Here is a 144,179-nt window from a genome sequence, read left to right on the forward strand (position 1 = left end):
CTGTACATGTGCCTTCTTGAGCAGGGGGACCTTGCGGGCACTGAAGGATTTTAATCCATTACGGCGTAATGTGTTACCAATGGTTTTCTCTGCCTTGAGATCATTAACAAGTTCCCCCCCCCCCCCCCCCGTGTCGTTTTCGGCTGAGCTCTCACCTTCCTCAGGATCAAGGGTACCCCACGAGGTGAGATTTTGCATGGAGCCCCAGATCGATGTCGATTGACAGTCACTTTGTATGTCTTCCATTTTCTTACTATTGCACCAACAGTTGTCTCCTTCTCACCCAGCGTCTTACTTATGGTTTTGTAGCCCATTCCAGCCTTGTGCAGGTCTATGATCTTGTCCCTGACATCCTTAGAAAGCTCTTTGGTCTTGCCCATGTTGTAGAGGTTAGAGTCAGACTGATCATTGAGTCTGTGGACAGGAGACTTTTATACAGGTGACCATGTAAGAGCTGTCTATAATGCAGGCACCAAGTTGATTTGGAGCGTGTAACTGGTCTGGAGGAGGCTGAACTCTTAATGGTTGGTCGGGGATCAAATACTTATTTCTCTGTGCACAATGCAAATAAATATATATCATTTTGACTATGCGATTTTCTGTTTGTTTTTTTTTATATAATCTATCTCTCACTGGTAAAATTAACCTAGCCTAAAAATTCTAGACTGTTCATGTCTTTGACAGTGGGCAAACTTACAAAATCAGCAAGGGATCAAATACTTATTTCCTTCACTGTATGTGTTTCCATGGTTACAGACTACAAGCAAAACCTGTGTAGTCTGATCCTGCAGGAATGTGTGAGGATATGTTCACACGGCTTAGCAAAATACGTCTGAAATTAGCCAGCTGTTTTCAGGCGTAAACAGCTTCTGATTTTCAGACGTTTTTGTAACTACTCGCGTTTTTTGCGGCGTATTTTCCGGACTTTATTGGAGATTTTTTTCAATGGAGTCAATGAAAAACAGCTCCAAAAACGTCCCAAGAAGTGACATGCACTTCTTTTTCGCGGGCGTCTTTTTACGCGCCGTCTTTTGACAGCGACGCGTAAAATTACACCTCGTGTGAACAGAACATCGTAAAACCCATTGAAAGCAATGGGCAGATGTTTGTAGGCGTAATGGAGCTGTTTTTTCAGGCGTAATTCGAGGCGTAAAATGCCCGAATTACGACAGAAAGCACTGCGTGTGAACATAACCTACAGACAGAAGAACAAGAGTTAGGGTATCAGGAGGAGGGGATAGTCAGAGTGGGGTAACACAGATCTTCAAATATATTTCGCATGGCCAATGCAGGGAGAAGGGGAAACATCTGGATCTTTATGTCCGTGTGGAGATATGGATATGTCAGTCACTGAAGTAGAGAGGGGCTGGTGATGCATTAACGTGTGCCCCAATACTCAGCAGTACGGGTGGTACAGTAGTAAGAGGGCCCAATAAAGAGGCCCACACTTGCCTGTCGGCTATTACCCACTGTCACGATCACAGGGTATGTGGACCCACTAGGCCGCTCCGCCGTAGCGGAGAGGCAGCTGACCAGGTCTCAGTCTATAGCAGTTCGTAACACTCGGGTATCTGAACTAGTCCAGACAGTGGCTGTGGCTTCAGCACGGATGGAGGTCGGTGCAGCAGGTTGCGCCAGACGTGGCAGGCAGTATAAGACATGGCAGAAGCCACCGGACGTGGCAAACGACAGCAGGTGCAGCAGGGCACGACTCCAACACTTGTAGGCACAGGAACTAGAACACAGCACGGGATACAGGAACAGGTGACAGGGCATTGGGTAACAACTGGAATGAGCAACACTAAAGGACCATTTGCAAGACAGACTTGGGATATAGTAACAACGCTCAGGCAAGGATCAGAAGGGCTGGGGCCTTCTTATAGACCAGGAAATCATGTGGGTTGATGATGATGATGATGATGATGATGATTGTTTTCAGGTGTGCTCGCTGGCCCTTTAAGAGCGGGCACGAGCGTGCGTGCGCACCCTACGGGACACAGCAGACAGGAGCGGAAGTGAGCATTGGTGTCTCCTAGGAAGGAGATGGGGACCAGAGCTCACAGATCCATGGCTGCGGGTTGTCGGGAGGTGAGTAAACCCGACAGCCTGCAGCCATGGACGCTACACCCACCACCCAGGGGTCACTGCATAAAACCTAGACAATTACACCTGTATTAAATCTATAGGCTCCATTTAATAGGCAATGATGTGCAAACACGGAGGCCCCAGTAAATCTTCCATTCCCCTCCACAGGGACCCACCAAATTTAGGGAATGAGCCTGAAAGAGTGTATGAGGCCAGATTTACACGAGCGTGTGCATTTTGCGCGCGCAAAAGCTACTTAACAGCTCCGTGTCTCAGCAGCGTATGATGCGTGGCTGCGTGATTTTCGCGCAGCCGCCATTATTATGACACTCTGTTTTTATGTTTGTAGCACGTGGTGCTTTTCTGTTTTATTCATACTTTTCACTGCTGTTGCGCGAATCACGCGCGTCACACGGAAGTACTTCCGTGTGCTGCGCGTGATTTTCACGCACCCATTGACTTCAATGGGTGCATGATGCGCAAACAACGCACAAATATCAGACATGTCGTGAGTTTTGCGCAGCGGACACGCTGCGTAAAAATCACGGACTGTCTGAACGGCCCCATTCACTAACATAGGTCCATGTGAGGCACGTGAATATCACGCGCGTTGCACCGACGTATTACACGTTCGTCCAAATAAGCCCTAAAGGTCATCTGAATACTTCTTATATTCCCACCAGAGGATATATTGATAATGGCGCCTGACGGGGGGGGGGGGGTATATATTCGGCAACAAGTGATCAGTCTGTTCCTGAAGTTGATGGTTGGAAGCAGGAAAGATTGACAAGTGTCAGGACCTGAGGGACTGTGACAAGGACCAAAATATGATGTCTAGACAACGGGGTAAGAACATCTCCAGGACGTCCAGTCTTGTAGGGTGTTCCCGGTATACAGTGGTTAGTACTCACCAAAAGTCCAATGACCAGCAACAGGGTCATGGGTGCCCAAGTCGGATTGATGACGTGGGACGTGAAGGGTAGCCCGCCTGGTCCGATCCCACAGAAGAGCTACTGTAGAACCAACTGCTGAAAAAGTTACTGCTGGCGATGACAGAAAGATGTCCGAACACGCAGAGCATCGCAGCTTCCTGTATATGGGACTGTGTAGCCACAGGCCGGTCAGAGCGCCCATGCTGAACCCTGTCCACCGAAAGTGCTACAATGGGCGCGTGATTATCAGAACTGGAGCATGGAGCAATGGAAGGCGTCTGGTCTGATGAATCACGTCTGTCATCATGTGGACGGCCGGGTGCGTGTGCGTCGCTTACCTGGTGAAGAGATGGCACCAGGCTGCATTATGGATAATACCCCTGCCGGATGGCAAAAAGTGTTCAGGAATGGTTTGAGGAACTTGACAAAAAGTTGAAGGTGATGACTTGTCTCCGAATTCCTTAGATCTCAATCCGATCGATCATCTGTGGAGTGTGCCGCACCTCACAACTTACAGGATTTAAAGGGTCTGCTGGTAATATCTTGTGCCAGATACCACAGGAACCTTCAGAGGTCTTGTGGAGTCCGCGCCTTGATGGGTCAGAGCTGTTTTGGTGACACGAGGGCGAGCTACACAATATTAGTTAGGGCTGATCGGTGTATGTATGTACAGTATATATATATATATATATATATATATATATATATATATGTGGGACGGTGCTCAGGGTGGGCCTATATATTTCACTGCGGATACCAGTGGCCTTACTTGCCAACTTTTAAAAAGGGACATCAGGGAAATTCCAAAAAGTGTGGTACGAAGCAGTGTAAAAAAAACTCGAAAAAAGAAAAAGTACATTTATATAGGACGCGCTCCCAACCTACAGGATTTGAATCACAGAGTGCATATGATGCCCCTTCACCACACCCCTAAATTACAAGACCCCCTACAGAAATACAAACCCTCTAAACCTCAGTCCGACATGCAGATACTCACCTCCCCCCATTCCTGCAGCACTTTTTGCTCTCGTCAGGACGTTGTTTGCGGTGGCGCCTGGGAGCGATGGTGACAGCAGGAATGGGGGGAGGGGATATTGGGGAACAGGGAGATTTGCCAGGAGTCCAGGATGTCTCCTCGTTTTGCGGGATTCTCTCAGACATTCCAGGAGAGTTGATAAGTTGTCAGTGGCCACAGGCTGGATAACAAGCAGTAACGACATCCATAAGGGCACGTTCAGACGTGGCAGAGTTTTTCCGCTGCAAACGTTGGTGCAGATTTGGGGCAATTACGCAACGAATCTGCAGCAACATTTGCATATTTGACAGGTAATTCAGACGTTGCAGATATCACAGCGGACTTGCCACAGATTTCAGTTTTTGCATTGCAGAGGCTGAAATCCGCAGTGAAATTCCACTTCTTCTCCGCCACAGACAGTGCATGCTGCGGAGGGGAAATTCTGCACCGCAGCCTGATCTCCGCACAGTTATTTTCCGAAACGTCTGAACTAACTTTCCTAAAAATATATAGAAAGAAATGAAAAAAAAACGGCTGCTGCAGAATTCCACTGCGGACTGTCCGCCACGTCTGAACGTGGCCTTAGGCAGGGTTCACACAGTTTTTTGCAGGAGGAAAATCTGCCTCAAAATTCCATTTGTAATTTTGAGGCAGATTTTGCTCCGTCTGGATCGCCGATATTTGCTGCATTTTTCGCCCGCGGGCCATTGAGCGCCGCGGCAAAAAACGCTGCGAAATACCCTTTCTCTGCCTCTCATTGATGTCAATGGGAGGTCAGAGTCGTAAACGGCCGAAGATAGAGCATGTCCCTTCTTTTTCCTGTGAGCCGTTTTTTCCGCTCGTTGGAAAAAACGCCTCCGCCTCCCATTGAACTCAATGGGAGGCATTTTCAGAAGTTTTTTGGCGCTGTTTCCGCGTCAAAAACCTCAGTGTGAACTCCCCCTTATAGTGTCACACTTTATCATTTAGGTTTCTGCGGGTGCCATATGACTCGGTCCTGATGGGTAATACGGCCGTGTACATGAGGCCTGGCTCACACATTTTTGCAGCATATTTTTTGATTTTCCTCTGATCCAAACTGGATGTAAAACTGATGACAAATATTTTTTTCAACCCTCTACCCGCAACTCAATATAATATATAAGGGGGTCTGTGGGATTTGATGCACATTGACCAAACGGGATTGGTCACTGGACCGACGCCATCAGAGAAAACTGTTGCTGGCAGAGGATGCTGTGGATTTGAAACTCTATTGCATGTCCCGAGATAAGCGGCATGAGGTGTGTGAGGCAATGGCTTATTCCAGACTGCTTTTGGCAATAAACATGGACCACACTTGGATCCAAACATGAATGTCTATGGTCGGATGTTTTATACGAGCGGCCAGTTGAATATACTATGTTTCAATATCTTACCATTTTCCTAGTCTCTGCTTGTTGTCAGTGAATGGGAACATTCATTTTTGTTTCCTATCCAGAGGCTGGAAACATGAACTGACCTGGCTGAGAGTTTGTTACAATTGTATCAAGCCTAGACAATCCTCAGCAGCACAAATCTGTCTCCTGCCCTGAAAATTTGCTACAATGTGTCAGTGCAGGTTTACACAGGTATCATGGTTCCATCAGGTTTTTGGGCTGTTCTGCCTGGTAAAAAAAAAATAGTAATTAAAACCTGTAGGACATTAGGTTCCTGACGGATCCCATGAAAGTTAATTTGATCTGCTAGACTTCTAAAAGAGAAACAGAAGCCATGACGCCAGGTGACCAGGCTGTTCAGTTTACTTCTCACAGCTGAGGGTTGTTACAACTGTATCCAGTCTAGACCATCCCCTGTGATTTAAACAGTCTGGACTCCAGACTGATACACAGTAACAAACTATCAGGTTTGTGCTGCTGATGTAATGAGCTCATACAGGATTGCTTAGAATTGTAGCAGCCTCTGGAGGGAATCTTCCCATTCACTGACAACAAACAGAGATGTTGAAAATGGCGAGGAACTGAGACACAAAAGGGACACATTTACGTAAGATAGATAGTACCATAGCAAGCACCAGGTCACCATTTTCTGTATATTTTCCTTATGTCCAAGGCTGTATACACACCTTGCAGTTTTCCAACATGGTTTTTGCAAAAACCGCGAGAATTCACCATAAAAAAAACGTGACTTGATCGCATCATCTGAATACACCTTAAGAAAACTGTTAAAAGCTTGCAGCAAATTCCCATGTGCAAAAGTTTAATGAATTTAGTCCAGATCACAAAAACCATCAGCTCCATACATCGCTGCAGAACTTGCTACAATAAATAAACTTTATTAACATAATACTGGACAATCCCTTTAAGGACCAGCATGCACTACTGAGGCATGAATGCTGGGAGTTGTAGTTTCATAAATAGAGAAGCTTGTTGCTATTTCTACTTTCCCAATAACCGTCCCTGTGACGACACTGTAGAACTACAAGTCCCGGCATGCTCCAGTGAGACAGCTGCTTCCGGTACACAGAGCATCAGGGTCGTCGGACAGGCTCAGGTTCCCCAGCCCCGGTCAGTGGACGCCCCGCCCGGACAGACAGAGCTCCGGTGACGCCGCGTTGTTTTTGTTATTGTCAGTCCCCCTCCTCCTGCAGGACCGGAAGTGAGCTCTCTGCCTCTATAGGCATTTCCGGTGACGTCACAGCCTGGACTCCATTACTGCCGCAGCTGAGGGGAAGCCGTCTGTGACAGCCCCGGAGCCGCTGAGTAGCGGCCGCGGATCTCCCCCCTCCCTCCTCCTCCCGTTCCCCGTTTCCCCTTCGTCCTCACCTCCACACCCCGGGAGGGGGACGGTACGGTGTCCTCTCTCCTCAGCCACCAACCACGGCCGCTCTCGGTGAGGAAACTCTGGCCTCCGCTTCCTCCTCAGACTCGGACACCGGCCGAGCGACCCCTCCCCCGCGGAAGAAGCTCCGACCCTCGGAGGGGGCGGCGGCAGGAGAAGCGGCGGCGACTCAATCGGTCATTCCCGGCGATAGAGGGGTCAGCGGGGGCAACATGCAGGCCAACGGGGCAGCGGCTGGTGCGGGGGGCTCGGGTAGTCAGGAGCCGGACAGCGGCGCGCCATCCTCCGAACAAAACGGGGAGGCCTCCTCCTCCGGTAACGGCGCGGAGCAGACTCACTCCAACGGTCTTCTCAGCACCAGCAACGGGGCCTCGTCCTCCTGTGCCGCCTCCAGCACCGCAGAGCAGCCGGGTCTCAAGAAGAAGAAGCGGCTGAGCCAGGCCGACGAGGACGTCATCCGCCTGATAGGACAGCACCTGCACGGCCTGGGCCTCAAGTGAGTGACACATCCCCTCAGTTATCGCCTATATCGCGACATATCGACCCCCACCGGACTGTCAATGCGACGTCCCGGCCCCATGATATCGCGATCCCCTCCCCCGATTTGGTGTGTACTGTCTGATTGCATATCGCGATATCCCCCCTCCCCCTTTGACTGTCATTATGCTGGATCTCATAGGTGACACGTCCTGTCCCATGTATAAACAGATCAGGAGGCAAGATGGACACCCGCTACATAGGATGGCACGGGTCACTGCAGTGTCGAGCAACCTGTTGTGTTCAGGTGGTGGTGACTACAACTCTCAGCATTGCCTAATCTGACAAGACACGCTGGGAGATGTAGTTCTCTACTGACGCCCCACAGGTTGCTGACAAGTGATGGTAAATATCATGACGTCACTAGTGTAGTACTGCTGATACATTGTATCTGACATGTACAGTCTGACGTCATAGCCTGAAAAGACAACACTGCTCCCTATGGGAAGATCAGCAAAAGCAATGTCACCTATAGATCTGTCTCCAGTGTAGATCTTCTCTCTTTCTCTCTCTGATATAATCTCGGGGTGGACAGATCATTGTAGATTTTAGGGGTCACTTGGAACTCTGCAGGGGGTGGTTTGATGTCTTGGTATAGAATTATTATTAATCTTGTGATGTTTTCTGTATAAGCCCACAGGTGGGGGGGGGGGGTGTATGTGTGTATATATATATATGTGTATGGATCTCTGGGGGGGCTTGGCTATTCTATAGCCGTAGATCTCTTGGGGGGGGGTTTGGTTATTGTACAGCTGTAGATCTCTTGGGGGGGCGCTTGGTTATTGTACAGCTGTAGATCTCTTGGGGGGGGGCTTGGTTATTGTACAGCTGTAGATCTCTTGGGGGGGCGCTTGGTTATTGTACAGCTGTAGATCTCTTGGGGGGGCGCTTGGTTATTGTACAGCTGTAGATCTCTTGGGGGGGCGCTTGGTTATTGTACAGCTGTAGATCTCTTGGGGGGGGCGCTTGGTTATTGTACAGCTGTAGATCTCTTGGGGGGGGGGCTTGGTTATTGTACAGCTGTAGATCTCTTGGGGGGGGCTTGGTTATTGTACAGCTGTAGAGCTCTTGGGGGGGGCTTGGTTATTGTACAGCTGTAGATCTCGGGGGGGGGCTTGGCTATTGTACAGCTGTAGATCTCTTGGGGGGGGGGGGTTTGGTTATTGTACAGCTGTAGATCTCTTGGGGGGGGCGCTTGGTTATTGTACAGCTGTAGATCTCTTGGGGGGGGCGCTTGGTTATTGTACAGCTGTAGATCTCTTGGGGGGGGGCTTGGTTATTGTACAGCTGTAGATCTCTTGGGGGGGGGCTTGGTTATTGTACAGCTGTAGATCTCTTGGGGGGGGGGCTTGGTTATTGTACAGCTGTAGATCTCTTGGGGGGGGGGGCTTGGTTATTGTACAGCTGTAGATCTCTTGGGGGGGGGGGCTTGGTTATTGTACAGCTGTAGATCTCTTGGGGGGGGGGCTTGGTTATTGTACAGCTGTAGATCTCTTGGGGGGGGGGGGGCTTGGTTATTGTACAGCTGTAGATCTCTTGGGGGGGGGGCTTGGTTATTGTACAGCTGTAGATCTCTTGGGGGGGGGGCTTGGTTATTGTACAGCTGTAGATCTCTTGGGGGGGGGGGCTTGGTTATTGTACAGCTGTAGATCTCTTGGGGGGGGCTTGGTTATTGTACAGCTGTAGATCTCTTGGGGGGGGGCTTGGTTATTGTACAGCTGTAGATCTCTTGGGGGGGCGCTTGGCTATTTGTATAGCTGTAGATCTCTTGGGGGGGCGCTTGGCTATTTGTATAGCTGTAGATCTCTTGGGGGGGGGGCGCTTGGCTATTTGTATAGCTGTAGATCTCTTGGGGGGGCGCTTGGCTATTGTATAGCTGTAGATCTCTTGGGGGGGGGGGGCTTGGCTTACATATATTGGAGTCGCATCCGTCACGATATATATATATATATATATATATATATATATATATATATATATATCCTCTCCTGTACCGTTTTCTCCTCCAGACGTTTATTTATATTGCAGTATTTGACTCTTATTTCTGTCCTTGTGACCTCGGCTCCTACACCGCAAAATTCCACTAATCCAGCAGCATCTGATAGTCCAGACTATGTGATAATCTGCTGTTATCTTGTATATTGTGGATAGTCTCCCCACTTCTAGTAATGCATGTCACAATGGTATTACTGGTCACCTGTACATTCCCTGACCGGCATCATGTATGGTGCCCCCTGTATAGTGAGTGACACATGACGTGGGGGGGACGACGACAGCTGACGCTCTGCCCGTTGTGTGCAGACTGACCCCCACTGCTGTATTGGTAGATAAACCTATGACACGAGGCGTAACAGATGGTGCTCCCACGATCGGCATGTACATACACAGCTGGCACCGTACATGTGTGTGCCAGCCTGACCATCCAGCGCTGAGCCCCAGCCTGAAGTCAGTGTCTGTTTATAGAGCGGCTTATCTCTCAGCTGCAGGGCCTGTCTGTAGAAGCCTCAAGTGTCACATGTATTCCTATAATCGTTATCCAGTGCCCACACCGGACAGACTTTGAGGCCTGACATCTCCGGGGGGCTCCGACCCCACAACTAGGCACTGCCTATAGAGACTTCATGAAGCCTGGCATCTCCGGGGGGCTCCAACCCCTCAACTAGTCACTGTCTATAGAGACTTCACGAGGCCTGACATCTCCGGGGGGCTCGGACCCCACAACTAGGCACTGTCTATACAGACTTCATGAGGCCTCACCTCCAAGGGGCTCGGACCCCACAACTAGTCACTGTCTATAGAGACTTCATGAAGCCTGACATCTCTGGGGGGCTCGGACCCCTCAACTAGGCACTGTCTATAGAGACTTCATGAATCCTGGCATCTCCGGGGGGCTCGGAACCCACAACTAGTCACTGTCTATAGAGACTTCATGAGGCCTGATATCTCCGGGGGGCTCAGACCCCACAACTAGTCACTGTCTATAGAGACTTCATGAGGCCTGACCTCTCCGGGGGGCTCGGACCCCACAACTAGTCACTGTCTATACAGACTTCATGAAGCCTGGCATCTCTGGGGGGGGGGTCCTAATTGCTTCTTTCTACTTGTTTTCTGGTCTGTAATTCCTCATTGTGTTCCATGTGTTGGCTGAAAAACAAGTGCCGGATTATCCAATGCTGGATTAAAGGAATTTCACTATATTTAAACTCCCTTAATGGACCCAGGGTTTTCTTGGACCCTTAAAGGGGTATTCCATGTCAGACATCTGGCATATGAACAGGATAGGCCACAAATGTCTGATAGATGGGGGGGTCCCACCCCTGGGTTGAACGGGGCGATGGTCATATCTCCCATAGACTTGGCTGAAGAGAGCTGCGCACATACACGACCACCTCTCCTTTCAGCCTGTCTCTGGAGCCGTGGTCATGGGACACCCCTTCTACTGATGGGTAGGACCCCCATTTTATCAGACATTTATGGTCTATTCTGTGTGCCCCTTTAAGGCTGGCCAATGTATTAGTACTTAGGGTCGTTCACACCGTGCAGATTTGGTCAGTATTTGTAAGCCAAAACCAGGGCTGGATCACAAACACGAAATATTTATTCTTTGCTTCCACTTCTGATTTTTGGCTTCAAAATACTTATGCAAAATACTTAACAAATGTGCACTGTGTGAATTAGGCCCATAGACGGCTGTTGTAGCTGAGCTGCGGCGGTCGCTGGTTGGCACAGTTGTGCTGGGCTCTATTGTTGACACACGTCATCTCGCTGCTTTATTTCTTGCCCGTGTATTAGCAGGTCTTGTGTTCAGCTTCATGTTGTGTGTAACGCGAGGACTGATCCTTTACGGCTCCTCGGTCTGCATACATTTTCCGTCCTGTCGTCTTTGTGTCTTCCATCTTGCTGTTCACTAAATAGGAAGAAGGTGCAATTTTTTTATTTTACTTTTTTTTTTTTTTCTCCTTTGGCCAGCATATAAGGGCTTAATATTCGCCAGCTTTCCGAGGGTGATGTTTACATCCAGTCCTGGGCTGAGGAAGAGGAGGACTTACTATTACTCTGCTGACAAGGGAGGGAGGGCTGTGGGGGGAGGTGCAGGTTTTGGAGGAATCCTCACACCCCGGGGGTCTCTCTATAAGCTGAAGTTATTACGTAACCAGAACAATACGTGTGTGACCGTAATAGAGGTCTGCAGACCCCGGCCGCCTATCCTCAGCGATGACCTGGAATTCTCACCTACAAATGACAGTAAACAATGGCCGAATCCTCTGGTGGATTAACCAGTTAAGCCGCCCGTCCACAGTATAATAAACTGCAGTAACCGCCGACGCCACTATCCTGCTAATTTGTCCCCACAACACCCCCCCCCCCCTCCAAGCTGTGATAGAAATCTTCAGGTCAGGATATAAGGATCTATATATATGACGATTTTTGCCAGAAAATAAATTCTAGATTGATTTTTCTTTTTTTCAACATTTTTGGGCTATTTTTCGACTTGTATCTCGAATTTTTCTTACTTTTTTCTGTTTAAAAGTAATACCAAAGATAATTTTAATGAATTATTGTCTCTATATAATTACATTTTTAACATATATTATGATTATTGTACGTAACTTGACAACTTTTAACCTCAAATACTTACTTAAATACAATTGGAAAAATGTTTATGTAATTGATTATAACTACTGTGTTCCTTGTCGGGGAACAGGTTAACCAAATCTATAATCAATGGTGCACTAACATCCCCCTCTGCCCGTCTCCGACATTGCAGGTGAGAGCAGTGTAAAGTGCAGCAGGGCCAGGCAGATAGTGCAGAGCGGGCACTCTGGGGAGAGATCACTTTATAGGGTCTGAGCACTGGACAGGACCATGTCAGTACCGGCCCCACCATGGAGGGTTAAATGACATTAAGGCCCAATTCACACAACGGTGATTGCACCTTGTAAAGTGATATGTGTGTCCGCCGGATTTCCCAGCCCGACCGCGGTACATGTGAACGGGACTCCTGGCATCAGTCATTTAGGCTGCAGTCACATGACAGTGAAAAAAAATGGTCATTAAAACCGGTCGTTTGTCAGTTTTTTTTCATGTCCATTTTGCATCAGTCGCTCCAAATTCTCATCCATTTCCAGTCCATCTGTCCGTTTTTCATGGGCGTTCAAAAAAAAAAAGAAATGGATTTAATTTGTCACTTTTTTTTTTTTTGTCCTAATCCCCTGAAAACACCACAGTGCCCATTTAGATAGTGCTAACGTATAGTGCCACAATGTTCACATGTATAGTGATGCAATGTTCACGTGGATAGTGCCCACATATAGTGCCACAATGTTCACATGTATAGTGATGCAATGTTCACGTGGATAGTGCCCACATATAGTGCCACAATGTTCACATGTATAGTGATGCAATGTTCACGTGGATAGTGCCCACATATAGTGCCACAATGTTCACATGTATAGTGATGCAATGTTCACGTGGATAGTGCCCACGTAGATGGAGCCCCAATGTACACATAGATGGTGCCCACGTAGATAGTGCCGCAGTCCCCACCTAGCTTTTGCCCACATAGTGCCGCAGTGCCCACATATAGTGACTTAGTGCCACAGTGCCCATGCAGATAACACCCCCTAGGAGATAGCGCCATTGTAGCTGCCACTAGGAGCTGAATCCCCGGCCAGAGGTTGCCGATGCTTTGGCCGGGGATTCAGCTCCTAGTGGGAGCTACAGCTGTGCGATCTACAAGGGGGGGGGGGGGGAATAATGCAAGGGGGTGCTATCTACAGCGCGGTGGAACCTTTATGTATCCCCACTGGAAGTAAACAATGATCTGTCCTGGTCGTGTGATGGACACGCAGGCACCCGGCTGCTTTATACAGAAAGCACATTGTATAATGAAAAGTTAGACAATTTTCCAAAGAATAACACTTAGCATTTTTATAAGGAGAAATAGATTTTTCAGTTTTATTTAGATGTCCATTCCTTATTTTAAAAAGATCTCTGCTTGCTGTCAGTGTATATGAACGTTGTTGGCTTTTTACAGACATATATATTACATCTTGACCGTGAGGGGGGGGGGGGGTTGACATTTGAAGAATTCCTGTAGAACATGTTTTTTATCTATGACAATTATTACAAAGTCTATAAATCAAGGGCTCACGCTGCTCCATATTAAACTATCTTTCTATCTTGTGGCGCATATTGGTCGTATATATTATATTTTACCATATTCTTGCCCCTTTTTGAAGTACTGGGATAGAATGTGGTCCCCTATGCTGCATCCCATAGAGCACGCTGTTAGATATATTTGACCACCACTGGTATGTATAGCGCCTCCAGATAACATTGACACCCTACTTGGGATCCATATCACACGGAGCGCCAATGTATTCCATAGAGACTTACAATCAGGCGAATATCTGCAAACATCCAGCAATTAAATCAAAGGAGAGGATTCTGTAAGAGGGGTTGTCTGTTTTCTCAAATGAATGTTGGGGGAGATTGATCAAAACTAGGACAAAGGAAAAGTGAAGCGTAACAACCAGTCCGTGTGCACTTCAGCGGTCCTACAAAGCTCCGGATCAGATCCTGTGATGGGAAAACAGGTTAAAGGGGTTTTCCAGTCATAATATAATGGTTTATTCTCAGTATAGGCCATCACTATCTCATTGGTGGGGGTCCGACTCCTGGCAGCCCTGCCGATCGGCTGTTTTGAAGGGGGCCGCGTCGCTCGTATAGTCGCTGCTTCCCCTTAATCGCTGCTCGCGCTGTGAATCGCCGACACACACTTGTAGCATCGGTTCACAGTATTACAGCCTTCTCCTATTCAAGTGAATACTGTCACCCGCCGCTACAAGGTCGGGTTAACATGTAGTTTAAATACTGCGGATTTTCTGCAACGGATTTCATTGCGGTAAATCTGCAGCATATTACAATAGCCGCAAAGTAGATGAGATTTGAACAGATCTCATCCACACGCTGCGTAAAACGCCGCCGAAAAACTTTTTGACCTGTGTGGATCGCAACTAGGGTTTTGTTTTTGTTTTTTCAAATCTCATGCTTATCCAGATCTTTCTGTCCAGCCCGGCCTCCAGGGATGACATTTCATCCCATGTGACTGCTGCAGCCAATCACAGGGGCTGAAACGTCTTCCCAGGAGGCCGGGCTGCAGGACGGGGAGACGTGTCATTATGGGTAAGCATAAGTTTTTGTTTATATATAATCTGCTATTTTCTGCAGCGGGCTTTCCGGTCCAAAAACGGTACCACAATTTGTGCGGTTTTTCAGCCAGCGTTCCCTGCGCTATCCAGGGCGGATATGCTGCGTACATGTGTCCGCCCTGTGTAAACATGGCCCGAGTGTCGGCGATTCGCGGTACAAGCAGTGACAGTAATTAAGGAGAGCGGTGCTCGTACGAGCGACGCGGCCCCTTTAAAACAGCTGATTGGTGGGGGTGCCGGGAGTCGTACCCCTATGATCAAATTTTGATGGAAAGGTGATAAATGTTAGATCGGTAGAGATTCCCCAATTAACCAAGAGTCTGAATGGAACGACGTTTGAGCATGTGCGCTGCGGCTCCAGGCAAGCTCTAAAGGCTATGTTCACTCTGGGTATTTTGCCGAGTTTTTTGACGCGGAAACCGCGTCGCAAAACTCGGCAGAAACGGCCCGAGAACGCCTCCCATTGATTTCAATGGGAGGCGTCGGCGTCTTTTTCCCGCGAGCAGTAAGGCTATGTTCACACGGAGTATTTTGGGGGAGGAATATCTGCCTCAAAGCTCCAAACGGAATTTTGAGGCAGATATTCCTCCCCCAAAATACTCCGTGTGAATAGCAATGATCGCGCCGTTTTTCGCCCGCGGCCATTGAGCGCCGCGGGCAGAAAACACGCTTTCTCCTGCCTCCCATTGAAGTCAATGGGAGGTCGGAGGCGGAAGCGCCCGAAGATAGGGCATGTCGCTTCTTTTTCCCGCGAGGCAGTTTTACTGCTCGCGGGAAAAAGACGCCGACGCCTCCCATTGAAATCAATGGGAGGCGTTCTCGGGCCGTTTCTGCCGAGTTTTGCGACGCGGTTTCCGCGTCAAAAAACTCGGCAAAAGACCCCGTGTGAACATAGCCTAAAACTGCCTCGCGGGAAAAAGAAGCAACATGCCCTATCTTCGGGCGCTTCCGCCTCCGACCTCCCATTGACTTCAATGGGAGGCAGGAGAAAGCGTATATCTCGCTGTTTTATGCCCGCGGCGCTCAATGGCCGCGGGCGAAAAACGGCGCGATAATTGCCGCGAAAATCGGCGTGCAGGGAGAGGAATATCTGCCTCAAAGTTCCAAACGGAATTTTGAGGCAGATATTCCTCCCCCAAAATACTCCGTGTGAACATAGCCTTAGGGAGAGCCGTAAACAGCCGAGCGCAGCACCAGTGGATAGGGGAAGAATTCATCCAGTCACGTATGTTGGGGAGACGTTCCTCCTTCATAGAGGGTGTTTAGCAGACGCTGTCGTTTAAAGGACTCTTCCCTTTTACCAGCTTCTAAACAGTCGTCACCTGCTCACGTAACACAGACTCTTATAAATGACATCTGCAGAATCACAACATGTAAACAATATGGCTGCAGGTGAAACTCCTCCATATGACGACGCGGATAGTCACACGACCGCATCGCCTCAGACTCTTAGTAGCCGGAACCAGAGGCCATGGGAACGTTTCAGCGCGTTCTATTCTCTACATACAGAATCGGTACAATATAGTATACAGTGTAGTCGGAGACTATAGTCCGGAACTTAAACGGGTAATTTGGTTTGAGCGAATGTTTTGGAATGAAAAGTTATACAATTTTCCAATATACTTTCTGTATTCATTCCTCCTGGTTTCTAAGATCTGTGCTTGCTGTTATGCCTGGAACCTGTATGTATCCACTGGAAGTAAACAATGATCTGTCCTGGCCGTGTGATGGACACGCAGGCACCCGGCTGCTTTATACAGAAAGCACATTGGAAAATTGTCTAACTTTTCATTATACAAAGAATCACATTTAGCATTTTTATAGGGAGAAATAGATTTTGCCGTTTTATTTAGATGTCCATTCCTTATTTTAAAAAGATCTCTGCTTGCTGTCAATGTATATGAACGTTGTTGTTTTTTTTTTTTTACACACCTCTCACAGCTGAGGCTTTGCTACAGTTGTATCCCATCTAGACAATCCTCTGATCTAAACAGCCCGGGCCTCCAATCTGATACATTTTTACCTCCCTTGATACATTGTAATAAATGACCCGGACAGGAGAGACACTTGTAGTACTGATGTGTTTGGTTCAGAGCATTGCCAAGACTCCATGTAACTATTTCCACTTAGCCCGGGTCCACACAGGGCGGAAATGCTTCAGATTTCCTATGTAGATAATCGTAGCGGATTACAGTCCCAGCCATATTTGAATAAATCTCGTCCACCTGCTACTGAACGTTTTCTGCTCGGGAATCAGAGCGTGTTCAGACTGTTACTGATGTTCGCAGCAGATTTCACCCTTTTCATTGTAGAAGGGGAGGAATCTGCTGTGAACGCTCGTCGAGACCGCACCGATCAAGAGCGGGTTCGTTGATCGGCGCTCGTTTGCTCCTTTCACAAGAAGCTAGTATGGGGACGAGCGCTCGTTACTCCGATCGCTCGTCCCCATACATTTCTATCATGTCGGCAGCGCGTCTCCCTGTTTACACACCAAGATGTGCTGCCGACAACGATAATGTTTTCAGTATTTGAAACAACACGATCGGCTGATGAACGAGCGTTTTCTCGTTCATCGGTTGATCGTTGCCCTGTTTATACAAGTCCATTATCTGTGACGAGGGTTCTGTAAAAGCTTGTTTGCCTGATGACTGGCCAGTGTAAGGCCGGATACGCTGCGTAAAAATCCCGCTACGTGTCCGACCTGGAACCCGCAGTACGTTCCGTCTGAAAAATCGCACTGCATTGCGGTGTGGTTTTTCGGACGGAAGTTCCGCTACGGAAGAAAGCGTTCCTTACTTACCACCTCTCTGCGCATAGTCCGGCATCCTACTATGACGTTGCAGGCCATGTGACGCTGCAGCGTGTGATTTTATTTTTTTTGCAGCGGTCACATGAGGAGGCCGGACTGCAGGAAGAAAGAGGGCGTTCTGGGTAAGTATATGTTTTTTTTTTAATTCCGTAGTTGCGTTTTTTGCGAATACGCCGCAAAAGTCGCAACACTCGGCTTTCTGTTATGGGATTTGCATCCCCGCTGAATTCAATGGGGAAATCCCGCAACAGAAAAGAAACGAAAAAGCAGCATAAATTGACATTCTCTGGATTTAAATTCCGCACCGCGGGTCCATTAATGTTTACGCCGCAGGTTTTTTCCGCAGCGTGTGTTGGAGATTTTCTAAATCTCATCCACTTTGCTGCTACTGTAAATTTAGCAGCGTTTACGCTACGTGGGAACCCGGCCTTAAAGGGCATTAACACTGCAGAAAATCCGCTACGTGTGCAGGGGCCTAAGGATTTAGTCTTGGTGGTAAACCAGAATGTTCCTATTCACTGGTAGCAAACGGAGATCTTTAAAATGGTGAGGATCTGATATTAGAAAGTTTCAAAACTTTTTTTATAATACAAGGATTTAGATTGGAATTGCACGTGCAGGAGCGGATCCAAAGAGAAGGAAAAGTATAAAGGAAAGACTGATGTCTCCTCTCGACTTAAAACAAAAATAAATAAATTAAAAAAAACTGCATAAATAACAAACTGCATGTGTGATTCCAGCCTTAGGGTATGTTCACACACAGTGGTTTCAGACGTAATTTGGGCGGTTTACGTCTCCAAACATCTGCTGATTGCTTGCAATGGGATTTACGGTGTTCTTTTCCCACCTGGCGTCATTTTACACGTCGTTGTCAAAATACGGCGCGTAAAAAGAAGTGCCGGTAATTTCTTGGGATGTTTTTGTAGCCGTTTTTCATTTACTCCATTGAAAAACAGCTCCAATAACGGCCGTAAAATACGCCGCGAAAAACACGAGTTGCTACAAAAAACGTCTGAAAATCAGGAGCTGTTTTCGCTTGAAAAAAGCTCCGTATTTTCAGACGTATTTTGCTAAGCCGTGTGAACATACCCTTAGGGTATGTTCACACGGCAGCGTCCGTAACGGCTGAAATTACGGGGATGTTTCAGCCTGAAAACATCCCCGTAATTTCAGCCGTAAAGGCATGTGCAGGCGCTTGAACGCCGCGTCCATTACGGCCGTAATTAGCGCTTCTATTCATTGGAATCAATGAATAACGGCTCCAATTACGGCCAAAGAAGTGACAGGTCACTTCTTTGGCGCGGGCGTCTATTTACGCGCCGTCATTTGACAGCGGCGCGTAAATTACGCCTCGTGTGAACAGACAAACGTCTGCCCATTGCTTTCAATGGGCAGATGTTTGTCCGCGCTATTGAGGCGCTATTTTCAGACGTAATTCGGGGCAAAAACGCCCGAATTACGTCCGTAAATAGGCCGTGTGAACATACCCTTACAGAAAACAGGAAAATACCCTTTTAGGCCAGGAGAGCACCTGATGTTTTGATGCGGTTTTTGGATCAGTTTTTTTTGGTCAAAGACACGACCGTATCCACAAAGATGTCTATATATCTGTATTGCTTTGATAGACATCAGCAACGTACCCATTTCTGCTGAATGGTATACGCAAATACAGTCCGTATTGCATCCGTATATACGGATCCGCAAAAAGAGGCCTGGTTAATGGGAAATCCCCTTTGTGTTGCTTAGCAACACTTCTGTATTTGCGGATGGCTATCCGTATTTGCGAGCGTACCTCCGTAGCCATCCACAATTTTGGCTTCCCCCATAGACTTCTATAGAGGCGTTCGTGCCGCAATTGCGGACCAAAAACTGACATGCTCCATAATTCCTGGCACAGTTCTGCGGCACGGACACCCATCCGTAGCGATACGGATAGGTTTCCGCGTTCAATGGAAGTGAATTGGTCCGTTTTTGCGGACTGCTATTGCAGTCCGCAAAAACGGACCAATTCACTTTCATTGAGCGCGGACACCTTTCCGTATTGCTACGGATGGGTGTCCGTGCTGTAGAAATGTTCTGAAAATGATGGAACATGTCCACTTTTTTGCATTTTGCGGGCCGTGCTCCCATACTTTGTATGGGAGCACGGCCCGAAAATGCGGGTGGCAGTCGCGGGCCGTGCCCACAATCGCGGGCCGGGATTACGGGCACGGCCGTGTGCATGGGGCCTAAAAGGAAGGAAGGTATGAAAAAAAAAAGTAAAGACTGAATCATCGTCTTTCTTTTGTGTCCACCCCTGTGTTAGGTCCAAAAAACGTAGCCAAAAACTGCATCAAAACTGCGTGTGAGAGCTTGGCCTCCAGTCTCATTCACACATTGCAGATTTGGTCAGCATTTTGCTTCAGTATTTTGAAGCCAAAATCAAGAGTGGACACATTAAGGGTAAGTTCACACACACTTTTTTTTACACGCTTTTTGACTCGGGAAAACGTGCTTAAAATGCCTCCCATTAATTTCAATGGGAGGTGGAGGTGGTTTTTTTCCCCGCTAGCGGGAAAGAGAGGCGACATGCCCTATCTTTGGGCGTTTACGTCTCTGACCTCCCATTGACATCAATGGGAGGCAGAAAAAGCGTATTTCGTGGCATTTTTTTGCCCGCGGCGCACAATGACCGCGGGCAAAAAACGCAGCAAAAAAACGGCATGAAGGCAGAGCAAAATCTGACTCAAGATTCCAAATGGAATTTTGAGGCAGATTTTCTGCCTGCAAAAAACTGTGTGAACCCAGCCTAAAAATTTTCTGTGTCCATTATTTCCAGTCTTCAGGTTCCACTCCTGGATCAGTTTACAAATACTGATGCAAATTACTGCAATGTGTGAATGAGGCCATTAAAGCTGAAGTTGCTTTTTTTTTTTTGCTTTTTTTCTCCAGTTGTAACGAAACAATGAAATGCGCTGGTAGATTAAACGGTTACTATGTGATCAGTTCTCGATGAACATATAATAGCGGATGATTGTACTGATCAGCGGATCTTCTCTTCCGGCAACGGCTTCTCAAACCACCGATTTTAAACGATTTACGATTCTTTTAGTCGGCAGGGAGCGTCATGTTGCTTAGCGACCGCTCTCGCCGGAGCTGTTTTCTAGACCGCAATGCCTGTTGCATATGTCGCTGCAAACCATTTACCGATTGTGCCGCCAGCGACTCTCTCAACGGCTGCACCATCGATCATGATCAACGATTTGATCGCTTGGAAGCTAGAAAAGCGTGACAATAATTGGCAAGTGTAACCGGGACTCTGTTTTTTATGTACAGGAAATCTCTATAGAGGACATGATGATAAAGATTTCAAATCTGTAGGGCTGTAATGCATTGCACAAGGAGCGTGGTCAGGGTGGCCTGCAGCCATTGGTCGCTATGTTTTAGCAGGATTACTTGGTGACCCTCCAAGAATGATTTATAATTAAAAAATTATATATATTTTTTGAATCAATTCTATTGAGTCGAAACTGCAGTGGGCATCTTGAGTGGCGTGCCGTGTTTCCGCCGGTGTGCGTGCTGCTATGGGTCCTGGTAAGTTGAGCGGCTTCTGACACTGTGTCTCTCTTGCAGCCAGACGGTTGATCTCCTCATGCAAGAATCAGGATGTCGCTTAGAGCACTCATCTGCTACCAAATTCCGCAACCATGTCATGGAAGGGGAGTGGGATAAGGTAATGATGCCGGTGCTGCCACTCCGTTACTCCTTTCATAGTCAGAGGGTGCACAGTGTTTCATGTACAGATCCCACGTCAGAGCGGCTTCTTACACATCTTGTCTTGTGCTTTGAATGAGAATATCTTTTTTTTTTTTTCGTTTCACTGTCTAAGATTATTTGATTTGGTCTTTGCAGGCGGAGAACGATCTTAACGAGCTCAAGTCTTTAGTGCACTCTCCTCACGCCGTATTGGTAAGAAACATTCAATGTTGTATATTCCGTCCTGTGAATGCATGCTACGTAGTCACTGCTCTTCTGTAAGCTGGATGTGTCAGATCGGATGCTGGTGTTGTAGTGAAAAATGCAAAAAAATATCCCGATCTCGTTTTGCATGTGTTTTTTTTTTTTTTTTTTGTTTGTTTCCATAGATTTTGTCGGCACTAAAAAAAAGCTTTTTTTTTTTTTTTTTTTTTTTTAAATGTAAGATTGTAAACCTGATGATTTCATTTTTATCTTCTCCCTATGGACTGATGAGACCATATAATGATGCCTTTAAAATTATTAACCGCCTGTGTTTACCTGTGGTGAATTGAATTCTCTGTATTGCGACACGGTCACGTGGTATGGAGATGAGACACCAAAGTCTGGATGGGTGGCCGACCATCAAGCGATTGCATTTACACACACACAGCGGGGGAACTTCATTAATGCATTTCTGCATCACAATTCTGGTGTTCAGTCGCAAAGGATGGCGCACATTACATTTGCGCAGTTATTTGCCACTTTCTGTATTACGCTCCACTTGACATTTTTTTGATGAGGGGCTCAGCGCGAGAGGGCAGGGCCGCCGTTGGTCCGACAGATTTACACCTGCTCATAGCCGGTGTTGATTTTCAAATGCTGGTGCGTGGACAGCCAAAGATGCGCCAAATTTATTTAGAGGCGTACACCTAAAATTTTGCACATTGTACTCCAGCGTATTTTGGTTTTAGATTGCCGCATGAAAGTCAGACCAAGTAAATAAAGTAATAACGTTTTTCACGTCTGAGGTTGCCGACGCTCGTCTGATTGTAGCCTTAAGGGTCTGTTTATGCCCTGATAAGAGCTTGTGCACATGAGACTGCATTAGTCCCCAGAGCGACACACAGTCCGTACTGGTCCATATTACAGACCTCACTTGTAAACCTCTATGTAAAATCGGAGGTGTGAGCCCATAGAATTCTAGGTGTTCCAGATCCAGCCACACTGCTCCCTACTGAAGAGAATAGTCGTGGCGTAAACCACATATTTTTTTTTTTCCTGTTTTTAGAACAAACGTCAAGGTGAACCTGACACCATCTGTGCTGAGTAAAGAGTTAGCTATTCGTATTGATCGCCCATATTCTTGTGATTAGGTCACTCAGTGTTTTTGCATCCAAAGGCGGGGTGTGTGTATATGGACTCTAGTCCACTCAGCAATCGGATTGGGTGGGTGGGTGGGCTTGTGTGAAGATTTACATCTGTGAAAAGGTCATTGGAGCCTCCATCGCAAATTCCATCACTTTTCCTAGAAGGAATATCTCTGCACGCAGCACTTTATTTCCTGTCAAACAATGGACCCCACTATAAGTCAAAGGGGGTCCGCCTGGCTCCGTTGGTGTCCATAGTACATATGGTTTCCAATAATTATGTGCCGAATTGGGAATGCAGCTCTGAAGTATAATGCAGGCTGTAACTCTGTAAAACGTATTATCTTGTATAATCCAGAGTTACAAAATCTTCTATGTAATAGAGGTTCAGAGGTGGACGTGCCCGTTTATCACATAATGTCCCTTTGTCCGGGCCAGCAAGGATCTGATGTGCCTACAGATATTGCTGCTGGCACCCAACTTTTTGGGCTATTTTCTATTGACCGTTCTCATTGCCTGGCGGCTAAAAACAAAATTAAAACTCAATCAAGGCATCGAGTGCTGTTCGTCCCACTGAGCGCTCCACCTGTCACTGCGATCATTTCAGGATTTTGCCCCCATTGCCCAAACTGGACAACCCTATCTCTACAGCTAGCCTCTATGCGAATCATCTGATCATCATTGGTACGGTTACGTAAACCCCCCACCCCCACCAATCTGCTGCTGTTGCTGTGGGAATCTACAGGTGGCTTTTTACACTGACTTTCTAAGTCGATCTGCTGATTTTGTTTGTTTCCTTAAAAAATTTTGTGTTTTTTTTTTTTTTTTGCAAAGTGGTAACTTGTGAAATATAGTCCAACGACGTGTAGATAAGGTATACTTATATGGATGCGTGGCCGTAGTTTTGAAATATGTTAGTATTTGGGGATGAGGGGGATGCTCATACAACTTAAAGAGGCTCTGTCACCAGATTTTGCAACCCCTATCTGCTATTGCAGCAGATCGGCGCTGCAATGTAGATTACAGTCACGTTTTTATTTTTTAAAAACGAGCATTTTTGGCCAAGTTATGGCCATTTTTGTATTTATGCAAATGAGGCTTGCAAAAGTCCAAGTGGGTGTGTTTAAAGTAAAAGTACAACTGGGCGTGTTGAAAAGTAAAAGTCCAACTGGGCGTGTATTATGTGCGTACATCGGGGCGTTTTTACTACTTTTACTAGCTGGGCGTTCTGATGAGAAGTATCATCCACTTCTCTTCAGAACGCCCAGCTTCTGGCAGTGCAGATCTGTGACGTCACTCACAGGTCCTGCATCGTGTCAGACGAGCGAGGACACATCGGCACCAGAGGCTACAGTTGATTCTGCAGCAGCATCAGCGTTTGCAGGTAAGTAGCTACATCGATTTACCTGCAAACGCCGATGCTGCTGCAGAATCATCTGTAGCCTCTGGTGCCGATGTGTCCTCGCTCGTCTGACACGATGCAGGACCTGTGAGTGACGTCACAGCGTGATCTGCCAGAAGCTGGGCGTTCTGAAGAGAAGAGGATGTTACTTCTCGTCAGAAAGCCCAGCTAGTAAAAGTAGTAAAAACGCCCCGATGTACGCACATAATACACGCCCACTTGGACTTTTACTTTAAACACGCCCACTTGGACTTTTGCAAGCCTCATTTGCATAAATACGAAAATGGTCATAACTTGGCCAAAAATGCTCGTTTTTTAAAAATAAAAACGTTACTGTAATCTACATTGCAGCGCCTATCTGCTGCAATAGCACATAGGGGTTGCAAAATCTGGTGACAGAGCCTCTTTTTAAGGCCCCTTCATATCACCCCCCTCACTATCGTCAGGGAATACCTCCGCTCTCCTGCCGTCTACCACCCACAGAAAGCTGCAATGTATCCCACTGAATCCGTTGCCCGAACTCCCTGGACAGAGCGCTACCTGAAGCCCTGAGCCTAGGGGAGCTCCTGAGGTCACGTATATGGACAGTGATGTCAGGAGCTTTACAATGCCGGAGTTCCTGGGCAGTTCAGCGCTCTGGTGGGGGACTCCAGCCCTGGGGAAGCTCCCGGATGTATATGTTTAGCGTTTACCTGTGACTGATACCATACAGTGGCATCTGTCACCCATAGACTCAAGTTATAAAAAAAAAAGTATACCGGGTGGCATACTTTTCTATTTATTTTTGCTGGATCCCGTAGTATGGATTGGCATAGTCTACAGCGCTATTCCATCCTTCATAAAAAAAAAAAAAAGGTATACTGACGTATACCAGCCTGAAGAAGGCCAAACGGACACTCTTTTTTGGCCTCCTTCAGGCTAATGGAGCCCTTCGGAAACGTTTAGCGCGTACGTTAAAAAGCTATCCTGACGTAGATTCTAAACGTAGGGCATAAATGTGATGTGAAGGGGTCTAAGGTGATGGAGCAGCGGCCAGAAATGAAAATTCTCCAGTTGTCCTAAAGTCCGCAAGCAGAATGCAGGTTGGTTTGCAGCAGCCTGTGTTCTGCCTGTCCTAAATTATCCCATTTCTACTTACGAGCTGGAAGATTTTTCCTTCTGCTGCCCTGATTATTCTGAATAGACATTATAGGGATATTATTGGGGTCTGGCTGTATTTGCCGTTCTCTATGTATCCGTGTAGGTTCATGACCGGAGGAGAATCTTCCATCTTCAGATGAATCGCTGCAGCTTTTAGTTTCCTTGGTCGTGTGGTTTGGTAAGATGTGCTGCTGTTGGAGGGGCCTTTGTTGTCCTTTGGTGAAGCGATGGCTGCTGAATTTTCCAGCGTCGTTCCCTTTGTTTCTGGGCTGCTGTCATTCAGTGCCTCAGTGCAGATGTGTATAGGTGATTCTAGTCGGTCATCCATCAACACTGCACGTGAGGTCACCCAAAGCCCTAAAAGGGGACAAACATAGGAGACGATCACAAAAGAAATACAAAGGGTTTCACATAAAGACCCTGGAAACGTGATCTGTCCCGTGACTATATTATAACCTGTTTATTATCTGCATAAGACACTATATGAAAAAAGGTCGGGGGGGGGGGGGTTAGTTTTTTTTAAAGGGGTTTTCATTGAACACACATTGACTGTCTAGCCGAGTGATACGGCCATGTAAAATCTGGGGGTCCCGACTGTTGAAACTCCACAGTGCCCCTCTTTGGCCATATTCTCCGCAGCACTCGTCCATTGGCTGCGTCTGTCTGGCATTGCAGCTCTGACAATATTGGCATTGTACCTTTTTAAAAAAAAAAAAACAATTCAAAGGGTTCATCCTCTCCACTGAGCACCCTAAATCCTTTATTTTCGTGAGGGTTCTTGTTATGGGGTCCTTGGGAGGTGGCCTTATTCTGGCACTTTTAGTACGCTGAGTTTTAGCGGATTGTAAACTGGTATTCCCATTTTATAATATTTAGAACATATCGCTAAGATATCCCATAACATTGTGATTGTTGGGGGTCTGACCACTGGGACCACCAACCGTGAAGGGACCGGATCCTCTGGCATTTCTCCTGCAGATCGGGGCTCCCGGGAGCAGGGAACTACAGCAAAGCTCCATTCAAATGAAGAGAAATCGTTTTTGTAGATCTCAGCGTTTACCTAGCGCTGCGGCCCCTTCGTTTTTAGGGATCGGTGGTGGTCCGGGCAGTCTGACCACTATCGGTCAGTAAGTGATAGCATGTTCTAGTGATTTGCCATCACTTTTAGTGGAAAAGCCCATACAATGCTTTACTCTGCCATGGAGCCCAATCGGACTTTGTATTTGGCTCGATGGCTGACCAGAGACTATTCCAGGATTTCTAATTAGAAAATTACCTGGACCGATATCGTGTTTGAATGGGGGCCGTTTTTTCTCCATAAGGGAGGCCAGTCTGACACTGGTTTTCCAAATGTCAGATAAATATCTAATGTCAGCAAAGGTCATAGCCCGAAAGATTGTTCTGGGTCAGTAAAGGTGCCCATACGCACCAGGCCAGCTTCACATCACATTTTGATATCTGTTAAAACGGCCATTTTGAGTGGTTTCCGTCAGGATCTGTGTTCTTTTTACAAACCTAGACTGTCTTTATTTTCTATCCCGTTTGCAGTACTCGATCCTGACGGTTCCGTTTTTCGGCACTACCGTGATATAAACTGAGCCTTAGATGGGTCGGCCGTCTTCCATATTACTAATGTGTATTCAGTGTCCCGACCCTTCTACCCCAACGGCAGATGTTAGGGGGAAAGAAGGATCGGTCATGTTTGATATCAGCATGCCCAAATCTTTTTTTTTTTTTTTTTTTTTTTTTATTAAATTTACGTTTTTTCTAGCAGTGGCTTATTCGCCTCTCCCATTGAAAACATTGGCCGAGTGTGTATGAGGGAGTCAGGATTAGTAGTTGTCGGCCTGTAAGTGTATGAGTCCCGGTGCGCTCAGCTGCCATCACTAGATGTTAACACAATTTATCAATCCCATGTAAAATCCCCTTAGGCCAGGTCCCCACGCGTCGGATACGCTGCCTAAAAACCACGCAGCGTATCCGACCTGGAATCCGCAGTACATTCCATCCGAAAACCACCCACACTGTGGTGCGTTTTTTCGGACGTAATTTCCGCTGCAGAAACCAGCCGTAGAAACTGCTCGTTGCGTAGGTCGTTATGGCGACGCATCCCACCATCGCAGTCTGGTCCGGCCGGGCTGCAGAAAGGAGGAGGGCGTTCTGGGTAAGTATGTGTTTTTGTTTTTTATTTTTTGCGGCGTAATTGCTCCGACTACGCCGCAAAAGTCGCAACACTTGGCTTTCTGTTGCCGGTTTTGCATTGAATTCAATGGGGAAAGCCCGCAACAAAAACCGCAGGTCAATTTATTAACGTTTACGCTGCGGTTTTTTTCCGCAGCGTGGACGTGAGATTTTCTGAATCTCATCCACTTTACTGCTACCGTAAATGCTGCGGAGTTTCCGCACAGAATTCCGTTGCGGTAATTCCGCAGCGTTTACGCTATGTGGGAACCCGGCCTTAGGGTCCTAAACGGGCAGATATTCTTTCACGGACGAGCGATGATATAGCAAAGAATTTGTGTTTGAATCACGTAACAATGCCTAAAGATTTTCGCGGGTTAGTCGGTACTGCGATGGTTACTCGTTCGCCCATACGGCAAAAATGACACGAAGGTTTCTGATTAGACGAGGGGATGTGGCAGCGACTAACGACAATCTTTCACTCAAGTAGATGTGACCGATCCACGGAAACCCAACGATTTATCATTCGTTTAATCATAGCACGCCATTACAGATGGTGATTTATCTCTTCCATTCGTACGATTATATGAAAAATCATACGATAATCGCTCCGTCTTATAAGGCCTTTACAGTCCAAGGGGTGAGTAGTAGTTGTGACGCCATTTACTAAATCCGTGTTTAGATAAGCCATCTTGGGTTGTATCACCTGAACCCATATATAAAGTATTGTTTACACTGGTCCATTATTGTGACCATGCGCTCCCCTCCGGGTCGTCCGAATGCTAATTGGCCAGTGTAAATAAAGTGTCGCCGTACAAAGATCATTATCGTCAGTGGCACAATCCGCAAATGTGCACGCCGCTCATAGTGACGCTTACACAGGGCATTGCTGCCTAGGATACTGACGATCCAGGGAAGGATGTCAATCACTGAGTAGGACAACCCCTCTCGGACTCCTAAGCCCAGAGTGAAGGTGACCGACCATACCCTGACTATTTTGATGGGCAGAAACGTCAGATTTAATGACCAATGTTCGACATCGACCAACACCCAAAATCAGCCTGGAACTCAATCTGACGTGTCGGTCGTTTGTTGTGAAGACTTTATTTTGTACAAGTAATATGTACAGAGCGTGCGCCAACAAATGACTTCAAATGAAACACCCACCGGAAGGGTCTCCTCGTGCACTGCCCGACTATCCAGACGGACTTCCGCTTGTGCATGTTTATTTTATGCCATGCACCAACAAATTTGAATGCCCACAAAAGATGTAACGTAGAGGCAGATTTCTAGGTTTGGTGAGATTGTTAGAGCTGCTGCCGTCGTCTGTTTGGCTGATCAACTGTGAACAATGAGTTAGCGATCACTCATTCAATATCACCGATGTACAGCCAGCTTGAGCAGGGATGTAAATCAATCAATTATTTTATATTGAATTCTTCCCCCTAAAAAAAAAAAAAAAAAATATGTGTGTGTGTGTGTGTGTGTGTGTGTGTATATATATATATATATATATATATATATATATATATATATATATATATACTGTTCAATAACTTGCTGGCTGCAGATAGGGTGAGATTTTCAACGTGACTGGTTCCCATTAAAGATTTTCACCCAATCAAAATTTATTTTAATATTTTGTTTTTCGGTTAGCATTTTGTGATCTGAGTGATCATAGGGATAGGTGCATACACGTGGAGACAGGGAAACCTCCGAAGACCAGCCCTTTGAGAAGACCATCCAGACTGAATATTTTTTTGTGACAGATTTTCCCTATTATTTTTGTCTATGGAAGCTGCCCGTCTAAGCGCTCCATCCCCTAATCCAACCCAAGACCACTTTATGAGCAAATTTTTCTAGTGAGAACCCCTTTGAAAATAACACAAAGATGCGCTGTAATTGATCTGCATGCTGGTGTGCGCTGCATCCTCGGATCGGAGAGAGCAGGAGTGGGGGGTCTAGCTTGGCACATCAGGGTAGAGAAGCTGCCAGCCTCGTGCCACATTGGTGCAGAGAGCGCAGGAGGGGGAGCATTTCCAGTACCACGGAGCGTCATAAGAAAGAAGGGAGGCTGTCCAAGAGGAGGAGGAGGAGGGTGCAGCACGCGTCCTGCCGCACTGAACAGCGCGCAGGATTGTTGAGCAAGGGAGCCTGTGGACTGCCACTGGGGTGCCAAGGTTAGCAGTGATGGGGGGGGGGGGGATACAGAAGAGTGGAGTCTGACTGAGGTCTAAAAATGAGGAGCAATGCTGGTGTACTGTAAAGGAATGAGGGGGAGCCATGCTGGGGACTAGGAATGAGAGGGGGAGCCATGCTGGGGACTAGGAATGAGAGGGGGAGCCATGCTGGGGACTAGGAATGAGGGGGGGGGGCCATGCTGAGGACTAGGAATGAGGGGGGAGCCATGCTGGGGACTAGGAATGAGAGGGGGAGCCATGCTGGGGACTAGGATTGATGTGAGGGCTGATTATTTGTGCGCTGTACATGCTGACTACATTGTCCCTTTTAAAGAGGCTCTGTCACCAGATTTTGCAACCCCTATCTGCTATTGCAGTAGATCGGCGCTGCAATGTAGATTACAGTAACGTTTTTATTTTTAAAAAACGAGCATTTTTGGCCAAGTTATGACCATTTTCGTATTTATGCAAATGAGGCTTGCAAAAGTACAACTGGGCGTGTTGAAAAGAAAGTACAACTGGGCGTGTATTATGTGCGTACATCGGGGCGTTTTTACTACTTTTACTAGCTGGGCGTTCTGATGAGAAGTATCATCCACTTCTCTTCACAACGCCCAGCTTCTGGCAGTGCAGACACAGCCGTGTTCTCCAGAGATCACGCTGTGTCGTCACTCACAGGTCCTGCATTGTGTCAGACGAGCGAGGACACATCGGCACCAGAGGCTACAGATGATTCTGCAGCAGCATCGGCGTTTGCAGGTAAGTAGCTACATCGACTTACCTGCAAATGCTGATGCTGCTGCAGAATCAACTGTAGCCTCTGGTGCCGATGTGTCCGTCACGATGCAGGACCTGTGAGTGACGACACAGCGTGATCTCTGGAGAACACGGCTGTGTCTGCACTGCCAGAAGCTGGGCGTTGTGAAGAGAAGTGGATGATACTTCTCATCAGAACGCCCAGCTAGTGAAAGTAGTAAAAACGCCCCGATGTACGCACATAATACACGCCCACTTGTACTTTTGCAAGCCTCATTTGCATAAATACGAAAATGGTCATAACTTGGCCAAAAATGCTCGTTTTTTAAAAATAAAAACGTTACTGTAATCTACATTGCAGCGCCTATCTGCTGCAATAGCAGATAGGGGCTGCAAAATCTGGTGACAGAGCCTCTTTAAACTGCATTCTGTAAAACTTTGAGAGGACCACCCCCCATAAAAGACCGTTTTTCTGTGTGATTTTGGGTGGTCGGCTAAAAGAGATTTCACTGTATTCAGATGTTTGTTTTTTTTGGAGCGTGGGAGGAAACGGAGAACCCGAAGGAAACTCGCACAAACACGGGGAGAACAATTAAACGCCATGCAGATGTTGCCTTTAGTCATTTGAATTTAGGACCCCAGCGCTGCAAGACAACACGGCCACCCACAGCGATAGGTGTTACCAGTGCAGCAGTTTTCCATGAGTCGGTTGTTTTTAGTACTAAGATTTGGATCACTAGTTCATGTTCACACTTTCAGGATTCTGATGTGGATTCTGCACCTAAATTATGACAGAATCCGGTAACATTTTGCCAGCAATGAGCGTAAATGGGGAAAACCGTTGCGGAATGAGGACCGTGCTGCGGAAAACCTACAACCTGCTCATTACTGCTGCCGATGAGTCTGTACCGAAAGCTGTTAATTGGCTCAATTGTATTACAGTAAGGCAAATCCGCAGCAGGAATCTTCTGTGGATTATTGATGTGTGAACGTGGCCTAATGATGGTTGCTGCGTATGAAGGGTTAGATTACAGCGGGGGAGTCTGTTCTGCATTATTACAGCTGTACATGCAGGATCTGGGCTTCCTCTGCCCGTCTCTTATAAGGGGGGAGCCGCTGCTGCTGCTGTGACTTGTAGGATCAGCTGACTCTGCCGCCTTGGCTTTGACTTCTAGTATTTTTATTTGTTGACACCGCCGCCTTCCTGTGCTATCGAGGGGGATGGGGGGCCGACGCAGGAAGTGAGGTAACAGATGTTTGTCAACTGTACAGCTTAAAGGGCCAGTCTCTCCTGTAACCATAACAAACCCATTGTAGCTGGGCGTTTGTGCCTGTTCCAGCTCACAGATGCCGCGTTTGTGACGGATTTACTTGTGGTTTGGCTCGATTTGCTTAAAAAAAATAAAAAAAAAATTTTTTTGTTTTTGTCTGCACTTTATGTAATCTGAGAATATGACTAATGCTGGTGAAAGGTGTTCACGTTCTGGGGATGCGCTGAAGGGCATTCTCTGGTTTTTCTTTTATTCTTTGCCAACTTACATACAGTAATGCGTTGTTCCCACTCATGAATTCCCTGCACTCTGTCTATTATGTGTATGGAAGTTTATATGGACCGTTCGGCTGTTATTTCTATGATCTAGAGCGATGTTATACTACTAGTTACCAATATGTACCGGGCAGGCCACGAATGCGATCTGCCAGAGGCGCTTCTTCATGATCCCACCATAGAAATAGGACTCCTCGTCCAGGACGTATGACTCTCTTGTGGAGGATGTGTGGGAGTTTTAATTTACTCCTCCCAACTAATTCTTCCAGTCCGGTTCTCCCTTTCTCTCTCTTCCGGTTTCGTCCTAGCTCTACGTTCTCTGCTAGACCGAGGCGTCGTTTTCCCGGTTGCCCATCCGGTGAGATTCAAAGGTTTTTATTCAAATCTTTGTTACAAAAAAAGGATGCCTCTGTCCGTCTCATCCTGGACCATAAGGGTCTCAACTGACCTGTCACATGGCTTCTCTCCACTCCGGTATTGCCCAACGAGTTCCTGTCTGTGGAGATACATGACGCGTACCTCCACGTAAAAACAACCCCCCCACCCCCCCCCCCCCATCGGTCTTTTGTGCTCTTTGCAATCCAATAGCCACATGTTAAGTTTGGTGCCCTCCCAGTGTTAGGTTTGCCAGCACTCCGTGTCTTCACCAAGGTCATGGCAGCCCTCATGGCTCTTATCTAGTCCGAGGAGTTCATATTCATCCCGTACCTGGACGACTCTTTCATCAAAGCATCCTCCAGGGACCATAAGCTGGAGATCCTCCCGATCACCGCAGAGACCCTCAATCGCTTTGAAGGATCTTCAACCAAAGTTGTAGTTTTCTCCTCCAGTGTACCCTCTACCTGGGGATGTTATTCAACACGGCACAGTCACGTCTTTTACCCAGATGACAAGAGAATGACTCTTCAGACTGGAGTCTGAACGCCAAGTTGTTGATGGGCAGAGGAGTTTCCCAAGCGTAATCTTCCCCTCTCTGGTAAGAACTCCTGGTGATATGGATTTAGACGGAGAATGTTATGCTATACACCCACCACCAGGGTGGCACGCACCGCAAAGCACTCATGAAGGAAGCCGCTCATGTACTCTTCTGGGTGCAACACCCAGGAGAGGATATTCACCATCCACATTCCCAGAGTGGAGGATTGAGTCGCTGACTACATCAGTCAAGGATCACTGGATCCCGGAGAGCTGTCTTTCCGCCCCGACTCTTCACCCAGTCCTGCGACTGTTTAGGCTGACTGGATACTTACCTCATGGCATCTTGGATGAATCACAAGGTACCATTCTTTGCAAGAGGTTCGCAAGCTCTGGTGACAATGGCAAAGAAAACAACTCTCTCATGATCCCGTGGACCCTGTTCTCGCCACCTTTCCCTCACTCCCTTTTCTTCCACTGGTCCTCAAAGTGATCAAGATGTAAGAGGTTCCCGTCCTACTAGTGGCTCCAGACTTGCCGACACACTCCTGATAGGTGGATGTCATCAACCTCGTGACACGTGGTGCCTGGCACCTTCCTATTCAGCCACACAAGCTTTCTCCGGGTTCTCTCTCCCACATGGGTTTACAGTTGTTTAGCTGTTAAGGCTGCTGTCCTGGGAGTCAGCGGTTTATCAGACCAGTACATCCAGAGTACGATTAGGGCATGGAAGTCGCCCGCTTCTCCTCTTTACCACGCATCTGGAAGGCCTATTTTTTCCTATTCTCCTTTCCTTCCTACAGTCGGGTCTGGCTGCGGGACTAGCCCTTAGTTCCTGAAGTTCAGGTTTCTGCCTACTTCTGGTCTCCAAGTTCCATGTAACGTTCTTCCTCCAATGGGTTGCGCATGCGGTTCCTCCATACAGGTCACCTCATGGAATCTGAATGTGGTTTTGGATGCGCTTCAGCTTCCTCCCGTCTGACCTCTCAGGAAGGTCTCCTTGCGTTGTGTCTCTTAGGAAGGTGGATTTCTCGGTTTGTGGTGACTTCAGTCAGACAGGTTTCCAAAGACGTAAGGATCGTGTTGCCGTTTTTCAGTCCCTCCTATCCCAGGGAGCCGTCCCTCCAAGATGGATGTAGTTTGGGCTATCCACCTATATCTTTCTGTCACTACTTTTTTTTTTTTGGGCAATCACTCACTCCGATCATATCCCCGACGGACTACGTAAGGGCAGCCACCCACCAAAGCAACCGTTCCCCGCTGGGTTACGGCACACCCTGCCCAGGTTTCTGCTCTACGGGTGTGCAAGGCTACTTGGTCTTCCATCCACACCTTCTCTACACTTTACAAGGTGCGCACGTTTGCATCATCGTATGAGAGCCTTGGACGCAAAGTATTGCAGGCAGTGGTGGCTCAGCCGTCAGGAACAGCCATGTTGTTGTTTTTTTTTTTTCGTTCCTAGTGGCAGGGTCTTGTACCCCAGGGTCCGTGTCCCCAATGAACTCAAAAGATTTTACTGGTAGGACGAAAATACTCTCTTGCTGCCCCTACATTTAGCCAATCACTGGTTGGCCTTGCATTTGGTAGTGATAGGCTGCTACAGTTACGTGTCACTGAACTGTACAGCCCTGCGCAGCGATTATAACAAAGCGTTGGGGTAAGGCACCCTCACTGGCAAAATGGGAACGGTGCCAAATTCTATAATTGTATTAGGGTGAGTTCACACTGAGTTTTTTTGCAGGAGGAAAATTGGCCTCAAAATTCCATTTGGAATTTTGAGGCAAATTCTGCTCTGCCTGCACGCCGATTTTTCGCAGCGTTTTTTGCCAGAGGCCAATAAGTGCCGCGGGGTAAAAACGCTGCAAAATATGCTTTCTCTGCCTCCCATTGATGTCAATGGGAGGCCAGAGGCGTAAAGGCCCGAATATAGGGCATGTCCCTTCTTTTTCCCGTGAGACTGTTTTTCCGCTCGCGGGGGGGGGGGGGGGAACGACTGCCTCCCGTCTCCCATTGAAATCAATCGTAGGCATTTTCGGCGCGTTTTCCGACGCGGTTTCCGCATCAAAAAACTCTGTGTGAACTCCCCCTTACATCAGCTTTTGTTTTGTTTTTCTCTTATGGGTTATTTAAAGGATTGGTGATTAATGTATGATCAGTGGGACCCCCACCTGCTGCGATGATTACTAGAAAACAGATTTTCCATTGGTTCTGTTCTGTTATTTACGCAGAGTGTTTTTTTTTGTTTTTGGCAGCCATGTCGCACATCGGCTGGAGGTTCAGGGAGTGAGCATTCCTCCTCATCCTGCCCCACGTCAGATGTCATACGGGTGAGTCCGCTGTGCATGTATTCAATTGTCTGATGGAAAGATTGAAATTAAGAACCCCCCCCCCCCCCCCCCCTCATGCACACAAGCAATCCAGTGCTACCCCCAGTGAGCCACCGTGGTCCAGCGCAATTAGTGATGGACCTACAGGGACACCGTCTACCGTTTCATATGAAGTCAGCTGCAGTGTCGTTGTGTTTACTGCCGGTATTAGGCCGCGTTCACATTGGGTTTCCTCTGCATGATTGACGCAGACTTCTGCTGTAGTGTCATTTACACAACTAATCCGAAATGAATTGTCTCATAACTTTATCTCGTGAAATGTTGGGTTGTCCATTATTTTTATTTTCCCCCCATGTTTTCTCCACTTACGTGGCTGCTCTCACACTTCTGCTGGCTGCTCTGTGCACCAGATACGTTCATAATGATCCTGTACAGACAAGTGTCCTGGGAATAAAGTTCATATTAGGAAGTGTGCGCTCTGCATGTGCCATTACTGCAGAACTGAAAATAACCTCTAGTATGAACGAGGATTTTGGCAGCGCTATGGCCGGTCGTTTGTTAGTGACACTTTGATTTATGGAGCTGTAAAAAAAATTTGGTGGTCGTAAAATTGGCCTCTGTACGAGCACTGAACGTGGCCATGAGCATTAAATAACTGCCGGCCCATAGTCCTTTCTCCCTAATCCCCTGAGCATGCATGTTTATCTCAACCGGTGGCGTCCTGTTTTGGGTCACTGAATAATAAGCTCATGCGTACGGGTGGGTGCATATGACGTTTGTGTTTTTTTTTTTTTCTTTGTCCAGAGGATGAAGTTCTTGCTGCTCCAGCAGAAGTACCTGGAATACTTAGAAGACGGGAAGGTCCTAGAAGCACTGCAGGTCCTGCGCTGTGAGCTGACGCCACTGAAATACAATACAGAGAGAATACATGTCCTTAGTGGGTAAGAGGCCGTTTCCAATCTGTTGCTGCATTACTTGTCAATTGGAGGTTAAATAACGCAATTCAGTCTTGGTAAGCCCGTCCGTCCCCCCAGTTCTCTGTGTCTGAGGGGCGCAGCAAATTGTTATTGAGAACACCGAACCGCCAATCCCCTGTTTTCCACAGCAGGCTTGGTAGTTATGGCTGCGTTTAATATATTCTAAAATTCTGACGCTTCTATATGAGTCTTCACCCTATAACATATAGGTTTTCCCAGACATGCACGCTTACGGACCATGATTTGAGGGGAAGGAATGAAAGTTATCGAATGCTGCATCGTCCAATCGCTGTGGCAGGAATAGCCTCATTGCAGCCATTGGATGATGTATGGGGAGGAGCGATCGGAGTAACGACCGCTCGTCCCCATCCATAGCTCCGTGTGACAGGACCAAACGAGTGCCGATCAACGATGTCTTGTTGACTGGCACACGCTGCATCGGCCGTTCAACGAGACATTGTTGATCGGCGCTCGTTTGCTCCTGTCACACGGAGCTATGGATGGGGACGAGCGGTCGTTACTCCGATCGCTCTTACATTATCATCATGTCGGCAGCGCGTCTCCCTGTTTACACAGGGAGCTGTACTGCCAACAACGATGATCATTTACTTTTTTTAAACGATACGACCAGCAGATGATCGAGTGATTGCTCCTTCATCTGCTGATCTCTGCCCCGTTTACACAGGACAATCAACGGCAACGAGCGTTACATTAACACTTATCTGCCCGATAATCGTCCTGTGTAAAACCCCCTTTACTTTGAAGACGGTGTCGTTGAGACTTGGTGTATACACAGTGCTGGAGCTTTGGACTATTTGGGGGATTTGTCCAAGTTTGGTGTTTTGTTTTTTTCCCACAATAAAAGTTTATAGCGTATCCATTTGATACACCATAAATATCTGATCAGATTCCCAAAATGGGGGTACTCGGGGCCCCGGGTTCTGGTGGAAAGTTTCTGTGCGCTCATCGAACTCTATAGCAACGCTGAATCGGCTGTATCTGTATCCTCCATAGATTTAATACAGTGACTACTGAGCATTTGCTGACCACTCTTGTCGACACTTGTTATTTCATTACGTGTTTGGTAATGGCCGCTTCATGTAGCGTTAAACTAAATTCCTTTTCTTTCCTCCGATGAGTTAGATACACGGTGTTCATGTGTGACCAGGCTTCACCCCTGAGCGTCGTCACTCACCAGGAGAGGATGTCTCACTTTTATTTTAATCTATCTCTAAAGTAATTGATGTATTTCTATACCCCAGGTATTTAATGTGTAGTCATGCAGAAGACCTGCGAGCAAAGGCAGAATGGGAAGGAAAAGGGACAGTATCACGCTCTAAGCTGCTTGATAAACTCCAGAGTAAGTATTTGACAGACCCGCTTATAACATGACCGGGACAAACACGTCTTTGTCAATTTTTACATTATTTTTTTTTTTCTATAGAAAAGCAAATCTAATAGACGCCGCCGGTACACACAGAATGCAGTTAGCTGCAGGTGTCCCAAATTTGGAAATGGTGCCTTTTATAAGCTAGAAGAAATGCGTACTAGTTAGAGGAGATTGCATTTTCTTAGATATTCGATAAGCCATCAAGCCTTATTTCTGGGACCAATGCTGAGAATGAAGGGGTTGCAGCGCTTGGTAATCTGCAGCAGCCCCTTCGGGGTGTTGCTTGAACAGCACCTGGTTGGAAGCCGCAATATATTAGAAGGGTTAATTTTTTTGGTGTATGAATTGCTTTCTATAATCTGGGAAATGCAGGTCAGCAGTAGCTTCTAATCCGCAATCTATACTTTAATGGCGTCACCGGTAACAAACGGTTGTTAATAAATTGCAATGTAGGGAATTCCACTATTGGGCCGGTTTCACACGAGCGTTGCGCATCTCTGACGTGAAAAACTCCAGGTTTTTTTTCATGTCCGAGGTGCATCCATGCTCTGCGGGGTGCGTTATCACACATTTTCCTTAGACTGGAGTCTATGGAGGGATGCGTGGAAAAAATAGGACATGACCTATTCTCTCACGGACCCTTCATGTGAACGGCGCCATTGGACTACACAGGTCCATGTGACTGCCGTTCTAACGGCCGTCACACGGACATATAACATGTTCGTGTAAATTAGGCCTTGCTCTAGTCTTGATTTTCATCTTCTCCTCCTCCTTTCTCTAGCATACCTTCCGCCATCTGTCATGCTGCCACCCAGACGTCTGCAAACTCTACTACGTCAAGCAGTTGAGCTACAGCGAGACCGGTGCCTCTACCATAACACAAAACTTGACAATAGTCTGGACTCTGTATCCCTGCTAATTGATCACGTCTGCAGCAGGTAAGTGAAGCCTCATAAACTGCCGCCTTCCTCAGGTACACTATATGGGCAAAAGTATGTGGACACCCCTCCTAACAGGAGTTAAGGTGTTTCAGCCACACCCAATGAAAACTCAGAGCAGGGTCGCCGAATGCTGAAGTGTAAAAATGGCCTATCCTAGGTTGTATCCCTCACTGCAGAGACTGCGTGCGTCCGGAGCTTCATAAAATGGGTTTCCTTGGTCTCTGCACACAAGCCTAAGAGCACAATGCCAAGCGGCGGCCGGAGTGGTGTAAAGCACGCCACCAATAAACTCTGAAGTGATAAATCACGAATTCCTATCTGGCAGACTAACGGAAGAATATGGGTTTGGTTGATGCTAGTAGATTATCTACCGGAATACATAGCGCCTACTGTAACCTATATGGTGGGGTAATGGTCGGGGGCTGTTATTCAGGGTTTGGACTCTAATTTCTGGTGAAGGGTTATTGCTACAGCATACAAAGACACTTTACACAATCAAATGCTTCCAACTTTGTGGGAAAGGCTTTGGGTTTCCTGTTACGTCATGACTGTACCCCGTGGCTCTTCCTCTCCCAGTGTAATGACCGTAGAATAGGGGTCTCTCGCGGGATAGGGATTCCACTAGACGAGAAGCTGTGTGATCCTATGTGCATGCCGACTGCAGCGTCTGAAGCCGGGATTCAGGCTCTAGAACTTGGAAACGACGCATTTCAGGTAAAGCCATAGAAGTTGGTGAACTTCAGATACACTATTGAATTATGGGAAGTGATTTATAATTGGAGGTACACTTTAAGCTTGCCTATTTTTAACCATGTGTAAAGTTATAGTGAATCCAAAAAGACAAACTTTTATAAAACTTGTGCCTTATTCTAAGTGGCCAGAGAAATTTCAGACACGTTTCATAGTCCTTTTACGTCTGTATTTTAACACCTGCAATACCAGGACCCGCCTGTGATTCTAGTGAACCAAACTTCGATCACCATAGAGTTATATGATCGTCTAAGTCCAGTTCAGTAGAAGCGGGGGACGTCCGGGTGTTGAGACACCCGTAATACAGACACTAAGGGCTCATTCAGACGAGTGTAAAACTCTTCTGTGTGCCGTGCGTGGAAATCACTCACAGCACATGGACCCATTGACTTCAATGGGGCCGCTCACGCATGCAGGAGTTGTCACGCAGCGAGAGTTCGTTGCGTGACACTCGCCATGTCCTGTATTGGTGCGTTTTCACTCACTTACACGGCCATTGAAGTCAATGGTTGCGTGAAAACCACGCACAGCACACGGATGCACATCTGCGTGCTGTGCGTGATTTGTGCATCAATTTTATTGAAAAAAAAAAAGTGCTTTGCGAGTGCGTGAAAAACTCATGGCACTCGCAAAGCACAGATACAATAACGCACACGGACCAGATTTACACGTGGTTTTTACGCGCATAAATCTGTCACGCTCGAGTGAATGTAGCCTAAGACGTGACTCCTTGAGTCAGTAGAAAATGCTCCCAAACATGATGCGATGCATCGCAGAATTGTAAGATCTGACCGCGTCCACCGGGTGTAGAAATAATCTAAACTTTATTCCGCCCAACATTTAAAACAAAAAGAACAAACCTCAAGGTTTCGACCCATGCTTGAGGCCCCTGCATGTTGGAGGAATAAAGTTTTGGGATTATTTCTATACCTGGTCGATATTGTCATACCCTATGCTGCTTTTATATTCTAAATCTGCGAGGGATTCCTGGACATGTGACTGCATCCTTTTTTAAATGTCCCTGGAAGGTCATATTGTGAGTACTGCAGATTTTTTTTCTTTCGATGGTACGATGCATTGCTGGATTTGAGATGATCATATATAAGAATACAGACTTGTTGATGTGCCCACCTAAGACCAGGACAATGTGGTCACAGGATTGTACCATGCACCCTGCAACTGTTTCAGTATGGTTGAAAATTGGACAAGAACATTTTAGAATTGTTACAACTTTTTGTGACTTCTAGAATGGTGGCGGGTCTTAAGGATCAGCCAGTGCTTCTTAAACTGTGAGGTGCCCCCCCTCTTGAGGCGCAGCGTGGGAGGCAGTTTTGACAGAAGTGATCATAAGCTGCACATACTTTTCTATGTCTGCACCAATCTCTAAAGTGACTCATTTTTGTGCTTATTCTAATGTTTTACTGACTTCAGGAGACAAATGTCAAGATTAAAGTTTAATTTTTAAAGTATTTTGGCGAGGACTACAACCAATGGGGAGGACCGGACCGCGCCAGATTTAGAGTTCCTTGGATATGCTATCAATATTTTATCGATGGTAGTCCAAGACCCTCTCCAACCGGCAGAATGAGTTTCACGTCCCCTTCAAAGTTTACACGGGCACAACACCAAACCTCTGGTTGTGGGACTGCGCTGCAGTGTAAAGCACAGCCGTCCGTACAGAAGAGTCGCTGTGCCTGTATACACAATGAAGGGGATGCATTGCTTGTTGGAACACCACAGTCCGTTTAGGCTGAATGCACACGTTGCGTAATTTGATGTGGAAAATACGCATCAAAGCCGCAGGTATACGCACGGAATACACCATTGGATGCGCTTTTAGCTGCGGCTTTACATTTTGATGCTGAAATGGGTTCGTTTTTATCCTGCGTATTTTGGTGCGTTTTTCTATAAAACTAGATCGATACAATTGGCAAGTGGAAACGCAAGATAAATGGACACGCTGCGGATTTTAAAATACGCACCGCAGGTCAATTTACGTGCATAAAAAAATCTGCACCGTGTAGATGACATTTCTTGAAATCGAAATCTCATTTACTCTGCTGGTACTGTATTATGCTGCGGATTTGCTGCACGTAATACAGATCGTGCAGTATTGACCCTTATTCTGCTGATAGCCGTGGGGTCCTGGGAGTCATAATCCCATTGATCAAATATTGAGGGCCTCTCCTAAAGATATACTCTTAACATATTCTGCCTGTCTCATCCTGGGACTAATACAGTGAATACAAGCAGTGTGTTGTTCCCACTGCTGGTTGGGGTTATTCCTGGGGTCACTTGGTCATATAAGTTAAACTGGTTTTCTTTTCTTTTTTTTCTGGACCCCCCCCCCCCCCCCTCATTTGAGAGCTATGGGCCACTGTTGTGTTGGCATCCTCTATTCTAATTTGCTGTAGTTGGCCACCGGGCTGGAGCTAGCTTCCCTTCCTCTGATGCTGACCAATCATCATGAGGCAGCTTGTGGGTAGTGCACGCCCAGTTGGCTAACTACAGCAAATTTGCATATAGGGAGCCAGCACAACAGTGGGCAATATCTCTGGAACGGAAGGGCCCAGGAAAAAAAGAAAAACAGCGCTGGAATCAAGAAGACCTCGCTATTCAGGTCTGTAAACCAGTTCTACTTATACGTCCTAGTGACAGGTCCTCTTTAATAATAAAATATTAGAACTATTTAAGTCCCAGTTGTTTTATGTAGAGATGACTCACATAGGAGCTACACCAGGTGTATAGGAAACGTGGCGCTGAAGGTGTCCTAGGTGCAGAGGAAGGACGGCAGTATAAACATTCTCATTTAGTCATCTAATAATCAGGAATGTTCATGTGCAATTTGAAGTTTAAAGTAATGCTTAGGTTATTTAAAGGGAAACTCCAACCAAAATGAAAGTTTGACTTCTTTTCCATTAAGGCACTTCATGTATCCGTCTCTTACCTGTTCTTTTTCTTGCTACTTCTATCATTATATATGACATTGAGGCCATTGCCCAGCAACCGTGTAAATGTGGCTTTCGGTGACCCGCTTTTTGTACTTGAGTCAATGGGGATAAGCCAGTGTCACTCATACAGGCACCAGAACTTCCTGTATGATGTCATTACATGGATTGTACCACACAGACTCTCCATGGGGGGGGGGGGCAAACTCCTATTAGTTACTGCTGAATATTAGACCGGCTTCTGTGGCAATTATAATGGATGTGACCACAGAGCAGACCCCCTGGCTCTATACTTATCATTTCTTATGTGATGCTGTGCTGAGGTATCATGGGATAGATATTATAGCACCGAGGAAGAGAAAGCCGGGTGAAATCTAAAATTCAAGATGGTGCCTGGTCAGAATCAGACAGCAGTTCTTCTCTATGCGTGTGGTTTTCTTTTCATGACTGTCTCATTCATTCCTTCTATTTTTAGGAAACAGTTTCCATGTTTCACACAGCAAGTCCTGACCGAGCACTGCAATGAAGTTTGGTTCTGTAAGTTCTCAAACGATGGCACTAAACTAGCGACCGGATCAAAAGACACAACTGTTATAATATGGCAGGTTGATCCAGTAAGTACGGCTCTTTGTTTATTAGAACGTGTTTTGCGAGGCATGAGCATATTGTGGCCGGTCATGTGTAAATCTTATTTTCACGCTTAAACATTTGACATAACTGTACGTCATGGTGAGGGGGGGGGGGGGTATGGAGCGGACTGAGCATATAGACACAAAGATGCTGCAGTCAGTAGTGGCCGAGAGAGGGGGGAGCCCCCTCTGTCATCCAATCTACCCCCCAAAATGCTGGGTTGTCATGGTAGCCAGTGGGCCTAATGAAAGCCCCCAGGTCTGCCATCTTGGTGCTCCTAATAATCCCTTTCGCTGTACTGTCTGTTGTGATTTTTACCGGCTCCTGATAAATAAATAAAAAATAAACACTTTTTAATAGGAGCAAGTAAAAAAATCACAATACATAAAGGGGGTAGATCCTTTATTTTAATCTTGGACAACCCCTTTAAGCCCTTTCATCTGTATCTGAAATATCAGAAGATCTTAGTCGCTGGATGTCCCCTTTTTATATCACTATAGAACGATTAAAGGGGTTGTCCGGGCACGGGGAGGTTTTTCATACTTCTGACCTATCCACAGGATAGGTCATTAGTATATGATCGGTGGGTGTCAGAAACCCGGACCCTGCAGTGATCAGCTGCCTCCGGTAGTGATTGGTGCTAGAAGCAGAAGGCTCCGGTAACAGTACGGTGGTCGCACTGCAGCTCTGCTCCTATTCACGGAGCCTTCTGCTTCTGGCACGACCACTGCAAACATACTGGTGCCCGAACACCTGATCAGTGTGTGGTCCGGGTGACTGACCCCCACCAATCCTATACTGATGACCCATCCCGTGAATAGGTCAGAAGTATGAAAAACCACCCCGTGCCCGGGCAGCCCCATTAAACACCTTTTGGCACTTCTCAGAGATTTGTGATCTGTGTAAATTTCCAGTACCTCAGGGTGTGATCCTCTATAAAGAACTTTTTATTCTTAAAGTCCAGTATGGGGTCTGAGATCTCCACCATATTCTCTGGATTTGCCTTTTAATGTTGGTCTGCAGCTTGCTTTGCGAGGCGCCAGGGACTAGATTATAGGCTGGCCATGGTGTTAGTCACTAGGTGCCGGTCCTTGATGAACAACCTGCTCGCTCATGAATATTTGTGCTGCCCTCAAAATATCCACCCCCTCCTATGTGTGTCAATAAATTCCTTTTAATGTGGCATCAACGGAACCTAATAGCTGCCAGATTATCAGATATTCTGGATTATCAGACAGTCCTAGAAAGTAGCGCTCGTAAGGGTAGAAAACCTAGTGCAAAATATTTGCATTCAAAGGAGAAGGGCGTGCAGTACGACCCCATTAGGGTCTCTTCACAGTGTTTTTTGTTGTTTTTTTTGCAAAATTTCGGCAATAGACCCTTACAGGTTGGCAGTCTTTGTTGCACCTGCTATTAGTAATCCTTTATTTATTGAGCATTAGGACCCTGGTTGCCTCCCCAGCACTGAGACTTCTAGCAGAGCTTGTCCAGAGACTAAACCAGTTATTTGCCGGCACGTTGTGGTTGTGTAAGGTGTTGACGTGGGTTAATTACAGCCTTATGAAAGAGGTCGGTGTTCCTCCCCATAAGAACCGTAACTAGACAGGAATGTTAATTGTGCACAGGAATCTTCTAGGAGTCGGCGGTGTTTATGGGATGGGCCCATAATTGAATAAAGCCGGGACTGCTCAGCCTTGGTAGTCCTGTTCCTCTACAGCAGGTTATTTTCTGTCTCCTCCCGTCTGATGTTTTATCATTTCGTCACACGTATTCACGACTAGTGTTCTTGTTTATTGCGCTCCCTCAATCCTCTCCTCTTTGGAAAATTTCCCAACTTGCAATGGCCAAATCGTAAACTGCAATGACCTACGATCGGGTGTGAGTTCACAAATGCAGAAAGCAGCAGCCAGTGTGTAGGTTGTAGTCCCGTCGGTCCCCGTCCCCCCCCCACACAGCCAGTCCGCCATCCCCTCTAAATGACTTTTTTTTTTAATCCTCAGGACACACACCAGCTAAAGCTACTTAAGACACTAGAAGGCCATGCTTATGGTGTTTCCTACCTAGCCTGGAGCCCGGATGACAACTATCTTGTAGCCTGTGGTCCAGATGACTGTTCCGAGCTCTGGCTGTGGAACGTGCAGGTAAGATCCAAGAGGTAGAGATGACTAAACCAAAAGGACAATCCGAAGATTTCTTACTTGGTTTTATGTCTACACCATTTAAATTTGCATATAATCTACATCCGGGTACTCAACTACTTTTAATAAAGGTCTATTTACATGGGTCTGCTGCCAGGTGAAGGTCCGATCCGAACACCAATAGTAAGGCTATGGCAAATCCGACCATGGATCCTCGGCGGTCATCCGAGGCTTATCTGCCCTCTGTAAAGAGCGCCACAAACTCTCACCTGTCACTGTAACCATTCTGTCATCCAGCAATGCAGGCCTGGCATCTTCTGGGCCAGGTGTGCTCCAGCGGAACGATGCAGGCGCCGCCTGCATCACGGAAAATGCATCACTGCTGCATCATAGAAAATTCGCAGAGGGGTGGAGCAGGGAACTGATGGTTCCCTTGCACCTGCCAGCGCTAAGGGATGCAGTTCCTATGGACGTAAATAGAATGGAGTGCAGGGGTCCTGACAGCTACCGTCTGCTGGTTGAGTACCCCTGATCTACGTAAATAGTTGCATAAATGCATTGTATACTCGAGAGCTGCGTTTACAAGCCTGCAGACTTCAGAGCTGAAATCTGCTGGGTTACCCTATTTAATTATCTCCACGGAGGCCATGAGAAGTGTCCTTTTGGGCCATGTTTTTTTTTGTGTTTTTTTTTTATAACATGGGAGCCTATGGATGACTTATTCTACTGTATTCTTTTCATGACCTATACGTTAAATTGATGTAATAATAGTCTATGGGTGACGGATGCCACTGTTCGGTATCTGTCCCAGCCTACAAGAAACCTATACATCGAGAGCTTTTCCTGGTGTATACGTCAAACATAGGCCGAATAACTAGATGGGAATGGGGCCTGTGTAATGTACGTACCCATTGACTTCACCAGCAGAATAGTGAGTGCAGCTCTGGAGTATAATACAGGATGTAACTCAGGATCAGTAATGTATGAACACAGTGACTCAACTTTTTACATAGAATATATTTATATGTAAACTTCTTTTCAGTATCTTTATGAAGTAGTACGTTATCTAGTTGGTGTCTGAGTCGGTGTTGAGTTTTGTTTTTCTCTTTGCGTTACTCATTCCTGTGCAGTTTAAGCTTGTGACCCGATTTGAACTCTGCTGGATAAAGGATTTGTAGGGAAGGCCAGAGCCTGTGTTCCTGTTATTTTATGTTTTATATCTTCCAGAGTGGTGAGTTGAGGACAAAAATGAGCCAATCGCATGAAGACAGTTTGACAAGCGTTGCCTGGAATCCAGATGGGAAGAGATTTGTTACCGGCGGTCAGCGTGGACAGTTCTACCAGTGTGTACGTGCTGTAACTTACAACCTCATAAAGTATACGTCACAATCCTTTTCTGAAATGTAAACATTCACGTAGATCAGCGGTCTCCAACTAACGACATTCCAGCTGTTGCAAAACTATAGCTCCCAGCATACCTTGACAGTCTGTCTGTCAGGACATGCTGGGAGTTGTAGTTTTTGCAACAGCTGACCTGCCAATTGGTTAGAGACTGCTGATCCTAGATTATGCTCTGCTGTAAAATTCCTTTTAATCCTGCTTTAGTGGGACCTGATGGGTTCCAGATTATCAGAATTTCTGGATTATTGGATGTCTGGTTAAAGGTATTTCAAGGAAGATCTTTCTTATGACTTCTCATTCATTCTCTTTCTAACAGGATCTAGACGGCAACCTGTTGGACTCCTGGGAAGGTGTGCGAGTTCAGTGTCTGTGGTGCTTGGGTGACGGCAAGACTGTTCTGGCATCAGACACTCACCAGAGGATCCGAGGCTATAACTTTGAGGACCTTACTGATAGAAACATGTGAGAGATGTCTTATTATTCTGCTTCTAGGTGTATTGCCTGCACATAGCATTATGGGGGTGCACGCTTTTCCAGTTCATATGCAGTGTGAGCGTGCGGAACACTTAGCAGGTGAGGCAGGAAGATACTGAGGGGTCGTCCCGTTTAGAAAACCTATTGGCCAGAGCAGAGAGTGGCTACAAAGAGTGTGTCTCGTTCTGGAAGACCCGGCATGTCTGTGCATTGCGTGGACAGCCCATTGATTTCAATGGGTAATGCTACGTTTTCCCTGTGGTGGTGCTGCAGGGAAAATGAACACTTGCTGCCAGGTTCCCCCACGGATTACAGATAATTGCTGGGGGTCCCTGCATTGGGACTTACTGTAATTTGCACCTTTGGATATGCTATAAATTCTTAAATGGGTTGTAAAGGATTAAAAAAAAAAAAAAGACACTCTTCCAAAAAACAGTGCCACACCAGGTTGCAAGTGGTACTGCAGCTCAGCCCCACTCCCTTTAATGGAGTTTAGCTGCAATACCAGATGCAAACTATGGACAGGTGTGGTGCTGTTTCAGGCAGACAGCAGCCATATTTTTCTAATCCTGGACAACCCTTTAAAGATGGGAATAACCCTTTAAGGAATCCTGGAAGTCTTCTCTACCTGGTCATTGTTTGGCCTTCAATTTCTGTGGTTCTGCCACAGGATGTTGTGTTGGTGTTTGTCGGGTGACATGTCCAAAAGATACAACTACCCTAAACTTTAGCCCAGGCTGTAGGGTGACGTTCATTGCCAATGGGTTGTCCCTGTGGAAGAATTACCTGGCAGCTGCATTAAATGCTGGTGTGGCTTGATATGTAATTACATTGCGCCACCGACCCGTCACCAGAGATGAGCAAAGCTTGTCAGCTTACTAATATACGGGTCCGTTTTCTATCCTCCAATGTCTTTTAGATGGTAGAAATACAGTTCTTCAATAGGGCAAAGCCGGAGACTTCGCCCATCGCATCACCTTAGTTGTGGCTTATATTGGGCTCTGCGGGCAAGAATGATTTTGATTTTCGTGTTCTGTTCTCCGTTTAAAAGCAGAGTCCCCTTCTGTGCATCGTTAAACTCGAACATCACCTTTTTATAGTTTTGATTCTATAGTCCCACAAATGTAAGATCTAGTATCGCTTCCCCTGTATCTTCGGTCCATTTTCTGCCGTTCTTGCTCCCTTTGAGCGCTCTTGGCTGTTGCCAGGTAACCGGATAATTTTTGTACGCTGCGCGGTCTGCTATTGACGGATCTTTTATTATGTGCCTCTATATGGCAAACCTATATATAGTATTAAATGTTGGGTTTAAGGCCTCATGCAAACACTCCATAGTACGAGGCTGTGGGACTCTGCGCCTCCATACAGGCACCATACACCGCTCTGCTCTCACCGCAGCCGTATTCTGTCTTTTCTATGGCGAGTTTTTGTGCATATTTGTTGGTCTGTGATTAAGAAAACCGATTTTACGAGGTCCTCTAACTGCTTCTTCTATTGTCTGTTTCAGAGTGCAAGAAGACCATCCTATCATGTCATTTACAATATCAAAAAATGGAAGGCTAGCATTGTTAAACGTAGCTACTCAGGTAACCACCCGCTGCGCTTATTGTGAAACGTATGTAATCTGTACCGCAAGGGAAGCGGAACATGTAACGGCATTACAGAAATACTATAACAATTATTGCCTGAGAGACGTGTATGGGGGGGCCACCAGACTGTCCCCCCTACATCTGCTGTCCGGAGAGACCAGGATGGGGCAGGTTGTATGATCCTTTTAGCATCAGGAGAGATTTAGAAGCATCTGGCGGCTTCTTATCCCCTCTCCCCGAACTAAATATACATGCAGGTCGACCAATTCGTGTCTGGATATTTAGGGGAGCTGGCTGGTGACCCAATAAGCATTCAACCAACGCCATCTCATGTGTGTCCCCCGAATCCCCTGTATAGACAGATTTAAAAGATAATGTTTCTACCTGCTGCGGCCACTAGAGGGTGCTTAGGAGCCTACAATTTGGCGCTCTGTATCAGAAAAATGGAGCTCCAACATCTATAAAGATTGGAAATACAGCCACAATTATTTACTGATTTCATATGTTAAAAAATACAAAAAGGTATTTAACCCCTTAAAGGGGTTTTCTCAGCATAGACCTTTATGGCAAATCCACAGGACATGCCATGAATGTCTAATAGATGCAGGTCCCATCTCTGCCCGACCCCCTACACGGTGCGGAGGCCGCTGCCAACAGTTTCCAGGCAGGGACTAATGAAGAGGGGGCAATGTATGCGCCCGTCTCTCTCTCTCTCTTCTTTTCAATGAGAGTAATGGAAACAGCCCAGCAAGCGCTGCTTGGCTGTTTCTGTAACTCCCATACGACAGAATGGAGAGAGCCACGTGCATGTGTGGCCACCTCTCCGCTACTCTCTGCCCGGTGCGGTGTTGGCTGGCCACAGATTGCAGGCAAAGTGGGGGCCCTTATTTTCGATAGGTTCAGGTCCCAGAGCTCGGACCGCCATTGATTTAGACATTTATGACATATCCTGTGGATGCTATTTTGAGCCTTCAGGCTGCAGCAAAGCCATAACTTGTGTTTTTTTGCAGGACAATGTGTATTTTTAAATGGCACTATTTTTGGGTAAATATAAAAAGTTATACATTGTGTGTTTTGGGGTGAAATATTTGCTTTGAAAGGAATAAAAACCTTTTCACATTTTTGCCTCCAGGGTGTTCACTTATGGGATTTGCAAGACCGAGTTTTAGTGAGAAAATACCAAGGCGTGACGCAGGGCTTCTACACAATCCACTCGTGCTTCGGCGGTCACAATGAAGACTTCATCGCTAGCGGCAGTGAAGGTAACGTTATCCAGGGTCCAAGAACAATAGGATTTCCTCCCAGTGTACTGTATAAACGCACCACTGACTGCTTCTTATATTCTCTGTACGGAGCGGAACGTCCGTTAACCTACAGGCGACTTCTGTCTTTTCTCCCCTACAGATCATAAGGTTTATGTCTGGCACAAACGCAGCGAGTTGCCTATCGCAGAGCTGACTGGACACACACGCACAGTAAACTGTGTGAGTTGGAACCCACAGATTCCCTCACTGATGGCCAGCGCTTCTGACGACGGGACAGTTAGAATATGGGGACCAGCACCTTACATAGAAAACCAGGAGTTTGAAGGTAACTATGTAGCATATCGAATAGTGTCTCCGCATGAGGGTGCAAACGGTAGAATTTATATGGCCATTTGATTGGATGGTTTATAGGCTTTTCAAAGATTAATAAGGAGCGGCAGTAAACTAGTCGGACTCAACACGACAGATGTTGGGAGTTATAACCGCAAATAACCAGCAACAATTGTTATCGCCATTGAGGTTACATGAGGTATAACACATTGATGTGTGATTAGTGGGGTCCACTCAACCTCACTGATCAGCAGAACAAAGGGACCCCATGGTGCTCGCTGAAGTGCTGTCTTACCTGTAGTGTTTTTCACAGCCAAATGTATGACTGTGCCTAGTGCAAAAAGGAAGGGGCCACAGCATTAAAGCAAGCACCGTGACTCCTTTGTTCCACTGATCGGCGCGGGTCTAACCCACCGATCACACACGAATAGGCCATCAATGTGTAGTTCAGGAGACAACCCCTTTAGGCCAGGATCACACATAGCTTTGTTGTTTTTAGCCCATTTTTCTGAGCCAAACAGAAGTGGATACATAAAGACTAGTGCATTTTCTTCCTTTTATCTCTCCTTCCATTCGGATCCACTTCTGGCTTTGGTGCAAAAAACTAGGCGAAAAAAGGGCATCAAAACTGTGTGTGATCCTGGCCTTAAGCTGAAAAGCGGACCTAACGTTTAAGGTGACTTTGCATAAAAAACTTGTGTGTACATGAGAAATAACACTTTTTATGGCCATTTCACATACATACATACATACATACATACATACATACATACATACATACATACAGCAGCCTCCCACTCGCTTTGTCAGATACAGAGGGAGGAAGAGGAGGGTGTGCTCTGCTGCTTCTCCCCCCTCCCTTCTTCAAACACTTGTATAGGCAGGCAGTGAAGAGATACATCCCCAATTCCTGCAGCTGTCAATTCTGCTCTGTAACCAGGGACGGATTGGAGTGAACAGCTGATTACAGGAAGGGAGACACCTAGTGGCAGGAACATCACACAGAATTTGCATGGATAAAACTGAATTTTAAAAGTAAGTAAATTACAAAGTTGTTCTATATCCGGTATACTATTAAATAAGCGTAAGTTGTGTGGTCGATCATCGGCGTCAATTTAAAGGGACCCTAACGTTTCAGTCATTGTGGGTTTGGCTTCAGAAATAGTGATCACACCCCCGACTGCAGCTGCTGCTGGGTAATTCTATATCAAATGAATGGTTGACCATGTAATACATGGAAGGGCTGGGTCTGCCAGATCCACTCTTTGTTGACGGCTCATATGGAAAGGGGTTGTCTCTGTAAACTCCACTTGTAACCTAAACATTTAGGTTAACCCCACTATCTCACTCCTTTATGGCCTTGTTCACATAGTGCAGTTTTGTTCTGGAGTGAATGAGGAAAAGGTTTCCGGTTTATAAATTAAGCAGTGAGTCCAGGAGGATATGACACATATGTGGGGGAGTTGTGGGGTCCTCACACTGTAGAGATGCTTTAAAGGGACTTTCTGGAGCTTTATATAAGGGAATCTGGTTGCTATGGGCAGTCATGTCCCCGTCCCCCCCACCATTTCATGGGAGAGGTTAAAGGGGCTCTGTCACCAGATTATAAGTGCCCTGTCTCCTACATAATCTGATCGGCGCTGTAATGTAGATATTTTGAAAAAACAATAAATTTTGAGCAAGTTATGAGTAATTTTAGATTTATGCAAATTAGTTTCTTAATAGACAACTGGGCGTTCTTTACGTTTTGACCAACCGGGAGTTGTACAGAGGAGTGTATGACAATGACCAATCAGCGTCATACACTTCTCTCTATTCATGTCCGTTTTGTATTCACAGCACAGCGTGATCTCTCAAGATCACTGCTGTGCTGTCACATACACCCACATTAACTTGACTGAAGTGTCTTGAGAGTGAATAGATATCACCTCCAGCCAGGACGCCATGTCTAGTCACAATCCCGACACTTTGGTAAAGTTTCTGCTGTTGCGGTGAATGCAAATGGACCTGAATGAAGAGAAGTGTATAACACTGATTGGTCAGCGTCATACACTCCTCTGTACAACGCCCACTTGGTCAAAAGGTAAAAAACGCCCAGTTGTCTAAGGAAGTCATTAGCATAAATCTAAAATTGCTCAAAAATGATCGTTTTTCAAAATAATGTGATCGGCGCTGTAATGTAGATAACAGCAGTGGTTTTTATGTAGGAGAGAGGGCACTGGCAGCCTCTTTAAAGGATTTTCTGGGACTTGAAGCAAATTAAAAATATCCCATTATGGATAGGCCATCAATTTAAGTTCACATAAGGATTTTTTTTTCATTCCACTAATGTTTTAAAGGGTAACGCAACTTTTTTTTTTAAACTTTTGATGACTCTGTGACCTTTCATACGTTTTGATCAGTGGGACTTTGCGCACGGAGACCCTTACCGATCGCTAAAACAAGGCAGCGGAAGCACTCGCAGTGCGGCTTCATGTCTGATCGGCTCTCCTCTGAAAGCCGAGTGAGCGGTGTCCAGACTGATAGACTTTCTATTGAACCCGTGCGCCGCTCCCTGGAAAACCGATCAGAAATGACGTGGCCCAGCACTTATCGGAGCGCTTCTGCTTTTGTTTTAGCGGTCGCTGGGGGTCTCGGTGCTTGGACTCCCACCGATCAAAACTTCTAACACGTCAAGTTTTTGAAAAAAGTTGAGTTACCCTTTTAAGAGAAGTAACAATTGATGAATTTTAACTTTCTTCTTGTTTTTTCTTTTTTCTTTCCCATCATCTTCTCCTTCCATCCCTCAACGTGCCCCCCACACTTCCGTTCTAGAGGAATGCAGTAGCATGGACAGTTGATAGCAAATTTTTTTCTTTTTTTTTTTTTTTTTTCCTTTTTGAAGACGACTTCTCTAACTTCAAATTTAGTCGTATTTTTAAATGGCTTGGGATTGGTGCAAACAAACAAGATTGATAGCGGGACAGACGCTTTTCAAGAGAAGTTTAAAAAATAAAAAAAATCTAAAAAACAAAAACCTACAAGTCTGGTGCCCTCCTCCAGGGCAGATCATTTACCACCCTGCTTCATAGTACCCAGCTCCGATGAAGCACGTCGTTAGATTGTTATTGGACACCGTGTTACCCCCCATCGGTCGTGAAGAACTGTGCTATATTCAAGCTGTCCATTGAACTCGGTATATTTTCCCTCCTGCCTTTTTGTCCGGCAGCCTCCACCATCCTCGTTGCTCTTCTGTGTAATGAAGTTTAAATGCTTGTTTGGAAAAAAAAAAAAATTATTTAACAGTTTAGAAGGCTTGATAGATCGCTTTAGTCTGAGTATCCATTTAATAGGAAAGTATTTTCTCCTCTCGTTTCATGGATTCTTTCCGCCTTATTTAGCTTGAGATCTTTCCAGCTTGGTTCATGGATAGTAGCCTTACTTCTGTTTTGTTTTATTATAATTTTTTTTTTTTTTTTTTTTTTTTTTTTAATAATTCTCCAGTAACAAAGTTGGCAGAACCAGTTCCAAAACAGTATCAAGAAAAAAAACAAAAAACAGATTTGACAAGAACCGTATATACCGACAAAATCTTAGGTTGTTTTTTTTTTTTGTTTTTTGTACTTTTCAGGATCCGGCAGAACGTGTTACGCCCCTGTAATGGGTTAACAGCACAACTTTTTTTTAAATAAATTATTTATAGGACTATAATGAGTTCCTTTTGTGTAAGTTTAAACCAGCTTTGTCAAGGCTTTCCAGGGTCGTTGGTTTATAACCGCCCTCCCCCTCCCTTTTAATGCACAATTACAAGCTGGGGGATAGGGGGGGAGGGGACAGGTATTTTCTTTCCCCCTCGCAGGTGTTTCATTGCAACGTTGTAATAGACGTCCATTTCTTTTTGCTGCTGATAACGCAGTCTTGGTAAGGACCGGGCACAGACCTGATTGGTCGGGTGACTTGATCTTATGTGGCTGACTTTATTTTGGGCGGGACAGGCTTGCAGACATCAAAAACACTTGGGCAATTGTGGCTACCCTCGTCTTCATAGATCAAGGTTGCTTGAAATGTAGGTTTTACCCTTGGATGTCATGTTCAGAGTCTACATCCAGATATAATCTACCTGTCATGTTGACTCTAGTTACATATAAAGCTGCATTAAATATTTACTATGACTAGCCGAGCGGACAACAGCTGGTACCATGGCTGTAAAGCAGAGACTCATCCGCTATTGTGACGCTACAACAGCTCAGAGGCCCCTGATGTAGTGTATATGATAGTGTGTTATGGGGGTACAGCAGGGCTGCAGCTACCCATGGGGCCTGTATTATGGTTCTGTATAACTTCTAGAGTATTAAGCTGGAATATGCCCATGTGTATAAGGCCTTCCATAACTACGGTCTCCCACCTGTGGCTTATCAACTGTTGCAAAACTACAACTCTGAGCATGCTGGGAGTTGTAGTTTCACAATAGCTGAATAACAACAGGTTGGAGACTGCAGCTATAATGTAGTGCAGGGGGTCAGTAACCTTCAGTATTCCAACTGGTCTAAAACTACAACTCCCAGCATGCCCTGACAAAGGCTTTATTACACGCACACCTCTGTTGTAAACCCTGCATGGACCCTGATCTATGGGACAAGGAGCCATGTTCTTTTTATTTAGAAGCGGCCATAGATTGGATCAAGTTGTCTGGATATTCCCCGTCCACAGAAAAGTTGGTGAAGCCATTTAACACCTGCACACTCTCCCGCAAGGTGCTGACCCCTAATGACTGTCAGATTAAACTGCTCTTTATGGAGTCTGTTTTTGTTTATTTTTCTCCATACACCTCATACCATACAGTATCTATAGGCTCTACCGTCACACGACCGCTGCGGGAGGCACTGCGGGGGCAGGGAGTGTATTGTCTATTGCCATAATAACATTCTTCCCAGATTAATAGAAACCAATCTTGGCCTGGTATACTCCATGTTCACACTCAGCAATGTGGACTTCCAGCCTTACACACTCATCGCTCCAATCTCTGCCACCTACACGGTGCAGGCAGCCATGTTGTCAGAGGTGGTTGTTGATCTGTGGACGTATCAGGTGTTCATTGAAATCTACTCATGTTGGACGTGGTTTACATGTGCACCTTGCAGGATTGTTTGGCCACGTCGCCCAGAGAAGGATCTGGGTCCCTGGATTTACGCACGTATGTTGTAGCCTCTTATATAACTGGTGCTTTAGACCAGACATCCCAGTATAGACAAGTGGATATTTTTATTTAAGTGTCACTGCGTAGGCTTTTTAGTTATAGAATGGGATCTAGTCCGGTGGAAGTAGACCCGACCAATCAATCCTGCAGGAAGGAGCACGTGGTCATCAATGTTAAGCAGTGACACTTAGACCCTCCCCTGCGGTTCTATGGGGCTGAATGTGAGATCACCATTGGGTTCTGTAGAACCACGGTATGCCAGCCTGATATGATGTATATTGGTAAGTGGGAGCACTAAGTGTACTCCTCTGTTACAGCCACGTCTTCTAGAAGTGAAGTCTTTACTTGAGGCCAAACCCTGAAGATTTACATTGATGCATCGTACAGTGGAAGGCCAAAGCGTACAAGGGATGGTGCGACTTGTTGAGTTTTTGAAGGAATATAATAAAGGGGGGGGGGGGGGGTTATAGACCAGTGAAATGAGCTCCGTATAGAGTATCTCCGGTTCTATTCAGTAACCAGGTGGCTGATGCTCCACAGTGAAAATGTATTTAGAATGCAGTGGGGCATATTGCTCCTCAGTAAAGCCGCTGTATTTCCAGACGTTAAGGGATGTCCATACTGATAACGCATTTGTTACACGTTTATCTAATCTATGCAATATCACCGGCATCTCCCGCCCTGCAGAAAGCCTCTTATTGGGCTATTCTCTAGCTTTGCATGGCATCAATCATTACTTTGTGCCATGGAGGACGAGGCCAAGTGACCGCCAGTTCACAGAACATCTTGGCTTTTTTTTAAGCTATACCAACTTTGGCTGCATCTAGTAAAGTCGCATAAGCAACAGTAAAGACCCCTCCAGGTAAACAACGCCACTCTTGGCCATATGCCGTCCGGTATTGGGCATTAGAGTGAATACTAGATGTGGCACTGTTTCTAACCTTTATTGACCACCCTTGTTTCTGGTCACTGAAAGCAGCACAAACAGGTTCCATCTTGATCTATGGACCATTGAACAGGCCCCATCTAGATCTATGGACCATTGAACAGGCTCCATCTTGATCTATGGACCATTGAACAGGCTCCATCTAGATCTATGGGGCCACTGCTGTCCCTTATGGTTTACGTTTGATGTACTCTGATGCTCCCCCCCCCTTCTAGATTGTGCTGTCAATGTATAAGTCCTAGAATGAGTCCAAGTGGATGCAATACATGGTGGTTATACTCCCCATGTCATTTGTTTTTTAGGGAGATTCTAAGTTTTACATAATTCTCAAAACTTTGTATAAAAAAAAAAAAAAATTATAATGGGTTTTTCTGACAAGCGCACAAATCTTTCCACCTCCCACCATACAATTGGGTAATAAGCGTTAAAAAAAAAAAAAAAAAGAAAAAGAAGAGGAGCCCTTTAAGAACCAAATGCTCTGCAGGTCCATGATTTTTTTTGTTTACTTTACAAAAAAAAAAAATGGGGTTTCAGACATCCTCTGTCTACAGTCAAACACTATTGCGGGCAGCTTTCCCCATGTTATCAAGTGAGCTGTAGTGGGGAAAAAAAACAGAAAAACTTAATTCATACCACTGGCCTGTGGGGGAGGCAGAGAGCAGCGACGATCCTACTGATTAGCTCTAATCCCGAAATATCCGGCTCTAACAGGACTGTGATGTAGAATAGTGCAAGAAAATCTGGATTTTTTTTTTTTTTTCCTTTTTGGGTTCTTCCGCACAGGTAAGTATTTGAATTAATCTGTAGGACTTCTACCCAGATGCAATTAGTTACCTCCTAAAAGATAAACCAGACTTTTTTTTTTTTGTTTTTGTCCTTTGTTGGGCACAAAGCTGCCATTGTAACTTGCCAAATCCAAGTCCTGCTCTTAATATCCCAAGAAATGTGGACTGACTGACCTGCCAGTCAGTGATATCTGTGCAATAAAAAAAGCAATCAAGGAACCAACTGCTTCTGGCACCTTACACGTCTCCACTATATTTTTATAAGCCTAGAATTTACATACGATACCATGTTTTGTTTTTTTCCTTTTTCATTTTATTTAATTTTTTCTTTTTCCACCCTTTGGGTCAGGATAAATATTCAAAATTTCATATGTTTAGTATTAAGGACAGATGCAGAAAATGGCATCTAAAGATAAAATAAAAACACAAAAAAAAAATTAACAAAATAATAAAAAAAAAAACTAAAAAGAAAATTGAGAAGGTTTTAGGGGGAAAGTTAGAAAAAGACCATAAAGCATTACGAACCAAGCTGCAGGGATCAAGAATCAAAAACTTTAAATTGATCTCAAAGATTTAAAAAAAAAAATTGTCAAGATTTGTATGGAGTTGTGGTGGATCTAGTTAACACTTAGAGCTTTTTGGTATGTAATGACTATTTGCTATGGACTGATATTAAATGTTTCAAAAGAATGCTCTTACTATTTTATTTTTCTTTTGAACTATATTACGCCGTTTCAGTTACTTTGTATTATTTACCACATTAAAGTATAAAACTTAAGTCTCCAATATTTATTTTCACTGTTTTACTAATTATTTAGGGAACACCATTTAAAAATTTTTTTTTTTTACACCTTTTTAATTTACTTTTTTCTTCATGTCGGTGCCCTGCACTCAATAGAAATAATTTGTATTCCCTTTCTTTCAAGTCAATAAACAGAACGAATAACTGGATTTTAGTCGTGTTTAACCCCCTTGAATGTGTCTGTATTCTACACTTATTTGCATCACGCGGCCGGTGTATTTGTTTCCTAGAACACAGGGCAAATAAAGCAAATAGTGAAAAATTCTGCAACTTCTTACTATACTTTTTTCAGTTCCTTACTATTTAAAGGGAATGTTGACCCTTGAACATCAGTTTATTTATAATCAAAGTTTAGTCACTTTGTAATTACATGACATTATTCATACTGTACTGATCCCGAGTTACATCCTGTATAAGGCCAAGTTCACACAGATTTGATGTGGAAACCGCGTCTGAATCAGTGGCAAAAAAACAAACAAACCTCCCATTGAGTTCTATGAGAGCAGTTTTTTTTTCCATGGCTTTTTTAGCCGCTCGCGGTAAAAAAATAAAATAGCATCATGCCCTTACTTGCTGCGGTTCCACCTCTGACTTCAATGGGAGGCAGAGAAGGTTTTTTTTTTTAACCCGTGACACCCAAATGACCACGGGTGAAACACAGCAAGAATTTGCAGGCAGGTCAAAATCTGCCTCAAAATTCCCAAAGTAAATTGAGGCAGATTTTGCTGCCTGCAAAAAAAAAAAAAAAAAGCTGTGTGAACAGGGCCCAATACTCCAGAGCTGCACTCACTATTCTGCTGGTGGAGTCACTGTGTGCATACAATACTTATCCTGTACTGAACCAGAGTTACATCCTGTATTATACTCCACCAGCAGAATAGTGAGTGCAGCTCTGGAGTATAATACAGGATGTAACTCAGGATCAGTACAGGATGAGTAATGTATGTACACAGTGACTCCACCAGCAGAATAGGGAGTGCAGCTCTGGAGTCACTGTGTAAATACATTACATTACTTTTCCTGTACTGATCCGGAGTTACATCCTGTATTATTCTCCAGAGCTGCACTCACTATTCTGCTGGTGGAGTCACTGTGTACATACATTACATTACTTATCTTGTACTGATCCGGAGTTAAATCCTGTATTCTACTCCAGAGCTGCACTCACTATTCTGCAGCTTTCATAGCTGGAATCCTTTTGTTAAGTGTCTTCAGCGTTCTGTTGATTTGTATTCTGGGAAGTGTCATCTCTACACAAGACACTGTATAGTTACCGGATGTTGGAAACTGCAAGTTTGTTGTTTTTGTCTTTGCTTACAACAACCAGCAAAATTGTGAATGCAGCTCTGGAGTCTAATACAGACTCTAGATTAGAATCAGTAAGGATCTGATTCCTTCAGGTTTCCGTTAGCCCCGATGGGCAAAAACGAACAAACACGTATTCACTTCTAGGTTTAGTATTCCTTCTAAGGGTGTATTCACACTTGGCAGATGTCAAACATTTCTGCAATATTCAATGTATGCAATTGGATCTTTTTTTTTGCAGAAATTGCTGCAACAAATCTGCCATGTGTGAATAGATCCTGATAAGCTATTGATCACTCAACACATTGAAAGCCAGGTAACTTGGACAGATCAATTTTAATGGAAAGTATATAAGACCATAACAGTACAAATCACCTCGAGAACCCCAAACCCAACATCACTCCAAAGAAACAAGGGTTTACATAGTGCAGCATTGCTGTATTGCTTTACCTTCTACATTCCATAGTTCAGGGCTCTCCAGCTGTTGTAAAACTGCAATATGCGGAGTTAGTTTTGCAACTGCTGGAAAGCCACAGGTTGGTCGTGTAAACGTTTCTGGGACCTGAATGTCACTTCCCAGCTAGTGCAACCTAAAACGACAAAGCGCTCGACACCCCGGATGCTGGTGCGTCATTTTTCAGTGCTCCAGAGTAAAATGACAGGAACGTAGTGATGATTTATATCAAGGGGATGGAAGAAGCCGCCATGGATAAAAAGAAATTAGCGAAGACAGAAGAGCAGAGGGCCCAAGAAACCAATCAAATCTTGTCCTTCCAATGAAGGCTGCACTCTGGTTAGTCAACTTTTTCTTCTGTACCCTTTTCATACATGAAGCCCACAGAATTCTTGCATCCGAAAAACAGATCCAGAGAAAAATACAAGTGCATTTTTTTTCTTTTTTAAATATTTTTTTATGTTAAAAAAATACAGGGAAAAAATATGGAGTTCAATTATGAAAAAAGCAAAATACTTTGCGCATAACAGTGCGCAACATCTCCTTGTTCTTTGTGGCTCCTCCCACATTTAAAGGTCCAGTGCTGTTTTCTGCATCTACCGATCTCAGTTGTTTATTAGGGCCAAAATCATACTGAAAAGACAAAGTGAAGAAGTCACCTCCAGAAGTGCTGGTGTAAGCATTATTATAATATTTTCAGTTTGTTTTCTGACACGAATATCGATAGACAATCCTTAAAATAGGCCATCAATATCTGATCAGTGTCCAACTCCCAGCACCTCTGCCAATTAACTGAATCGAGGCACCACATCCCCTTTAATGTTTACTCGTGCAAAGCGCCACACAGGTACTTGTGGCGGTGTCTGGTACTGCAACTCCGTCCCATTCAAGTGTATAGGACCGAGTTGCAGTACCAGGCGCAGCCACAACCAAATGTATGGTGCTACGCATGAGTAAACCATGAACTAGAGCAGTGCGATTGGTAGGGGGTGTCAGGAGTGGTCACCCACTGATCATATATTAATAGCGTATACTATTGGAACATGGCTCTTACAGCTGGAGAGCTACAGGTTCGATACCGCTGCTCTAGAGGAACTGTACATGGCCCTGTTATTATATATTTCATAGATCCACAGACCCAATTACCAGCAACATCAGTTTCAAAGAGCAGAGTCATTTCTCAAGCCACTAACCTGTACAGGTAGATGAAGAAGCACAGTAGATGGAATCCTAGTTTGAACATGGCCTCTTTCATGTGAGACTTAAGTTGCCCTCGGTTGTGGATCTCCGTTGGATCAAAGACTCCTAAATTTCCACTTGGCACCATAATGAACCTGTATACAAAAGGGATGTGTGGAAAAAATTAAATTATAATGATAATTCCATAAGACTTTATACCTTTATAGAGACCGGAACAGAGCTCGGCTTCCCTTCACACAGCCACAGAGATAAATGATTAGATTCGGATTACCTGCAGCCACCACAAGAGGGCACCAACTGAAGGCAACGCAATAATACATGAGGGGGAGCTGTATATAATCTATATGCAGGGAGCACCCGCTAGTAGTGAACGCAGACAACCAAAACTTTGTGATTTTCAATGCTGCAGCTGTATGAAGGGGATTTGGAGTTCTGTATCAGAAGAACTAATATAAAAGATATATTATTACGTTTGTAACGTGATCGCAGGGAGACGATGGTTGTTATTACAGCCTGGGGGCCTAATAAAGGCCCCCAGATCTGCCATCTTTGTACTCCTATGAAGTTATTTATTTTAAATGTACAAAAAAACAAATTTAAAGTTCACAAAATCTCCTTTACCCATTTTTTCCCTAAAGTCATATTAAAAAAATTCACATAACTGGTATCGCCACATCCGTAATATTCGGAACTATCAAAATAGAACGTTACTTAACCCACTCTGAACACAGCTAAAGAAAATCAAATATTTAAATTCACCCTTAAGGAACTTTTAGGCTATGTTCACACGTAGTGACCAAAAACATCTCAAGGTAAAACAGCTCCTGATTTTCAGCCTTTTCGGCGTTTTTTTTTATGGCCGTTTTTGGAGCTTTTTATAATAGAGTCTATAGAAAACGGCTCCAAAAACGTCCCAAGAAGTGTCCTGCATTTATTTTTCTCCGCAGTTTTGTTACGTGTAAAAAACGCCGCGAAAAACGCTCCGTCGGAACAGACCGCCGTTTGCCCATTGATTTCAATGGGAAGATGTTTGGAGGTGATCTGCTGCTGATTTTTCCGTGTGAACATACCCTTACACTGGCCGATCGAGTCGACAAGCGCTCGTTCACTGGCTGACTGCACCTTTTATGAGATGTGCTGCTGACAATACGATTGTTCGCCCCCGTACATTTGCATATTAAATCGATCGTCCCCATACTCGTGAGTGCCGATTGACACGCTATATCGTCGTTCGGTGCACGAGAACAGGCCGCAAACCTGGCCGGGTGGTTGGCCGTGTAAAATCACCCGTTGAGTCAATGCAAAAAGGTGATGTAAACGTAATGTTACCAATATATCTGGAATAACATACCCCATAAGAGGAGGGGTACTCACCGGTAGATGTTCCACACTGCTACAGGTAGATTGAGGAGGAAGATGAACCAGTGCAAGGACACGAGCATCAACACCGACACCAAAGTGTGACCGATGAGCTCCGGGACCACCCACTGCCAGGAGAAAGACGGACATGAGTCAACGCCTAACGTAATGAGGCTCAAAATTACCACAACTCCAAGACAAACTTTCCCAATCCCTGTTGACTCCGACCTGTGGCTCTCCAGCTGTTCCAAAACTACAACTCCAGGCATGTGGTTGGGAGTAGTAGCTTCACAACCGCTGGAGAGCCACAGGTGGGAGACCATTTCTCTAACCGAACACCCATCACCATATTGCTGCTCTCTCATCCTTAGGCCTCATTCACACGACAGGATTTCCCGGCCGGCACCCGGCTGCATTAGGAATAATAGACCCCCTAATGGGGCTATTCACACGACTGATTTTTTGACGCCCGGGAAAACCGGCCGTCAAAAAATAGGACATGCTCTATTTTCGGCTGGGTGCCCGGCTCCCATAGAGGTCTATGGGGCCGGGTAATACACGGCCATCACCGGAATGTGTCCCGAGTGATGGCCGAGTTTTCCGGAGCCTGCGCTCTATCTCCTCCTCCTCACAGCGCAGAGTGCATGTGAGGAGGAGGAGTTGATGCCATTCGGACGAATGGCATCGCTGTACACTGTGTGGCAGGGCCGGGGTGTACAGCAGGTGGAGGGAGCGCTGCGCTGGCTCCCTTCCCCTGCTTGTTTTAAAAGCGCCCTGGCACGGCGACACCTTCCATGGCACCGCTAGCAGCTGCTACTACTGTAGCGACACCACTATAGCAGAGCAGGGAGGTATCTCCCCGCTCTGCTATGTGCTAGCTCCATTTTAGCTCCCTGAAGGAGCGGAATCCCTGTGTGTTTGGGGATTCCGCTCCTGGACAGAGTGCTTGATGTCTCTGTCCATATCTGGGCAGTGACATCAGGGGAAACTCCTGAAGCGGAATCCCCGAACACATGGGGATTCCCCTTCAGGAGTTGCCGCTGATGTCACTGTCCAGATCTGCCCGGCACGGATGCAAAAATAACGCAAACCGGCCGATTTTACCGGCCGATACCCGGGCGGGACCCGGTCGTGTGAATCCCGCCTTAAAGAGAACCTTTCACCTGCCCATACAGGTGCAGCTGAGTGCAGCATGTAGCAGGGTTTGTGCAGTCCTGCCCATTACATCCTGCACTCAGTTGCACATTTATGGGCAAGTGAAAGGTTCTCTAAAGGATATTCCATATAAAGAAAGTATATTGTAAAATTGTCTAGCTTTTTGTTATCTGACGGGTCATGTGATGGACTCACAGGTGTACAGCTCTTTACAGTTCAGTAATCAGAGCTGTGCCTTGTAACGAGCCCTGCACCTGTGCGTCCATCACATGACTAGGACAAATTCCGTGATGAATTTATAAAGAATCATGGCACGAAAAAAAAAAAAAAAAAAATCGTAAGTTTGGGTCATTAGTCCCTGATGTGTTACGCCTAGTGCAGGGAAGTTGAAGGCACACCGAGCTGCAGTATGGGCCTATATATTTATTTGGTGCTGTATTGTGGATTTATATAACATGGATCCGGTTACAGACACGACCGCGTGCATTAGCCTTATCTTTGTAAATACATTACAGATCTTCAAACCAGTCCGGAGTTACAGTCTGTATTATACTCCAGAGCTGCACTCACTATTCTGCTGCTGGAGTCACTGTGTACATACATTACATTACTTATCCTGTACTGATCCTGAGTTACATCCTGTATTATACTCCAGAGCTGCACTCACTATTCTGCTGGTGGAGTCACTGTGTACATACATTACTTATCCTGTACTGAACCTGAGTTATATCCTGTATTATACTCCAGAGCTGCACTCACTATTCTGCTGGTGGAGTCACTGTGTACATACATTACATTACTTATCCTGTACTGATCCTGAGTTACAGTCTGTATTATACTCCAGAGCTTCTCTCACTATTCTGCTGGTGGAGTCACTGTGTACATACATTACATTACTTATCCTGTACTGATCCTGAGTTACATCCTGTATTATACTCCAGAGCTGCACTCACTATTCTGCTGGTGGAGTCACCGTGTACATACATTACATTACTTATCCTGTACTGATCCTGAGTTACATCCTGTATTATACTCCAGAGCTGCACTCACTATTCTGCTGGTGGAGTCACTGTGTACATTCCGCTAGTAGAGTAACTGTATGTAGAATAATTGTATATGTAACCTGTAATATGGGGTTACGAGGTGGACATGGCTTTCTGCTTCTAGGGTATCACCCGGATAATAAACATGTAACACATATTGCAAGACGACACGGTTGAAGCGAAAAAAAAATAAAAGCACAAACCTTGTTAAGCTTGGAGCAGCAGGATCGGGCATTGATGTAGTCACATTCTAAGTCCGAGAGGGTGATTATCTAGGACCCAGCGATAAGGATAATATTGTAACATAACAGCAACCTCAGTGTACAAAGTACAGACAATGTAGTGTGTACGACACGCAGCAGTGACAAGTGTGAGACTGCACCGTCATACATGCCATCCGAACACAGAAGATCATTCACTCTGCAGCAAGGAAACATTCAGACACGCATTCTAGTCATTAAAAGAAACTCGTAAGTCACGCCAATGAGCACCAGGATCCGGAATCACAGTCATTTACTGAAGTGATGTCCCAAACTGTGCCATGAAAAGCAGCTGCATCCAAGTATCATTACTGGTGTGATCCGAATTATGGGAAGAATAAAAAAACATCTGAACATCGATAAAGGCGGTTTTACACTGGGCAAACGATCGTTCATAGAACACTCATGGCCAATAACTGCCCTGTGCATGATCTGTCAGCTCTCCTGTGTGGTGTAGTATAGAGGATCTGTCAGCTCTGCTGTGTGGTGTAGTATAGAGGATCTGTCAGCTGTCCTGTGCGGTGTAGTATAGAGGATCTGTCAGCTCTCCTGTGTGGTGTAGTATAGAGGAGCTGTCAGCTCTCCTGTGTGGTGTAGTATAGAGGAGCTGTCAGCTCTCCTGTGTGGTGTAGTATAGAGGAGCTGTCAGCTCTCCTGTGTGGTGTAGTATAGAGGAGCTGTCAGCTCTCCTGTGTGGTGTAGTATAGAGGAGCTGTCAGCTCTCCTGTGTGGTGTAGTATAGAGGAGCTGTCGGCTCTCCTGTGTGGTGTAGTATAGAGGAGCGGTCAGCTCTCCTGTGTGGTGTAGTATAGAGGGTCTGTCAGCTCTCCTGTGTGGTGTAGAATAGAGGAGCCATCAGCTCTCCTGTGTGGTGTAGTATAGAGGATCTGTCAGCTCTCCTGTGCGGTGTAGTATAGAGGAGCTATCAGCTCTCCTGTGTGGTGTAGTATAGAGGAGCTGTCAGCTCTCCTGTGTGGTGTAGTATAGAGGAGCTGTCAGTTCTCCTGTGTGGTGTAGTATAGAGGATCTGTTAGTTCTCCTGTGCGGTGTAGTATAGAGGAGCTGTCAGTTCTCCTGTGTGCTATAGTATAGAGGAGCTGTCAGCTCTCCTGTGTGGTGTAGTATAGAGGAGCTGCCAGTTCTCCTGTGTGGTGTAGTATAGAGGAGCTGCCAGCTCTCCTGTGTGGTGTAGTATAGAGGATCGGTCAGCTCTCCTGTGTGGTGTAGTATAGAGGAGCTGTCAGCTCTCCTGTGTGGTGTAGTATAGAGGAGCTGTCAGTTCTCCTGTGTGGTGTAGTATAGAGGAGCTGTCAGTTCTCCTGTGTGGTGTAGTATAGAGGATCTGTCAGTGCTCCTGTGTGGTGTAGTATAGAGGATCTGTCAGTTCTCCTGTGTGGTGTAGTATAGAGGAGCTGTCAGTCCTCCTGTGTGGTGTAGTATAGAGGATCTGTCAGCTCTCCTGTGTGGTGTAGTATAGAGGATCTGTCAGCTCTCCTGTGTGGTGTAGTATAGAGGATCTGTCAGCTCTCCTGTGTGGTGTAGTATAGAGGATCTGTCAGCTCTCCTGTGTGGTGTAGTATAGAGGAGCCGTCGGCTCTCCTGTGTGGTGTAGTATAGAGGATATGTCGGCTCTCCTGTGTGGTGTAATATAGAGGATCTGTCAGTTCTCCTGTGTGGTGTAGTATAGAGGATATGTCGGCTCTCCTGTGTGGTGTAGTATAGAGGATATGTCGGCTCTCCTGTGTGGTGTAGTATAGAGGAGCTGTCAGCTCTCCTGTGCGGTGTAGTATAGAGGATATGTCGGCTCTCCTGTGTGGTGTAGTATAGAGGATATGTCGGCTCTCCTGTGTGGTGTAGTATAGAGGATATGTCGGCTCTCCTGTGTGGTGTAGTATAGAGGATCTGTCAGCTCTCCTGTGTGGTGTAGTATAGAGGATCTGTCAGCTCTCCTGTGTGGTGTAGTATAGAGGATATGTCGGCTCTCCTGCGTGGTGTAGTATAGAGGAGCTGTCAGCTCTCCTGTGTGGTGTAGTATAGAGGAGCTGTCGGCTCTCCTGTGTGGTGTAGTATAGAGGAGCTGTCAGCTCTCCTGTGTGGTGTAGTATAAAGGATCTGTCAGTTCTCCTGTGTGGTGTAGTATAGAGGATATGTCGGCTCTCCTGTGTGGTGTAGTATAGAGAAGCTGTCAGCTCTCCTGTGCGGTGTAGTATAGAGGATCTGTCAGTTCTCCTGTGTGGTGTAGTATAGAGGATATGTCGGCTCTCCTGTGTGGTGTAGTATAGAGGAGCTGTCGGCTCTCCTGTGTGGTGTAGTATAGAGGAGCTGTCAGCTCTCCTGTGTGGTGTAGTATAAAGGATCTGTCAGTTCTCCTGTGTGGTGTAGTATAGAGGATATGTCGGCTCTCCTGTGTGGTGTAGTATAGAGAAGCTGTCAGCTCTCCTGTGCGGTGTAGTATAGAGGATCTGTCAGCTCTGCTGTGTGGTGTAGTATAGAGGATCTGTCAGCTGTCCTGTGCGGTGTAGTATAGAGGATCTGTCAGCTCTCCTGTGTGGTGTAGTATAGAGGAGCTGTCAGCTCTCCTGTGTGGTGTAGTATAGAGGAGCGGTCAGCTCTCCTGTGTGGTGTAGTATAGAGGAGCGGTCAGCTCTCCTGTGTGGTGTAGTATAGAGGAGCGGTCAGCTCTCCTGTGTGGTGTAGTATAGAGGAGCTGTCAGCTCTCCTGTGTGGTGTAGTATAGAGGATCTGTCAGTTCTCCTGTGTGGTGTAGTATAGAGGATCTGTCAGTTCTCCTGTGTGGTGTAGTATAGAGGAGCTGTCAGCTCTCCTGTGCGGTGTAGTATAGAGGATCTGTCAGCTCTGCTGTGTAGCTGAAAGGCAGCATCTGTAGCACATCTAGGTGGACAGGACGGGGCAGTCACTAGTACTTCCACTATAAATTATTTTGCGGATCACAACCCTTGATCTCTTAGGCCTCATGCACACGACCGTAAAAACACCCGTTATTGCGGGTCGTTATTACGACCCGCAATAACGGGCTCATAGGCTTCTGTTAGCCACGGGTACCTTCCCGTTTGCTCACGGGAAGGTACCCGTGCCGTTAAAAAAGATAGAACATGCCCTATTTCATGCCGTAATAACGGCACGGGCATCCCATAGAAGTCTATGGGGCTCCCGTAATCATGGGTGGCTGCGTGTGTTCACCCGTGATTACGGGAGCGTTGCGAGGTGAGGCGAGGTCAGGGGACTACCCGGTCTGCAGGCCACAGCCCAGTGGCGTAACTACCGCCGGGACTACAATGAAAACTATGGCAGAGCGGGGAGGTATCTCCCCGCTCTGCCATAAACAAGACATGTATCCCCTATCCTGTAAAAAATAAAAATAAAAGACGTTCATACTTACCGACAACTCTCCAGTCCGGTCTCCCGCCCGTTGCCTTGGTGACGCGTCCCTCTCGACATCCGGGCCGACGTCCTGGATGACGTTTCAGGCCATGTGACCGCTGCAGCCAATCACAGGTCAATCACAGGCTGCAGCGGTCACATGGACTGCCGCGTCATCCAGGGATGTCGGGCTGGATGTGAAGAGAGGGACGCGTCACCAAGACAACGGCCGGTAAGTATGAATTTCTTTAACTTTTATTACAGAAAAGGCTGTCCCTTCTCTCTATCCTGCACTGATAGAGAGAAGGGGCTGTCGATTAGTGCAGTGCTATTTTGCTGCCAAAAACGTGCTCGTAAATACGGGTGGAATACGTGTGACACCGGACCCATATTTACGAGCACGGGTTCGTAAATACTGGTGCAAAACGGGTGGAATACGTGTGACACCGGACCCGTATTTACGCCAGTATTTACGGGTGTGAAAAAATACGGTCGTGTGCATGAGGCCTTAGCGGTTTCGGTAACTTGAGAGATATAGATATATATTAGATTGTCTGAATCTGATCTGAGTGTGTAGGTTTATGGGGGGGGGGAATGGAGCGGTCAGTCACAGATATATAATCTTAACATATCAGCAGCACTTCTATCCTTCGTTTGTTACAATGTTTAAGTGCAGTTCAAATGTATCAGTCTTGAGTCCAGTCTAGTTTCGTTTACAGAGGATTATCTACATTAGATACAATTATAGCAAACACTCAGCTGTGATAAGTATTAGTCTCGCAGAGTGGGACTTTAAAAAATAAAAAACACAGAATATATACACATACACAATGAAAAACCCCAAGTAATTATGAAATTTATACCACACAGTCAATGGCATAAACTTAACAGGCAAAAAGTAAAAATTATGCTTTTCATTACCGCCCCCCCCCCCCCCCATGACAAAGATATACATGATGGAGCGGAGGGGTGATGTTTGGAGCGGCGCACACTCCATACACCGCAGCTGTATATATGACGGCTGACACGCTGCTCTAAACAGCCAGGAATAGCGATCGTGCCGTTCCACTAAACGCCGCGGTCCATAACGACTGCAGCATTTAAACCGTTAGGAGGACGGACCCCTCCGACAGGCCAACGGCCCGCCAATGGTGGTCATGCCAGCGCGAGGGCCTAATAAAGGCCCCCAGGTCTGCCTTCTATCTGCCTCAGGCATGGCTTAGCAGAAGCCTGTAAAAAAATGACAATATACTGCAGTTCTACCATCTACCAGTTATACCATCGTTCTAGCGATCCTTAGGGGACTAGTAAAATGTGTAAAAACAATAAAAATACAAAAATATAAAAAAAAATAAATAAATTCCCATTTTTCCTCAAGCAAAAAATAAATAAAAATTGGGATCGCAGAGTGCGTAAAAGTCCGAACTATTACAATATACCATTATTTAACTCGCACGGTGGAAACATTTTTTATATATTTATTTATTAAGACACCAGAATCAGTGTTTTTTGGTCACTTTAGCGCTGAAGAAAAATGAAATAAAAAGTGACCAAAAATAAAAAAATCATATGTAGCAAAAAAAAAAAAAATGGTACCAGTAAAAACGACAGCTCGTCCCACAAAAAAAATAAGCCCCCAGACCGCTCCGCCAACCAAAAAAATAAGCCCCCAGACCGCTCCGTCAACCAAAAAATAAGCCCCCAGACCGCTCCGCCAACCAAAAAATAAAAAAAGTTACGGCGCTCAGAATGTGGTGAAACAGAACAAATTTATTTATTTTTTTGTTAAAGTTTTCTTTGTAATATAATATAAACACACCTATATAAACGTGGCATCGCCGTAATCGTATCGAGACACAGAATTAAGTGGTTATTTTTACCGCACGGTGAAAGGCGTAAAAACATAACTCCAAAAACAATGGAAGAATTTAGTGTTTTTTCCCAATTCCACATCAAATATTTTTTTTCCCCGTTTCCCAGTACATTATATGGTACTTTAAAAAGTGCCTACGACTCCTCCCGCCAAAAAAATAAGCTTTCTTACCACTCAATTAACGAAAAAATAAAGACGCCACGGCTCGTGGAAGGCGGGGAGTGAAAAAGTTAAATGGCTGGGTTAGAGAAAATACAACTTTTCCAGCAAAAAACAAACCCCCTCACACATGAAGAATGAACAAGAATGTTCCGATTCACTGAAAGCAAGCAAAGATCTTGCAAATGGTGAAGAGTTGAAAACATAAAAGCATATTAGGAAGTTGCAGATCTTTTCCCGGGTTTTACGATCAGGCTTGTGGGGGTTTCAGTCACACATATAAAAGTTATTACATTTACCTCCCGTCGACATGACAACTGGCAGCGCGGCTAGGGAAGAATGGTCACATGGTCTAACGATGTTTCTACGAACATATTCACAAGCGATAATGGAGGAGCGCAGAAAGTGAACTATTAGAAATAATTTTATATATATTAAGTCTATACATAAAAACCCAGAGGACCCACTTCAAGCTTAATTTCCATAGAAATGGACAATCCCTTTAAGGAGCACCTGACAGTGACAACCTGTAATTACAGGGAGCAGCGCTGGATAGTTTGTCACCAGCATCACCCCCTCACTGGCAGAACACACCCCTCAGAACAACAACATGGCGACAGGGCGGCCACATAGCAACCCCCAGACCACCACACACCCAGCCAAAGGATACAAAGTACACCGCCAAGAAGATGAGGGCGCAGCAATCAATGAGAGAGAAGATGAAGAGAGCGGCCTCCATCTTGCCGCCGCCAGCGCCGACCTCACCAATCACCAATCCGCCGCGCCCTCCGCCGCGCACGTGACCCAGCCTGCCGCGCTGCACGCCGGGAGGTGTAGTTTCAATAACGAAGCGTGGCGCGCTGAACGCCGGGAAATGCGTCACATGATTTACGGATACGGCCCTGAAATATGTAATGCCCCTCGCGCACGTTCTTCGAATGACGTCAGCGTCACATGACCATAGCTTTAGCTGTACGGCAAATTAATGTCATGTGACTGTGATATAGAAACTAGTGAATACGATTCGCTGGGGGTCAGGTGACCGGGATTTTAACGCCGGGGAATAGTTATTGTAACCCCGTAGTATGGTGGTGTAGTCTGTGAACATTGAGGTGGTAGCACTACGAGGGAGATTTATCAAAACTAGCGCAAAGGAAAGGTGGAGTAGTTGCCCATGGCAACCAATCAGGTTGCTGCTTTGATATTCCAAGGGGCCTTTAAAAAACGAGAAGTAGAATCTGATTGGTTGCCATGGACAACGACTGCACTTTAACTTTGCACTAGTTTCGATCATTATTTCCAACTTTCTGGAAAAAGGGGCGATCGCCCTGAAGCCCTGGACAAATCCGTACTGAATTTGACCGAGATTCCGCATCAGAAATCCAAGGCTGACACACAGAGTTTAGGCGCTGATTTTGACATGGAAACCGCGTCGGAATTGGCGCTAAAAAAATGTTCGCACTCCTATTATTTAGCACTATAATGCTGTGTGTGGTGCAGGAGTGCTCAGTCCCTCTCCTTATTCTTTGCTTTGGTTATTACGACTTTTGTGATTTGGAATACAGCGAGGACGTCTCTATGTGATTTTATACTTTCTTGCCTATGTTTATTATCTGTACGCGTCTTATACCACAGACACCATGTTTATACTGTTTCATTTTTATATCGTTTTTTTTTTTTTCAAATAATACACCCTGAAGGATATCGTCTATTGACTTCCTGCGTGAAGTCGCGTTTTACCACGTGTAAACCGCATATTGTATATCCCACTTCTGTTGTAATTCAATATATTACTTTGAATCCTAAACAAATTTCCAAAATCGCACCCCATTTATTTCAATGCGAGGCAGAGGCGTTTTTTTCCCCCTAACGGCTTTAGGCTGGGTTCACACTGAGTTTTTTGCAGGCAGATTTTGCCCTGCCTGCACTTTCTTTGCACCATTTTTCGGCCGCGGGCAACAAAACACAAAAAACGGTTTCTCTGCCTCCTATAGATTTCAATGGGAGGTCAGAGACGGAACCGCGGGAAGAAAGAGCATGTCGCTTGTTTTTTTTCGCAAGCGTTTTTTCTGCTCGCTGGAAAAAAAACGCCTCTGCCTCCCATTGATATCAATGGGAGAAGATTTCAGCCTTTTTACGCAGTTTCCGCATCAAAAACAGCACCAAAGAACTCTGTGTGAACTAGCCCTTAGGCCGCTCGCGGGAAACAAAAACGCCATGTCCTTCCTTGCTGCGGTTTCCACCTCTGGCCTCCCATTAAATCAATGGGAATCAGAAAAAACCTGCGGCGCTCGTTTCTGAGCTTTTTTCGCTGCGTCAAGAAGTGACTATTATTTTTCCACCCGCTGAAAATTCTAACTTTTCCCATTGTAAGAGATGGGAGGAGTTTTACAAGCAGAATTCACGCTAATTCCGATGCAAAAAAAGTGTCGAATCAGCATTAATTTTTTTCGTCATGTACAAGGTCTTATTACTTATGGGGTCTGTATTAGTTTAGGGCGCATTAGCTAACAACGCTGTCGTTAAAAAACTAGACATGGCATCTGTCATACTTGCCTACTTTCTAGAATCATTTTCAGGGTGTCTTGAGATGTGGTGTTCTTTGCACAGTACCGACCGCACCCCATCAGTGTGACCCTATAACAATACTGCCAGCAGAGCGCTTCCCTTCATAAAGCCATAGAATTGAATGATAAAGTTGTAGCTACCTGCAGCCACCACTAGGTGGAGCTCACTGCACAGATTTATCCTGCTTCCCTGGAAGTAAATGGGAGCGATATAAATATATATGCAGCTAGCTCCCCCTAGTGGTGTTGCCAGCAGCCTTTGTGGGTGACATGAAATTAGGAGAGCAGGACAAGGTGCTGAACCAGGTGGATACAAATCTGCCAGCATGCAATGTGGTGGAGCTGCCCCCTATTCTTCTCTTATTCTGCATTTGTCAGTGTATAAAGATTGGCAAGCAGAATGGAGCAGCAGATCCAAGATGGCCTCCTCCAAAATGGCCTCTGAAGGAGGGACACGAATACACAACTACAACGCTGTAGCCACGCGTGGGGTGCTCCGTGTGGCGCTATTTTACTGGTCGTCTCTCCTGGAAGCAGTGGTTGTCCTGTGCAGTGACCAAAAACGTCGGAAAATACGGAGCTGTTTTCGCCTCCTGATTTTCAGACGTTTTTGTAGCCACTCGCGTTTTTCGCTGCGTATTTTACGGACGTTATTGGAGCTGTATTTCAATGGAGTCAATGAAAAAAACGGCTCCAAAAACGTCCCAAGAAGTGACCTGCACTTCTTTTTCGCGGGCGTCTTTTTACGCGCCATATTCTGACAGCGACGCGTAAAATTACACCTCGTGGGAACAGAACATCGTAAAACCCATTGAAAGCAATAGGCGTAATGGAGCTGTTTTTTCAGGTGTAATTCGAGGTGTAAAACGCCCGAAAACACTGAGTGTTTTCGGCCGTTTTTCGGGCCGTAGACAGCCGAAAAACGGCCGAAAAATCGGAAGCAGAACGCCTCCAAACATCTGCCCATTGATTTCAATGGGAAAAAACCGCGAAAAAGAAGTGCATGTCACTTCTTGGGACGTTTTTGGAGCCGTTTTTCATTGACTGTATAGAAAACAGCTCCAAAACCGCAGCAAAAATCGCGAGTCGCTTAAAAAACGTCTGAAAATCAGGAGCTGTTTTCCCTTGAAAACAAAAACAGCTCCTTATTTTCAGACGTTTTTGAGTTTGCGTGTGAACATAGCCTTACTGAGGGAACTGTACGACACTCAAAGAGTAATAAGGCTATGTTCACACGCTTAGCAAAAAACGTCTGAAAATAATGAGCTGTTTTCAAGGGAAAACAGCTCCTGATTTTCAACCGTTTTTTAATCACTCGTGACACGGACGTTCTTGGAGCTATTTTTCTATAGAGTCAATGAAAAACGGCTCCAAAAACGGCAGCGTAAAAGAACCGCCCTGTTGGAACAGAACGCCGTTTTTCCCATTTAAATCAATGGGCAGATGTTTGGAGACGTTCTGCTTCCGTTTTTTCAGGCTTTTTTGAGGCGTTAATTCCCCTAAAATACGCCTGAAAACACTACGTGTGCACATACCCTAAGGGTATGTTCACACGGCGGGGGTCCGTAACGGCTGAAATTACGGGGATGTTTCAGCCTGAAAACATCCCCGTAATTTCAGCCGTACCGGCATGTGCAGGCGCTTGAACGCCGCGTCAATTACGGCCGTAATTAGCGCTGCTATTCATTGGAGTCAATGAATAGCGGCTCCAATTACGGCCAAAGAAGTGACAGGTCACTTCTTCTACGCGGGCGTCTATTTACGCGCCGTCATTTGACAGCGGCGCGTAAATACACGCCTCGTGTGAACAAACGTCTGCCCATTGCTTTCAATGGGCAGATGTTTGTCAGCGCTATTGAGGCGCTATTTTCAGACGTAATTCGGGGCAAAAACGCCCGAATTACGTCCGTAAATAGGCCGTGTGAACATACCCTAAGAGCTTTATTCACACGTGGCGTAATTTTACGACTTGGATTTTGCAGGCAAATACGTAAAATTACGCCACATATAATTGTACAACCATCCATTAAAAAGTTTTGGCAAGAGCCGCAGAGCCGCAGAGCAGGGTAAATGATAGTGACTCTTTAAAAGGGGGAGCCACGTGGTCAGCCTATACATAGTGACTCTTACTCATCATCCCAGCTGGATCCTAGACAGGACCCTAGGTGTGATGACGTAGGAGTCACGTGGTGTAGAGCGGTCATGTGATTTTCTCTGAACAGAGAGCACCGGGTCCGCTGGAAGAAGCTGCGTTTGTTCTGTCTGCAATACTGAAGAGCCCTGTGTGTCAAATACACGCGAGACCTACGGTCACCAGGAATAGTGAAAAGCTATGTGCTCATCCGAGGACAGGCAATGTTCTGGACACCTATGTGAAAATACACTATCTAATAAGCTACTGGTGACGCAGGCATCGCTCAGGACAGCTATGTGTCAGGCCTACACGGTTTACATGTGGGTTAGGAGCTGTAGACGGGGACCGGCGTGGGCATGAAGATTCGTCCTGTATCTCCGGGAATAGACCGGAGGCTGAAGCAGCGGCTGACGCAGGTAGTGGATCCGGTGCTTATAACTGTACACGCAGCGGGCGTCCGCACACTAGATCTCTCCAGTGCCATAGTAGTCACCGAGGTTTTACTTCCTGAAGAACTTTTCCGAATTTGTACCAAGTCGCCTACTCAGTGGGATGTGATAATAAGGTTATAGAGAAGTTTCAGTAAATATCAGATTCTCGGGCTGCTAATATGTTATGACACCATGCTTTACACTGCAGCTCTGCTTGTACAGATTAACTGCTGTGTGTAAAATCATTGAGCAGTCGGTAAACATTACGGTAAGGACAGAATGATTAGAGATTACTGAAGTCACTAAACCACCAGTGACAAAAAAATATCAACTAACCAACACGAGACAGGAATGAATCTGTGTAGTATGAGAAACCTTAAAATGGCGGTCTCGTAGAAAGTGAATAAGGCGGTGGCCGAGTATCCGCAGTCCAGCCTCAATCGCATAAAGCACTCTGTGACTCTCTTTTCTTGGGATGGGTGGGGGTCCCAGCGGTTGGACCCCCACTCATCTGATATTTGTCACCTATCTTGTGCATAGGTGATACATTATCATGAGAGAACCCCTGTCAGTTGCCCATAAAGGGTTAAACTAATAGACGCTAATTGCGCCCACTGTAAGGGCCTGTTCACATGTACAATAAAAAAACAGCTGAAAAACTACGGAGCTTTTCAAGGGAAAACGGCCCCTGATTTTAGCCGTGTTTTATGCTTTAGGTGTTTTTTGGTGCGTTCTTTACGGACGTTTTTGAAGCTGCTTTTCTATTGAGACAATGAAAAACGTCTCAAGAAGTGACAAGCGCTTCTTTTTTACGGGGTGCTTTTTAAAACAAAAAACGCCCCGTGGGAACAAAATCCAGTTTTTCCCATTGAAATCAATGGGCAGATGTTTGGAGGCGTTCAGCCCCGGTATTTTCAGCCGTTTCTGGGGCGTTCATGGCCTGAAAAACTCCTGAAAATAAGCCGTGTGTACATACCCTAAGGGTGTATTAAAACTACTCAACTCATTGGATTGATTTTTAACCGCACCTCAACCACAACGTCTGAATACACCTTGGCCCTGTTCACACTGAGTTTTTTGCAGGCAGAAAAATCTGCCTCAAAATTCCGTCTGGAATTTTGAGCCATGTTTTGAGCTGCCTGAACACGGCCTTTCTGGCCGCGGGCAAAAATTGCAGCGAAAAGCTCTGTCTCCCATTGATGTCAATGGGAGGTCAGAGACGGAAACGCCCAAAGAAAGGGCATGACGCTTGTTATTCCTGCGAGCGTTTTTTTTCCACTTATTGAAATCAATGGGAGGTAAATTCAGACGCTTTTTACCGCCGTTTCCGTGGCAAAAACTGTGAACAGGGCCCGGCATCCAGCTGAAAAGAACATGAGGAGCAATGTAAGGAAAGCGCGGTCTGGCTGAGGTTTAGCTGACAATCCGCATTGATGAGAACTTGGGCATTGTCAAGTGGCGTACATATAACTGTAGGCGATCACGTTTCCTGCGGCATCCTAGCCCCGCCCCTCCACTGTGATTGGCCAAAACCTGCAGCTGCCGATGTGTCCTCTAAGATCTCCACTAATCACAATCGTCTCCATCGAAAATAACGTCCAACCCCCTCCTCTTTGTAAACCATCAGACGTGGGCTCTAAGTTCTATCTCAGCCCGGTTATTATAGATGCTCCGTAATCCTGGTTTTAGATGGACTCTTTGGGGGAGATTTATCAAAACTGGTGCAAAGGAAAAGTAGTTGCCCATGGCAACCAATCAGTATGCTGCTTTCATTTTCCACAGAGCCTCTGCAAAATGAAAGTTGAAATCTTATTGGTTGCCATGGGCGACTGCTCGACTTCTCCTTTTACACCAGTTTTTCTAAATTTCCCTTTTTTGAGTTTTTTGTCCTTTTTGGGATTTATTTATATTTTCTTAGTGTTTTTTTTTTATTCCTTGCAGTATTTGAGCAGTAACAGATGTGGCGGGTACGTGGACATGGCTGCCGTGGCTGCCGACCTACAGAAAGCCTACAGGTAACTTCTATGCGGTTATGCACGTACAACTTGAAGCTCCTGGGCCCGATGCAAAATCTGTAACAGCGCCCGCTACCTATTATGCGCCATTTATAATACTGGTGTCTTCCTATGTGACGGAGGGGCCTATGGGCCTCCTCGGGTGCGGCCACTACCTCTGCACCCCGTATAGTTACACCCCTTCTTGTCCCTTGAGGCCGCCTGGTAGTTTCCCTCATCTGGTCACCATGACGACCCCTATGACAGCAGGTAAAGGGATTGCAGGGGAAAACTTATAACCGTGTTCTTTCCCGCCCTCAATTGATAAAATCGCTGCAGGCTTCACCTCACGGCTGTTGTTCATGTGCGTCAATATTTTGGGGCCAAAAAAAAATCAACAAAAAATTGACCTGATGATCACAAGTTGTTTAGCCGTTCCCCTATGTTGATTTATTTTTTTTTCTCTTTACAAAACCAGCTTTATAAATGGCGCACGTCTTTTCAAAAACATGGTTGACGTCATTTGCACCATTTTTCGAAAGCGTGTTTGCCAAGTTTTCGTTTGTAGGATTTTGTTTGATCCCAATGTTTCAGTGAAGATCTGCGCCTTGTAAATAATTCTTAAAGATTACCTGTCATGTCCCCAAAAAACGTAAACCATTTTCAGCTCTCTACAGTCCTTCGTTCCCCCACAATCAGCCCCGTTAGTTTTGGCTGCTTATATGCTAATTCATGCATAATTTAACAACTGGGCGGCCTCCACAAACCAGCGCCATCAGGGCATGAACCTCAGCGGCTCTTATACGCTTGAGAGACCGGGGGGTGCTGTTTAGATAATATAACCGCTTATTTAAAGGAACGTGTATAGGACCTAAGGGGGCGGGGCATGACACAGGATTTACACTTTGGTGTTTTTTTGAATCCCTGAGTCATGCTCCGCCCCCTCCGCTCCCGTACTAGACACAACGCAGCGCTCCTTCAAGTGTCATTAAATAATTTGCCTGTGTTTTATCTCCTAGTTCAGAATACGGCAGAAGAAAGCGGAACGCCTTCAGAATCCAAGTAGAGAAAGGTGAGCGCACGACAACGACGTCACTAATAATTGTACGAACGTTTATAACGCTGAGCAGGATTGTCCAATATAATCTCACGGTCCTTCCTGTTCTCGGGGAGCAGCGCCATCATTATATCTTACGGCTGGAAAAAAAATCACGTCGACCGTGTGCAGCATTTTTCCCAATAGTACACGTGTTCCCACATCTATTGAGGTCAAGCTGTATAAGATGTCCTCTTGCTATCAGTGAATGGAAACCTTGTTTACATCAAGATACTAATAACCGTCCCAATTCATGCTCACAATCGAGAGTTTATTATATTTTTTAAGATTTGTTTGGGGACCCCCACCTATCAGCAGATCAGGGGTGCCTTGATCCTCATTCTGTAAGTGGACGCGGCTGACGTAGCCGACGCTTCATTCGATGTCTGTGGTGACTGACGAAAACGGATGAGCGCTGTATTCGGCTGTTTCTGTCAGTTTCATATCATTTGAATGGAGGTGGTTTTACCGCTCGTGGGAAAAAGACTCCTCCGCCTCCCATTGAAATCAATTGGTGGCATTTTCAGGCCGTTTTTGACTAGTTTTTTTGCGCGGTTTCTGCGTCAAAAAACTCAGTGTGAACATAGCCTAAGGTCAGAAATAGCATAATAAAAAAACTTGTAGCATACTTACCATTAAAAATTTCCCCGTAACCGCTGTTCGCCACCGTTCCCTGCCAGCTAGGGGACAGTATTATATGACAACTGACAGGAAGTGTTGTACGTATTTAGAAGTATATTACAAGGCTTTTTTTTTTCTTCTTTCCATATACTTGTTCCAGGGCCTTGGAGAAATATCCGAAACGTGGGCGACCTCTTTTTTAATTTAAGCAATAAAAGTGTGACCCCTCTAAACCTGGGGCAAGAGAGATCTAGGTCTATGGGGATTGCGGAAACAGTCAGTATTGCGCTCTGCTGTTTCGGTACCTCTCATAGGCTTGTCTGTCGTCTGGATATACCGTATGTTGGTCGTCGCGATACGTTGTACAGAATTTCCGCCCTTTGTTACGGACCGTGACCTGAGGTTTTATTCTCTTCTAGTGTTTAAAGTGATTTCTGATGAGAATGAAGACGCCGGGGGTCTGGAAGAAGCACATTTGGCAAAACGGGCAAGAAGAGGAGCTGATGGGTGAGCTTTAGTTGTTCTATATTTCTTCTGCAACCTGTGATTTTCCAGAAACTACAACTCCCAGCATGCCCCGGCAGTCGGTTTCACAACAGCTGGAGAGCCACGGGCGGCAGGGTGACCACTATTGGTGTCTAACGGGTGCGTTTTCTCTTGTGCAGAGATCTGGAAAGTCGTTCTGAAGACTCCACCGACACCGATGATTATACAGATCCGCCGGTGAGCGCTGCCGTTATAAGTTGTGGTTGAAGACGGTGAAGTTATGATGGTGTATTTCTTGAGGAAGACTATAATGACTGATAGGAGGTGACACGTTTCCCAAAGCAGGGCTTTATAAATGGTTTCAGTCAGTTTCCATGTATAAATTCTGCATTTGAGGAAGATTCCTAGTGGGGGAGGAGCCCTAAACTTTTTATAGCGCACGCGTGCTCTGCAACGCTTTACAATGCGGTAAGTTACAAGCAAATGAACATAGAGACAAAGAGAGGTCCCTTCCCGTCAGAGCTGACGCTCTACAGTGGGCAGAGGAGAGGTCCCTTCCCGTCAGAGCTGACGCTCTACAGTGGGCAGAGGAGAGGTCCCTTCCCGTCAGAGCTGACGCTCTACAGTGGGCAGAGGAGAGGTCCCTTCCCGTCAGAGCTGACGCTCTACAGGGGGGAGCGGTCCCTTCCCGTCAGAGCTGACGCTCTACAGGGGGGAGCGGTCCCTGCCCGTCAGAGCTGACGTTCTACAGGGGGGAGCGGTCCCTGCCCGTCAGAGCTGACGCTCTACAGGGGGGAGCGGTCCCTGCCCGTCAGAGCTGACGCTCTACAGGGGGGAGCGGTCCCTGCCCGTCAGAGCTGACGCTCTACAGGGGGGAGCGGTCCCTGCCCGTCAGAGCTGACGCTCTACAGGGGGGAGCGGTCCCTGCCCGTCAGAGCTGACGCTCTACAGGGGGGAGCGGTCCCTGCCCGTCAGAGCTGACGCTCTACAGGGGGGAGCGGTCCCTGCCCGTCAGAGCTGACGCTCTACAGGGGGGAGCGGTCCCTGCCCGTCAGAGCTGACGCTCTACAGGGGGGAGCGGTCCCTGCCCGTCAGAGCTGACGCTCTACAGTGGGCAGAGGAGAGGTCCCTTCCCGTCAGAGCTGACGCTCTACAGTGGGCAGAGGAGAGGTCCCTTCCCGTCAGAGCTGACGCTCTACAGTGGGCAGAGGAGAGGTCCCTTCCCGTCAGAGCTGACGCTCTACAGTGGGCAGAGGAGAGGTCCCTTCCCGTCAGAGCTGACGCTCTACAGTGGGCAGAGGAGAGGTCCCTTCCCGTCAGAGCTGACGCTCTACAGGGGGGAGCGGTCCCTTCCCGTCAGAGCTGACGCTCTACAGGGGGGAGCGGTCCCTGCCCGTCAGAGCTGACGCTCTACAGGGGAGAGCGGTCCCTGCCCGTCAGAGCTGACGCTCTACAGGGGGGAGCGGTCCCTGCCCGTCAGAGCTGACGCTCTACAGGGGGGAGCGGTCCCTGCCCGTCAGAGCTGACGCTCTACAGGGGGGAGCGGTCCCTGCCCGTCAGAGCTGACGCTCTACAGGGGGGAGCGGTCCCTGCCCGTCAGAGCTGACGCTCTTCCGGAGCGGTCCCTGCTCACTAGCTTTGGTTAATGAAGTCCCGGCCTTCTCCCTCTTTTTGAGGCTCCTTTCCCTCGGTCTATATGCAGCAATCACCTGATAATCTTCCTTTTCTCACTGAAGATTAAGTTGCTCATAGTTTAACATCATCTCAACCTGCAGCGACTTCCAGGTGAACCTGTGTGGGGTTTGTGTTCATACACAGCAGCTGATCTGAGCACACAGAGCTGCAGTGTAAAGCATGAGGGCGGGACAGAACAGTAGCTTGAGCTACTGATGAAAGAAGTTGCTTTTCAGCCTATCTCAGATTTCCTTTGCAGCTTAGACCCGGATCACATCTGCGTTAGAGGTTCAATTAGGATCCTGGCAAAAATACCAGAAACAATAGTCCAGCATGCTGCGCTATTGTCTCCGGTAAAACCACGGATAACTGACGTAACCTATTAAAGTCAATGGGTTCCATCAGGCGACGACGGTGTCCGTCGTACAATGGTACCAGCACTTCCGGTATTTTTGTTCTGCTCCTCTGACGGAGCAGAACAACGGAAATACTGATGCAAATGTGAACGTGGCCTTAGCCTGCAATTTATTTAAGCAGCTCTTGATCTTGATTTATATGATACAGAGCTGCAAATCTGCATAGACATGGTGTTAAATGATAAAATTCTGGTTTCCTCCAGCCACCACTAGGGGGAGCACTGCATAAATCAATAGTCTAAGCAAATATAAGAAGCTTTGTAATATATGTTAATAGAGAAAAATTCCTCTTCCTCCACTTTAGGAAAGTTTCGTTACACTTTAAGTTTAATGGGGTTGTCCACTTTATCGAGAAAAAATCAGAAAAGACAGTGGCCCCCTCCTTAAATATATTACTGTATGCAGTAAGCTCCCCCTAGTGGTGGCTGCAAGCAGTCAGAATTCACTGGAGATTTGCGGCTCCAACATCTGCATGTCCGTTGTCACTGGGATCACAGGACCCTAGGTTTAGATGTGCGGTCAAGATTCAGAAACCATGATTGGTCGTACATACTAAGTCTGTCTCTTCATTCTAGTCCACAAATCACATGAATAGCTCTCTGCTGTCATTGTACCGGAAAGGAAACCCTGAGTCTACCTTGGACACCCCCTCCAAAAATGAGGCCCCAGACACAAGTACCCCAGCTCCATCCAAAACCCCCCGAGCAGAGGGAACGGGAAACGCCTCGGAAACTAGAACATCGGGAGCAGGATGGTTCATTGACAAGACCCCACGCAGAGGAGCGATTGAGAAGAACCTCTTCATAGATCTGTGTGATGATGAAGGGGAAAAGGACGCAGAAGACAAAGAGGTACCGTGACCCGCTGTATCACCACCGAGGCTGAGGGCTATAGAACGCCACGAAAAACGGCTAAAAATGCGGGGGCTGAACGCCTCCAAACAGCTGCTCATTGATTTCAATGGGAAAAACTACGTTACGTTCCCACGGGCGTTTTGTACGCGGCCGTTTTTAAAAAAAGAAAAACGCTCCAAAAACGGCCGTAAAAAATGCAAGTTGCTTAAAAAACGGCTGAAAATCGGGAGCTATTTTTCCTTGAAAACCGCTCCATGTTTTCAGCCGTTTTTTGTTGAGCGTGTGAACATAGTCCTTCATTTTACTGAGGGTATCTCGAATTTCACATTCAATGTGGAACCTATGAGCTGATCTTGTCTTATACTCTAGTCCCATTCAAAGCTGCATTCAAATTCTGCTTGTTTCCCATTGGCACTAAAACTGCATCATATCACTCTCCCTGCTGCCCTCTGCTGGTGCAGTGTGTTCGTGCATGATCTTCTAGCCTTCACATAGTTAAATAAACTACATGGCTCTCCTTACAATGAATATAAATGAAGGGAATCCACTAGAGAGGAGTGAATTCTTTTTGTCTGATTCTCAGGTCTGCAGTCCGTCAAATACATTGCGAGGATCAATTTTCTTAAAACGGTTTCCCAGGATATAACATTGAGAGCCCGTCATTAGGATAAACTGTTAATGAAGGACCGGTGGCGGTCCAACCCCAGGTACTTGCACTGGTCTGCAGTACTCGGCACAGCGCCACTCTCATTCCTTGTGGCTGTGTATGGAACTGCTGCTCAATACCAGATACAACCACACGTACGTGAATGGCGCTGTGCTGTATGACTCCAGCAAATACTGGGGCCCCTCCTTTCTGATCGATTGGGGTACTGGTTCCTATGACGCATTGATATCCTATCCTAAAGCTGAGCAATCCATGGAAAAATTTGACAAGTCTTTTTTTTAAATTCGTCAAATCCCAGAATCGATCTGAAGGTGCGTCCTTATGGCTGGCAGATCCCATACTGGTTCGTGAATCTTGTAGAGGAGGAATATAGACCATTCATGGAATCCATACACTGGGCAGATTTTCTACTGTCTTCTTTTATGTCCATAGATGTATCGGGGAGTGGGCGTGTCTTAAAATGCACCAACCAACAGTTGGTATAAGGAAGGCAAAAGTGTCTAGCAAGATGCACCAAATTTATCATACAACGTGCGCCACTTTAATAACTTTGGCGCATCTTCAGACAGCCTGGTATAAGTTTATTGTCATGTTGAGCTGGCTCTAAAAAAAAAAAAAAAACGTAAATGCGTCGACTACGCTAGCTTTTCTTGTGAAGTGCTCTTTAAAATACTGGCGTGGAAAACGCGTAAAAAAAGTTTTTTTTTTTTGGTGTGCAATTAGGACTGCCATGGACTATGGGAACATTTGACGAGTTTTCGGCGCGTTCTACGTGTCAGAAAATTGACCAGAAAACGGTTGTATGTACTGACTCTGCGCTTTCCCGTTGATTTGAATTGGAAGCTTAATCAAGCGTTTTTTTACACTTATTTCGGCGCGTAAAACGTGGCAAAATACACGTACCATGCGTGCCGTGTGAACAGGGCCTAAAACTTACACAACTGTGTAAATCTGCTCCACGGCCTTGTATGTGAAATGTGAAGCACGGCCCACCATGGAAGCTGCTGGTTTTCCTGTTTGTTTTACTGGTTTTTTGTGTTTTTAGATTTTATTTTTTTTTTCCCTTTTTAATTCTTCTTCATTCCCCGACAGAAATCCATTGACACTTCTCTCTTGGAAACTGAGAAGAAAAAGCCAAAATTAAAGAAATCCCGGAGAGGGAAGGTGGATTCCCAGGATGTTGATGCAGAAATAAAATCTGTTCTGATGAATAAAAGAGGTGAGATGATGGAAATGAAGGAGAGAAGTATTCCTGGCCGGCTCTCTCTGCGTTCCTCCAGGTTACTGCTGCCATTTTCTGCAACTCAACTGGGGGGAATTCCCAGCAATGTCCGTGACTGTTAGGCTGGGTTCACACCCTATTTACGGACGTAATTCGGGCGTTTTAGCCCCGAATTACGTCCGAAAATACGGCTCCAAAGCGTCGGCACGCATCTGCCCATTCATTTGAATGGGTCTTACGATGTTCTGTGCCGACGGTCATTTTTTTTACGCCTCGCTGTCAAGGAAGTGCCTGTCACTTCTTGAGACGTAATTGGAGCCGTTTTCCCTTGACTCCATGGAAAAACAGCGCCATTTACGTCCGTAATGGACGCAGCGAAAAGCGCCTACACATGCTGTTACATCTGAAATTCCGGAGCTGTTCTCCTGAAAACAGCTCCGTAATTTCAGACGTAACGGAGGCTGCCGTGTGAACATACCCTTAGTTGTGCTCAATGCCAGGCTGCGGCTAGCCAGACATAAAGGCTCTCTGGCATAAATATTTTTCTACTAAAAGAAGTGTCCCACTTGCCCATAGCAACCAATCAGATTCTAGGTCTGTAAATACTTTACATTATTTATCTTGTACTGATCCTGAGTTACAGCCTGTATTATACTCCAGAGCTGCACTCACTAGTCTGCTGTTTACTCTAGGACAGAATCAGCAAACTTATTGTCAGGCACCCCTAATAGCTTATCTAAGTTGCTATAATGCAGGAGGACCACACCTCCCAGAATGTAAATCAACAGAGCAAGTTCTGTACAGAAACTGATCAAGCTGGGAATGCAGGGAGATTTCAGTTTAGAAGCCTGCAGAATTGTGACTGCATCACTGGAGTATAATCCGTACAGTACTGGATAAGTAATGTAATGTATGTACACAGTGACTCCACCAGCAGAATAGTGAGTGCAGCTCTGGAGTATAATACAGGATGTAACTCAGGATCAGTACAGGATAAGTAATGTAATGTATGTACACAGTGACTCCACCAGCAGAATAGTGAGTGCAGCTCTGGAGTATAATACAGGATATAACTCAGGATCAGTACAGGATAAGTAATGTATGTATACAGTGACTCCACCAGCAGAATAGTGAGTGCAGCTCTGGAGTATAATACAGGATGTAACTCAGGATCAGTACAGGATAAGTAATGTATGTACACAGTGACTCCACCAGCAGAATAGTGAGTACAGCTCTGGAGTATAATACAGGATGTAACTCAGGATCAGTACAGGATAAGTAATGTAATGTATGTACACAGTGACTCCACCAGCAGAATAGCGAGTGCAGCTCTGGAGTATAATACAGGATGTAACTCAGGATAAGTAATGTAATGTATGTACACAGTGACTCCACCAGCAGAATAGTGAGTGCAGCTCTGGAGTATAATACTGGATATAACTCAGGATCAGTACAGGATAAGTAATGTATGTACACAGTGACTCCACCAGCAGAATAGTGAGTGCCGCTCTGGAGTATAATACAGGATGTAACTCAGGATCAGTACAGGATAAGTAATGTAATGTATGTACACAGTGACTCCACCAGCAGAATAGTGAGTGCAGCTCTGGAGTATAATACAGGATGTAACTCAGGATCAGTACAAGATAAGTAATGTATGTACACAGTGACTCCACCAGCAGAATAGTGAGGGCAGCTCTGGAGTATAATACAGGATATAACTCCGGATCAGTACAGGATAAGTAATTTAATGTATGTACACAGTGACTCCACCAGCAGAATAGTGAGTGCAGCTCTGGAGTATAATACAGGATGTAACTCAGGATCAGTACAAGATAAGTAATGTATGTACACAGTGACTCCACCAGCAGAATAGTGAGTGCAGCTCTGGAGTATAATACAGGCTGTAACTCAGGATCAGTACAGGATAAGTAATGTAATATATGTACACAGTGACTCCACCAGCAGAATAGTGAGTGCAGCTCTGGAGTATAATACAGGATGTAACTCAGGATCAGTACAGGATAAGTAATGTAATGTATGTACACAGTGACTCCACCAGCAGAATAGTGAGTGCAGCTCTGGAGTATAATACAGGATGTAACTCAGGATCAGTACAGGATAAGTAATGTAATGTATGTACACAGTGACTCCACCAGCAGAATAGTGAGTGCAGCTCTGGAGTATAATACAGGCTGTAACTCAGGATCAGTACAGGATAAGTAATGTAATATATGTACACAGTGACTCCACCAGCAGAATAGTGAGTGCAGCTCTGGAGTATAATACAGGATGTAACTCAGGATCAGTACAGGATAAGTAATGTAATGTATATAGTGACTGCTGTTCGTGCAGATTCATCCTCTGTATAATAATACTGTAAAGTGAACGTGCTGATGTCCTGTGTACAAAATAAATAAAGTCTAATAAGGAATATTCCAATAGATCTTCTTTAAGATTTGTTTTTTTGTTTAATTTCTAGGCAAAGCCGAAAACATCGAGTTGCAGAAATCATTTGTCTGTTTTGAAGATGTTGGAGGAAATGATCACACGCTGACTGTAAGTCCTTGTTTTGATCCCTACAAACTCCTTCATTGTATTGTCAAGTGCCGCCTGCGCTCTATATGGCAGGCGCGGGCATCTTGTTCTGCAGCTACCCAGTACACCTCGTCTACACTGCGGCAGACCTTCTTTTTGAAAAGGATGAGGGCATTTCATAACAATCAATGGTGCCCCTTACTTGTCAAAAAGAGGTTCTGCAGCAGCTGAGGCATGTATTATAATGAATAATGTACCCTCTACTCCAAATGATAAGAATATTAGAAGTCTCCTCGAAGTTCTGCCCTGTATGAATGTGCTCTGCCTGCGGCCTCGTATATGGTCCGGGAACTTACTGCGAACGTTGCGTTGCGTTAATTCGTTAATTGATCGCTTATTGTGTAACTTTTTACAGGAAGTCTGCAAACTATTGATTCATATGCGTCACCCTGAAGTCTATCAGCACCTGGGGGTGGTGCCTCCCCGTGGTTTTCTGTTACATGGGCCCCCGGGGTGTGGAAAGACATTACTGGCGCAGGCGATTGCTGGGGTAAGAGACTTCTCATTTGTGTTTTGTGATTACATTTAAAGCTTGGTTCGGTTTGATCCTGCTCGGACAGTAGGGCAAGATCCTTGTCGTATAAATGGCTGCTCGTCCCTCAATTGATAAAACTTACACCAGTGATAATGAGCTGACTCCACCCTCTAGTGACCAGATAACTCTGCTTTCTCTGTGCCAGTCTACACAGCAAAGCTGACCAGTGAGCAGCAGAAAACTGGGAATGGCTCATTATGTCTGCTCTAGTGGCCAGTGTCAAATATCTGGAATATTTCAGGAATATTTTTTTTTAATAGTATTCATAAAATAATAATCATTATCATGTCGTCTTCTCGAGGAACTGGATTTACCGATGCTTAAGGTTGCAGCCACAGAGATCGTGTCTGGTGTCTCCGGAGAATCTGAGCAGAAGCTGAGGAATCTCTTTGAGCAAGCTGTGGTGAGGCCTTTACTTTATTGCTCTGTGCTGCTGTGGACTGCATTGTTATGAGACCAGTACTATACAATACTAATGAGGCGCCCTGACATGAAGTGTACTGTGTATAAAGACACATGCGGGTAAGGTGCGGTGACCGTTTTTTGTATATCAAGGTTAAAAAAGGTGAATAACTCAAATTCACATCACGTCAGAGCCTTCCGTCTAGAATATTCCCCTAAAAGGAACCTCTGACGTGTGCCGCTGTATAGGCATACAGTGACATATCTCACCCCGTAAGGTCTCATTGTGAAAAAATATATAAAGCGCAGTTTGAAAGGGAGTCAAACAATCACTAGGGGGCGTCATGACAAGAATGTAACGGTAAGAGTCAGGCAGGAGGAGCCTGCAAAACAGAACAATTGCTCAATTTAACCCGTTAGTGACCGGCCCATAGTGTTTCTACGTCGGTCACTAACGGGCCTTATTCCGATGCCATAGACTTTTTACGTCGCGGCATCGGAATAAGTAAACAGAGCAGGGAGCTGTCAAATCTCACTGCTCAGCTGCCAGAGGTAGCGGAGGGCTGGGAGCGTCCCTGCTCTGCCGGGTGAGATCGATGTTAGTATCGATCTCACCCGTTTAACCCCTCAGATGCGGTGCACAATAGCGAGCGCCGCATCGGAGTGGTTTTGGAGAGAGGGGGGGAGCTCCCTCCCACCGACACCCGGCGATACGATCGCCGAGTGTCTGTGTCTCTAATGGCAGCCGGGGGTCTAATAAAGGCCCCCAGGTCTTCCAGTAATGAATGCCTGCTAGATCATGCCGGAGGCCTAGCAGATGCCTGTCCGTGTTAAACAGACAGGCAGTAATACACTGCAATACAGAAGTATTGCAGTGTATTATAATAGCGATCAGATAATCACATAGTGAAGTCCCCTAGAGGGACTAGTGAAAAAGTTTAATAAAAAGTTGGAAAAAAAAATGAAAAACCCACTTTTTCCCCTTACAAACTGCTTTATTAAAAAACAAAATGTACACACATTTGGTATCGCCGCGTCTGTAATGACCCCAACTATAAACTTATTACATCATTTAACCCGCACGGTGAACGTCGTAAAAAAACATGCAAAAATGGCTGTTTTCTGTGAATCCAGCCTTAAAAAAAAAAAAAAAAATGTGATAAAAAAGTGATCAAAAATCTACTCCAAAATGGTACCAATAAAAACTACAATTCGTCCCGCAAAAAAAAAAAAAGCCCTCCTACAGTTGCATCGGCGAAAAAATAAAAACGTTACGGCTCTTCAAATATGGAGACACAAAAACAAATAATTTTGAAAAAAAACTATCGTCTGCCGATTTTTGTTAGCTGAATGGTAGGAATCACCAGGGGATGTTCCAAGAGGGAATCAAAACACCACCAGGGGGCGCCGTAACTTCACTATCTGGACCAGTTACATGGGCCCTGATCAGAAGAAAGCAACAGCAAGACCTGCAAGGGCACGTTCACATGTTCAGGATTTGCCATAGGCAAATCCGATGCAAATTTTTAAAAGAATCTGTGGCAGCAATCTGAGGCTGGCACTTGGAGTTCTGCCGCGGATGTGCTCGCGGATCCGCACGCAGATTGGCCCGTTGTTTGTGGGACCACCCCCTTTAGCCTCCTTTATTGCTATGTTCATAGATCTATTTCTTCTGGGGTCGTTCTTCCAGTGCTGGCTCACATTTAGGTCTTATTCAGACAAACGTGTAAATCGTCCGTGTGTGACAGCCTTCCGTTTTTTTTAAAGCCGTCACGTGGCTGCATATATTTCTATGCAGCTATTCACACGGCCGTTGTTTGAAGGTCCCGTGAAAAATAGGACGTCCTATTTTTGTCTGTTTTCACGGATCCCTCAATAGACTCAAGAATCGGTGAAAACGGGTCCCGCTCCGTTGCGCATTGGCTATTTTCCACGTCCGATTTGACGCCCGTTCGTCTGAATAAAGCGTTGAAGAAGAGGAGCACGTTGGGACACGTTTCCTGATGGTGTCACGCATTTTGCACTATATTTGTCCCCTCCGGCTCCTCTTACAAGTCTCCATTGACGCGGTTGTACGTCTGATCTCACGGGCTTGTTGTTTGTCGTTGCAGAGCAGCGCGCCGTGCATCCTTTTCATCGACGAGATTGATGCCATAACTCCCAAGAGAGAAGTGGCGTCTAAGGACATGGAGCGGAGGATTGTGGCTCAGCTGCTCACCTGTATGGACGGTTCGTAATAGTCTCCATTATATTCATCACTGTCCCCTTGTATTGTAATTCTATAATGTCCAATCATGCGGTACCTTCGCCTCGTTCACGTCTATTCTGGACCGGTGGGATTGGACCATAAGGTCGGTGGCATCTGGAATCCAGGATCGGTCCTTGTACTGTAAAATCCATTCCATCAAGATATTTCCAGAACATCAGAAGCTTCTATTGTGTAATATCCGGCAATGACGTGAACAAAAGTCACGTGTTCCAGCGTTTCTTATGCGGTCTTTAAAAAAAAAACGAATTTGCTTTACGGTAGGCTTTGGGTTGGTTGTGCATCAATCCGGACGCACTACAACCGTGTTTTTATTTTTCACTCCAGACATGAACAATCCATCCGTCACCGCTCAGGTTCTCGTCATTGGGGCCACCAATCGACCGGATTCACTGGATCCGGCTCTCAGGCGAGCGGGAAGGTTTGACCGGGAGATCTGCTTGGGGATTCCAGACGAAGGAGCAAGACTAAAGTGAGCACGATCATGACGGGAAAATAGTTAAAGGGGTAGTCCCACAATGAATTACTCCATTTTCCTGTTGGATCACGGGAAACATCATGGCCGTTGCAGCAGGGTGACCGCCGTATATTACAGCTGACTCCGTACATTTACAGCGCCTTGCGGTAAGGGGTTAAAGGGATTTTCTTATGTCATATTGACATTTTTCTGGAGACCAGTCCGGCACGGGAGCATTTATTTCGGCTCATACCTGGGTCACATGTCTCGGTAGGTCTGCTCCTTCGTACGGTTCACTTGTTTGACGAGTGATGATGTCATTTTAAATGCATTATTATTTGTTTGGTCAAACCTATAAAGCATGGAGTTAAATAAAAGGCACGCAAGGACAGTCACGCCTATAGTTCCAGTAGAGGTTAGTTTCACACTGCAACAATATGGCCACATTTTAGCAGCCACGTTGTGGGCGTTACTCCAGATTGAAGTTTCTCTCGACCATACAGATGGATGACCGGCCGTATAATATACGAAAGTCTGGATACGCAGAGCGGGAGCCCATCTTACCGCATACTGTTTATTACTGAGCTCAATGTATAAAAGATAAAATTCTGGCTACCTGCAGCCACCACTAGGGGGAGCTTACCGCATACTGTTTATTACTGAGCTCAATGTATAAAAGATAAAATTCTGGCTACCTGCAGCCACCACTAGGGGGAGCTTACTGCATACTGCATTCATATAGTACGTGAAAAAGGAGGACGTGTTAATAGTCCCAAGTCTGAGGGATCAGATCCCGCACGGCTGCAATTCGGCTGTGAAAAACAGCCGTTTGTCATGGTCGATTTGACACGCGTGCGTCTGAATAAAGCCTAAATATGAAGAATTACCACCCATGTGATGCCCTTGACAGGAAATTATGTTCAATTATTAATTCTATTAATAACACATGCAAAATTTTGTGTATATTAATATATTCTGATCGGCGGGGGTCTGACTCAACGGCACCTCCGCCGATCAGCTGACTGAAGGGGCCGCGGCGTTCGTCTCCTTTGGGTAGGCCATCAATATGAGAATCCCTGAAAATTCTTCAGCTAGATAATTATGTTTGTGATTTATATTCGTACGTATATAAAGTATGCAAAAATCCGAAAAGGCCTCAGAACTCGCAGCGACCAAGTTATTCTTACCTCCTTACTCTCAGGATCCTGAAGACTTTGTGTCGTAAGCTCAAGCTCCCGGAAACCTTTGACTTCCAACATCTGGCTCATCTGACGCCGGGATACGTGGGCGCGGACCTGATGGCGCTTTGTAGAGAGGCTGCAATGTGCGCTGTGAACAGAGCACTGATCCAGCTGGAAGATCCACCTACCGTGGCGGCAGAGGCAGAAGATCCGACCGCAACGTTACCAGTCCATGAAGTAAAACCAGTGCTGGTGAGTGCAGAGTCTTCCATCAACTACTATCAATTACCCCCTCCCCCATCACCTTGTAAGAGACGTATAGATCCTCTAGACCGGCGGTGGCCGACCTTCCGCATTATGGTGCGACCATCTCCGGACCGCATATTATATCAATGTCTCCTGTTCGCAGCCATTTATAATCTCTGTTGAGAAATAGCAAAGCAAACGCAGAGCGGATCCATGGTCCCTATAATGGAGGGTAACTGTTCACGGGCGGGGCACTTGTTCTAAATGTCAGTGAGGGGTCCCAACATTTGGACTCCCACCAATCAAATATTTTGACACATTCTATCAATATGCACTTAAAGGTCATCGTGGAAAAAAAGTTTGAGTAATAGGACAGAACAGGTCCTTGGGTATGAAGATGATTTACTGTATTTTTACTACACCGCTCCGTGCGTGCTCTGCTGCCCTGCTCCTGTCGGGTCCTCTTCACCTCCGGACGCGGCGCTGAATAGCGTCTGGAGCCAGTGCTATGCCTGGAGGTGAAGAGGACTCTACTCAGGATACCAGGTAAGTATAATATGGTGGATACTCTCTGCTGGGGCCCTGTATCTAAGCCTATCATGAGTGATACTCTCTGCTGGGGCCCTGTATCTAAGCCTATCATGAGTGATACTCTCTGCTGGGGCCCTGTATCTAAGCCTATCATGAGTGATACTCTCAGCTGGGGCCCTGCATTTAAAGAGTCTCTGTCACCAGATTATAAGTGCCCTATCTCCTACATAATCTGATCGGCGCTGGAATGTAGATAACAACAGTGGTTTTTATTTTGTAACCGATCATTTTTGAGCAAGTTATGAGCTAGTTTAGATTTATGCTAATGAGTTTCTCAATGGACAACTGGGCGTGTTTTTACTTACCAACTGGGCGTTGTACAGAGGAGTGTATGAGGCTGACCAATCAGTGACCAATCAGTGTCCTGCACTTCTCATTGTTCCAGCCCAGCTTCTTTCACTGCACAATCACACTGTGCTGTGGATCATGCTGGGCTGGAACAATGAGAAGTGTATGAAGCTGATTGGTCACTGATTGGTCAGCCTCATACACTCCTCTGTACAACGCCCAGTTGGTAAGAAGTAAAAACACGCCCAGTTGTCCATTGAGAAACTCATTAGCATAAATCTAAACTAGCTCATAACTTGCTCAAAAATGATCGGTTACAAAATAAAAACCACTGCTGTTATCCACATTACAGCGCCGATCAGATTATGTAGGAGACAGGGCACCTATAATCTGGTGACCGAGCCTCTTTAAGCCTATCATGAGTGATACTCTTTGCTGGGGCCCTGTATCTAAGCCTATTATGTTTGATGCTCTTGGCTGGGGCCCTGTATCTAAGCCTATTACGTGTGATACTCTTTGCTGGGGCCCTGTATCTAAGCCTGTCATGTGTGATACTGTCTGCTTCAGTGAAGACTACGTAAATTTCAAAAAAAAAAACTCCCATGGGCCGGCGTGACACACAGGCTTTTGTGAAGTGCTGCGGGCCCCACAATCAACCCTTGCCCTGTGCCCCAAAAAGGTTGGCCCTGACCGTACACAGAAGGCACAGAGTAGCCGGGACACGGTTCGCACCCTAGGGCCACCAGTATCCCCCACTAAGCTAAACATTTCTGGGATTACCTTTCTTTATGACGTGATGTCCCCCCGTCCCCCCCCCCCCCCCAATACTTGTCCTGTGCAGCTTTTTGTCTTTTCCACCATTTAAATTCTTTGTGAACATAAGATTAACGTTGCGAGTAATCGACTCCTTAGGGATCTTAATATTGTATTTATACCTACAAAAACACCTGTGGGTCCTACCAAACCAAAATGAAAACGGGTTCTTTAATGTTCACTATGAAATCTTCTATGATATGATCACTGGACGTTACAGGCCTCACCCCTGAGGCTGCACTACTGAGACATTCATATGTCCCCTCCTGATTTCTATCCTGTACGGTGTTGTCACTGCTGCTCACCAAGCCAAGTAGGATGAAGAACTACGGTGACTTGGATCCACACACGATCTTCCTGACCACATTGCACAGGATAGAAATTGGATGTAGACTTATTGTCCTAGACGCCCAGTCAGACGTGTTGCAGAATTTTCCGGTTTTAGAACATCCGCCCGTATTCGAGACATTTATCATGATTTGTGAGACATTTTTTAAAACTTTCATGGACGTTGCTCAAACCAATTCCCATTTATAAAGCGCGCCTGGCTGTGTTGGTGGAGACGTGTTTGTTTTATAGCCGCTTCTTGACGTGTCATAAATTATATCTGATCAATCTCGTACATGGCGATCAGCCGGGATCAGTCTATGGCTCATTATTTTTCCTCCTTCTGTAGAACGAGCTGCAGCGGTTGCTCGAGGTCCTGATGGAGCAGTCGCCCTTTTCGGAGCAGCAGCTGCAGGGTCTGTGCATTGAGATGAAGGATTTCCTGAGTGCGCTCCCCTCGGTGCAGCCCTCCGCCAAGAGAGAAGGCTTCGCTACTGTCCCAGGTGTCACCTGGGCTGACATAGGGGCGCTGGATGAAATCCGGGAGGAGCTGACCATGGCCATAATGGTGAGAGAGCGAATTCTACTGCCACCAAATGTATCTTCGTATTAACCGGTTTGGTATAAATGGACTACACCACAGACATGGCTAGCGACACGGCTCCACTTGTCATATATAATGCTGCCCCCTTAGAAAACGGAACCGTTAAAGGATAAACTGCTACCAGGTCCTCAATCGGGGGGTAATGGATTTTCCAGAATCAACAATTATGACCTATCCATCTATGTAGGGAATTAAAGTGAATCTCCAGTTTTTATCATTATGTTATTAGGTCCAAAATTCTCAATATATCTTTATAGCAGCCTGATACAGAGCTCCAAATCCTCTGCATAGACATGGAGTTATATTCTGGCTGCCTGCAGCCACCACTAGAGGGAGCTCACTGCATACTGTTATACATAGAATAAAAAGACAGTGCAGTGTGCTCCCCCTAGTGGTGGTGGCAGGTTTTATTTTAAATCCATGTCTATACAGAGGATTTGGAGTTCTATAAATGGGAGCTCACGCCTTTTTATAAAGATATATTAATAAATAAACACAATTTGTAACCTTTTTGGAGTAAAAAAAAAAAAAGTAATCCTTCACTGACCTTGGCTCTAACAACTAAGAGCCCACCGGTGGCAGGGGGGGGGATAGATGACGAGCTGTGTTTCTACCCCCAGAGTTGCACTTTGAAAGGTAGATTAATGGGCACTGGTTCAGCATTGTCGGGGCATCTTTCACATGTAATAAATTTAAAGGGTTTGTCCTGGTGACTACAAGATAATGGCGTGTAAAATCAATCCGCAATGTATTATTATATTCATTCTCCAGGCACCAGTGAAGAATCCAGAGCAGTTTAAGGCACTCGGACTCATGGCTCCGGCAGGAGTCTTACTAGCCGGACCCCCAGGCTGTGGCAAAACATTACTTGCCAAGGTATAAGAAACTTTCACCTTTTTTGTTGTTTTTAGAGTTCAAATATGAAAGGGTTTGTACACATTTTTTGCACCCCATTCTGTTTTTATGGTTCCAATGCATCTAAAATTAAAAAAAATCTTCATTAACAATCTCCTACAGTTTCATGTATACAGCTCCACTGCAGTCATGTGTCTCCATAGTTACCGGATTCAAAGAAACCCTGTGTAGTCCGATCCTGCAGTCACACTCCCTTCTATCCGTTGCCTGCTGTTTGATGACCTACATTTGATAGGTTAGCAGGAAGTTTAGGACAGATGGAAAGGGCGTATGAGTGCAGGATCAGACTACACAGGGTTTCTTTGTAGTCTGTAACCATGGAAACACATTACATCTATATATTATCTTGTTGAACTATTTGCACAGCTACTATAGACTTCAATGAAAAGTGTTGCCACCGCCTAGATGTGGCCTCTGCTCCACCTGCTAGAATAGAGATAAGGGGGCCCCCATTCTCCCAGGTCTCAGGGGTGGGACACGAACATATCAGAAATTTGAGTATACCATAAATATCTGATATGGGAAAACCCCTTTACTTGCTGCTTGACATTTCGGGGCTCTCTGGTTTCTCCAGCTGTATTATACACAGATCCATAACCAGGGACACATTGCTGTTGCATGTGGTTGACTTTGCTATCCTTAAAAAAAAAAAAAAAAAAGGTGCCCTTGGTTAGCGCCGGCCCGTGCCGTGTGTATCAGGAAAAGGGCAAAGAAGTATTTTTGTCTAAATAGCGTTATCTTGTGTTCCAGGCAGTAGCAAACGAATCTGGACTCAACTTTATCTCGGTGAAGGGGCCTGAACTCCTGAACATGGTGAGTTGGGAGGGGACCGTGGATCCCGGCACCACTTGTTGTGTTCACGGTGCAGGGATCAGATGGGATTAGATATTGGAGTTATTCTCATCATCCGCTTATACTGTAAATGTAGCAGTGCCGGGGCTGTGTATCTTATATATACTCCAGTTCTCGGACAAATTTGTCATAGCAGTTGTTTAGTTTTCTAAACCCAAGGACCTCATCAGGACAACCCCTTCTCAAGATAGTACCCTCCCCTGATCGCAGTCCTCCAGAGCCAGGTTAATAGATGGGGGTCCTCTGCTTGAGACCGCTCTCCCTTATGTCCATAAATGGCCTAATAGGGGTCCTGTGAAAACATATCCAGCTTTCATTATACGATGACCTTTAAAAAGGTTCTCCACCTTGAACAATCCAATTTTGTTAGAAGGGTCCCCCAAAAATAGGCTGATCACAGGGTGTCCTGCTGCTGGGACCTGCAGCGATCAGCTGTAATCTTTGGGGGAACGTGGAAATAAGTGTTTAAGGGTATGTGCACACACACTAATTACGTCCGTAATGGACGGACGTATTTCGGCCGCAAGTACCGGACCGAACACACTGCAGGGAGCCGGGCTCCTAGCATCATAGTTATGTACGATGCTGGGAGTCCCTGCCTCTCCGTGGAACTACTGTCCCGTACTGAAAACATGATTACAGTACGGGACAGTTGTCCTGCATAGAGGCAGGGACTCCTAGCATCGTATATAACTATGATGCTAGGAGCCCGGCTCCCTGCAGTGTGTTCGGTCCGGTACTTGCGGCCGAAATACGTCCGTCAATTACGGACGTAATTAGTGTGTGTGCACATACCCTTACAGTGCCACCACAGGTGAAATGAAGCATTACACCGTGCGCATTAAAATCAGTCGGCTGTATGTATAATACCTAGATGTGCCGGGTCCTCCAGTGTGAGAGACACATTCTTTATAGCCGGTCTCCGGCTTATTGATGAAGGTCCTGAATGACGGGTAACTAATAGGGTATTGGTCCCCTTCGCGGCAATGCTTCATGGGAACGGTATGCAAAATAGCTCTCTTCAAAAAAATAAAAATGAATGACCCTTTGTCGCAAAATACCGCTGGCATTAATGGGCTAAGTGTTCTCTATAAAGCATGGCCTGCCAATCTGCAATAACCGTGTTTTTCCGTCTTTCAGTACGTTGGTGAAAGTGAACGAGCCGTGCGGCAGGTTTTCCAGAGAGCCTCAAACTCCTCCCCGTGCGTCATATTTTTTGATGAAATTGATGCTCTGTGCCCTCGGAGGTCCAGCCATGAAGTAAGTGGATTTTCTCCAAATCGAGTGGGTGCAAAGGACCAATCAAGAGGCCACAAGGGGTTAAAGAGGGTCAGGCAGTGTTTTTTGTTGTTTTTTTTTGGTGTCCAGATTTGGAGACAGTGGAGATGTCACCGTCAACTTGTCCTTCTGGGTCAAACAGGCAGGTTATTTCTATAGTGAGAACAGGATAAGCAGCCGCCAGATACATTTGGCGCTGCTTATCTTCAGAATACAATGGGATTGGGAAGGGTAAAATCCATACGGTCTGATCCTTGTTTCCCTGGATGTCAGACACCAAGGGATGGTCTGTGGGATCCGCTGACATAAAATCATGTTTGTTCTTTTTTAATTTCCCTGGCCGGGGGAGGTGAATTCCCCGTTCTTTGCACGCCTCGCCTCATGCTTGTGACTCATCACTATTGCGATGAGTGATTTGCAACTACTTTGCCAATTATGCAAATGGATTTTTTTTTGCACGTAGTTTTTACACAAATGTGATTATACGCTGGTGCTTTATGCTCGAGTTGCTGTTTATCCTCTGATCATCATCACGCATTCATTTTTTTTATTTTATCTTTTTTCCTTTTTTACTCCAATTCATCACAAATTAAAAAAATGAAGCAACTTTGCAAATAGTCTTGATAAAAAATAAAAATAAAAAAAATCTATCGTTTTGTGTATACAGCTCCTACACAGACCTATGTGTCTCCAGGGTTAAAGAGTGAAAACCAACCCTTTTTATTTGGATCCTGCAGTCCTACTCCCTTACAAGAAGTATGGAACAGGTCGAAAGGACTACATAGGAGCTGCATACACAAAACGTAGGAGATTTTTAATCAAGTCCATTTGAAAAATTGCTTCATTTTTTGTTTTAGGTGCAGGTTTGGAGCAATAGAAAAAAAAAAATTATTGCAAAGGTGGACATACCCTTTAAGACACTGGTGTCCCTATACGTTTGCAAGTTGTAAAGTGGCCTGTCATGTTTTAGCAAAAAAATCTGCGTTCATCTTTTAGTTCGAGGATCCCGCTGGTCGGTCAGGAATGTGTTCAGCAGGCAGAGAAGCCATTAGTGCTCGTTAGGCTTGGCACATGTAACGCTGGGGATGGGTAAGGGGAGGAGAATTGGGGGGCATTTTTATGCAGGTAAAGCTTGGTTCACACTAGTGTTACAGGGGTACTCCCATCATGGGCATAACTGCCTGATAGGTGCGGGTACTATTTCTGAGACCCTCACCTATCAGGAAAACAGGGGATCCGCAACCCCTATTCACCAATTCAAATCTCCCGCTCTTCCCCACTGAGCTCACCGGAGAGGTGGATGTACTTGCGTGCGGCGCTCTATTGATGTCTATGCGGTTTCGTAAAGATCCTCGCTCCGCAGCCACCTCTCCATTGACTTTAATGGGGACATTCAGCCGCTGATGACCGTTTTATTTATTTATTTTTTCTTGGCCTACGGTGGTCGATACCCCGCCTATCCTGATATGCCCATGATGGGAGTACTCCCAGAACATTCATAGCGCAGTGGAATATTTTGGCGTTCTATACATGAATAAAGTTAAAAAAAATAATAATTCTACGTTTAGCGTTACAAAGTCCAAAAGTTAATGATGAGCATTTCCCAAGTCTTGTGTTTTTAAAGCGCGGTTCCAGTCACTGACCATAGTAAAGGTTATGTCGCTAACGTTAAAATTGAAGAAACTTTGCAGATAGTCTTAATTTAAAAAAATATATATATTAAAGATGTTACCGTTTTGTGTATACAGCTCCTGTGCAGACCTATGTACAGCAGGTTCATGCAGCTGCTGCGGTCATGTTACTCCCCTGCTTCCTACTAATTTCCACCGGAGCGTTGCAGATATCACTTCCTGTGCCCCCCCGTCCCCGTCCCCCCGACGTGGTTGACTGGCTAGAGCACTAAGGATGGAAGGGGGGAGAGCACCTTCACAGGGAACACCCACTGAGCTCTGAACCTGCAGCTCCACAAGCTGCGATGTCAGAGATAGTGGGGCTTAAAAATAAAAGCAAATCAGCCAATAGTAGAGGGCCTTTAGATTATAAGGGATAAAACCTTTAAATAACATGAACAGTCTTGGGACTGTATAGCTGTCAAAATACTGCCCCCTACCTTCAGGGAAGTGTCACTCGATGCATTACCTTATGGGCACTGCACCCCTGGGCATCACCTAGCACAAGTTGCCATCTTTCTCTAGTTATACAATCCCCAGATCAGTTTGTTCTGCAGCAGGTTTTATTATTTGGTTATTTTATTTTATGTGATCATCTATTGTCTTTTGTCTCAGTCTGGAGCTGGAGTCCGGGTTGTCAACCAGTTGCTGACGGAGATGGATGGCCTGGAGTCTAGACGTCAGGTTTTTATCATGGCCGCTACTAACCGACCAGGTGAGCTCCAGACCCTACTTACCACTGCCCGACCCTCGTGCCTGAACATCAGTGATTTATATTCTATTTTTCCATATAAAAAGAGAAAATATTCTGGGATTATGTGTTCTTAGAGTAATGTTCCAACCTCCGCACAGGGCGGGACAGTATCAGAATCCTGTCCGACATCTCTAAGACATTGTAATGTCGATGAGAACAAAGTGCAAATTCAAAAGATACATTTTGTCCTATAGTTTATTCATAAATCAGTAATACATATTAACACTGAGGCCTCAGTCACCACAACCTCATAGAGTAAAATAGAGAGGAGGCAGGTGGGGGGATGCAGCTGCATTTCCTCTGTGTGAGAGAGGGAGGGAGGAGCAGCAAGTGGAGACATCTGATTGGCTCAGAGCACACGGCACAGCTCTGACATCACACCAGGAAGAGCCCACCCACTTAGGAAGCATGGATAGCGAACGTGCGTTTACAGGAACCGGCAGAGGGAAGAAAAAAAAAGGATAACGCCGCGGACTGTTCTATTCCTGCCGTCAAAATTACTGGAATCCCTAACCGAATGCTGCGCCGCATGTATGAACCAAAAAGGGGATTTCCTACCCCTTAGGCCTAATTCACACTGAGCTTTTTTGCAGGCAGAAAAATTTAGGCAGATTTTGACCTGCCCACACTTTCTTTACCGCAGACAAAAAACGCTTTCTCTGCCTCCCGTTGATTTACATGGGCTGTCAGAGACGGAACCGCGGGAAGAAAGAGCATGTCACTTTTTTTCCCGCAAGAGATTTTGATTGCTCATGGGAAAAAAACTCCCCTGTCTCCCATTGAAATCAAAGGGAGGCGATTTCGGCCATTGTTCCGCATCAAAAACAGCGCCAAAAAAACTTGGTGTGAACTAGGCCTTAGCGAATGGGAACACTATTTACATTACCAGCAAGCGGAGTTAATGAAGGAGCCGCATGAAATCTGTGCCTGCCTGCTTGCTGGCTGTGACTTGTTTGACTTCTATTATTATTGAAATTAGCTTTCCTGCCGCAGTTCTGCAATAGTCAAATCCATCCCCATCCCCCAATGTTTGTACAAGAGCTCTGTTTGCTGGAGACTTTACACTTGGGAGTTTATAATTGGTACATAAGTAGTCAATCTGCAGTGCTCTGACTTCTCGGAGCTGATTAGATAAGGTTGGATTCCAGTAGCTGCTGTTTACTCTGCTGGAGAAGGGCCATTGTTCGGGAAGCCTCCGTTCCCTTATGAGCTTGTTCACCGTGACCTCTAGGACCAGGACGCCTGAATAGACTCATTGTCGATCAATTAAATGGACATTACTACTTTGTAGTTCAGTGGTTCCTTATCTTTATTCACTTCTTGCACATTCTATTTTCTGTGTATCCGCTAAGACAAATGCAAATTTCATTTACTGCCGCTACTCTTTGGTGATTATAAAATATGGTCTTGAAAAAAATCTTGAGTTCGGATGCAGCGGTTGGATGATGATGTCACTTACTAAATTCCCCATCCACCAAACCCCATCACTAATTTATTCGTATAATCATATGGACAGGTCACTGCCTCCCACAAGGTCAACACACTCTTCTTCTGCAGCCTTGATTAATATTGCCTTCAGATTTTCCCACACCATTACACTGCCCCTGTTTTATACAGTCTTATTCTTAGACATAATCACATGTATATATGTCACTGCCTCCAGCTGCATCAGCATACTCTTCTTCAGCTGCCGTCATCCTTCCCATTGGTGCACTGTTCCATGCTCACCCACAGCATGACACTGCCCCATACATATAGCCTTATGTTTACAGACCTGATACCCTGTGTATATATAGGGCACTGCCTCACCCAAAGTCAGCACACACTTCTCCTGCTGTCATAATTCCGACTGGCTGCACTATTCCATTCTCACTTAATTTCCCTTTTTCCCCATACTGTCTTATTCTTACAGACATAATTTCATGTTGGCTCAGTGGTTAGCACTGTGTCCTAGCAGTACTGGGGTCCTGGATTCGAATCCGACCAAGGAGAATGTCCACATGGAGTTAGTATGCTCTCCCCATGTCTGCGTGGGTTTCCTCTGGGTACTTTCTTCCTACACTGCAATAAGATACTGGTCACTGCCTCCCACAAAGTCAGCACACTCCTCCTGCTGCTTTCATGATACCCCTTTAGTATTGTTCTGGAGTTGAATTTGTGTCGTCATTACCTATGGTGTAATGTGAATCTGCCGCCAGGCAGTGTTTGCTTCAGTGTCATGAATCCTCTTCCCTCTCCTTTCCAGACATCATTGATCCAGCTATTCTGCGACCGGGGAGACTGGACAAGACCCTGTATGTTGGGCTTCCCCCTCCAAGTGATCGCCTCGCCATCCTGAGGACAATAACTAAAGTAACAACTTTTATTATCAAGAATTGCATATATGCAACGTTAATACAATGTATCCAAAATGATGCCAGCAGCGGGAGAGGAGTGTGTTGATCTTGTAGGAGGCAGTGACCTCTATATGCATGTGATTATATCTCTATGGGGCAGGGACACTGTCCATGGCCTCTTACTTTGCGGGCATGTCTTTGTTTGCTCTGAAGGCTCTCATAGCGTCCTGTGCATGCCCAGACACCTATATATAGTTGTGGGTAATGTGTTCACATAATGATATCACATGGTCTCTGTATATGGATGACATTTACTGTCATATTTTTTTAAATATGGTGGTGGGCATTCTGCAGAATTAATAAAGGAGTTGTCCCAACTGCGTGATACCGGTCTATATACCCCATTAAGGCCAGGTATTATACGGGAACTCCTATCCGAAGACCGGCGGCAAATTTATACTTCTTTTCTGTATTTTTCACAGAATGGTTCCCGGCCGCCACTGGGTCCTGACGTGGATCTGGAAGTCATCGCTTATGATGAGAAATGTGATTGTTTTACGTGAGTAAATGAACTTATGGACGTGCCGCTTATCACTGGGGACTATTTGTCGCACATCCCAAATCACTTTGCTTTATAGTCTATGGCAGATACAGAATCCGCCAAGAGAACTGCCCCCCCCCCCACCCCCGATAGTGGTGGCCTCCGTAGATGGACCCTCACGATCTGTTTTACGGCACATCCAATGGATTGGCTCGAATAGGGATTTGTCGCAAATGCCCTTTAACTCTCTCACACTTTTGACGTACACAAATAAACCTGGATTATAAAAATTCTATTCTATTCCCATACCCACATATTTTTCTGCAAGTTGACACCTGACGTATTGTGCAAGTGCCACTCCGCGCTTTACACTCTTAGGCGCCTTCATGCAATTTTGCATCAAAGCGAGACATTGTGGAAAAAATGCTGAAAAATTGATGTTTGTCGTAGAAGTCCGACCCCTGTGAAACCGGGGACGCCCAACACCTCCTCTTAAAAAGAAAAGTTCAAGATGTGCAGGGGTCATACATGTCACGCTGTCTACATGTACAATCTACACATAATCGCCAGAACTGGGGCGACCAAAATATTCGCAATCCAAGAAAAAACACCAAAAAACACCATAAATATGCACATATCCTCTCTCATTGGTAAAAGAAGTGATAACCTGAAGAAAAGGGCCTGTCCGTCCGCCGCCCTCGGGGTCACTGTAAGGCTACATTCACATGAGTGAAAAACGCGTGTTTTTCCGGTCCGTGTGTGTTGCGTTATGCATCCAGGCGCGTAAGTGCATGAAAACGCACTAATATAGGACATACAGTGAGTTTCACGCAGCAGACATCACGCGCAGAAAACTCACTCGTGTGTGAACGGCCCCATTGGAATCAATAGGTCCGTGTGCTGTGTGTGATTTCCATGCACAGCACACAGGTATTATTCACATTCGTGTGAATGGGCCGTAAGGCTGTACAGGGGCAGAGATGCACTTTAACGATCTGTCAAAAATTGACCGTTTTATGTATACAGCTCCTATGCAGATGTGTGTTTCCGTGACTACAGATTACGTGTAGTCTGATCCTGCAGCCATGTGTTACTGGACTCTCTCTCTACCATATTTTGATAAACTAGAGCGTAGAAAAGGGGGAAGGAAGTAACAGTAAGTCTTAATAGTCTGTAACCTTAGAGATACATAGGTCTGCATAGGAGCTGTATACACAAAATGGTCAGATATTTTATTTTTTTAGACTAGACTTGCGAAACTGGACATATCCTTTAAGGCTTAAAGCGATAGGTTGAGTAATCCGTCCTCGATTAGCGCACTCTTTATATTCTTAGTTTATTATGTGCTGATAAGATATTTAATGTATGCTGTGGCGGATCAGGCTCAGGGAGTGCCGCTGCCCAGACGGACTCTGAGCGATCACTCGGATCAGACAGTCGGACTCCTGGTGTTGTGCAGCTCTTGGAGATCTGTATCTCCCGTAATTCTCCAGTGTGATATAACACAACTATTAGACTTTGTGTCGTAAAACCTTTATGTCAAAATCAAATTAAACCTTCTCCTTTTTTTACGTGACACAGGTCGCTATATAATGTATTTTCTGCCTTCCACAGGGGGGCTGACCTGTCGGCTCTTGTACGTGAGGCCTCGATAAGTGCTCTGCGGAGTGAAGTGTTTCAGTCGGATCCTGCGGTCACTAGAGGTGAGTGAAGAAGATGCAATATTTTATCAACACTTGGTTTCTTTCACTTGGCATTGAAAGCTGAATGTACTATAAAGATTTATTCAGCCTATGTCTATACAATATGACCAAAAGTATGTGGACATCCCTCCTAAATATTGAGCTTCGATCTGCCACGGTCACCTGTAATTGTTATTTCCTAGATCTTACCTGGTCACCTGTAAGTGCTGCTATTATCTGCTAGATCTGCCCCGGTCACCTGTAAGTGCTATTATTGTTATCTGCTAGATCTGTCCTGGTCACCTAGCAGATAATAACACTTACAGATCTGCCCCGGTCACCTGTAAGTGCTGCTATTATCTGCTAGATCTGTCCTGGTCACCTGTAAGTGTTATCTGCTAGATCTGCCCCGGTCACCTGTAAGTGCTATTATTGTTATCTGCTAGATCTGTCCTGGTCACCTAGCAGATAATAACACTTACAGATCTGCCCCGGTCACCTGTAAGTGCTGCTATTATCTGCTAGATCTGTCCTGGTCACCTGTAAGTGCTATTATTGTTATCTGCTAGATCTGTCCTGGTCACCTAGCAGATAATAACACTTACAGATCTGCCCCGGTCACCTGTAAGTGCTGCTATTATCTGCTAGATCTGTCCTGGTCACCTGTAAGTGCTATTATTGTTATCTGCTAGATCTGTCCTGGTCACCTAGCAGATAATAACACTTACAGATCTGCCCCGGTCACCTGTAAGTGTTATCTGCTAGATCTGCCCCGGTCACCTGTAAGTGCTATTATTATTATCTACTAGATCTGTCCTGGTCACCTGTAAGTGTTATTATCTGCTAGATCTGTCCTGGTCACCTGTAAGTGTTATTATTATTATCTGCTAGATCTGCCCCGGTCACCTGTAAGTGCTATTATTATCTGCTAGATCTGTCCTGGTCACCTGTAAGTGTTATAGTGAAGTGGAAGCGTCTATAAGTAACCACTCAGCCATGAAGCAGTAAACTCAGAGTGGGGACGTTAAGTGCTGAAGTACGTGGCGTGTAATAATCGCCTATCCTCTGTTGTGTCACTCACTACAGAGCTCCACACGGCTTCTAGAAGTGACATCGGCACCAGAACTGCATCCGGAACTTCATGAAATTGATTTTCATGGTCGCTGCACATAAGTCTGAGATCCTGATGCACAATGCCAAGTTGTAGTGGTGTAAATCCGTCACTGGACACGGAGCAGCGAGTTCTTTAGAGGGTTGAATTACGGCTCACTATCTGACAGAAATTCCCACAGAAACCCCCAAAATCTTGTGCGAATCCTTCCCAGGAGAGTGACGGCTGTTATATGCACAAAAGAAGCCAAACGCCATATAAACGGCTATGGTTTCAAAGTAGGATGTCCAACGAGCTCGTGGAGGGGTGATGGTCGGGGGTTCACATACTTTTGGCCACATAGTGGTTTTCATATCTATGTTCGTTACGCACACATTGTCAGTCTAGGCAGAACAGCAGGTGGTCTGCACTTTATGGCTGCTGCAAATAATAAAAGGTAATGAGACGGAAGGTGTCCGGTAACCGAGACGTAGCTGGACTATCCTTCACCTGGGGCAAAGAGTCCGTTCTCTGTCCTAGCCTTGTAACTAAATACCCTGGCTGAAGTTTTTGTATTTTTTACATGTTCGTATTCGAAATACCTCAAATAAAACTTACTTGATTCCAAGAATATACCCTGGCTGAGGCAGATCGGATTGTTGGCGCCTCCCCTGGCATACAGAACCCAGGGCACATGCTCCCCCCTCAGCTATCCATAAACTAATGTAGTATCTAAGAAGAGGAAGGGACAGTAAAGTGATACGGGAGATTCATGCCTATGTGTATACGCACCCGTCTATGCAATTGCTGCTGGTGTACTCTTTGTTGCTTCAGAGCTGAAATCTCCCAGCATGCTGGTTAAGTGTCTGCATAGAGCTTGCGCTAGTGATTTTCATTCTGGGAAGTGTCATCTTTTTACCAGGCACTGTAAAGTCCTAAACTGCCGCCTGCTGCATTATAGGAGCTCAGCTAACCTAACCTGATCGGAACTAGCAGAATAGTGAGTGCAGCTCTGGAGTATAATACAGGATGTAACTCAGGATCAGTACAGGATAAGTAATGTCATGTATGTACACAATGACTCCACCAGCAGAATAGTGAGTGCAGTTCTGGAGTATAATACAGGATGTAACTCAGGATCAGTACAGGATAAGTAATGTAATGTATGTACACAGTGACTCCACCAGCAGAATAGTGAGTGCAGCTCTGGAGTATAATACAGGATGTAACTCAGGATCAGTACGGGATAAGTAATGTAAGGCTGTGTGTATGTTGACTATATATGTAGCTCTTAGTTGGTCATAGATTGAATGGTTAGTAAAATAATAGCTTTTGAACAGTTGTTTTATCATTATTAATCTTAGCGTTTCCAGTTCTTGTGAAGTAACGTTGCGTTTTCTCTGTGACTTCTTAGGAGACATCCATGTGTACAAAAAACACTTTGATGAAGCCTTCAAGAAGGTGAAACCCTCGGTCTCCAAGATGGTGAGAGTTGTCCTTCACTTACTATGGTTTTTTTTCTGAATAGGTGTAAGATATCTGTATGTCCGCAGAAATCGTAAAGAGTCCAGTATCTTACACCAGCTGTTATTCCTGTGAGAAGCTGCAAATTGCCGCACGTTTCTCCTGCAGCCGCCACTACAGGGACAATGTGGTATAACATGGTGCCTATTACAATGAATGGGCGGCCATGTAATATATGGTGATGCTGCGTCCTCCAGAGCGGGAGCCAATCCTTGCTGTGGCTTTCCACTCTAATAGAGGGGGGTCTCTATTTAAAAAAAAAAAATGCAACTAAATCCCACTTCAATCAGTAAGCTCCATTGTTCCGCTCGTCTCTGAACGTACTGTGCAGGAAAAATGGCAACATTGTATCCGCTATCCTAGACGATTGTTTCAAGATGCTAATATATGTGTGTAGTGGAAGAACGAACAGCAGGGGATTTTAATCGTGCCTAAGGCCAGTGTTCCCAGTGTTTGGACACTCCAGCTGTAGCAAAACTACAACTCTCAACATGCCCGCCCGGAGTGTTTCTCTAAAAAAAAAACTTTCTAAAAGAGGAAATTTAAAAGCTGATGAGAGGAATATGAAGTGTTGTGTCATCTATCTATCTCATATCTATCTATCTCATATCTATCTATCTCATATCTATCTATCTCATATCTATCTATCTATCTCATATCTATCTCATATCTATCTATCTATCTCATATCTATCTATCTATCTCATATCTATCTATCTCATATCTATCTATCTCATATCTATCTATCTCATATCTATCTATCTCATATCTATCTATCTCATATCTATCTATCTCATATCTATCTATCTCATATCTATCTATCTCATATCTATCTATCTCATATCTATCTATCTCATATCTATCTATCTATCTCATATCTATCTATCTATCTCATATCTATCTATCTATCTCATATCTATCTATCTATCTCATATCTATCTATCTATCTCATATCTATCTATCTATCTCATATCTATCTATCTATCTCATATCTATCTATCTATCTCATATCTATCTATCTATCTCATATCTATCTATCTATCTATCTCATATCTATCTATCTATCTCATATCTATCTATCTATCTATCTATCTCATATCTATCTATCTATCTCATATCTATCTATCTATCTCATATCTATCTATCTATCTCATATCTATCTATCTATCTCATATCTATCTATCTCATATCTATCTCATATCTATCTATCTCATATCTATCTCATATCTATCTATCTCATATCTATCTATCTCATATCTATCTCATATCTATCTCATATCTATCTCATATCTATCTCATATCTATCTCATATCTATCTCATATCTATCTATCTCATATCTATCTCATATCTATCTCATATCTATCTATCTCATATCTATCTCATATCTATCTCATATCTATCTATCTCATATCTATCTATCTATCTCATAATCTATCGGAGACCTCCGCACAGGACACTGTGAACTGTTTGCTCTTGTAGTTTGGAATGAAGAGGAAAGTTCTCACACAGGTGACACATACAGAGGAGGAGGAAGGGTCTCACACAGGTGACACAGAGGAGGAGGAAGGGTCTCACACAGGTGACACATACAGAGGAGGAGGAGGAAGGGTCTTGGGCTCGTGGTTTATACTCCGCTGCCCCCCACTGTAGAATTACTGGATCCTGTGTCTTTGGAGGTTCTGTGGTTTAGGGAGAGCAGCACTAGGTCTGTTTCTTTATATTGTGTGTACGCCCCCTGCTGGTTCAGAGTCTGCATACAGCTTGACCAGTGATTTACATTCTGTGACGTGTTATCTGACTGCCGCCCCCTGCGTTATAGGAACCTATAAATATGTTTCAGTATATAAAACATCTCTGCCCCTTAATGTCGGCTATTGGGGAAACAAAAATTGTGCTGCTTGTTGTATTTTATTATGCCCGATACTTTGTTACCCTGGGAGATGAGCGGTGCCACTGGTGATTAATCTCCCACTCCCTGACCGTAAATATGGATGATTGACAGATCTCGGCATGCGTGTTTATGGGAGGGGGGGGGGGGAGTTGGAGCAGATGTGTCTTTTATGATGACCGTACATATCAGACAGCTAAATCTGGTTTGGGTAATACTAAAGCTGGTGGATATGGCCTGTATTCTTACTGACAAAGCAAACTTGTATTTCTTATGGGCTGTGCCCTCTACTAGACCTGTCCAATCCTTGTCTCCACATGGAGATAAGCGGTGCCTGACTTTGCATGCATAGAAGGCGTTTTGGGACCATAGGTTTCACATCTAGTGAATGTGTATGGGCAGCTTTACTGACAAGACAGAGTTTGGTTGCTATGGATACTTTGCCTAACAACCATAGACCTATATAGCTCACAATTCTGGTTTACAGACTTTTGAGTGAGAGGGGACAAGATACAATCCTAATGTTTGTGTGCCGGTTACTAGAAAAGATAAACGGACCCTTGTTTGTGGGCACGAGTCCTAGTGAGACCCCCTCCCCCCCCCCCCCCCCCACACCAGCCGGAGTCCTGCTCTGTGCGGATGATCTGAGTGTTATATTTACATGTCCAGTAATAGGACTTACCGGACGAGCTGACCAAGGTGTAAATTATTCAATACAAGTCATGAATATTACAGAGCAGACAGCAGCGTCTATGGTATAATCCATCCTATGTGACCGCCTGAAGCCACACAATAACAGAGCGAGCCCCTGTAGCAACATCACGGGAAACAAGCCTCCCCTAAAAGGGTTCTCACACTCGGCTGTTTCCGTAAGTCCCATAGAAGTTAATGGAGAGGGGCGGACAATGGTCGGGGACCCCCATTCTCCATATGGGTATGTGTGTTACCATTTTGACCCGCACCGATCAGACGTTTCTGGCATATCTGTATGGGAATACCCTTTAACTCCAGAACACCCTAATAAGTCAGACAAACATATTGTATGAACTCCAATTCCCCTGGACATAGACGTAGTTTCATGATACAAACCTGGCTGCCTGCAGTCACCACTAGGGGGAGCTTACGTACAAACTTATACAGCTCAATAATAAATCAGTGTGCAGTGAGCTCCCCCTGGTGGTGACTGCAGGCAGACAGAATTTCATCGTTTGTGAAGAGAAGCCGAGGATTTAGATCTCTGAACTCCGACCCCTATAAAGATATATTATGAAATTATTCCACAGAATTTTGGATCAAAATAATAAGATGATGGGTACGCTTAAAGGGGTCTTCCCATGTGAGATATGGATCCTGTGGATATGTCATAAATGGTTTCTTTATTTAAAGGGGTTTTCCCATGAGAGACAATGGCTGCAGCCCCGTGTATGTAAATGGAGCAGCCATCTTGGTTGATTGGCCGCATCGATACTGTCGATTCTTGGGCCCTGGTCACCCGTCGTTTTTTGCATGCAGAAAAAAATCTGCTTCAGAATTCCTTCAGGAATTTTGAGGCAGATTTTAAACTGGCTTCACGTATTTTTTTCTCGCCGTGTTTCGCCTGCGGCCATTGATGCTAATGCAAGGACCGTGGGCAAAAAACGATCAGTGATGCGCGCCGCAGGTGTTTTCTGCCTCCCATGAGAGGTCAGAGGTGGAATCCGCACCAAAAAAAGGACATGCTGCTGTTTTTTTCCTCAAGCGGCCAAAAGCTGCCTGAGGGGGGAAAGATGCCTCTGCCTCACATTGAAATCAACAGGGGGGCCATTTTGGCGCATTCCGACGCGGTTTCCGCATCAAAATAAGCGCCAAAAAACTCTGTGTGAACTGACCCTAAAGAGTGATTCGCATAATTCCTCCATCTTTCTTCGTTCTAGGATCAGATGATGTATGAGAAGCTGCGGAAGTCTCTCGGGGCCGGGGAGTGATGCGGAGGATGGAGCAGCGACTGCAGGAAGATTGCGTCCCCGCAGCAGCCAAGCAATGACTGTCATCCAGGTCACCGCAGGAGAATCCCGTACAAACCAGAACTGGGAGTGTCACTTCTGTGATTGTTTTTTTTTCTCTGTTGAGAAATGACTTGTGACTTTTTTTTATTTTTATTTTTTCTGATGCAGCAACTGGCAGCTCCACATTCTTGATGTCCATGTTGTAAATAAATGAGATTGTGGAATTTACGTGTATATTTAAATCTGTCTTCATCCTCCTTCATTGTCTGGGCTGCAAATAAAGGAAGGTTAGAACATTCTCTGAATTTGTATTTAAAAGTCACTTTATCATATATGTCTATGCAGGGGATTTGCAATTTAAGGTTTTCACTTCCTGCAGTCACCACTAGGGGGAGATTACTGCATACTGTTATATATGCGTTCAATATATAAATACTATGCAGTTAACTCTTAAGCTCCCCCTAGTGGTGGCTACAGGCAGCCAGAATTTAACCCCTTAGTGACCAGCCCATTTTAGGCCTTAATGACCAAGCTATTTTATTCGTTTTTCTATAGTCGCATTCAAAGAGCTGTAACTTTTTTTTATTTTTTCGTCTACATAGCTGTATGAGGACTTGTTTTTTGCGGGATTAGTTGTACTTTTTAATAGCACCATTTTAGGGTACATATAATTTTTTTATTAACTTTTTTTGGGGGGATTATAAAAAAACAAATTGAAATTCCGCCATTGTTCTATGCGTTTTTAAATTGACGCCGTTCACTGTGCGGCGTAAATAACATGTTACCTTTATTCTATGGGTCGGTACGATTACGGCGATACCACGTGTGTGGAGGTTTTTTATGTTTTACGACTTTTGTACAATAAAAACACTTTTGCATTAAAATTATTTGTTTTTGCCTCGTCTCTTTCCAAGAGCTGTAACTTTTTTCTTTTTCCATCAATGTAGTGATTTTTTGGGCTTGTTTTCTGCGGGACGAGACATAGTTTTGATTGGTACTGTTTTGGGGTGCATGGCACTTATTGATTCATTTTTATTATGACTTTATAGTTTTTTGTGTTTTTTTTTTTTACGGTGTTCACCTTGCGGTTTAAATTACATATTAACTTTATTAATGGAGTCATTACGGTCGCGGCGATACCACATATGTGCACTTTTATTTATTTTTTACACTTTTACTAAATAAAACCATTGCACAGAGAGCGGTTGGGGGCAGGTATGGACCTGAGTGCCACTGCAATGGGAGAAAGGGAGGGCATATTTTTTAAAGCATGTCATGCGGAACCTCTCTTCATAAATAGGATTGCTAGGTTAAAAAAAAAAAGCGGGAAATCCCCTTTAACTCAGTTTTACTGATACAGAGCTCCAAATCCTCTGCTCAGACAGAGCCCCGACCGCTATAAAGCTCTATGAAAACAATCCGCACAGAATATTAGACCTGTTTAGATTTCAAAAAAAGAATGGTCCAGGGGTAAAAATTTCCCTTAAGCAAACAGGTGCGACGTATTTATTTGGCTTCTACCTGATGAATCTCTTGCCGGTTCTCACTTTTCCCTGAAGACTAATTATTTATTACACGTCTGACCTTGCAGATTTTCGGGCAGCTGGTGCATTGTGTTATGATGAATAGTAGAACCTCCATTGTTCTGCCTCCCATGGTTTATGAGCTGATTGTATAAACCCAAGAGATCGTAACCTCGAGGGATCCTGTCGCTGTTTAAAGAGGCTGTCACCACATTATAAGTGCCCTGTCTCCTATATAAGGGGATCGGAGCTGTAATGTAGGTGACAGCAGTGCTTTTTATTTAATAAAACGAGATTTTAGATTTATGCTAATGAGTTGCTTAATGCCCAAGTGGGCGTATTTTTACGTTAGACCAAGTGGGCGTTGTACAGAGGAGTGTATGACGCTGACCAATCAGCATCATGCACTCCTCTCCATTCATTTACTCAGCGCATAGGGATCCTGCTAGATCACTATGTGCTGTCTTATACTAACACATTAACAATACTGAAGTGTTTAGACAGTGAATAGACATTCCACGGGATGTCTATTCACAATCTCTGCACTTCGTTACTGTTTCTATGGTAGTTTCAGCAGAGGACTACAGGGGAATTTATACAGCACCTTTTGAGCTCAATTAAAAATACTAGTGAGCTCCCTCTAGTGACAAAATGATGACTGATTTCATTTGCATAGAAATAAGTAAGATCCGTCAACAGCTCCAATTTCTATATTAAAAAAAAAAAAGCCATCAAAGTGTCAACACAGCCGATATGTAATACTCAACACCTGTTCCTATATAACGGTCTAGAGGTTATCGCTCTATAATTATACTTCACTGCAGGGGGAACAGCTCCAGCCTTCTTTACTGGCGCAGTCAACGTCATGTCACGTGATGAAGTGGGGGAGGGGAGCGCAGTATCGTTACACTGTCACCTGCTGTGTGGACTTTTTTCTCTCGTTAATGGAGCATGGAGGTGAGATAAACTGGGCTGAAGACTCATTAACTTTAACACCTTCCTCAGCCTTGGGCTACAGCCAGCGAGTGATTTATTAGGTATTGCACAGCTCTGTGACGTGCTCAAGGGTTAATATTAAACAATGGTGAGCAAAATCCACACGAGCATCCCACGTCTACATGTAATCCTAAACTACAACACTCAGCAGGCAAGGCTCACTAAACCGCTGAATACAGGAAAAAAAAAACCCCCACCAGTTTGCATTCATTTCCATCAAATTGTCAATCTGACACCCATTCACTAACAGCAAGCACAGCTCCTAGAATGATGGGAAATTGAAAAAAAACAAAGTATATAAGAAAGTTGCTGAATTTTTCCATTGTACAGTGACTGAGCTTTATTTATATAAAGGGGTCGTCTCAGGACAGACAATGTCACATTGCTTGGAAATGGGACAAACGTGCAATCGGCGCGCACATGAGCGCGGCAATCAATCATTGAAATAAATCGGTAGCAGCCTTAAAGGCTCTGGACATCTTTGCAAGGCAGTTTTTGTTTTTTTTAAATAAAAAGGCGTATCAGTGTGATTGGTGTAACTTTACAAATACTTTTTATTAAAAATGTTTACTTTTTACGATTCAGCTGCTTTGTATTCTCTTTACAGACCAGCTGTATCTTTGGCTAAATCCTGCTCCCGTCAGCTCTGCGGGACTGATGGGTTCAGTGACAGACACGCAGGATCCACCTGTAATCAATCACATCTAAGTTATGAACAAGATAAATGCAGGACCGGTCACTGAACCCGTCAGTCTGACAGGTACAGGATACAGCTGCTCTAAAGGACACAAAGCAGCTGTATCTCAAAAAGTACAAATAATCTTTAATAAAATGTAATTATAAAGTTGCACCAAATCACACTATGTAAAAAAAAAAAAATTTTCAAAAGGTGTACAGAACCTTTAAAGAGGCTGTCACCAGATTATAAGTGGCCTGTCTTGTACGTAGTCTGATTGGCGCTGTAATGTGGATAACAGTGGTTTTTATTTTGAAAAACGATCATTTTTTTGAGCAAGTTTTGAGCAATTTTAGATTTATGCTAATTAGTTTCTTAATGGACAACTGGGCGTTTTTTTTAACTTTTGACCAACTGGGTGTTATGGAGAGGAGTGTATGCTTCTGAAGGAGAACACCTCCATAGAACATGCCACAATTTTTTTTTCTTATACCATGGATTCTGTACGGATGTTTGGACCCATAGACTGGAGTGCCGTGTTCTGGATCCATACAAGCCAGATCAATAATACGGCCGGGCATGAGGCCTAAAGACTTGGTAACAAACCCGTCCAGTATGGTGGAAGTTCCGGTGGCCTCCAGCATCTGCAGGGACATGTGGATGCCAGTCACCAGCGCTGGCACTATACGGTGATGGTAATTTGTAGGATCTCATACCTCTCCAGACATAGTGTCTCGATTGTTGATCAGCTATGAGATTATGAGTTAAAGAGACTGTCACCACATTATAAGTGCCCTTTCTCATACATAAGGAGATCGGCGCTATAATGTAGGTGACAGCAGTGCTTTTTATTAAAATAAACTATCTATTTTTACCACTTTATTAGCGCTTTTAGATTTATGCTAATTCGTTTCTTAATGCCCAAGTGGGTGTATTTTTACGTTAGACCAAGTGGGCGTTGTACAGGGGAGTGTATGCCACTTGACATGGACCAACATCACCTTAATGTTAATTAATATTGAAGAATTTACAAAGAGGGAAGGAAGAGTGAACATTTCCCGTTAATGCCCCCCTCTAATCAGCATCCTGAAGTTATGAACTCATTGCCCTATACGAGCAATGGCTCCAAGGTGCGCTACCATGTCTACCACAGCCACTGTTAGACCACACCCACTTAAAGGAACACTCCAGGCAAAACTGATACATTGTGTTATGCCTAGTGTTGGACTGTGGGGGCGGAGCATGACACAGGAATTCTCGCTGTAGTTTCCTTTGATTCCTTGTATCGTGCTCAGGGCCTGTACTAGGTATAATGCAGTGTAACGGTTTTGCCTGGAGTGTTCCTTTAAGTGGGTGTGGTCTGTTTTATATCTAGTACAGGCCCTGAGCATGATACAAGCAATCAAAGTGAACTAAAGCGAGAATCCCTGTGTCATGCTCCGCCCCCTCAGGCCTGCACCAGGCATCACACAATGTATCAGTTTTGCCTGGAGTGTTCCTTTAATTCTCCTTTGACCTGTGTTAAGTGGAGATAAGTAAATGCCCCCTCTACACGATTGTGATTCTAGCTTTGTATACAGGGTAACAGTATAGTACGGAATAGGATTCTATGCATGTCGGTTCAGACGTCATTAATGTTTTGTTCCACTTCCATCGAGAGGATCCATTTCAATGCCTCGGATATTCATATGACACAGGATATGTGAGACAAATAATCCAGAGTAGTTTTCATTCACTTCCATTAATTATACTGTAATTTAATAAGGTTAATAGCGGTACGGCCGCAAATATGTAGGTCACATGGCGCCTCCAGCAACAGTCACACGAACTTGTAATATGTCCATGTGATGGCCGTTGAAACAATGGCCGTCGCACGAACCTATATAATTCAATGGGGCCGTTTCCACGGCCGGTTTCACCAGAGCATGTGAAGGGTCCGTGAGAAAATAGGACATGTCCTATATTTTTTTGCTTCACACATCCCTCCATAGGTTCTACTTTATAGGGGGTTGCGTGATAAGAATTAAGGGCCCCCGACTCCCAGCAGAGAGGTGGCCGCATGTGCATACTCACCCTGCTTTATAGTCTATGGGAGTTACGGAAACTGTCACACATGGCCGCATGGCCTCTCCACACGGGACTGTTGTTCTGATAGGAGCAGGCCTGACACTCTCTAGAGTAAATTTATTTAATGTAAATCTATGCACCAAGGGTCAAAATGAAGGACTGCCCCCTCTAAAGAGGGTTACAGAGAAGGTATATAGGGGCATTTAGTGGGCACAATTCCATCTGCTGGTGTAGCTGCCATATGGCATCATAGAAACGCTCTCGTATATAGTCAAAGTGATGGGGTGAGGGAAATAATTGGCTCCAAATGCGGTTATCTTCTGCTGGACCCTCTTGTGTCAGAGCCTGGGCCCCCCTGGAGGATCCTCTGGTCTTTAGTGCATCAATCGGACCTGATCGGATTAATATTTTTAGAAAAAAATAAAATAAATCTGATCTATGAGGGGTTAATTTGCGCATCTATGGCCAGGCACTCCGACTTTGAATACTATATCGTGTCCTTCAAATTTTCGTTAATTTTGCATGTACGGTCAGGGAATATTTTACATGTTAATTTGCTTGTTTAACCTCGGCCGTATTCAGATTGTGAGCTGACATTTTCCCATATTGTGATGTCATGGAGACACATAAGGAGGTTAGCGTCGGTGGTGGGAACCCCGCCGATTACTGGAACGAAGGGCCCTGTCACCCTTCTGAGGAGCGTGTCCCGTTTCTTTGTGTGCGCAATGCTGCTGGGCTCTATCAACATCAGTGGAAGGTGTAAGCCACTGGCCTTGTTACCCATAGCAACCAATCACATTTCAAATATGAAAGCTAAGCTCTGATTGGCTGCTATGGGCAACAAGGCCAGTATTGATCAATTCCGCTTTGTTCACACTTTCGCTATGAACCTCCGTCGTAAGTTTTAGTCACTTTTGAATATTGCGGTTCAGTTCAGGGGTGCAAAAAAACACCTAGTTCATCGCTCTTCCCTTTGGTTTATCCTGGGTCCCTCACATCGTCACAAAGTGGGTGTTAGTTGTCGCCGCATCCCCCAGAATTTCCATCGTTCTGAACTTGAACAATTGGTTCATCAATGCGTCCATAAAGGAGCTTTTAGACCATCTCCATTAGGGTATGTTCACACGGTGACCAAAAACGTCTGAAAATACGGAGCTGTTTTCAGGCGAAAACAGCTCCTGATTTTCAGACGTTTTTGTAGCAACTCGCAGGGTTTTTTGCAGGCGGAAATTCTGCCTCAAAATTACGTTTGGAAGTTTGAGGCAGATTTTCCTCTTCCTGCACACCGATTTTCAAAATACGCTTTCTCTGCCTCCCATTGATGTCAATGGGAGGTTAGAGGCGTAACCGCCCAAAGATAGGGCACGTCCCTTCTTTCTCCCGCGAGCCGGTTTTACCGCTCGCGGGAAAAAGACGCCTCCACCTCCCATTGAAATCAATGGGAGGCATTTTCGGGCCGTTTTTAACGAGTTTTGCGGTTTCCGCGTCAAAAACCTAGTCAAAAAACTCTGTGTGAACATAGCCTAGTACTCCTTTGCTTCTCCAGAAATTAGGCCGGAACATATATTGGGAGAAGTTTGATGTTCATCCAGCTACTCCAAAAAATTTTCTGGGATTGCGAATATATTTTCTAGATATTTCGTTACCACTCCCAAGGCAGGCAAGAATCTTGGCAGCTACTGAATTTCTGTTGGTACCTCAACAGATTTCCATCAGAACCCTAATGAGAGCTTTTGGTCTAATGTCAGATGCAGTTCTTTGGTACTTACGGCCTCTTCAAACAGAGGTCTTGTGCCGGTGGGCCACAGCCACAAAGGAGCGCTTCCTGTCTCTAGAAAACCGTTGCTCCCTCAAATGGTGGAAGAATTTCAAAGACAGGAAGTCCATGTTCCAGTATCGCTGGATCCTGCCTACTACCAATGTGTCCCTACAGGGTCGGGGAGCCCAGTGCAAGGAGTCTGGTGTCTACAGGAGACACTTCTGTTTTTGAATCTGAGAGAACCCAGAGCAGTTCTCCAAGTTCTTCTAGATTTTGCTTCTCACAACAGAGGATGAGCAATGAAAATAAGATCGGACAACATGACATCTGTCCTTTATGTCACCAAACAGGGAGGCCCTCGATCTCTGGCGCTTCTCAGAGAAGTGGGAATGATGTGGTCATGGGCAGAGAAGAGTCTCACCAATCTATCTGCAGTCCCCATTCAGGGATCCCTGAATATTGTTCTCAACCGCGTGAGCTGGGGTCACTTAGTTCTGAGAGAATAGTCCCGGAGTCCAGAGATCTTCACTCAGATCACCCTCAGGTAGGGCTTGCCAGAGATAGATCTCATGGCAAAAAGGTTCAACTCCAAGGTGAAATACTCCACTCTTCTATCAGGAGGACAATCCCTTGGCAGCGGACGCTCTGTCCACACTTTGGAAGTTCAGGCTGGCCTACATATTCCCTCCAGTTTCCTTGCTACTGAGGGTATTGATGAAAAGCAGGCAAGACCAGGCTAGGGAAATAGCCATCTATTAACAAGGAGATAATACGCCAAGGAGGTTGTGGTTTACCCAACTCAGCTACATAAGTCAAGGGTGTTAAACCCCCCCCCCCCTGAAGAGAATCAGGGCGGATTCAGACAAACGTGATTTTCGTCCGTGCAGCCCGCGTGGTTTTCACGCGGGTCGCACGGACCTATGTTAGTCTATGGGGCAGTGCAGACAATCCGTGAGTTTTGCGCAGCGTGAGTCCGTTGCGTAAAACTCACGACATGTTCTATATTTAGGCGTTTTTTGCGAATCACGCACCCATTGAAGTCAATGGGTGCGTGAAAATCACGCGCACCACACGGAAGCACTTCCGTGGGACAAGCATTATTCACGCAACAGCAGTAAAAGAATGAATGTAAACAGAAAAGCACCACGTGCTTTTCTGTTTACAAGCATCCAAATGGATTGTCATAATGATGGCGGCTGCGCGAAAATCACGCAGCCGCGCATACATATGAACATGACACACGGAGCTGACACGCTGCTGCCACGCGCGCACGCAAAAAGCTCACGTTCATCTGAATCCGCCCTCAGCCTGACAGCCTGGAGATTGACCAGCGCCTATTGCTTTCTGATACAGTCTTAGGGCCAGTTCACACGTTGCATAAATACAGCGGAAAAATCATCTGTAATTACAAGACGTCAGACTCTGGTTTCACCATCCTGTCCTGACACAAGAGCAGCGCGTGAACCCTCCAATAATAATGAAGAAGAGATAACAGAATGCAGGTCCCGGCTTATATCTGCACATGAGATAATGATTAATACGATGACAGCAGGTTTATTACATGTCTGTGCCACAACGACACCTTCCAGTGAAATAGAAAGGACAATTTACAGAGATTCATTCCTATTATTTACTTAGAATCTGACATTGTCATGTGAGCCAAACTTGAAACAACTTTTCAGTTTTTTTAGGGTGTATAACATATCACTTTAATTTGTATATTAGAAAAAAAGGAAAAAATTCTGAACGTTAAAATATATATATTTTTCTTCATTTTTACTTTTGCTGGTAGTAACCGGCGTGCGCTTGTAAAGTAAAAAATGTATGTGCAGATATAGGAGAGACCATACTGGGGGGTTGGGAGACGGTACGGAAGAGTGTGATAAATGAGAGCTGGAGGGAAACCTATTTTAAGTTGATGCATTCAGCTATATATGGCTTTAATATTTTGCCTTCACAATCCTTCCCCGACCGCATTACAAGTTGTCCCAAGTGCAATACACCACTGACGAATTTATGGCATGGAGTGTGGGGGTGTGTACACACAAAACGATTTTGGGGGATGGTACAGAAATATATTGCGGATCATTGGAAAACGAACCTCCCAATGACGCCGCAAGCGCTACTATTCCATCAGGCGCGGCCGCCAGAGGAAGAGGGTGCTCGAGGGGTGAGATCACCTCCCCTGCTGGTGCACACGATTTTACTGGTGGCCTTGAGATGCCTCCTGAGTAAATGGCTGGAAACAGACACGCCGGGGTTAGAAATGATTGTGTCGCGGCTGAAACAGTTATTAGTTCTTGAGAGGGTGGAGGTGGAAAGACGGACGGAAACGGGAACCAAGAAGCTATTCGCTAAATGGCAAATATTCATAGAATCGCAGTGCACAGCAGCCGAGGTAGTGGAAATTGTTAGGCCCTTCCAGTACACAAAGTGGTATTACACGCAGCTCTTGGCAGGCACTTTAGGGGGGTTACAACTCTGAATCAGCTGGAGGAAAAAGGATGAGTAGAAACTTATTAATGACCTAGGTTGTGTCGGGGTTGGGGGAAGTCATGCTTTCGGTCCATCTGAAGATAGACAATTATGTCATGATTATATGTTTATATGTTATGTTGAATTGAATTCAAAGTTAATCCCATGACAGTTGAGTGCTGCGCGCTCATGATGTAACTCTTACGTGAAATGTTTGTAAGAAAATGTGAAAACTGATAATAAAAAGGATATTTAAAAAAAAAAAAAAGTATGTGTGTGTGTGTATATACATACATACATACATACATACATACATACACACACACACACATTTTCATAAATAGGTTGTCTGGTTTAGAAGATTACGGGGTTATTACATTTGTTCAACCACACGCTCAAAGAAACCTTAAGTTTCGAAAATAAAAAAAAGTTGGTTTTCCAGATTCCTTCATTTCTTGCAGGGTTGGGGTAGAATTATTCGCAGCTTCCTAAACCATATTCTATTTTTGTAGGTTTGTACAATATTTAAACACAACCCCGTCTTTTTAGGGGGGAGGGGGATGTTCACTGGCCCACATTTACTCAGTAGTTAGCGTAACTTGTGCCCAAAAAAAGTTGACGTGTGACAAGTTTGCGGTATGAGAAAAGACGGCCTGGTCTCCGGGGAGATTTAGTTTAGGCCACATTTATAAAGTAAACTCAGATCGGCAGCTCCTAATAATGTCAAGCGTAGATTTGATTATCTGCCTATCAGAGGAAATTAATTAGGAGGCAAATTTAATGCAAATTATTCCAACTGTCTCCTTTACTCAGACTGGCATAAGACGTGCCAGCAGTGTTCCCTATAAGGTGCGCGGCTGCACACCTTCCACGGTCCGCCCCGCTCACTGAAGTTTAAAGCCCACGCACTGGCATGGGCAGATGCCGTGGCGTCACTAGCACCTGAGGGGGCGCCAGTGCCAGCGATAGCCACCTGTATATGCGTGTGCAAAAGTCACTTAACAGCTCCGTGTGGCAGCAGCATATGATGCGCGGCTGCGTGCTTTTCGCGCAGCCGGTGTCATTATGACACTCCGTTTGGATGTTTGTAAACAGAAAAGCACGTGGTGCTTTTCTGTTTTCATTCATAGTTTTACTGCTGTTGCGCAAATCACGCGCGTCTGAAGTGCTTCCGTGTGCTGCGCGTGATTTTCACGCACCCATGGACTTCAATGGGTGCGTGATGCGCGAAATACGCACAAAGAACGAACATGTGACTTTTACGTAGCGGACTCACGCTGAGTAAAAATCACGCACACGTCCGCACGGCCCCATAGACTAATATAGGTCCGTGCGACGCGCGTGATTTTCACGGACGTAATTCCCGTTCGTCTGAAAAAAGCATTAGAGACCATTGTATACCAGTCTTAAGTAAATTGCCAAAATGTATTATCTGATCACATTCCAGTGAAGAGTGGCCCACATTTTCTAAGACTGGTGGTAGTTGTAGTAATTTATTAAAAGTCTAACGCAAATGGTGCAAATTTTGTCAAAGCGTAACTAACTTTTGGGCATGTCCTAGTAAGGCTCTGTTCACACACTTAACAAAAAACAGCTGAAAATATGGAGTGTTTTTCAGGGGAAAACAGCTCCTGATTTTTTTTTTTTAATCAAGCATTTTTTCTATTGAGTCAATGAAAAACGGCTCCAAAAACAGCTCAAGAATTGACGTACTTTTTTACAAGGCTTTTTTTAAAAAATTTTATGCGGCAGTTTTTAAAAACGGCCGCGTAAAAAACGCATCGTGGGAACGGAACGCCATTGAGCAGGTGTTTGGAGGAGTTCAGCCCCCGCATTTTTAGCAGTTTTTCAGCCCGAAAAACGGCTGAAAATAGCTTGTGTGAACATACCCTGACATGTCAGAAGTTTTGATCGGTGGGGTCAGAGCACGGAAGAGGCACAGCGCTCACCTTCTTACGCTTTGTTTTAGCAATTGGTGGGAGTCTCCGTGCTCAGACCCCACCGAACAAAACTTCTGACATGTCACAAGATTTTAAACCCTCACTGTCCCACTAACGGCAGATGTTGGGGTGCCCATATAATACAGGATCGCACAGAGTGGGAGTCAATCTCCGCAATGGCTAGTACAGGGGAATTCCAGGGAACCCACGCCTAATAGGGCATATGGACAAGATTTGTCCCAAATGGACAAAGTCCAATAAAAGTACGTGCAGCCTCTCTTAAAAGGGGCGGTCTCATTAATCACAGGGATCTGCGATCAAAGTCTGTTTAGGGAGGGTCCATCCGCTTGGACTCCCACCGATCACTAGGACAAAGTGGTCACGGCAGAAGAAAAGCTCCCTCCTAAAGGGTCTCCTGTGGGCTCAGCTTTCTCTAGCGGCTGCACGGTAGGTCTATTATAGTCACCGGGCAGCCACGTGGTCTCTGGAGAGCTGACCCGACAGAAGATGAAGAGGCCTGGCACCACTTTACCATCATTTTTAACAAAAATTGTAGCATTGGATTCACTGTTGAGGGCAAATAGAAAAGACCAAGGACTCCGTATAGAATATTTAATACATTTTAATAGGTCAACAAACAATTTTTAATACTGACAAAGTTACAAAAGCAGCTTTAACAAGCGAGTTCTGGATGCGGTTTTGGTTTAAAAAAAGTTGAATGTGAACGCCAGGTCCCATTACCGATGAACTAGAGGGGCACCCTCACGTATGCAGATAGTTTCACCCGCAGAGCATTGCTCAGTGGTCTTGAAAATCATGGACACCTCCCCTCAACCACAAATGTGACAAGCCCCCCCCCCCCTTATTGCAGCTCATTGGTAATAGGGAGTCTTTAACAGATGGCAAGAGACCATGACGAATATTTTAATAATCTATGGGGACTGTATCAGTCCAATATACAATATATTTTAAGTGACAAACAGATGACAACCATTTAAAGACTCAGACAATGTCTATGGAAATTCAGCTTCTCAATGTCTAGCAGCTGGTGGCAAAGCCAAGACAAATGTGTCATATTTTTTTACTTTACAATCCGCCTGTACACACTGGATCTGGTTCACAACATGAATCTGAGCAAATCTGAAGGTGACGGACCACGAATAACAATCTATACTGCGAGTCTAAGAGAGACTTCGGACCTGTGGCTCTCCAGCCGCTATGAAGCTCTGCTGGGAGTTGTAGTTTCACAACAGATGGAGACCACTGGCCAGACACACAATCCGATTAGCAGGCGAGAACTAGAAGAGGGTGTTATACACGGGCTAATCTCTGAAGGTTATTGCTTTTCCCATGGATATCATGAATATATTACAAGATCAGCTGTTGCGATGCCGGATCCTCCGTAGGTCCTCTCGTCAGCATTGCTTGTGTAATATCAGCTGAATCCGGGACAGCAGAAAAACTATCAGGGCGGAAAGTGAAAAGTGCCATTGTTAGCGGCAGAACTGAATGGGTCGGGGAGAGAGGCGGGGGAGGGGGCAGCTGCTTATCTGGCACAGATCCGCAGTCACAAGTCACTCCTGACAAAGGTCACATGAACAAAGGAGGGGATTATTTTTTTTATATAAATGTCTCGACTTGCCCGAGTGATCAGCGCTGAGTATTTATACAGAACAGAGCAAACATTTTTTTTTCTTCTCAGTTTATATTTGTATTATATTTTAGTGGTGTCCCCGAGGCCTATTATAAGTGGGACTCCTAGTGAATCAGGGACTGAGGCCGTACAACCAGTTTCCATTTGAGCGGCCTTGTAAGTTCTTCTTAAGGCAGCCATACACATTGGATAAAACCTGACAGTTTCTACAGGATCGGACTCTTATCTAATGTCTATGGGGGTGTCCGGACTCTTCCCCTCCTATGGCAGATGTCGGAGGAAGGATCGGGGTATTTTGGATCTGCTCTGTGATGTAAGAACGCAGGTAGTCAGGACAAGCTGTGATCTTCCCAGGCACGGATAATTGTTGGGGGTGGTTGTTCTTCAGAACGTTATCCTCCGGCGACTCGACAGGACGCGCGTTTCCAGGTTCAAAGTCCTTCCCGATCCGGTGTCTGGATTAGGTCGGTCCACTCCCAATTTCTGCAAGTTTCACTGGGTCACATTCAGTTCTAGTCATCAGGTTAACCCAGCGCTGACCTACTCCATGCAACGAGGTCGTACAGCAGCAGCCATAGTCCAGGCTGTCTGATAAGATAACTACTCCTGGCAAAGTGAAAGCCACGTGGAGTGTCCCCGGTCAAGGCCACAGTAAATAGAAGCAATAAAAGCACTTTGTTTTAGGATGTAAGCAGGGGAAGAGTGTGCGGTAGTGAAAGGGTGTTCTTAAAGGGTTGTTTTTACGGGAACAGGGGCATATATTTTTCTTAAATAACAAATCTATTCTTATATTAGAAAAATCCTATCAAAGCCTTAGAAATATACATATTATATGAGGGTTGCCCGCTTGCCCATCTATACCTTATAGTGGAGGAGAGTGGGGGGTGGGATCTCCCACTGCCGCCTCCCTAATATCTAGAGCTAATGAAAAGAGCCGCCTGACTCGTCTATGCGTTGGGCTTCTTTCACATCTGCGTCGGGGCTCCGTTCATGGGTTCCATCTGACCTTTCCGTCAGGGGAACCAATGAACGGAATCCAAACAAACCATAGGTTTCTGTTTGCATCACCGTTGATTTCAATGGTGACGGATCCGGTAATCACCTTTGTGTAAGGGTTCCGTCATTTTGCTGGAATCAATACTGTAGTCGACTGCGCTATTCATTGCGTCAAAATAACGGAACCCCTTACACAACGGTGACCAACGGAAACCATTTGCACCGGCTCTGTCACCATTGAAATCAATAGCGATACAAACAGAAACCTGTGGTTTCCATTTGTTTCTTTGGATTCCGTTCATTGGTTCCCCTGACGGAAAGGTCCGACAGAACGCCTGAACGGAGACCTGACGCAGATGTGAACGAAGCCTTAACTTGTTCATTCCTTTGGCCATAACACAGGATTGTGGGGAGGTCCTGGGATTCCCCCCCCCCCCGTGATCAGGCGACCGGGTGACTGTTCAGATGGCAAAACCCCATTCTTCTTTGCAGGGACACGGTGGCCATATACACACAATACAGCGGTGGTGACATGTTTATTTGGTCATGTGACATGTATGGACTATGTAAAGTTGCAGAGGTGCACAACGCCAACCCATGAACGATGACCATGTGGGCAACATGTCGCCACAGCTGTATTGCGGTGTTCCTCTAACAACGAATGGCGGTCTAGATCAGACAGAAATATTTTATTTTCCCATTAGTTACGTCCATACTGGCAGAGGGGGCTGTGTGGGGGGCCAGGGGCCGCAGTCAGTAGACATGGGGTCTCAATGCGGACAGTCCACATATATAGGGTAATAAAGGGATCCCATAGGACACGCCGGGCGGGCCAGGAATAGAGCAATCTGAAATGTTACGACCCGTTGCGGTTAGTGGGAGCCGGTCACTTGATCATCGCTCCTTTACTACGACACTTCCGGCACGTGGACTGGACGCGTCGGCCTGGTTTGTGGAATGAAGCCTAGGGTCGCAGCTGAGCCGCAACCTTTCCTTTCATTGCGACTCATATTGGCTTCTATGGGGAATGGTTAAGCTTTAACCCATTAACAACCAAAGGCTAAACTAGGGGGGGGGGGGGGGGGAATCTCTCTGGTAGCTCATATATTAGAAGCGCAAAAAACCGAGGCAGAGAGGGTCCTGGTGTTATATTTTGGGGGTCCTTGCAATCCAGAGTCCATAATCCTTAGACTAGAGCATGGGACCCCCCTCAAGGGCCAAAGTAAGTGTCCTAGAGGTGCCGGGAATTAATCCTGCTTTATCTCTCCTTTTAGTTCCCTCTTCACACGGGAATAGGGGCTGAGTGTGTCGTCCATTATAAAGTCATACAGCACCTTCACCCAGGAGGTATACTGCGGCAGGGGGTCATAGTATTCCGCCGCTATCTTCCGCACCTGAAAAAGAAACCAGATTGAAGCGAAGTTCTGAAGATCGTCATGTCACGTCAATAAAACAATCATTGTAGAAGGAAAAAAAAGTTCTGCAACTTTAGAATATACAATGTGCTTCAATTCCTCTGTTTTTTGGATCTCTGCTTGCTGTCAGTGAATATAAATGTTTTTGGTTTTTTTATATCTACATGAAACAACCCCGTTAAGAAAAGCTTTGTCCAGATTAGGACTATAATCTCAAGTGTTCGCAGAGCCTGAGCGTGTCAGTACGGAGAACATTGTATAGGTTTTGCCTGTACTGTACCTTTACGTCTCATGCCGTGTTCCACGTGACTATACAGCTGGGATTATGAAACCGCAGGCACAGATCTGCCGCTCTGATTATCGTGCAGGAGTAGTAATACCCCTAATCCCGGAGTACAATGCCTATCTGATAAGGAGTTTGAGGCGTTCACCTGGACGGGCCCCCAGGACACATAAAAGGGTTTCATTGTACACAGCTGCAGCGCTCGTCTGTCCTATATACAGAGATTTGATACTCTCAGAGCTGCAGTGTCGTCACATCATATACAAGCGCTGCCATACAGAACACTGACTATGGGTGGGACTCTACGACTTGGCCAAGACCCAAACATATCGCTGCGTAGGCCTATAAACTGCAGAGATGAATGTGAACCCACTGGCTGCAAAACTTCACAGCAAAGTTAGAGGAGCAGATCTTACGGTCATGCACCGCCCCTCTGGTCATGCACCGCCCCTCTGGTCATGCACCGCCCCTCTGGTCATGCACCGCCCCTCTGGTCATGCACCGCCCCTCTGGTCATGCACCGCCCCTCTGGTCATGCACCGCCCCTCTGGTCATGCACCGCCCCTCTGGTCATGCACCGCCCCTCTGGTCATGCACCGCCCCTCTGGTCATGCACCGCCCCTCTGGTCATGCACCGCCCCTCTGGTCATGCACCGCCCCTCTGGTCATGCACCGGGCATAACGCAGTGTTTTATTTTGCCCTGGAGTGTTCCTTTAAGTGTGAACCAGTCCTAACTTTTTGGGTTGTTTTCCATTGATATCTATGGAAGTTGCTGATTTTTTGATCTGACCCATTTGTCTTATATGGTCACTGTGCCCCTGGGACTGTGTTGCCCTTGGGTCTATGATACCCATCACTAGGTGTGCCCTCTGTGTAGAGATGAATAATAGAATATAATATCCTGCACTAGATGTAACACATATGATTCATAAGACATGAACTCTCCTGTCAAATAGGATTCATTTGAAAAGGGTTTCCCAGATTGACTGTAGAATGAAAAGTTCTCTAATTTTCTAATAAAGTATCAATTCTTCGCCGTTTCTAAGACCTCTGCTTTGCGTCAGGGAATGGAAACCTTCATGGTTTACCTCCAGAAGACGAGCGTGTGCTGGACACAGCTCTGACAACTGTACTGAAATGAGCCGTGCACTGGTGTGATCATCACGCGACAGATTGTCATAAATGTCTTCATTTACCGAAAGCAAGCAGAGATCTTGAAAACAGTAAAAAAAATAAAAATCTTGAACTTGGCCTTCATAGTTTACTGATGGGTTACTTTTCCTTGGCAGTATATAGTAACAAAGACAATAGAAAAACGGGAATAACTGCTTACCTGGGGTAGGTTCCTGCCTGGAACACTTGGGAAGTCGTGATGCTCGTTGTGGTAGCCAACATTAAATGTCAGGTAGTTTAACGGCCCGTAGTAGGAATAGGTCTCGTGTCCCTTTAAGAACATGTAATGTTCAGCGATAAAGTGTCCTGATATAGGATGAAGTCCAAGACCGAGGATGGACCCAACCAGCATGTAAACCACCGACTTCACACCCAGGAAATAGTAAACCACAGCGTCAAAGGAAAACTGCACCGCCAGGTTGATGAGTTCCAGGCGGGAAATGGGTTTGGGGTTGATACAAAGGGGCCGAATGGTGTAGAAGAGCGGCTGCAGGATGATCCACACCAGCTTCCTCAGAGAAGTGCAGAAAAACCAGCCCTCGAAATCGGTGGGAATGTCCACGTCGATGCCGTTGCCGCCCAGGTAGCGATGGTGGTCCATGTGGTATCTCTTGAAGGAAATGGAGTACGGAAGACCAATGGGCAAGTTGGCGAACATTCCAAAACAACGGTTCCACAAAGCCTTACTGTTTCCAAACGCACAGTTGTGGGAAATCTCGTGGATGGCCAGGGTCATCGAATGGCTGATGCAGCTTCCAAACACGTATGTCCAGAACATGAGCCACTTCCACTCCAGGTCCTTCACCAAGTAAAAGGCCAGAAACTGAGTGACGACCATCAACGTGACGATCCAGATGAGGTTAGAATCGGGTTTCATGAGCCTCTTTATCTCGGGATATTTGGCTACGGAGAAAACGGGAAACATGTTAGAAAAGGAGCTGGTGCAGTGTGGGGGTCTGGGTAGACCTGGGACATACCGGGCAACTAAGACTGACCCCGCTAATGCCCCCCAGTCAAGTCTACCAGTGACCTTTACATCAAAAATACTCTACTCACGAATAGGGTTCCCCAAAACCAGCCCTCAAGTTCCCCAACACGAGAACAGGATAAAGGGACCACCAGTTATAATAAATTTCTGGCCCCAGTTGGATTTATACCAGAGAAGTGAAGAAGCTTTACCTATGAGGTTGATAGAACGGTGGTCTCCAATGTGCTCCTCCCCAGCCATTGTCAAACTACACCTCCCAGCATTGGGCATGCTGGGAGTTGTTGTTTTGCAACAGACGAAGAGGAGCACGTTGGAGATCACTGTGATGGGAGGCGAGGAACCGATCTTAAAATTATGTGGTCTATGTAAAAACGTTCACCTCCGATAAGCGAACCCCATTATGGGGAACGGCAGGGATCCATTTTTTTTTTTCTAGGAGGAGAACATAACACTATAGCATTACAGAGCAGCGTACCTGCGTACACAAACATAGCGAGCATGCCCTACCAGTCCACTAGATAAAACCGATGTGTGGCGGCTGTGATGTGAGGTACGCCAGTCTTATCGCTGACGAGCGATTTCGATGAGGAAAAAAACCCACTCGTGGGAAAGAGAGTCATGGTCATTCTTCAGGCGTTTCAGTCTCCGACCTCCCATTGCGTTTTTTGCCCGTGGCGCTCCATAGCAAACAGTGCAGGCGGGTAAAAATCTGCCTCAGGCTATGTTCACACGGAGTATTTTGCAGGAGGAAGATCTGCCTCAAAATTCCGTTTGGAAGTATGAGGCAGATTTTCCTCTCCCTGCACGCCGATTTTCGCCAAGTTTTTCACGGCATTTTTCGCCAGCGGCCATTGAGCTCCGCGGCCATAAAACACAGCGAAATACGCTTTCTCTGCCTCCCATTGAAGTCTGAACTATTACAATATGGCGTTAATTAACCCGCACAGCGTGGTCATCTCATCTTCCGCAAAAAAATGGTTTAAAGTCTTATGGACCTCATTATAAAAACCACAGCTCGCTCTGCAAAAAAAAAAAAAAAAAAAACACACGCACTCGTGCAGCTAAAATCGACTGAAAAAAAAAAAGTTCTGGCTCCCAGAATATGACGTCATAAAACAATTTTACATTTTTTAACCACCTTTTCCTGGTAAAAATAGTAACACAAAAAAAACGACATAAATTGGGTTATCGCCGTAGTCGTATTGACCCGCAGAATAAAGTTAACGTGTATTTTTAACCGCATGGCAAACGCCGTAAAAACTAAACCCCAAAAAAATGCGGAATCAGTTTTTTTTTCTCCATGTCCCAGTACATTATATGATACAATAAAAGGTGCCGTAAAAAACTAGGACTTGTGACGGGTGAGGGGCTATAGACTTCCGGTGCAGCGCACACAGCCTATGGTTTTGTCTGCATCGTCTTTTATTCCATGAGTTTACCGTAGACGTCGTTTCCGCTGTAAACCTCACGGACTATTTCAGTCCGAATGCAAATTCCTGCCGCACAAAAGCTCAAGTATAAAACAGACGCACAACGTTTACTGCAAGTCACAATAGTGTATACAACGATACGAGCCGGAGACACAGGGGACCCCCGGGGGGGGGGTAGCTGACAAACACTCTCCTATATCTAGGGAATTCATAGGCGGTCACAAGAACTCGCGAGGCTAAAATATGACTAATGGCGTCATTTCCGGCATTACTGGTTAGAAGAGCGATGACCTCACACAGGTACTGCGCTAAGCACCGCATTGGACAGAAGGAGGCTGCCGCGCCATCACCCACCATCGCATCGGAAAAACCTAGTGACGCTACAGCATCCCCTATGAAAACAGAGCAGCTCTCCTTTCTGATTGGTTGAGAGAGAGAACAGATCGCCGCATCCACAGGATGTTCATAAGAAGGTAATTGTGGACACGAAATTGTCTTCCCATCATTTGAATATAATGGACGCCACGAATTGTCATTTGCTGGGGCCTTTTAGCCGATGTAGCAGCACCTACTGGCTGGTCTACAATGAGGCATCTACTTAACACTTTTGCTGCCGCCACAATTTTCATGCTTTTCACGTACACATATAAAAACTGAATTACAAAATTTTTTAAAAAAAATACATTACACCCCAATACACATTTTATGAACAGGTGCCCCCAAAACATTGTAAAAAACGCCACCCAGCACTTTAAAATCATGGCCGCCTCCATGCAATTCTGCATTAGGCTACATGCACACGTTGCGTATTTTGCTGCGGAAAATATGCACCAAAACAGCAGCAATACGCAGGAAATTCGCAGGTAAACACAGTTTTTCAATGCGGTTTTTGGCGCGTTTTCATGTAGCGGATTTTGTTGTGATTTTCCTCAGCACTAGGCGGATACAATTCACAAGTGGAAACGCAAGATAAATTGACATGCTGCGAACAATCTGCACCGGAGGTCAATTTACGTGCAGAAAAATACCGCAGCGTGTGCATGAGATTTCCTGGAATCTCAGACTATGCTGGTGCTGTATTATATTGCGGATTTGCCACAGGCAAATACACACGACAAAACCGCACGTAACACGCATCGTGTGCATTGACCCTTAAAGGGTAACAGTTATAGCAGAGCCGGATATGCACAATTCCTCCTAAATATAAAAGTTCAGGACGTGCAGTTCTCATACATGATCCCCCCAGCCTTATGACAGACAGGACATATCATTTCATTGGTAAGAGGGGTGATAACATGAAGTTCCTGTATCGCCCCCTTGAGGTCACTGGGGGCTGTACAGGGGAGAGACGTTAGTAACAGGCTGTGGTCACTCCTCCTGCTCTCACTCGCAGCTCCCCCCTCCCTCCCCTACACAGACACAGAACCAGGGAGTAGAAGATTTCATCCTGCTCCCCGACTTCAAACAAATGCTACATCCGAAATATTCCGCCTGCTTAACCCCTTCGATGCCATGGTCAACAGCGACCGCAAAGCGTAGAGCGCTAGAATGAGGGAGAAAGAAAAATAAAGTTATGGTTCTCAGAATATGGCGACAAATTTTTCTCTTTATAAAAGTGGTAAAACATAAAAGACTATATAAATGGTTTCGCTCTAATCGCATCGACCCGTAGAATAAAGGTAACATGTCGTTTTTACCGCCCAACGGACGCCGGCAAACAAGCCCTCATAAGGCTAAACAGACGGATAAATAAAAAAGTATCTTGGGAGGTGGGGGGAAAAAAAAAGAGACTATGGAAAACCAAAAATGTACCCAAACCCTGTTCTAGTGTATATACTGTATACTGTGTGTAACCGACCTCACATGAAACCTGAGCGCGCGGAACTTACTGTTCAAATATTGAAAAGCGACACTTGAGAACCGAACTGAAGTCACAAGGAACGCCGAGCAATAACACGAGGGGAAAACGTACACAATGCTGTGAATGAGGAAAAAGAAAGTAGTGACCCCGACAGGAAGGAAGGTGCACGCGGGGCCGTGCCGGGCCACGAGTGACTGACAGGTGGACAACGCCGTCACAGACAAGGAGAGAGGATAAAGAGACGCTGACATTACAGTCTGACCTCCAGGTCTGACCCGTGAAATGCAACCTATTGTTCTCTGCTATCAGCCGTAACTGTAGTGTCTCTCAATGGAGATGAGTGACAGGACGACCAGAAATCTCGCTGCCCCCCCCCCCCCCATGTCACATCTCCAGTGCTGAGAACCTTCCATGGCAATTTTTATTTTAACCCTTTTAATACCAAGAGGCATTTGGGGACCCAAATGACCAGACACTTTGTTTCCCCATATTTGTCCTATAACCAGATCCGCCACAACATCCTCCGTTACATTTATCACTATTGTACAAGCGTTGGTTCCGATAAGAAGCACGGCTCTGGATTAAACCCTCTTAAAGGGGACGTCTACGTTGGACAATCCCTTTTTGTTTGACGGTACCTATAAGCCGATCCCAGGGTGTCCTGTTGCTGGGATCTCCAGCGATCAACTGTAATCTAAGGGGGGAACCGGCAGCAAGTGATCAATTCTCCTGCAGCGCTGCCACAGGAGAAACGAAGCATTACACGTTAAAATCGTTAGCCGTGTAATGTATGGACGTGCCGGGTCCTCCAAAAAGTTTTACTATTGTTGATTTGGGCCCAAATCAATCAATCATTTGTCAAAAAGAACAATGTTTGCCACTTTGAAAAGTTCTAGAAAATAATAAAAAAAGGCGTGGCTTAAAAAGCTCAAAAAAAAATAAAAAATTAGATATATTGTAAACCAAGAAGAAAAGTATCTAACATGTTTGGCAAGGCACAACTTTGATAAATTTGGCGCATCTTTTGATGACCTAGTCTAAGTTTAGGCCCGGCTCACATCTGCTTTGGAGCCTCCATGTCAGATCCACCCAAAAAATTACGGAAAAAATAGCGTGGCTCGCTGCGCTAATATTTCTAGTCAATGGCTTTCGTCGGGCGCCGATGGGGTTCGTCGTATAATAAAACCAGCGCTTCCGGTATTATTGGAAAGACCGACGCAGATGTGAACGCAGCCTTACACGGTCTGAATGTTAGACCACCTTAGTAAACCTGCCCCTCTATCTAATACATGGGGGTCCTGTCCGGCAGACCCTCCTCTATGAACTCAAAATTGTCTTTCTAACCCAGACAAGCCTTTTAATGAAACCTTTAAAGTGGCACACTGCAGGTTATTAAGGGGTTAATCATAGTAAGCGATGGCCCCAACCTCACATGGGTTAGTCCCCTAGGCCCCTGCTCGGATATACAGTAATCCAGCCCGTCAGGACTCCGCGCCGATCGTCCCACCTGACAGGTACGCACGCCGGACCAGACTTGTTGAGTCAGACTTCTCCAGTAAACGTCTCTGCCAGGAAGTCTCCTCCACCAGCTTCAGATACCGTTCCCTGGGGCAAGACATTCTGAGACGAGCCCGCTACCCACTGATCACAGGAGACGCACAGCGTGGCGGGCGACACCAGCTGAGGGCACGCTCACACTACACACGTGTGTACTGTACCCGAGTGTGGCCCTCATTACTGAACGTAATCCTCCAGAGCTTCGCTCTGATCTACCCGCATAAAGGGCGGACCTGCTCCGCTGTATAAATACAGATCACATGGACATATACAGACAACCGAAACATGGCACATCCAGAACAACGTGGTATACCACGCAAGAGCTGATTACAGGACAAAGACCACCCTATGTCATGCTCCGCCCCCTGCACTAGACAAACAATGTATCAATTTTACCTGGAGTGTCCCATTAAGGACTTAAAGGGACACTCCAGGTAAAAACGATATAGTGTTAAGTTTAGTGGAGGGGGCGGAGAATGACACAGGGTGATCTCTGGTGATCTTTCAATGCCTGCAGGGGCCCAGGCCACTTCCTACAGTAAAGGAATGAATGAGTCACAACTACGGGTGGATTTCCCATATACTGTTATTGCACAGGGACCCTCGTCAATTTGTCCATCTCTGGTCTCCGTGTCATGCTCCGCCGGCCTGCACTACAAAGAACACAAAGTATCAGTTTTGCGTGGAATGTTCCTTTAAGTGGCCTCCAACTCCCAACGGTCAGAGGATGCTGACACTTATAGTTTTGCAACAGCTGGCGAGGCCATCACCTTTGGTTTACAATTTTCCATCACCGTTTATTGAGGAGCTCCCCAAAAATTGCAGATTGTAGTGGACCACGGCAACCAATCAGAATCCTGCTTACATAGGTCTATGGCCCCTTAGGAAATGAAAGTAGACATTTGATTGGCTGCTACGGGCAACCACTCTACTTTTACCGTGCCCTGATATATCTCCTGCATACTACGTAACATAACATCCAACATGTCGCCACTAGACGAGGAGGAGAGCGCCCAGGACGGAGTACAGAAAACAGCCGGTAGACATGATGTAACAGTACTGGTCGCCCCCTCACATCCTCCCGGTATGTGCAGGACATGACTCCACTCACCCAGGATCTCCTTCCGGCGGTCAGCGTGCGGCTGGTCGGTGTACACCCATTCGAAGTCCTCCCTGGCCACCTTGTTCCCCATGACTGCGGTGTGAGCGCTGTACAGAGCACCGGACACTACGCACTGCCACAACCGCTACACCGAACACACCACGCTCTGACACGCCCACACTGACAGACAGGCCGGAAAGCCACGCCCCAAACAGTGCGCGAAGGGGTGTGGTTATATAAACCACGCCCAACTCATACAAGTATCGTGACTTGCGTAGAGGGGGGGGAGTGCGAGAAGCTGTGGATGATGGGGGGGCACCACGCCCTGTATGATTGGGGGGAACCTGAGGAAGAAGCAGTTGTTGTCCAATCAACTTGCTGGAAGTATGACCGTAACCACGCCTCTTAGCCATATAAGGGCATAATGAGGGCAACAGGCTACAAATAACGGTCCAGGGTGTGGCCCGCTGTCATGTACGTGGTGGCATTCTTGTAAGGGCTGCAGCTACTAATATACTTTCTGTTTATTACAATTTTCAATACCTCTGCTTGCTGTCAGTGAGTGTAAACACTATAGATAAGGTCATAGTGGTTGATGACGCTGGACGAGTATGATCATCATGAGGGGAGGACGCTGTCGCATCAAGATGAGTATACACATCATGCTGATCGCGCGGGCGCAGCAAGTGTGTCCGTGAAATCAGGAGTGGCGCAACGGCTGCAATGCAAAAAAAACGCCCATACTTACCCTCTGACGTCCTGCAGACCGGCCTCCTGGAATGACGTTTCGTCCCATGTGACCGCCGCAGTCTGTGATTGGCTGCAGAAGTCACATGGAATGAAACGTCTTCCCAGCGGGCCGGTCTGGACGAAGCAGAGAATTCTGGGTAAGTATAAGATTTGTGTGAGTTGCGATTTTTGCGGTGGAATCGCAGCTTTTACCTCCCTATTAAATTCAATGGGGAAATACCGTAACAGAAAAGCAGCGATTACGCAAATACAATTGACATGCTGCGGATTTAAAAAACGCACCGCAGGTCATTTTCTGAGCAATCTTTCCGCTTATCATTTATGGAGCGTGTGGAGGAGATTTGTTATCCGCTCTGACGCTACTGTATTATGCTGCCGATTGTCCGCGACAGAATACGTATTGTTTACGTTACGTGTGAACTTACCCTAACGGCGGAGATCAGGGAAACCTGATCTCTGCCGTTAACCCCTTTAATGCTGCAATCAACACTAATCGCAGCATTCAAAGGGGGACCTCCCTCTGATCGCATCACAGGGAATCCCTGTGACACAATCGAGGAGCATACCATATATGGACAGACAGCCCGGGGTCCGTTGAATGACTTCTTAGTACACAGGCCTATGTCCTGGTCTATAGCTACAGTATATGCCGTACATTAAAGTTCAAAAATCAAAATTGAAAATCTCCCTATGGTATAAAAAAAAAAAAAAAATATTATATTCAAAAAATTAAAATTAAAAAAAATACACAAACGCACATTTTTTACAATAAATACACGTTATTGAACATAAAATATTATACATATATCTGGTATTGTGACGACCGTAATAACCTGCACCACAAATTTATGGCATCATTTAGGATGATCGTGTATGAGGTAAAAAGCAAAAAATTGAAAACTGCTTTTTCTTACGGCCGCGGTCACGGACCGCGACCTTCACTTACCTGCCTCCGCAGATCTTCCTCTTCCTGTCGGCGACTTCCTCCCCCAGAGACATCAGCACATGCGCAAAATTGGCGCGATCCTTAAGGGGTTAAAAGCATGATGCCAGGAATACAACACATGACCACTAAGCCTTCTGATTGGCTGCCCGCACATAAACGATCACTGGGAGCGTCAGCGATGGATCGCCGGGAGGAAGGATCGGGGAGCACTGATTGTTTTTTTATTTCAGAACATTTGCTGTTATTAATAGAACATTTTTAACCACCGGGATAAACCCTTTAAAAGCAACTTTTTATTTCTGTTTTTTAGGATGAATCTTATGAACTCTGACCGCAGCAATCAACAATGGAGAGGTCAGATTATTACGGGCCGCAGCTTTATTTCCTCAGGAAGAGTCGGAGTATTTTCTAGAATCCCTTTGTATATTTTATCCGCGCGCGCCTCCCGATTCCTGCTGATCCAGTAAATAAATATCAAGGCCTCGTACAAAAAGAAAGGCCGCATGAAATCTGATACCGATCCCAGCGGAAAGTCACCGAAATGATTGGTCCTCCCGTTTAGATAAGTGTTATATTGGCTTCGTTCGCAGATAAGGGAAGGGTTAATGAGGAACTCTAAACCTAGAAGTGATTGCGAAAAAATAAGAACAGAAAGTAAATACTTACATTCCAAGGGGGTGGGGCATATGCAGAATTTGCATTAAAAGGGGATGTGGCCAGACAAAACAAGGTGTGGCTTAAAATGTCCCGTGACTTGGGATTCAGAAGGGCGTGGCTTAAATAAAGGGGTGTGGTTTTGATTCCCTGTTAATAATTGCAGTCAATAGATTAGGGGATGGCATCTACAAAGAAAGCCTAAGCCCCTTTTCCCAAACCTACTGGTCTGTCATAGTATAATCCCTTGGCAAGATCCGCCGTATACGTACGAGGGATGTTGCCGGTGTATGTATGGTGCGGCCGGGATCAGTGATAAGTCTGATCCTGGCCGTTTAATCACTTTGATGCTGCGGTCAATAGCAACCATGGCATCTAAGTGGTTAGACAGAGGGGGGGCCTCCTCCCATCGTCTTTCCTGCGATACAGAATCGGGGGGATGATGGGCTGTCATGGCAGCTGGGGGGGCCTAATGAAGGCCCTCAGGTCTGCCATCTTAGTACTCCTATTAGGCCCTGCCAGAGGCAAGGCTTAAAGGGGTATTGCCAAAATAAACAATTATCACCTATCCACAGAATAATTGTATGATTGCTGGGGGCCCCTACCGTTCGCGAGAATGAATCCACCAGAGTCCCGAACCCCTAGATCCTCCTCACTGCACCGGCCACAGTGAGGAGGAGCTTGTATGGAGTGGCGGTGGAACAGGTTCAAGACCCACATTCTCGTGATCGATGGGGGTCCCTGCAATCAATTATTACCTATTTGTGGATAGGTGATAATTGTTGATTCTGGTGGTACCCCTTTAATAGGATAAGGCTTAAAGGACAATACACTGCAATACATATAAGTATAAAAAAATGAACATGATTTCGAACTATTACAATAAAACTATATTAATCCCGCACAGTTAACGGCATAAAAATTTTTGGGCAGTGTGAACAAACCCAGTTTACCCTTTCTATGGGGTGTCAGACCTTCTCTATGGGGTGTCAGACCTTCTCTATGGGGTGTCCGACCTCCTCTATGGAGTGTCAGACCTTCTCTATGGGGTGTCATACCTCTATGGGGTGTCCGGCCTTCTCTATGGGGTGTCAGACCTCTATGGGGTGTCCGGCCTTCTCTATTCGGTGTCAGACTTTCTCTATGGGGTGTCAGACCTTCTCTATGGGGTGTCAGACCTTCTCTATGGGGTGTCAGACCTTCTCTATGGGGTGTCCGACCTCCTCTATGGAGTGTCAGACCTTCTCTATGGGGTGTCATACCTCTATGGGGTGTCCGGCCTTCTCTATGGGGTGTCAGACCTCTATGGGGTGTCCGGCCTTCTCTATTCGGTGTCAGACTTTCTCTATGGGGTGTCAGACTTTCTCTATGGGGTGTCAGACCTTCTCTATGGGGTGTCCGGCCTTCTCTATGGCGTGTCAGACTTTCTCTATGGGGTGTCAGACTTTCTCTATGGGGTGTCAGACTTTCTCTATGGGGTTTCCGACCTCTATGGGGTGTCCGCCCTTCTCTATGGGGTGTCAGACCTTCTCTATGGGGTGTCCGACTTTCTCTATGGTGTGTCAGACTTTCTCTATGGGGTGTCAGACCTTCTCTATGGGGTGTCAGACCTTCTCTATGGGGTGTCAGACCTTCTCTATGGCGTGTCAGACCTTCTCTACGGGGTGTCCGACCTTCTCTACGGGGTGTCCGACCTTCTCTACGGGGTGTCCGACCTTCTCTACGGGGTGTCCGACCTTCTCTACGGGGTGTCCGACTTTCTCTACGGGGTGTCCGACCTTCTCTACGGGCTGTCCGACCTTCTCTACGGGCTGTCCGACCTTCTCTACGGGGTGTCCGACCTTCTCTACGGGGTGTCCGACCTTCTCTACGGGGTGTCCGACCCTCTCTATGGGGTGTCGAGTGGTCTCTGGCAGCCGACTCTCCTCTCCTGCAGCTACACGATTATTTCCATGCAGAGTTGTATACGGACCAGCCCACGTTTAAAAGCTTTAGATCGTCCGCAAGTCATTAGGGGCTTATTTTTTCTATTTGGGAAGGGGGTTGCAATTTTTTAGTTTAGTCTCCTTTAGTTCCCTAACGATGAATGACGGATATATCTGTCACCGCGATAGTTGGGGGTCTAACACAGGCCCCCGTATCTACCACCAGTATCTGCCTATTAGGCCACACATACAAGCGATCAGAGGATCACTGCTTCCTGGGTACTAATTAACCACAATCCTAACGACCCGTAGAATAAAGATAACTTATTATTTATAGTGAAAAATAATGGTGGATTTGTTTTGTTTTTTTCATTTTTACAACTTTATAAAACTTTTTTACAATTTTTTATAAAAATTAGTCTATAAATTGGTACCAATATAAAAACTTATCCCGCAAAAAAACAAGCCCTTATACATCTACGTTGACAAAAAAAAAGTTCTGGCTCTCGGAATGCGAGGATGAAACCCATCTCGGGGTTAAAGGTGTGTTATTTTTGTAAAATCCGGAGCCTGACTTCCTCAAACAAGAAAGCGTTTATTATTTGTCGTGTAAATGGAGGATTGCGAGACGGAACTGGTTTAAATTTCTTCCATTTAGTTTTCAGATTCGGTACACAGAGTCACGCCGTCTTCCTGATCGCTCTGCTTGGCGCGGGTCTGGCGGAGGAGCGGTCACAATGTCACTTTGAACACGTAAACTCCTGAATTCGCTCTGCCGAGAAAGAACATTGTTAAATGGAAACGTTTTTTTTTATTGCTACGACGCGTATAACAATCTAGTGATGACAAATGACATCATCCCTGCCACCAACGTCTGCCCGGCGGGCTTCATGGTGTCACCTGCGAGCGGTAAAATCGTGGGATTGCCATCATCTTCCATTGGAAAACATGATCATTTTCAGTGGCTCAAGGGCGACCCCGTGTCACTCTAGCGTTAGGCCTCCATAAGGTTCCTTATTACAAAGTAACGGGCGGCAACCGTACGTTATAACAGGCGGCAACCGTACGTTATAACAGGCGGAAACCGTACGTTATAACAGGCGGCAACCGTACGTTATAACAGACGGCAATCGTACGTTATAACAGATGGCAACCGTACGTTATAACAGGCGGCAACCGTACGTTATAACAGGCGGCAACCGTACGTTATAACAGATGGCAACCGTACGTTATAACAGGCGGCAACCGTACGTTATAACAGATGCCAACCGTACGTTATAACAGGCGGCAACCGTACGTTATAACAGGCGGCAACCGTACGTTATAACAGATGCCAACCGTACGTTATAACAGGCGGCACCGTACGTTATAACAGGCGGCAACCGTACGTTATAACAAATGGCAACCGTACGTTATAACAGGCGGCAACCGTACGTTATAACAGGCGGCAACCGTACGTTATAACAGATGGCAACCGTACGTTATAACAGGAGTCAACCGTACGTTATAACAGATGGCAACCGTACGTTATAACAGGCGGCAACCGTACGTTATAACAGATGGCAACCGTACGTTATAACAGGCGGCAACCGTACGTTATAACAAATGGCAACCGTACGTTATAACAGGCGGCAACCGTACGTTATAACAGATGGCAACCGTACGTTATAACAGGCGGCAACCGTACGTTATAACAGGCGGCAACCGTACGTTATAACAGGCGGCAACCGTACGTTATAACAGGCGGCAACCGTACGTTATAACAGACGGCAACCGTACGTTATAACAGATGGCAACCGTACGTTATAACAGATGGCAACCGTACGTTATAACAGATGGCAACCGTACGTTATAAAAGGCGGCAACCGTACGTTATAACAGGCGGCAACCGTACGTTATAACAGGCGGCAACCGTACGTTATAACAAATGGCAACCGTACGTTATAACAGATGGCAACCGTACGTTATAACAGATGGCAACCGTACGTTATAACAGGCGGCAACCGTACGTTATAACAGATGGCAACCGTACGTTATAACAGGCGGCAACCGTACGTTATAACAGGAGTCAACCGTACGTTATAACAGATGGCAACCGTACGTTATAACAGGCGGCAACCGTACGTTATAACAGATGGCAACTGTACGTTATAACAGGCGGCAACCGTACGTTATAACAGGCGGCAACCGTACGTTATAACAGGCGGCAACCGTACGTTATAACAGGCGGCAACCGTACGTTATAACAGATGACGTTATAAAAGGCGGCAACCGTACGTTATAACAGGCGGCAACCGTACGTTATAACAGGCGGCAACCGTACGTTATAACAGGCGGCAACCGTACGTTATAACAAATGGCAACCGTACGTTATAACAGGCGGCAACCGTACGTTATAACAGGCGGCAACCGTACGTTATAACAGGCGGCAACCGTACGTTATAACAGATGGCAACCGTACGTTATAACAGGAGTCAACCGTACGTTATAACAGATGGCAACCGTACGTTATAACAGATGGCAACCGTACGTTATAACAGGCGGCAACCGTACGTTATAACAGGCGGCAACCGTACGTTATAACAGGCGGCAACCGTACGTTATAACAGGCGGCAACCGTACGTTATAACAGATGGCAAGCGTACGTTATAACAGATGGCAACCGTACGTTATAACAGATGGCAACCGTACGTTATAACAGGCGGCAACCGTACGTTATAACAGGCGGCAACCGTACGTTATAACAGGCGGCAACCGTACGTTATAACAGATGACGTTATAAAAGGCGGCAACCGTACGTTATAACAGGCGGCAACCGTACGTTATAACAGGCGGCAACCGTACGTTATAACAAATGGCAACCGTACGTTATAACAGGCGGCAACCGTACGTTATAACAGGCGGCAACCGTACGTTATAACAGGCGGCAACCGTACGTTATAACAGATGGCAACCGTACGTTATAACAGGAGTCAACCGTACGTTATAACAGATGGCAACCGTACGTTATAACAGGCGGCAACCGTACGTTATAACAGGCGGCAACCGTACGTTATAACAGGCGGCAACCGTACGTTATAACAGATGGCAACCGTACGTTATAACAGATGGCAACCGTACGTTATAACAGGCGGCAACCGTACGTTATAACAGGCGGCAACCGTACGTTATAACAGGCGGCAACCGTACGTTATAACAGATGGCAACCGTACGTTATAACAGATGGCAACCGTACGTTATAACAGATGGCAACCGTACGTTATGACAGGCGGCAACCGTACGTTATAACAGATGCCAACCGTACGTTATAACAGGCGGCAACCGTACGTTATAACAGGCGGCAACCGTACGTTATAACAGGCGGCAACCGTACGTTATAACAGGCGGCAACCGTACGTTATAACAGGCGGCAACCGTACGTTATAACAGATGACGTTATAAAAGTCGGCAACCATACGTTATAACAGGCGGCAACCGTACGTTATAACAAATGGCAACCGTACGTTATAACAGGCGGCAACCGTACGTTATAACAGGCGGCAACCGTACGTTATAACAGATGGCAACCGTACGTTATAACAGGAGTCAACCGTACGTTATAACAGATGGCAACCGTACGTTATAACAGATGGCAACCGTACGTTATAACAGATGGCAACCGTACGTTATAACAGGCGGCAACCGTACGTTATAACAGGCGGCAACCGTACGTTATAACAGATGCCAACCGTACGTTATAACAGGCGGCAACCGTACGTTATAACAGATGGCAACCGTACGTTATAACAGGCGGCAACCGTACGTTATAACAGGCGGCAACCGTACGTTATAACAGGCGGCAACCGTACGTTATAACAGGCGGCAACCGTACGTTATAACAGGCGGCAACCGTACGTCACCTCTGTGGAGCCAAAGAAAAAAGGAGAATACTTACGCACAGCCAGTTTTTGGGGGTGGCAAACTGGGCGATTGCCAAGGCCCTTTGTTTCCTAGGGGGGGGCACAAAGGATGAGAACCCCAGGAGTAGACTAAATTCAGCCTTGTTTATTTAACACAGAATGGCGGTATTATTTGGGAATTAACCCTTTAGTGACCAGCCTATTTTAGGCCCTAATGACCAAGCAATAATTATTATTTTTTTTTCGTTTTTCTATAGTCGCATTCAAAAAGCTATAACTTTTTTTTATTTTTTCATCGACATAGCTGTACTTTTTGCGGGATTAGTTTTACTTTTTAATGGCACCGTTTTATGGTCCATATCATTTTTGGATTATCTTTTATTAACTTTTTTTGGGGGGGAAATAGAAAAAAACCCTGAAATTCCGCCATTGTTCTATGCGTTTTAAATTCACGCCGTTCACTGTGCGGCGTAAATAACATGTTACCTCTATTCTATGGGTCGGTACGATTACGGCGATATCACGTATGTAGAATTTTTTTTTATGTTTTACGACTTTTGCGCAATATAAATCTCTTTTGAACTAAAATTATTTGTTTTTGCCTCGTCACTTTCCAAGAGCCGTCATTTTTTTATTTTTCCGTCAATGTAGCGATATGAGGGCTTGTTTTTTGCGGGACGAGACGTAGTTTTGATTGGTACCGTTTTAACGGCCGTGATCGAAATAAACATTGATCCCGGCCGTTAGAGCCCCGGCTCCAGCCTGCACGGGACACCCACCTGTGCAGGACTTAGTAGGGGCTGCCGTGAAATGGCGTATTGGTGGTCACTAAGGGGTTAAAGGGGTTTTCCAGCCACTAAAAATTGATGGCTTATCCTCGGTATAGGCCATCAATAGCTGATGGGTCGGGGTCGGGCTTTCGGGACCCCCACCGATCAGCTGTTTTGAAGGCGGTGCAGCGCTCGTGCGATCGCTGCTTCCCCTTCATTTCTTCTTGCTCGCTATGAATCGTTGACACGGATGTAGCAGCAATTTACGGGTATTGGCGCCTTTTTTCCCATTGAAGTGAATAGTAGAAGGCTGTGATACTGGGAATCGCCACTACATCCGTGTCAACGATTCACAGTGAGCAAGAAGAAATGAAGGGGAAGAGGCTCCTTCAAAACAGCTGATCGGTGGGGGTCCCCCGACCCATCAGCTATTGATGACATATCCTAAGGATAGGCTATCAATTTTTAGTGGCTAGAAAACCCCTTTAAAGTATTTTGTGGGTGCTGTAAGGCAGTATTATTTGGGCACCATGTGGTGGTTCTATGTTGTATATGACGGTATTATGTGCTCTGAAATAAAAAAAACAAAAAAGTTAAAAAATGGCAGGTGTGGGGGGGTCATACATCCTACCTTGCTGCCCAGAGCTTCATTTTCTATAGACCAGCCCTGATCGGAGGCACGC

The 144,179-nt window shown here is 45.6% G+C and overlaps 4 protein-coding genes and 1 long non-coding RNA gene across 11 annotated transcripts; 3 read left to right on the forward strand and 2 right to left on the reverse strand.

Moving 5' to 3' along the window:
- The first annotated feature begins 6,786 nt into the window (after nt 1-6,786).
- On the forward strand, nt 6,787-57,252 carry WDR26 (WD repeat domain 26). Of its 4 annotated transcripts, none has more exons than XM_075863392.1 (15): nt 6,787-7,345; nt 21,022-21,121; nt 21,301-21,357; nt 34,866-34,940; nt 35,745-35,881; nt 37,180-37,277; nt 38,089-38,245; nt 42,422-42,560; nt 44,577-44,717; nt 45,942-46,061; nt 46,432-46,577; nt 48,097-48,175; nt 49,311-49,440; nt 49,583-49,768; nt 52,588-57,252. In XM_075863392.1, the coding sequence occupies exons 1-15, from the start codon at nt 7,062-7,064 to the stop codon at nt 52,611-52,613; spliced, it is 1,875 nt and encodes a 624-aa protein (XP_075719507.1). In that variant the 5' UTR covers nt 6,787-7,061; the 3' UTR covers nt 52,614-57,252. The 4 variants fall into 4 exon arrangements, with proteins under 4 accessions (XP_075719507.1, XP_075719506.1, XP_075719505.1 ...); XM_075863391.1 differs by lacking the exon at nt 52,588-57,252 and adding an exon at nt 50,714-50,839; XM_075863390.1 differs by lacking the exon at nt 34,866-34,940 and having other exon boundaries at nt 6,962-7,345.
- Nucleotides 57,253-59,104: 1,852 nt separating this feature from the next.
- CNIH4 (cornichon family member 4) lies at nt 59,105-70,574 on the reverse strand. The gene is made up of 5 exons (XM_075864615.1): nt 70,342-70,574; nt 64,202-64,270; nt 61,816-61,928; nt 60,435-60,575; nt 59,105-59,874 (listed from the first exon to the last, which is right to left on the reverse strand). The coding sequence occupies exons 1-5, from the start codon at nt 70,408-70,410 to the stop codon at nt 59,847-59,849; spliced, it is 420 nt and encodes a 139-aa protein (XP_075720730.1). The 5' UTR covers nt 70,411-70,574; the 3' UTR covers nt 59,105-59,846.
- Nucleotides 70,575-74,486: 3,912 nt separating this feature from the next.
- NVL (nuclear VCP like) lies at nt 74,487-110,961 on the forward strand. 4 transcript variants are annotated; one of them, XM_075863394.1, is made up of 23 exons: nt 74,490-74,788; nt 76,745-76,818; nt 77,817-77,869; nt 78,934-79,021; nt 79,180-79,237; nt 81,666-81,941; nt 83,704-83,830; nt 86,316-86,392; nt 86,787-86,921; nt 87,268-87,369; nt 89,480-89,597; nt 89,962-90,106; nt 91,293-91,524; nt 93,887-94,105; nt 94,913-95,017; nt 95,807-95,869; nt 97,049-97,168; nt 99,472-99,571; nt 101,856-101,962; nt 102,429-102,505; nt 104,102-104,190; nt 106,674-106,744; nt 110,585-110,961. In XM_075863394.1, the coding sequence occupies exons 1-23, from the start codon at nt 74,729-74,731 to the stop codon at nt 110,633-110,635; spliced, it is 2,547 nt and encodes an 848-aa protein (XP_075719509.1). In that variant the 5' UTR covers nt 74,490-74,728; the 3' UTR covers nt 110,636-110,961. The 4 variants fall into 4 exon arrangements, with proteins under 4 accessions (XP_075719512.1, XP_075719511.1, XP_075719509.1 ...); XM_075863395.1 differs by lacking the exon at nt 74,490-74,788 and adding an exon at nt 76,381-76,459; XM_075863396.1 differs by lacking the exon at nt 81,666-81,941 and having other exon boundaries at nt 74,489-74,788.
- Nucleotides 110,962-125,867: 14,906 nt separating this feature from the next.
- On the reverse strand, nt 125,868-134,804 carry DEGS1 (delta 4-desaturase, sphingolipid 1). Its single transcript, XM_075864616.1, has 3 exons — nt 134,562-134,804; nt 127,775-128,517; nt 125,868-126,136 (listed from the first exon to the last, which is right to left on the reverse strand). The coding sequence occupies exons 1-3, from the start codon at nt 134,641-134,643 to the stop codon at nt 125,990-125,992; spliced, it is 972 nt and encodes a 323-aa protein (XP_075720731.1). The 5' UTR covers nt 134,644-134,804; the 3' UTR covers nt 125,868-125,989.
- Nucleotides 134,805-134,837: 33 nt separating this feature from the next.
- Nucleotides 134,838-136,768, forward strand: LOC142761426 (uncharacterized). Its single transcript, XR_012883641.1, has 2 exons — nt 134,838-135,044; nt 136,559-136,768. It is a non-coding gene; the product is annotated as an uncharacterized LOC142761426 (long non-coding RNA).
- The last annotated feature ends 7,411 nt before the right edge of the window (nt 136,769-144,179 follow it).

This window comes from Rhinoderma darwinii, chromosome 4 (assembly GCF_050947455.1).
Source record: "Rhinoderma darwinii isolate aRhiDar2 chromosome 4, aRhiDar2.hap1, whole genome shotgun sequence".
NCBI lineage: Eukaryota > Metazoa > Chordata > Amphibia > Anura > Rhinodermatidae > Rhinoderma > Rhinoderma darwinii.

Bases quoted from the DNA above. Each gene is read 5' to 3' on its own strand.
- NVL (XM_075863394.1), top strand. From the start codon at position 74,729: ATGAAGATTCGTCCTGTATCTCCGGGAATAGACCGGAGGCTGAAGCAG. The intron at 89,598-89,961 runs GTTCGTAATAGT...TTTTCACTCCAG, and splicing joins GCTGCTCACCTGTATGGACG to ACATGAACAATCCATCCGTC. The intron at 104,191-106,673 runs GTGAGTGAAGAA...GTGACTTCTTAG, and splicing joins GGATCCTGCGGTCACTAGAG to GAGACATCCATGTGTACAAA.
- CNIH4 (XM_075864615.1), bottom strand. From the start codon at position 70,410: ATGGAGGCCGCTCTCTTCATCTTCTCTCTCATTGATTGCTGCGCCCTC. The intron at 64,271-70,341 runs GTATCCTTTGGC...GCTGGGTCCTAG, and splicing joins TCTTCTTGGCGGTGTACTTT to ATAATCACCCTCTCGGACTT. The intron at 60,576-61,815 runs GTGAGTACCCCT...TTTTGTATACAG, and splicing joins GCAGTGTGGAACATCTACCG to GTTCATTATGGTGCCAAGTG.
- DEGS1 (XM_075864616.1), bottom strand. From the start codon at position 134,643: ATGGGGAACAAGGTGGCCAGGGAGGACTTCGAATGGGTGTACACCGAC. The intron at 128,518-134,561 runs GTGAGTGGAGTC...TTTTCTCCGTAG, and splicing joins CCGCCGGAAGGAGATCCTGG to CCAAATATCCCGAGATAAAG. The intron at 126,137-127,774 runs GTAAGCAGTTAT...TTTCTTTTTCAG, and splicing joins CAGGCAGGAACCTACCCCAG to GTGCGGAAGATAGCGGCGGA.
- WDR26 (XM_075863391.1), top strand. From the start codon at position 7,062: ATGCAGGCCAACGGGGCAGCGGCTGGTGCGGGGGGCTCGGGTAGTCAG. The intron at 42,561-44,576 runs GTAAGTACGGCT...TTTAATCCTCAG, and splicing joins TAATATGGCAGGTTGATCCA to GACACACACCAGCTAAAGCT. The intron at 44,718-45,941 runs GTAAGATCCAAG...TATATCTTCCAG, and splicing joins TCTGGCTGTGGAACGTGCAG to AGTGGTGAGTTGAGGACAAA.